The sequence below is a fragment of the Dipodomys merriami genome, unplaced genomic scaffold (genome assembly GCF_024711535.1).
Source record: "Dipodomys merriami isolate MVZ:Mamm:240054 unplaced genomic scaffold, mDipMer1.0.p SCAF_1128, whole genome shotgun sequence".
NCBI lineage: Eukaryota > Metazoa > Chordata > Mammalia > Rodentia > Heteromyidae > Dipodomys > Dipodomys merriami.
This window is the reverse complement of record NW_027202414.1, coordinates 4,428-148,606: the sequence shown is the minus strand read 5'-3', so window position 1 is coordinate 148,606 and position 144,179 is coordinate 4,428. Positions and strand designations below refer to the sequence as shown.

Sequence of the window (144,179 nt, the reverse complement as noted above, 5' to 3'; positions counted from 1 at the left end):
ACATGCTGTGTAATTATTATCTGCAACAGCAGGTAACTTTTTTTGCATTCCAAAAGCATTACAGATGTGTTCTTACAGATTTTCGATATGGGAAAAGCAACATGTAAGAACTGATTCATAGGCACTTTTTTTTTGGTCATGGGGCTTGAGCTCTGGGCCTGATCTCTGTCCCTCAGTTCTTCAGCTCAAGGACAGCACTCTACCATGTGAGCCAAAGTGATGCTTCCAGTTTCCTGAGTGATTTGTTGGAGATAAGAGTCCCACAGACTTTCTTCCCAGGGCTGGCTTTGAACGGTGATCTTCACATCTCAGCCTCCAGAACAGCGAGGATTAAAGGCTTGAGCCATCAGTGCCCAGCACATAGGCAATTTTATAAACACTCAAGTACTTGAACTATTCAATCAAGTCAATTGACTGGAATGGAAAAGGTTGATATATTGCCTGCTCTGTGGGAGTTGTTATTTGTGTGTGTCATTTATCTCTTTGATTTAGAAAGCCTGTGCTTAGTCATCTCCAGAAACACTTATCAGAGACACACTTATCAGAGATGGGTAATCAAGCCAGGGCCATCCCCAGATGTTAGTCAGCGATACTGTGAAACTCATTTTCTCAGAGCTCACTTACATCCATCACTCTTCTTTGGGGACAGGTCTCTGCAGAGATACAGTACCTGTGACTCTGTGGCCTTGTCTGGTATCAAAGTGCTCTGTCATGAAAAGCCTAGCCAAGGACCTCCTTTTCTTTTTTTTTTTAAATTTTATTTTATTTTATTTGTGAACATACTGTACAGAGGGGTTACAATTGCATGGGCAGGATAATGCGTACATTTCTTACCAAGCATTGCAGCCTCCTCCTTTGTTTACCCTTCACATCACTTCCCAGCCTCCCCCCTCTCCCCCCAATCCCAATCCTTCTCCTTCCCCCCTTCCCCCCCCCCCCGCACCGACGTTGTAAAGCTCATTTTGGACATGACAACTTGTACTTCTCATTGTGGCAACAGGTCCACCTGTATCCTTAAGCAACTGGTTTTTCCCCATCTCCTCCACAAGTTATACTGACATCAAATATTGTGAAAGCAGGGGTTATACTGTGGGGGAGGGACATACAAAGCAACAAAGAGATAATCTTATAAATGCATTAGAAACACATGCATGAAAGAAAAAAATTAAAAAACATATCTAAGGGTTCATTTTCCTGACATCACATTATCTGACCTTTTCTGCTTGACTCATACATATACTAGATATTGCAAATAAGGCAAACCATGGGACCTATGTTTCTTTGGGCCTGGCTTACTTCACTTAATATAATTTTTTCCAAGTTTTTCCATTTCCTAACAAATGGGGCAATGTCATTCTTTCTGATGGAGGCATAGAATTCCACTGTGTATATATACCACATTTTCTTGATCCATTCATCTACTGAGGGGCATCTGGGTTGGTTCCATATCTTAGCTATGGTAAATAATGCTGCAACAAACTTAGTTGTGCTGGTAGCTTTAGTGTGGTCTTGTTTGTAAACATTTTGGTAAATGCCCAAAAGTGGGATTGCTGGGTCATAGGGGAGTTCTATGTGAAGTCTTTTGAGGAACCTCCATACTGCTTTGCAAAGTGGTTGAACAAGTTTACATTCCCACCAACAATGAAGTAAGGTTCCTTTCTGTCCACATCCCCTCCAGCATCTGTTGTTGTTAGAGTTCTTGATTTTTGCCGTTCTAACTGGAGTGAGGTGATATCTGAATGTTGTTTTGATTTGCATTTCTTTTATGGCTAGGGATGTTGAACATTTCTTCATGTGTCTATTGGCCATCCTTCTTTCTTCTTCAGAGAAGTTTCTCTTTAAGTCTTTCGCCCACTTATTTATTGGGCAGTTGTTTCTTTGCGGATTTGTTGTTGGGGGGTTTAATTTTTTGAGTTCCAAGTATATTTTAGATATGAGACCCTTGTCCGTTGTATGGCTAGTAAAGATCTTCTCCCAATCCGTAGACTTTCTATTGATCTTGCTAGCTATGTCATTTGCCCTGCAGAAGCTCTGCAACTTTATGCAATCCCATTTGTCCAACCTTTCTTTGATTTGTTGTGTTTCCGAGGACCTCCTTTTCTTTGCCCCATCTTTCAAGATGGAAGTTAAGATTTCTATTTCACAAAGCAAAAGGCCATGCTATTTGGAACCAGTGTCTGCTCCTCTGTGCAGTAAAGTTCAGAATGTAACATCACCTCCAGTTGACCTTGTTACAGTTGGATACATTTTACCAAGGTGATCGCATCCTATTTATGGCCATTGTTTCAAATACTGCAGGGCACTGGTCTGCAGTGGAAAGATAAGGCAGCCTTCTTCTGTTGCATGATAAGAATGAGGGACTTTGCTGGAGGAGACTGTCTGTTAAGCCATCAGAGGCTTGAAACAATCGACTTTTTGCCATTTGGGATTGGTTTCTGCTTAATCTGTAAGAATGTCCATCTGCCCCCTTTGGATATTATTTTCTCATTTAAGAAGTTGTGCCCAGCTCATTAGTTGTCTATTTTTATTCAGAAACAAAAAGAGAGAGATTCAAAACCTGGACATAAATCATTTCCAGGCTTGACTACTTCCCGCTCCTTGTCATGGAGCCTTCTCCATAGACTCCTCACACATGGAGTTGTTTTGACCACAGCAAAGGATGAAAGAGAACGAGAGAGAGCCAGAGAGAGTGAGAGAGTAAGAGAAATATCGCACTGTGAGAGTAACAGCTATTTATATTGCAAGCTGAGAAGTAATATCTCTCATTTCTTCCACGTTCTATTCACTAGAACCAATAAGCTAGATGTGGCTACATCTAAAAAATGAGAGATTGCAGGCAATTGTCAGTCCTGGTGTGGTTTTTGACCTGGGATTAAAGGGACCTGCACAGTTAATCCTCATATGTCCTGAAATGAAGGGATAATCTATACCTCATCTATGCTCTTGTCATATCCAGTGCCTGAATGAGTCTGTGCCCAAACTTCATGGTCTTAGAGAGGGTTGGGTGTGCCTGGCACTGGTTGAAGCCACCTCAAGACTAAGGGCCACTTAATGGGACAGGAAAAAAAGGAAATTCAGAATAGAGCTTAAAAGTTAAAGAGGACATGAAACAGCCTAATGTATGTGAAGAGTCTAGAATCAAGGGAGAACTTTATGGAAAAGTTAATGGTCCAGTATTCTCTGCATTGGGAATTTGTCATGCCAGTGTACTCCTGTAGTACTGCCAATCAGAATGCTGAGGCAGGAAGAACATAAATTATAGAATAGCTTGGGCTATATCACCCAATTCTATCTCAGAAAGGAAGGAAGAGACAGACAAAAGGGAGGAAAAGTGCAAGAAAAGAGAAAAGGAGGAAGTAGTAAAGAAAAGGTAGGGGTAAACAGAGGAAAGAAGGAAGGGAAGAGAACAAAAACCAAGAATAGGGAAAAAGTATATGTTGGGATGTCTAAATAACCCTCATGTATGACTCAACAATGATAAATGTCAGCAACTACTTATGGAGACTTTTTCAAAAAGAAAGAATAAAGTAGTATGGAGGAACAGCTCTCTGAGATTCTTCTGTGAGTGAACTTACTGGGTGCTTTTGGGGTCATAGGGGAATGGATTTGGAACTAAGTCTTGCTATGTAGCCCAGGTTGGACTGGAACTCACTATATAGGCCAAGCTATCCTCAATCAATAAACTTCCTGCCTCTGTCTTCTGCATTCTGTGTTTGTGAGTATGGCTTTATTACACCCAGCTCATTTTTAATGCTGCTGTTCTTGCCAGTCCTGGGACTGGAACACAGAGAATGGACCCTGTCCCTGAGCTTTTTTGCTTAAGGTTAGCTCTGTCCCACTTTGAGGCACAGGGCCATTTGCAGTTTCTGCTGGTTAATTGTTGAGAAGAGTCTCATGAACTTTGCTGCCTAGGCTGGATTTAAACAGAGATCCTCAAATCTCAGCCTCCTGAGTAACTAGAATTACAGGTGGGAGCCACCAATGCCTAATGCATTATTAATTCTTTTCCTTTAAGAAGACCTGTGAGATAGCTGGGCAGTGGTAGCGCATGCCTGCAATCCTAGCTACTCAAGAGGCTAAGATTTGAGGATAGCAATTGAAAGAATGTCCAGGTAGGGGACTGAGAAGGTGGCTCAGTGGTAGAGCATTTGCCTTACATGCCTGAGGCCCTGGGTTCAATTCCTCAGCACCACATAAGCAAAAAGAAAAAAGTCAGAAGTGGTGCTGTGGCTCAAGTGGAAGAGTGCTAGCTGAGCTGAAGTGCTGAGGGACAGTGCCCAGGCCCAGAGTTAAGGCCCCACGACTGGACACCCCCCCCCAAATAAAAGAATGTCCAGGCAGGAAAGTCCATTAGATTCTTATCTCCCATAAACCACCAGAAAGCCAGAAGTGGCACTGTGGCTCAAGTGGTAGAGAGCTAACCCTTAGCTGAAGAAGGGGTGGAGTGAAGTGGACCACTTACCTCGAACCAGCCCTACTCTGGGTGGGCATTACATGCATGCATGGTCACACACCCACAGGGACTAGGAGGACGGAGATCCATGCAGCCAGGGCAAAGAGATCCTTGGGTTTCTTGTGCCAGCAGCAGGTGCCCCACCAGCTGCAGGAGGATGGTAGCAAACATGGCCTGGGTCCTGAGACTGTCGGTGGACACAGTGGATGCAGTGGAACCAAGTAGCCTCTGGGCAGAACCGGAAGAGGATGCAGGGCAGACTCCGAGCCTCCTGCTTCCTTCTTGGGTGGCCGCTATGGTTGTGTGCTTCCAGACTCATCTGGGACTGTGCGCATGTGTGTGCGCATGCGTATCCCTCACTAGCATTTGTGCTCATGCCCATTGCACGTTTGTACTGTCACAGTTTGTGTGCATGCGTGCCCTTCCTTCACACTTCCTGGTTGGGCTTCTATATCTCCTGAGAGGCTGGAGGACCCATGACTGCTGGAATCCAGAACTGAGGTGAGACTTTCCCAGATTGTATTGGAAAACATCCAGTGAAGGATGCAGCAGGGCAACCTGCTTGGTTGGAGCACTATCTATAAAGTAGATTTTGTACTCTGTTTTCTAGTGAGCTTTGTTCTTTTTTTTTTTTTGCCAGTCTTGGGGTTGAACTCAGGGCCCAGGCACTGTCATTGAGCCTTGCTGTGCTCAAGGCCAACGCTCTACCACTTGAGCCACTTCCAGCTTTCTGCTGTTTATGTGGTACTTAGGAATCGAACCCAGAGTTTCATGCATATGCTAGACAAGCACTGTACCACTAAGTGACATTCGCATCCCTTTTGTTAAACCTCCAGCTTATCAGGAGGTTTAGAAGCCCAGCCCAGAAGTGTGAGGGAAGGGCATGTGCACAGGGTCAAGTGAATGCACATGCAATGCGCATAATCATGCACGCTGGTGTGGGACATGCATGCACAGCCACGCATACATGTACACCCACCTGGATGAGCCTGCATGGGTATGACCACAGTAGCCACCCAAAAAAGAAGCGGGAAGCTGAGAATCTGCCCTGCATTGTCTCCTGGGTCCAGCCCGAGGCTGCTTGAATCCACTGCATCCACCAGCAGTCTCACGACCTAGGCCGTGTTCGTTGTTGTCCTCCCCCAACTGGTGCTGCACCTGTTGCTGGGATGAGAAACCTAGGGTGTCTTCAGACTGAGTGCATGCATCACCATCCTCATAGTCCATGTGGGCATGTGACTGCAATATGTGTGTGATGGCCTCCCGGTCTCGGGCTAGTTCAAGGTAAGTGGGACACTTCACACACATGCACGTATGCATGTGAGTGTGTGTGTGTGTGTGTGTGTGTGTGTGTGCACGTGCATGCACACACACACACACAAACACACAAACACAGACACACACACTCATAGGACTGGAAGTGCAGGTCAAGGGACTGTAAGTGTGTGTGAAAGGACCTTAAACTGGGTGAAGGGACTTGGGAACGCACTTGCAGAGCTACATAGACATTGACTAAGGCGCCCTAGAGCCCCACAGAGAATAAAGGGGGGTTGGGCTGTCTCAGAGGCCTCCTTGCTACCGCTCCCCAGTATCGCTCCGGGGTTGGTCAGTTCTGCCGTTACCACTGGTGGTCATGGAACTGGAGCCACATTCATTGCCACCTTTCCCAAACTGGCACTGCACCTGCTACAGTGATGTCTCTTTGCCTGTGGACCTCTGTCTTCCTGGTCTGCATGTGCTTTGTTGAGGTGCCATCATGGGAACGCCCTCATTGCCAGGAAGTACCCCTCCTCTTGATCCTCCTCCCCACCAGGGACTGGAAGCCATGGTAAGAGGAGGTCCATTACTCCTGCTGATACAAGAAAAAATGGAGACTTGGAGAAAGGAGTTGACAGTGGGGATGAAGTCCTGCCTTGTACACAATAGATATCCACTAAGAGATTCACAGGGCACAATGGCATACTGATAATTCAGAGAAGTCTAGGATTAGAAAAAGGATGTCATTTTGGCTCACATGAGTCTTTTGCACTTCCTGTGAAACTTACATCAACAACCTTATTTTCTCTATCTTTTCACAGACCATTCCCCAGGAGCTCAGGACATCTGGATTTGAGCAGAGTTGTCACCAGAATGCCAAGGGACCATTATCATTGCATGGCCACCACCACCTGGGACTAGTCCACTTTCCTACAATGCCCATACGAGGCTTAATGTGCTTTCCTGCCTGGTTTCACTTCAAACTGTGATCTTCAGATCTCAGCCTCTTGAGTACCTAGGGTTATAGGAGTGAGTTATAGGCACCCAGAACAAACTCTTTTTAAAGACGATTCTTATTACCATGTAATTAGTTTTCTAAAGAAAGGTCTCACCGAGTGCCAGTGGCTCACTCCTGTAATCCTAGCTACTCAGGAAGCTGAGATCTGAGGATCGTGGTTCAAAGCCAGCCTGGGCAGGAAAGTCCTTGAGACTCTTATATCCAACCAACCACGAGTAAAAAAAAAAAAAAACAGAAGTGGCACTGTGGCTCAAGCGGTATGGTGCTCAGCTTGATCTGAAGAGTGTAAGGACAGCACCCAAGCCCAGAGTTCAAGCCCCACGACCGATCAAAAGAAAAAGAAAGAAAGAAAGGTCTCGTGCTATTTCCATGCATGCATACACTGCATCTCAGTTAAACTCACTCCTCCATCACTTTCTTTCATTCCATCCTTGAAACAAATGTAGGCAGGCACTGGTGGTTCATGCCTGCAATCCTAGATACTCAGAAGGCTGAAATCCAAGGATCTTGATTGAAAGCCAACTGGGACAGAAAAGTTTGTGAGACACTTATTTCCAACTAATTATCAAGAAGCCAGAATTGGAGCTGTGGATCAAGGGATAGAACAATATCTTTGAGCAGAAAAGCTATGTAACAGTGCCTGCTGGATCCTGTATTCAAGCTCTCTCTCTCTCTCTCTCTCTCTCTTTCTCCCTCCCTCTCTCTCTCTCTCTCTCTCTCTCTCTCTCTCTCTCTCTCTCTCTCTCTCTCTCCTCTCTCTCTCTCTCTCTCTCTCTCTCTCTCTCTCTCTCTCTCTCTCTCTCTCTCTCTCTCTCTCTCTCTCTCTCTCTCTCTCTCTCTCTCCAAATCTCAACAGGTTTCTTTGTTCTCTTTTAATACACTCATACCATATTCACCCTCATTCAGCTTCCCTCTTGGCCTTCCCTCATATTTTGCTTTCCTATCATTCAGTTTGTTTTCATATTTTTAGTGTAACTTAAGGCAACAGTGGGGTTTCTATATGCTTTTTCACCAGTACATGTATTATAATTTAGTCAGATTCACCTCTTTGATTATGGTTTGTTTCCATACTCCTCTAACACCACATTCAGTAGCTTTCAGTGTGTCTCCTTACACCATTTTCTTACCTAGTCACAATGTATTTTAATCTTATTTATACCTTATCATTCTCCCTCCATTTCACCCGTATATTTCCACATTTAAGTCATGTTCTGTAGTCATGTCTATAAAAATGTTTATATCTAGATATGCATATCTTTCTAAGTCTAAATGGGTGAAAAAAGTGATACTTGGCTCTTGGAGCTTGGCTACCAAATCAGATATATCCTCCCTCCCACTCCTGCCCCATCCTCTTTTAGAGCTATAAATTCATTTTGGCTTTCAGGGAAAGCCACTAAAACAGAGCTGCTCACGAGGCTGAGATCTGAAGATCACAGTTGGAAGTGAACAAGTTAGGAAAGACCATTAAGACTATTATTGCCAATTGATCACCAAAAGGCCAGAAGTGGAGCTGTTATTCAAGTGGTACAGCAAAATTAAAACAAAAACACCAACATCAAGTATTTGCTTGCTTGCATTCCTCTTCATAGAGTAGTACACATGAGTGTGGTTGGAGCTGGGTTCCAATTCTAGATTCCACACTTAAATACCTGACTTGTAATTTTAAGCTGCATTCCTGTGTGTGTGTTTGAATAATAATAAATAAAACACAATTCTTGGGATGATTCTTAAGAATAAAATGAACCAGGGGCTGGGAAGGTGGCTCAGTGGTAGAACACTTGCCTTGCATGCTTGAGGCCCTGGGTTCGATTCCTCAGCACCACATAAGAAAAAAGAGAAAAAAGCCGGAAGTGGCGCTGTGCTCAAGTGGTAAGAGAGCTAGCCTTGAGCTAAAGAGCTGAGGAACAGCGCCCAGGCCCAGAGTTCAGGCCCACAACTGGACCCGAAAAAGAAAAAGAATAAAATGAACCAGTGTAGATAGATTTTGGTGATCCTTACACAATAGAAAACCAAGATTAGGAGATTTCAAACATGTGAAATTATTCTCTGCAACAACAGGTATCATTTTTTGCATTCAAAAAGCATTATTGATATTTTCTTACAGATTTTCTTTTTTTTTTTTTTTTTTTGGTGGTTGTGGGGCTTGAACTCTGGGCCTGAGCACTGTCCCTCAGCTCTTCAGCTCAAGGCGAGCACTCTACCATTTGAGCAACCATGACAGTTCCAGGATTCTGAGTGATTTATTAGAGAGAACAGTTCCTGGACAGTTCCTGTCCAGGCTGACTTTGAACCCTCATCCTCAGGTCTCAGCATCCTGAGTAGTTAGGATTACAGACATGAGCCACCAGCACCTGGCTCATAGGCACTTTTATAAACACTGAAATAGTTGAAGTGTTGATTCAGGTCAATCGACTTGGAATGGACATGTTTGACATATCATCTGCTCTGTGGGAGTGTTTGTTTGTGTGTATCATTTATATCTATGGTTTAGAAAGCCTGTGCTTATACATCTTCAGACAAACTTAGCAGAGATGGTTAATCAAGCCAGAAGCCAGGGGCCATCCCCAGATACTAGTCAGCACCACTTTGAAACTCACTCACTCTCTCCAAAGTGACTTCCATCCATCACTCTTCTTTGGGGACCGGTTTCTGCAGAGATATAGTACCTGTGAGTCTCGGTCTCATCTGTTATCAAACTGCCCTGTAATGAGAAATCTAGCCAAGGACCTCTTTTTCTTTGCCCATCTTTCTGGATAGAAGTCAAGATTTCTGTCTCACAAATCCAAAGGGCATGCTATTTGGAACCACAGTCTTTGGTCCTGCATGCAGTAAAGGGAGTTGAGAATGTACCATCCCCTGTTACTGACCTTGTTACAGCTGGATACATTTTACCAAGGTGGTCCCATCCTCTTTCTGACCATGGTTTAAATCACTGCAGGGCACTCATCTGCAGTGGAAAGATGCAGCAGACTGGTTTTGTTGCATGATAAGAATGAGAGACTTAACTGGAGGGCACTTTCTGCTGAGGCATCACAGACTAGGGAAAAAGTCTACTTTTTGCCATTCAGGACATGGTTTCTGCATAGTCTATAGGAATGGCCACCTGCCGCCTTTGGGTATTATTTTCTCATTGGGGAAGTTGTGCCCAGCTGATTATTATTCAGAAACCAAAAGAGATAGATTCAAAACCTGGACTTAAGTCAGAGTCATTTCCAGGCTTGACTATTTCCCACTCATGTCTTCCAACTGTCATCTGGAAGCTGCAGCTCCTTGTTCTGGGGCCTTCTCATACACTGCTCACACATGCATTTGTTTCACCCAGAGCAAAGGGTATAGGAGAATGAGAGAGAGAAGGAGAGAGCAAGAGAGAGCAAGAGAGAGAAATCCTACTGTGAGAGCAACAGCTATTTATATTGCAATCTGAGAAATGATATCTCTCATTTCTACCATGTTCTATTCACTAGAAATAATAACTAGATATGGCCTTATCTGAAAAATGAGAGATTGCAGGGGATTGTTGAGATTAGTATGGTTTTGACCTGGAACTTCCTTTCAGAGTGTGTTCCCTTAAGGGGATCTGCTCAGCTAATGGCTTATGGGTCCTGAAAGGAAGGGACAATCTACATTTCATCTATGCTCTGTCATATTCGGTGCCTGAATGAGCCTGTGCCCAAGCTACTTTGTCTCAGAGAGGGTTGGGTATGCCTGACACTGGTTGGAACCACTCCAAGGCTAAGGGCCACTGAATGGGACAGGAAACCAAAAGGAAATTCAGAAAAGAGCCTAAGAGACAAATAAGACATGAAACAGCCTCATGTGTGTGAAGAGTCTAGGGAATCTAGGGAGAACTTTATGGAAAAAAGATAATGATCCAGTATTCTCTCCCTTTGGGAACTTTCCAGTCATGCCAGTGTACTCCTGTAGTACTGCCATTCAGAATGCTGAGGCAGGAAGAACATAAATTCCAGAACAGCTTGCACTATATCACCCAATTCTATCTCAGAAAGGAAGGAAGGGACAGACTAAAGGGAGGAATAAGGGCAACAAGCAAATGAAGAGAAAAGGAGGAACTAGTAAAGAAAAGGAAGGGTAAACAGAGGAAAGAAAGGAGGGAGAGAATTCAAAGAACAAAGAATAGGGACAAAGTATTTTGGGATGTATAAATAACCCTCATGTATGACCCAACAATGATAAATGTCAGCAACTACTTATGGAGACTTTTATAAAAAGAAAGAATAAAGTAGTAGGTGTCAATATGTGACAAAATGAAATAGGTTTATGGAAGAACAGCTCTCTGAGATTCATCTATAAGTGAACTTCCTGGGAGTTTTAGGGTAAGAGGGATTTTTTTGGAACTAGGTCTTGCTAGGTAGCCCAGGTTGGACTGTAACTCCTGGGTGTTTTAGGGTAAGAGGGATTTTTTTGGAACTAGGTCTTGCTATGTAGCCCAGATTGGACTGTAACTCACTATAAAGGCCAAGATGGCCTCAATCTCTGAACCTCCTGCCTCTGCCTTCTGCATTCTGTGTTTGTGAATATGGCTTTATTACACCCATCTCCTTTTTAATGCTGTTGTTGTTGCCAGTCCTTGACCTGGAACATAGGGCTTGGGTGCTGTCCCTGAGCTTTTTTGCTTAAGGCTATCCCTCAACCATTTTGAGGCATATGGACACGAGGTTATCTTGTCATTGTCAAGAAGAGTCTCATGGACTTTTCTGCCCAGTCAGAATTCAAACCGAAATCCTGAGATCTCAGCCTCCTGTGTAGGTAGAATTACAGATGAGAGCCACCAGTGCCTGACACATCAATAATTCTTTTCCCTTAAAAAGACCTGTCAAGTTGCTGAGTAGTGGTTCCTCATGCCTACAATCCTAGCTACTCAAGAGGCTGAGATGAGAGGATAGCAGTTCAATGCTTGCCAAGGTAGGAAAGTCCATGTGACTGTTATCTCCAATAAACTACCAGAAAACCAGAAGTGGCACTGTGGCTCAAGTGGTAGAGTGCTAGGCTTTAGCTGAAGAACTGAGGGACAGCACCCAGGTCCAGAGTTCAAGCTCCATGGCCAAAAATAAATGAATAACTAAATGAAATAAAGAATAAAAGACCTCTCAAGTAGAATAAACTTCAGGTCCATAAAATAGAAGTCTGCTTCTGAGATAGACATACTTTGTGTATGGTTTTTATTAGAACAATTATAGATATATTAAAATTCAAGACAACGGTACTAAAAGATATAAAAGCAAGATACTTTATTTCTAACCTGTGAGGGATAAATAAAGATTTAAAAAAGGGAGTAAGTGAATCAAAAACAATAAAAAGAGGTACAAAGCAGCACAGGGACCCATACAAACTGGAATCAGAAATGAGAATGGCAGATGTGGACAAAACTATGACTTCATCTTGGATGTCTTGTCTCTCTTCTCAAGTGGAAAGAAATTTTTGAGTTGAATCTTTACAAAGTCTCCTTATCTCAGGCTCTTGCAATTAGATGTAGACCGTGCTATGTGAAAAGGACAGTGTTATAATTTCTGTACAAGGATAGCGTCTGTAATAACCCGTGGGACCCAGGGAATCAGTGGGGCACAATAGTGTGGCCCCATGGTCCAGCCTGCTGGAGGGGGAGCAGCATCAAGAGTCAAGCCTCACAACTCCACAGACCCAGCCACTGGACAGAGCAGGGCATTGTGAGGCTGATGTCACCACCCCAAGGGGCACTGGAGGAGCATGCCATGGCTGGGGCATGCCACTGAAAGGGGCAGAGCAGGCCACCAAAAGGGGAAGGGGCATGCTCCTGGAGACATGCACATAGGGAGCTGACTATTGGGATTGGACTTGGGCTGCTTGGGGGAAGATCATGAATATCAGTTTGATACCATTAGTGGGGCAGGGGTGCAGCCTTTCTAGGTGTATATAGGCTGCATGCTCCAAATGCTCCAAGGCTAGGGGGGAAGTTAGGGGAAAACACATTGGGAGGGAGGAGGGAGGAGTCCTGAGGACACCTGGTCTCTTGTGGAGAGGGGAGTAAGGAGGAGACCAGTGGTTCTGAAGAGATGAGAGTAAAGGAAAGACCGGGAGTCCTGAGGCAGGAATTGAGTGTGGAGGAAGGAGAGGATTGGGAGTGGAGGGGGAGAGATGGCAAGAGGGGAAAGCCTGCCACAGTAGGGCAGGGCAGGCCTGTGGAGGATAGGGCAAGCTCTGAGAGGCCATTTGGGGCTTCTTGAGGGGCCATTTGGGACCTCCTTGAGAGGTCCTTTGGGGCTTCTTGAGGAGCTATTCAGGGACTTTTTTTGGGGGGGCGGGGGTTCCGGTCGTGGGGCCTAAACTCAGGGCCTGGGCACTGTCCCTCAGCTCTTCAGCTCAAAGCTAGCGCTCTACCACTTGAGCAACAGCACCACTTATGGATTTTTTTCTTTTTGCTTTTTTCTGTTTGGTCTGGTCGTGGGGACTGAACTCTGGGCCTGGGCGCCGTCCCTCAGCTCTTCAGCTCAAGGCTAGCACTTGAGCCACAGGGCCACTTCTGGCTTTTTTCTTATGTGGTGCTGAGGAATTGAACCCAGGGCCTTATGCATGCAAGGCAAGAGCTCTACCACTGAGCCACCATACCAGTCCTTCAGGGACTTCTTGAGGGGCCATTTGGAACATCCTCCTGAGGTCACTCTGGGCCTCCTTGAAGGGCCTGTTGGGGCCTCCTTTAGAGGTCATTCAGGGCCTCCTCTGGAGGCCATTTGGGACCTCCCTCTAGAGAGGCCTGTGGACAGTGGAGAGGCCTACATGTGGGGGAGGAAGGGAAGAAAGGGAAAAGCCTTCCCCTTTGAAGGTTTGGAGGTTTGGGGCTTTGGGGATCTGAGGTTTGGAGGTTTGCAGACCAACTAATTGGTGGTTTGAAGACCAACCAATAAAAGTTGGAGTGTCAGGACTGCCTATTGGAGGTTTGGAGGTTTGGTGATTGAGGCTGCTCTTGGTTCTGGGTATCTAAAAGGACAAGGTAGTCTCAAGACACCTTTCTGGTGTAAATAAACTTCTTTTGTTCACTTCTCACTGTGCCTCCATGGATTGTCTCTCTCTCTGAGGTTCATCAATACCCCACTGGGTGATGTTCTCACAGGGGCCATCCTAGGATGGCCATCCTAGGATGCCCAACCCCGAGGAAACATGAGGGCCACTGGCCAATGTCCTCATGGTTTCCACATGGCTGCCATGGTAGCAGTAAGAGCATCCTGCCATGTGCCCAGTGTCATTGGCAACAGACTTCCTGGACCAAGTACCTAACTGCCAGCAGGTGTGCACTGGGCTCTGATTGGTCCACTTCCTCACTGATGTCAATGGCCTGACTTGTGATTGGTCCATTTCCCCCTGACATCACAGAGCATTGTGAAGGTATGCCCAACAGGGTACATATGAGGCAGCTGCTCTCCAGCTTTTTCAGTTACAGTGCTGGGAGCTTTTACTCCGGTGACCTGATGGACTAACTCAGAACTACTTGATTGCTTTCTTTGGGTGTGGGGAGTGGTAGTTGTGTTGTTTGGGTTTGGGGATTTCATTTATTCAGCTGGGGGTTGTGTTTACTTGTTTGTTGGTAGTTTACCTTCTGTTTCTTAAGATTTGTTAGTTGTCCACTTCATTTAGATCATCTTAGGTAATTCTTAAGCTTGATCACTTGCCATCCCAGGGACAAGGTGTTAATGTACAACTTTAGTTCCTCCCCCAGGGAGGGGGAGATCACTGTCATTGCACAGTACAACTTGACAAAGATTATCGGTTACTGCAGCTGTGTCTATGAGAAGCTGGCCCATCACTGCCTCACTGACACCACAGTGGCAGTCAAAGTTCTCCCAAGGAAAGATCTGAAAAGTCATGAGATAGAAAACGAGGTAGCAGGTGGGAAGTTGGCTCAGTGGTAGAGCGTTTGCCTTGCATGCCTGGGGCTCTGGGTTCGATTCCTCAGCACCACATAAGAAAAAAGCCAGAAGTGGCCCTGTGGCTCAAGTGGTAGAGTGCTAGCCTTGAGCTGAAGAGCTGAGGGACGGTGCCCAGGCCCAGAGTTCAGTCCCCACGATCAGACCAAACAGAAAAAAGAAAATGAAGTAACCATTGTGAAAAGTGTACGTCACCCACACATCATCCAATTATTCCAGGTGATGGAGGATGAAGACTCCTTGTCACTGAGCTGGCCACTCAGGGCCATCTCTTGGGGTGGAGTCAATAAATCCCCTTGCATACGCCTATTCCAGTATGAAGCCAAGAGGTTGTTCAAACAGATCACGAGTGCCATTCACTACCTTCAAGAGAACTGAATTGTACTCCTAGACCTGACGGCCAACAACGTCCTGTTCAACACCAATGGCAATGTTAAGGTCAGTGATTTTGGCGTTTCAGGGTGACCCCAGGACAGTTGCTAAAGGGGGTTTGTGGAGCCTTACTATTCCACCCCTCTGAAATGATCCTACAAAACATGTTCAGTGGGTACAAGGTGGACATTTGGGGACTTAGCTGTGCTTTTGTATATGATGACAACGGGAAAGTTGCCATTTGAGGAGAATAAGATGACAGATATGGAAACAAATCCTAGAGGCCAGGTACACCGGTCCCCTTTACCAACTACAATGGGACGTGATCTCCTTCCTAAACTGCTGACTGTGGGCTTCAATCTGAGGCCTGCTATTGAGGAGATAATGGAGCACCCATGGCTGGCCCTAAGTGTGGGATTTGGCCTGCTTCCTGATGAGCAACTGCCCAGCAAGCTGGACCCCGTTATTGTCACAGTCATTTGCAACATGGTGTACACGGTAGCTGGTATTAAAAAGAAAGAACAGAGCATTCAATGAAGCCATGGCACCTACCTGCTCATCCATGAAAACATAAAGGAGAATACCAGAAGTGTGGAATCAAAAATGATGCTTTTGGCTAGTCCACCATGCACACCTCCTGAGGACAATCCCACCAGCCCTCTTCCTCCACAAAAAAAGAGCCACCTATTCTGCAGGATGTAACACCTTCAGCTTGTCCTCAAATTTTCAGTTACCTCTGAAGAGAACCCAAAGTGCCAGTCTGCCTGTCCTTCTGCTCTACACCCTGCAGAGCTCCAGTTCCAGCTTCATTTGTGGCCCAGATTCTTTTAGCTGGTCGGGTACACTAGACAGTTTCCACTCAGTGGAAAATGGTCTTCCCTCTGGTCATCCTCAGGGGGAGGCCATAGACCTCAGGTGGAACATTAGACAGGGCTGGAGGAGGGTGGCTAACAGGATAGTCACCATTTTTCGCAGACTTTGCTGCTGTGTGAAGGCCCCAAAGTAATGTTCACAGATTGAGAGCAAAGCTGTCCCAGAGAAAGCAGTGCAGAACTCTGAAACAGCACAGTTGAAAGCCACCAGACTCAGATCTTCGGGGTGAGTCTAACTAAAGCAGAGAGATGTGGAATTGAAGAGCTGCAGGTGGGAAAGGAGTCATGCAGGAAGTTCACACTGTGGAGGTCTCAGTCCAGCATGGCCAGGTTGTGTGACGGCTGCTAGGGGATTCTCCGGCAGGGATTCCTTTCGGAGAAAGGACAGCTGACATCACCAAGGCTTTCCAATGCTGAAAGATAAGTTGAAAGGTGGCCTCAATCTGCTGTACTTTCTGAGCTGGGCATTTACACATCGATCCCTTACTTAATAGTATTGTCACTTTATTGAACAACCTTTTCCCTTGGTCCTCTGAACACTAAGGTGTTTTTGTCCCAAACGCTTCAGGTCATCTCACCTTTCACGTAGGTTGCTTGTGTCCCCAATTGCTAGTTTATTTATTTAGGTTTAAAGTGAGGCCCTTGAGCTTCGTGGTATAGGAATCCATGGATCTCAGGGGCAGGAAGCATCCTGGACTCTGTTTCTCCTTCCGCAGTCTCTAGGTGACTGGGTACAACTACTGAGCACACTACTTACACTGGCTGGGTTGGAGTACAAAGGCAAATCTTCACTGCGAATGGAGAGGTACCTGTCTCCATTCACCCAATGCACTATCAATGGTTTCTGCCCTTACTTTCCTCCATTTAAATGCACTTTCCTGCTTGTGTAATTTCTCTCTAAATCTCATCATTATCCCAACATAAAACCTTCATCCAAGCATCTCTTCTTTCAGAGTTGTTTATTTGCTCACAATCAAAGAGACCCTATTACTAAGACAGGTTGTTTTGAATGGCAACTCCTCCCATGAGTCCCCATTTTCTCTAAGGGGAACCAGAAGGCTGGGTTGGCTGAGTTTCAAATAAGAGAAGAGTCTGACCAACCAGAGCCACTGTTTAGACTGGCTAAAAATATGAAGTAGAATAATATTCCTTCCTTGATCGTAGAGGTAGAGAAACCTGTGAAGGAGCAGCATTCCTGAGAAAGTATGGAGATACAGTGGTGCCACTGGATGGACCCTGCCTGGGATGACTGCATCTGGACAGTAGCAAAAATTTGGTAAGGTTGATATGACCTCTACCACTGGGCTATTTGTGTTGGTTTAGTCAGGGCCATGAGATTTCCACAGAGAGGATTTGATTCAGGCTGATGCTGTCTGCCCTTGGGTGACAAGTGTGTTATAGGGAGGATTTGAGCACACCTGACTTTTGCTATATGTGCACTGATGTCAGGAGGCTAAGCCTGCAGAGCAGACTGATGAGATTTTCTGCAGTAGGTAGGATCAGTGGTCCAGCTCAGAGCTATTTGGGAGCAGATCTCCCCTGAAAGAACAAAAAGGGATTCTGGTGAGAGTCCCAATAAGGGCTACAAGAGGGAAAAGATGGGTACAAAGTAAATGACAGGGTGGACACTAAATGTAAAGGAGAAATGACAGGAGGCAAATTAAGAAGGGAGCTGAGGAATCCTGAATTCCACATGGGCCATTTTTCAGTGAAGAAAGTGGGTGGGAAGGAATTAACTGTTGATTTGTAAGACTTCTTGATCACTATTCTTTTTTTTTTCCTTTTGTCTGTTGTGTGTATGTGTTTGTGAGTGTGTGCTGCTACACCTCAGTGCTTTTTTTCTTATGCTGTTTCCTTTGCCTTCTCTGTTCTCTCTCCACTTTTCTCACCTTCTCCCTGCTGCCGCCCACCATTTCTCTTCCTTTGTTTTCATTCCTCCCATAGCTACTCCTATTCTACTTCTCCTGTTCCTCTTCTTGCTGTTCCACTACTACCCTCTACCATTCCCTTTCCCTCTCTTCCTGCTCTTGAATCTGTCTCTCTCTCCCTCCACCTCCCTCACTCTTCCTCTCTCTCTACACTTCTCCCTTTTTCCTTCTTTCCCTTTCTCCCTCTCTGTCTTTCTCTTTTTTCTCTCTCTCAGTTGTCATGGATATGTCTGGTTCTCTCCTGCTTGAGTTATACTTCCAGGCTTGCATTTCTCTATTTACTTGAAGATGGAGTCTTCCCAGACTTGCTGTAAATGCAATCTTCAAGGTATCATCTTGGGAGATAGGTAGGAATACAGACAAGAGCTTACAGCATCAGGGAATGCAATTGACTTTGTTAATCTGGTGTGGCAAAGGTTGCTTTCTCTATTTTGAAAGGGCATTTGTGTATTTATGTGAGGGATAGCTGTGTAGAGTCACCTTACAATTGGTTGTGGAAGGAAGGGGGTGATGGGTTTGTGTAAATGGACAGGGAAGGACGACATATGTGCTGTACAATTGCGCTGAGAGGTGTCAGATTCTTAGTAGAGACTCTATGAGTCCCCAGAGAGGCCCCCTTTCCCAAAGCACCCAGCTTGGGCATGGTGCTTCCGTTTCCCGGTAAAGACTTTAGGCCTCATGGAAGAATAGCAGAGCCCAATTTTTCTCCTTGGGGAATCAACAATGCTATCAGAGCCAAGTTTTAAATATTTGAACATCAAGAGGCCATTTTTGGAATCACAAAGTGTATGAATTAAAAGATATTCCCTTCCGTTCAGCTAGAGGTGGTCAAGGAACAGGAGACCTGAGGAATCATTGAGATAAACTGGGATCTGTGGAAGGACATAGCCTGGATGGACTTTGGTTGTATATGGACCACACCCGTGGATGGACCCTGCCTGGGATGACTGCCTTCCCACAAGAACAAAAATTCGGTAAGATTAGATATGAGCCTTCACACTAGAATATTTGTATTGGTTCACCCAGGGCATTAGAATTGCACATAGAGGCAGTGTTGAGGATTCATGCTGCCTTTGGGTGACAAGTGTATGATGGGGAGGAGTTGGGCAAATCTGGCCGTTTCTCTGTGTACACTGGGTCAGGCGGCTGAACCTGCAGAGTAGACTGATGAGAATAGCAGCAAGAGGAGGGCTGGGGCTCCTGGTGGGTCAGTGGTACTGCTCAGGGGTATTTGAGGAGCAATGCTATTCTCAAACAATGAGATGGATTTGTGGCGAGAGAAGCAATAAGGGTCCAAATAGGCAAAGGATGCATAACTGGTTTAAGACAGGGTTGATACTGATGCTGAAAGAGAGCTGAGGAGGAATGTAAGGAATGCTGAACTCCTCATGGAACAATGTACAGTGGAGAGGGTGGGTGGGGAGGGAAGTACTATTAATTTCCATGATTTCTCAATGCTTTTTAATTGTCTTTTTGTTGGTTGTGTGCATGCATTTGGGAATGTGCTGGCTTGAACTCTGTTCTTTTCTCTTTCTCAGTCTCCTTTTCCCTCTGTGGCCTTTCCTTGGGCCCTCCTCCCCTCTACTGTCTCTAATCTCTCCTTTCTTACACCCTCATTCTTCTCCTCTTCTCCTCCCTCTAATCATTCTCTTCTCCCTATCTCATTCCTTCTCATTCAATCCTTTCTCTTGAATTTGTCTCTTTGTCTCTCTGTGTTTAGGTATGTATGCATGTCCCTCTGTTTTTCTCTCTGTCTGTTTTCCTTCTCCCCCTCAGGCCCCCTCTTTCCCTTTTTCTCTCTTGAGTGTGGGCGTGTTTCTGGCTGATGTTTTACCAGTGGAGTCACTCTTCTAGGCCTGATTTTCTACTGAGTTGGACATGGAGTCTGCTCAGGCTGGCTTTATCTACAGTCTTCTCAGTGTCAGTGTGTACAGTAGTTAGGATTATACAGGTGAGCCTCCAGCACCTAGACTTTGTGAATCTGGTACAGCACAGATTGGTTTCTCTGTTATTACAAAAGGAATTTGTGTACTTGTATGAGGGACAACTCATAAAATTTTGGGAAAGGAAAGGGTGTTGGGTTGGGCTGCATGTGGAGAATGGAGAGGTAGAGAATTACGTTTCCACAGTACAAGGGTTTCAGCACTGAGAGATGTCAGATTCTTAGGAGAGACCCTTTGAGTCGCCAAAGATGCTTCCAGTTGACACCCCCTTCCCCAGAGCACCAGGCTTTGGGCATGGTGCTTCCTTTTCCCTGGAAGTTCCCAGGGGAAGCCTCTAGGTCTCATGGAAGAAGAGTAGGGCCTGATTATTTTCCTAGGGCACATGGTGTGTAGGAAGCTTAATTTCAAATATTGCCACACTATAAACCTCCAGAGCCCATTTTTTGAACCAAAAAATGTAGGAATTACAATAATTTCCTTTCTATCAACTAGAGGTGGAGAAACTTTTAATGAGTAAGAGACTTAAGAAAACATGAAAATATAGGAACATGTGGATGGAGATGAGTACAAGCGGACATGAGCAGAAATTTAGTAAGATTGGATATGAACCTCCACCACTGTGATATTCATTCAGCAGGGCATTAGATTAGTGTACTTCACTGAGGAAGTACACTCAGCATGGAGAATGAGAATACTCAAACTTACAAAAGTAGTACATAGTATATATGAAAAGGAAGATTAAGGCAGAAAGAATCAGGATGAGTGTTGGAAATAATCTGTGTTTTTGTGTGTTTGCAGATGTGTGTTGTGTGTACATGTGCACAAAGTTGTATTTTTGAGTATCAGAGTAGACCTCTTTGGCAAGGGGGTTTTGGGGAAGTATAGGGGACTGAGCAGCTGGGTGTGGGGAAAAGCATTCTAGGCAGTTGGAATAGCAGTGGCCCCCAGCTGGCACAGTGCAAATGCCAGTGTGGTTGCAGCAAGGAAGCCTGGGCTCAGTGGGGAGAGACAGGATCAGAGAAGGCACAGGAGCCTCTTGGCAGCACAGGCTCTGCACTACACCAAAGGAAGCTGTGAGCAGAGTGGTGACCCACCATGCTTCAACATTGTCCTGTGGTTCTCCTGTCTACTCTAAAGCCACATTTCTTAGTCTTCAAATATGAAAGGGTGTGTGTGATATTGGTGTTTCTCATGAAATTGAGTGTCCTCCAGTTCCATCCATAGTGTCTGAGTGTTGGTTTCTTTTTTTTTTTTTTTTGGTTCCTTTCTGGTGCTTGAATTAGGACCAGTAAAAGGTCCCTGAGCATTTAGCTCAAGGCTGGAGCTTTACCAGTTTGAGGCACAGCTCCATTTCTGGTTTTCTGAGGGATATTTGAAGTAAGAGTCTCATGGACTTTCCTGCCTGGGCTGACTTTGAATGATGATTCTTAGATTTCAGCTTTCTGAGTAGCTAGGATTACAGGCGTAAGCCACCGATGCCTGGCTCATGATATAGTTTTGATAGTGAAAAGATCCTATCCAGAAGTCAAGATTGCCTGCTCTGGTTCTGGCTCTGCAGTCTTCTTCAATCTTGAAAATTTTTCAAGATTTTTATTGAATGTTTTCAAGATTATATGCCACTTCCACTTAGTCTTGTCTGAAGTTTTATCATGATTTGACTTGGGTCTTGCAGGACTATCGTGAAGTGACACTGTGTGCCTCCCACTGCATCCCACCAGGTGGCTGGAGACATCAGTTTGTCTTGGGAGTGTAGTAGGTAATTTTGATCACTTGAAGATGGCCAAATTTGCCAGTTTTTCTACTGAAAAAATTCTCCTCTCCCTTTGTAACTCAGTGATGTGTGGGAAAACACATAAGGCTGTGGAAATATCCCATTCCTCACATCATTGACAGTTTGCTTATGTATTTACATATTTATTCATGTTTGAACTTGCTAAGGGATTCCTATTGAATGCATTGGGTTGTAATTCCACTCCTGTCATGGTTTTGATGGTTCCAGACTTGGCCAGTGCGAGCCCCTTCTAACAGACTTTATTAGTGCTTTTATTTTATTTTAATTTTATTTTTTTGCCAATCCTGGGGCTTGAACTCAGGGCCTGGGCACTGTCCCTGAGCTTATTTGCTTAAGGCTAGCACTTTACCTCTTGAGCCACAGTGCCACTTCCAGCTTTTTCTCTTTATGTGGCACTGCAGAACCCAGGGCTTCATGGATGCTAGGCAAGCACTCTACCCCTAAGCCCTCATTAGTGCTTTTGTTCTTCACTCATACACAAGATCAATGTTTATTTAGTACCTTCCATGCTCTAGTCTTTGAATCAACTATTATCCAGGAGCTGTGGCTGGATGGCATTTAGAAACCAACATCTGAGTATTAGGTATGTTCTTTGCTTTTGAGATGTTATTGTTCCTAGGCCCTTTTGGAGAAGAGAACTGGAAAATACATAAAACGAATATACAAAATACATGTATTCATGTATATGGGTGTGCATTGATATATACAAGCCCATACATGTATATTTACACATATACACATTTAAATTTATATTAATTTCTTTTAGTAGTAAAGAAATGTAAACTCAGAACCTCTTGCTTGCTTTGCTTGGGTCCTAGTAATTGAGCCCCCCTTTAAGCCCTGCTTTTTGCTGGTTAGTTTGGAGGTGAAATCTAATAAACTTTCCTGCCTGGACTAGTCTCAAACTTCAGTGTTCAAGCTCTTAGCCTCCTGAGTGTCTCAACTTCTGATTTGTACACCAATCTATGTATATATATCCATCTATATATACTCAAAATCATGAGTTCACACTGACACCTCCAACTGCAATCTCACCCCAAATATTCTTCCAGTTTTTTTTCCTTTTCCATATTTGTAACTACCAAGAAACCTATTACCCTTGATAGGATGACTTACTGAGTAATTCATTCTGTTTGTAAACAATCTCCTGTGATTGCCAGTGATGTAAATGTATTTGGCCTTTTTCTATGGTTCTTGACATAGAAATCCAAAAACACTCATGCTTTCCTGAGTAACAGGGGTGGTAGTAGGATCTTTTGCTCTACTATTTGGTCATTGACCCTGGTTCCTCAATCAGAGCTCCTAAGACCTTAGTCATTTCCTGAGTTATAGTAGCATCTGACCCAGAGCTATGAAATCCTTTGGAATTTCCTGTCACAAGAGCATGTTCTAAGAGGTGCAACCCTTGATGTACACCTGGATAGCCTCAGGATGGAAGATGATCTTTTTATGATGGACTGGTAGTGCAAACCTGTAATCCCAGTATTTAGAAGGCAAATGCAGAAGGCTCTTGAGTTCAAGGCAAGCCTGGGCTACAGTCAAACCATCTTTTAAAAAACAAGCTTTTATAGGTACATTATTTGGGGATTAGCTCTTAATTTTGTTTTTTGGTTTCATGAAATTTTGTCATGTCTGTAAAATTTATACTTGCCAAGAGATTCAAACTGCCTGATCAACCCATTCTCTCTATTGCTCTGTATCTGTCTGTCTCTGTCTCTGTCTCTCTGTCTCTGTGTCTGTCTGTCGGTCTGTCTCTCCCCTTCTCTCCCTGTCTCTGGTCGATGTCCTCATGGTTACCACATGGTTGCCAAGGTAGCAGTAGCAGCATCCTCCCATGTGCCCAGTGGCCTTGGCAATGGTCCGCTAGGCTACATGGAAGAGTAGTAGTCCTCCAAGCTCTCACACAGACTTGATTCTTGTGACTATTTACCAGTCCTTTACACACTAGTTCACTCATTTCAGGAGGCATGACTAGTGCTATGAGCCCAGCATGCCTGGCATAGTCCCCGTGTAGCACACTCAGGCCAAGTGCCTGGTGCTACAGGATTCTGCAGCCGAGCTTCTGGTCAAAGTACATCTGACACTGAGCTGGCCTTCCCAGGCTGAAAGGAAAATGGAAAAGTAGCCTGAAGGTGTCTTTACCTTCAGAGGTGGTAGGGGTTGCAGCTTGATCACATGGTGACTTCACCTGACAACCATTCACCTTTGTCCTTGAGGTGGTTTTGTTCCAAATGCTACAGCAGGTAATCACCTTACCTTTCATGTAGGTTTCCTGTATGTTTATATACTTATTTGTTGTATTTACATTTGAGCTGAAGCCCATTGATCTGAGGGTCAGGAGGCATCCTGGACTCTGCTCCTCCTACTGTGGCCTCTAGATGACTGGGTCCAACTCCTGAGCACACCAGTTACACTGGCTGGGTTGGAGCATAAGGGCAAGTCTTCATTGGGAAAGAAATGAGACCTGTCTCCATGTACCATGACAGTGGTTTCTGCCCCACTTTCCTCCATTTCAATGCAGTTTCTTCTGTGTGTGTTTTCTCTATAATCCTTTACTCATCACTATCCCAACATAAAGCCATCATCCAGGAGAACCCGATTTCTCATTTATTTGCTCACATTGGTAAAAGATAAAACACATATTTGAAAGACCCTAATGAATACACCCTGAAGTCGTAATTGCAACTTCCTCTGTTAGCCCAATTTTTCTCCTCAGGTAAACAGAGTGTTGTGAGTGCTGAGTTTCACATATGAGACCACTGTGAACATGTAGAGCCTATTTTTGGAACCACAAAGTATATTAATTAAAATATGTTCTCTTCCTTTCAGTGAGAGCTGGAGAAACCTCTGAAGGAGCAGGAGACCTGAGAGAACACGGAGGTATAGTGGTGCCTGTGGATGGACCAGGCCTCTGTGAACTTGGTCTGAGGATGGACCCTGCCTGGGATGACTACTTCTGGACATGAGTGGAGATTCAGTAAGATTGGATGTGACTCTCCACCACTGTCTTATTTGCGTTGGTTCATCCAGGGCTATTAGATTTCCACACAGAGGAAGTGCTGAAGGCTGATGCTGTCTTGGGTGACAAGTGTGTGATGGGGAGGAGTTGGGCACAGCTGGACTTTGCTCTGTATACATTGGGGTTAGGAGGCTGAGCCTGCAGAGCTAACTGATGAGATTTGTAGCAAGAGGAGGACTGGGTCTCCTGGTGGACAAGTGCAGTTCAGGGTTATTTGGGGAGCAGATCTCCCCTCAAAGAATGAGGTGGGATTCTGGTGATAGAAGCAGTGAGGGCTAAAGAGGGTAAAGGATAGGCACCTGGTGAATGACAGGGTTGACACTAATGCTGAAGGAGAACTGAGAGGTGGAAGGTCATGAAGGGAGCTGAGGAATCCTGAATTCCTCGTGGTCCAGTGTTCAGTGAAGAGGGTATGTGGGGAGGGAAGTACTGTTAAATTCCATGATGTTTCCATGCCTTTTATTTTTTTCCTTTTGTTTCTTTGTTGTGTGTATATGTTTGTGAGTGTTTGCTCGTACCAAGTCTTTATCTCTGTGCTTTTTTTCTTAATTCTCTCTCTGCTTCCTTTTCCATCACTTTCCTCTTTCACCTTTCCCCGTCTTTCCCCCTCTCTACTATCTCTTCCCTCCTCTTCTTCTACCTCATACCGTCTCTTAGTCTACTTTTCCTTCCCCTCATCTTCTTCCTCTCATCTCCCTCTTCTCTTACCTCTCTCTCTCTCTTCCTGTTCTTGAATCTGTCTCTAACTCTTTCCATTTCTCTGTCTTTCATCTCTCTGTCTCAGTCTTTCTTTTTCTTTCTCTCCTTCTTTCAATTTGCATGTTCATGCCTGGTGCTCTACCACTTGAGTCACACCTCCAGGTCTGCATTTTTCTAGTTAATTGATGATGGAGTCTTCCTAGACTGGCTGTCACTGCAATCCAGGTAGCTTCTAGGATAGTTACGATTACATAGCCTCCAGCATCAGGCAGTGCACTTGACTTTGCTAATCTCTTGTGGCACAGGTTTGTTTCTCTGTTGTTATGAAAGGTATTTGTGTACTTATCTGAAGGACAGCTGTGTCAGTGACACATTAAAATGGGTGTGGAAGGAAGGTGGTGTTAGTCTGCTGTGCAGAATGGACAGGGAGAGAAGGACATGTATAGTGCAAGTGTATCAAGACCCTTAGAATATCAGAACATGTGCACACTCAAGGACATGTGCACTCCCATTTCCTAGTGAAAGAGCAAGCAGCTCCCTTTGCATGATTGATTAACAGCTTCCGTCTCTCTTTACCAAGATGTCTCAGAAGCACACAAGCAGATGGCTGGTCAGGAATTCCTCTGGGAATCAGCCTCCTTAAAACCCAACCTGATGTGCACGTCGAGAGGGAATTAGGAAGGAAAATGTGCTCTTTTCTTCCTTCAAGTTCAGCTCTCAATGCAGAGCTAGATGTGTCAAATGATCTCCTCAGAGTGAGGCAGAGACTTCCAGGAGACAAGGCCTTGCTGCCCCAAAAGCTGCAGTTGAGGCTCAGAGTGAGGGAGTGGGCTTCAATTCACATCTGTGGGTTTGGCTTAAGAGGCTAGTGTCTTGTAGTCCTAGTGCAGTAGAGAGTGTGCCTCTTCGCTGCTGTGATTTCAGTGTTGAGTTGTATTGTGGAGATGGGGGAGAGGGGCAGTATGCCAAGCAGGAGGCAAGTCATTTTATGATTCCATGCCAGTCTTGTCTTAAGGGGCAAGGTGAGCTCACTGTCCAAAACTCAGGTCTACCTTTGACTTTTCAATGGATAGTCTGATGCACACGCATGCTAGAACACTCCTAAACCTTTGTGGAACAGTTGGAGTACATTTGGCTCAGTAGGTGAAGGAGATAGGACCAAAAGTTGCCCCAGAGAATGAGGCTCCCACAGCTTAGCTAGAATATCACACAGATCATTACATAGGCTTCTAACCAGCAGGATGGGACCAGGGCTGGAGGAAAGACTTGGAAGAACTGAAGAGGGAGGAGCCAGTGTGGGATGGAAAAGCTTCCCAGAGGAGGAGCCATTGAGCTGGTGTGTGCACACCATCTCCATGTGTGAGATTGAGGTGCACAAGGCTTCAGGCAAAGGGCATGGAAACACAGGTGAGGAGACCACAAGGCAAGGGTGAGAAGGGCTGTGGAAGGGAGTCATAAGAAAGCAGTGGGAAAGAGCTTTGACCATGTGCAACAGGACACTTGTCAAATAAGTGTGTAAGGGAATGGGTAGGCCTTCATTCAATGGACATTTGCTGAGTGACCACAGGGTGAGAGACATCATGCTGAAGACTGACACAATGCTGAGAACAGCACAAAAATATCTCTCCTTGTGAGTTTACACTCAAGCATGGAGAAAGACTTTACCCAGATTTACATAAGTAATAAAGAGAATACATCAGAAGGATGATGTAAGGCAGAAAGGATGAGTGGTGGGAATATTCTGTATGTGTCTGCACCCATGTGTGTGTGTGCATGCATGTGCACAAGGTTGTATTTTTGAGCAGGGTATCATAGAGTAGATCTCTTTGGTGGGTGGGAGTGGGGGAGGATGGGGGATGAGCAGCTGGGTGTCTGGGGAAGAGCATTCCAGGCAGTAGAATAACAGTGGCCCCCAGCCTGGCACAGGTTATCCTGGGCTGCTGCAGAACAGTACAAATGCCAGTATGGCTGCAGCGAGGAAGCCTGCGCTTAGTGGTAAGAGACAGGATCAGAAAAGGCACGGGAGCCTCAGGCTCTGCCCTTCACTGAAGGAGGACTATGAGCAATGCTTCAGCAGTGTCCTATGGTTTTTCTGTCTGCTCTAAAGCTACATTTCTTAATCTTCAAATATAAAAGGGTGTGTCTGATATTGGTGTTTCTGTACCTGCATTATTTCTTTTTTTTTTCTTCTTTTATTGTCAGTTGTGGGGCTTGAACTCTGAGCCTGGTCACTGTCCTTGCACTCTTCAGCTCATGGCAAGCACTCTACTGCTTGAACTACAATGCCACTTCTTGTTTTATAGTAGTTTATTGGAGATAAGAGTCTCAAGGGCTTTCCTGCCTGGCTGGCTTTGAACCGTGATCCTCAGATCTCAGCCTCCTAAGTAGCTAGGGTTATAGGTGTGAGCTACCAGCACCCGGCTTTGCATTATTTCTTGAAGCTTAGTGTTCTACTGTGCAATTTATATTGTTGAAATTGTTTTCTTTTTATTTGTTTGAACATGGGTCTAGGGCACTGTCTCACTATCACTCTACCATTTTGAACCATAGATCTGCTTCTGGTTTTCTGGAGGTTAATTGGAGAAAAGAATCTCATGGACATTTCTTCCCAGGCTGACTTTGAACTTTGATCTTCAGATCTCAGCTTCCTGAATTGATAGGATTACAGGCGTGAACCTGATTTTATTTTATTTATTTATTTATTTTTTACTTAAGGCTGAATAACATTCCACTGAATGTATATGCTCTCTTTTTATTGGTCCAATGATGTACACTTGATTGATTCCCTATCTTTATTGTGAGTGGTGCTACCGTAAATGGAAGTACATGCAGACAAAAAGAAACAAATAACAACAACAACAACAAAAAAACAAGTATTCCTTCACTGGAGTCTGATGGCTCATGGAATCTTGCCTTGGTAGGAACTTGCATGAGAGTCTTTTCTCTAGTTAATGACCAAATACCTGGGAGTTGAGCTGTGGCTTAAAGTAGTTGAGCATTAACCTTGAGCTAAAGAGCTCAGGGACAGCATCATGGCCTCAAGTTCAAGCCCCACACCACCACCACCAAAATCACTAAAAATATATTTGTGAAACCGTCTGGGAAGGTGGCTCAGTGGTAGAGTGCTTGCTTGCATGCATGAGGCCCTGGGTTCAATTCCTCAGCACCACATAAGCAGGGGGAAAAAAAGAAAAAAAAAGAAAAAGAAAGCCAGAAGTGGCACTGTGGCTCAAGTTGTAGAGCACTAGCCTTGAGCTGAAGAGCTGAGGGACAGTGCTGAGGCCCAGAGTTCAGGCCCACGACTGGAACCAACCCCCCCTCCAAAAAAAATATTTGTGAAAATCAAACCTCACACAACTTACCCATTTTGTTGTTTGGTTTGGAAATAATATAAATGATTTCAGATTGACTACATTTAAATTCCAAAGCAAGTGACCAACCCTTCAACAGAAAGGCAGGGGTGGGGGCTGAGGGGTGGTCTTCACCCACCCTGACTCCAAAGACCCTAAAATGAGCCAAGACACGACTAGAAAGATCTACAGCCAAAGAAACGTACATGTGAGGGCTGGGAAGGTGGCTCAGTGGTAGAGCGCATGCCTGAGGCCCTGGGTTTGATTCCTCAGCACCACATAAGCAAAAAAAAAAAAAAAGAAAGAAAAAAGAAAAAAAAATGTACATGTGTTGTTGGGAGAGAGGCCTAAGGACCTAGAAGAAAGTTCTAGCTGGGCACCTGAGACTCTAGTCTCCATTTTCTATTTGAAGCCTCTGGTACCTTCTATGTACAGATGATTTTGCCAATCTGAAAGTCATTTGTAAACTGACTTCCCAATACAGGGTGTTATGTCAGTGTCAGCCCTATTGAACTGAGCCCAATTCTCAGCATCACTGTTTAACGAAAGAACAAGAACACAACTTGTTTTCCATACAATACTTAGAAAGCAATCTTGTTCCCCAGTTATAAGCACATCTCCAAGGAATAAGAGCACACAAAGTCTGTCAGATGACATTGTACAGACTGAACTCAGCCCTGGCTTGAGCGAGCATGCACTGCCCTCTGCTGGTCAGAGATAGGCAACAACTGACTCTTGGGAGACCTGAGACAGGGACTTTTGGTGAGCCCAGGGCTTTTGGTGTGAGTGATAGTGCTGCTTTATAAAGCTCTTTTCTCCCTGTTCACCCAGCAATTGCAGGGACTAGGTTTGCTCTGTTTGAGAAAGCAAAAATTTCAAAACTTACTTTCTTCCCTTTGAGACATTGGCAATCTCTCCTGTTCCCATCTCTTTTATTTACTTATCCTAAGCACATACGTTTATTCAGCAAATATTTTCTGATTGCTACTAGTAATGTGCAAACTCTTTCTGGTTACTAGGAATGTCTGTAGGAAAGATAAACATAATCTTTGTTTTGGTGTTTATTTTAGGGGCCCAGCGAACATGAGTGTTAGTAATTATGGGCAAAGTTTCCAGTGGCAAGCAAGGGTGCCAGGTTCACATTTACTCCTCCTTGTAGAGCTGAAACATGAAAGAAGTGATATTTTTCCCACAAGGCCATTCCTACATTTTGGGGGCTTTTTTGTTTGTTTTGTCGATCGTGGGGTTTGAATTCAGGGCCTGGGCATAGTCCCTGAGCCATTTTTTTTCAGGGTATCCCTCTACTACTTTGAGCTACATCCCTGCTTCCACTTTCCTTGTTCTTCTTTACAAATAAAGAGTCTCAGGACTTCCTGCCCAGGCAAGCTTTGAACCATGATCCTCAGAGATTAGCCCCCTGAGTAGCTAGGATTATAGAGATGAACTGCAACTCCAGGCTTCCCTTGTTATTTAAAATAGAATCTCCTAAATTGCAGAAGACTTTCAACTGAAGTTGATTCAAAGTCCACTAGATGGCAGGATTGCCTACTTTAATACCAAAGGCAAGCAGAGTCACAGATTCTCCTTTACAACTCAATACAGAGCCTCAGCTCTTCTGACAACTCTGGGATGTCCATTTGACTTTTTTTAAAAAAAAATCAATGATCAATCATTAAGAGTCAAGATACAGTGCTATCAAATTACATCTAAACTTACAAAGAAAAATTGCTGTGGAGGCAAAAAGTAGTAAGTAGGGAAATACAAGGTTAGTATTTCTATTTCTTTTTTTTTTATTGTGAAAATACCGTACAGAGGGGTTACAATTACATGAGCAAGGTAAAGGTTAGTATTTATAACCTTGTCTCTAATCCTCTATTTTCCATTCTTCATGGTTTTCTGGTGAACTCTGACGTGAATCACAAGTTTCTTCTCCTCACAATCCTTTATTTAGCTGGAGGACAGATTGCTAAGAGTGACAAGATGCAGGTGTAGAGGATTCCTTTGAGTTGGAAACAAAACTTAGTCTAAAGCTCTGGCTTGAAAAAGAACTGGGAGCCAATGGCTCATTCTGTAATCCTAGCTACTCACAAGGCTGAGATCTGAGAATCACTATTTGAAGCCAGCTCAGGCAGCAAAAATCCATGAGACTCTATTTCCAGCAAACCACCAGAGAAGTGGACCTATGGCTCAAAGTGGTAGAGAGCTGGCCTTGAGCAAAAGAGCTCTGGGACAGACTCCAGGTTCTGAGTTCAAGTTCATGACTAATAACAAACAAAAAGAAGGGGAGTGTGTTTTATCGCCATGGTTGTATTGGTCAGCTTTGCTTTACTACAGTAACATACTTGAAGCAATTAGCTTATAACTGAAAAGTTCCCTTAGCTACCCACAGTTTGTGGGTTCTAGTCCAAGGTCAAGTAGTCTCTTGCTTTGAGCCTCTGGCAAAGATTGCATATCCTGATAGGAACATGTGTCAGAGAAGATGCTCAGATGACAGGCAGAATAGGGGAGCAGGAAGCTCTTGACCTGAAGACCTGCCCATAAAGACTCAACTCTTAAAGGGCCCCTAATATCTCCAGTACTGGTGTTTTAGAGATGAAATCCTTAGCACATTCAATACCCAAACTATAGCAGTGACTTTGTCAGGGTGAGACCTTGAGAATTTTAACATCTTTGAGACACAACATCTCCAAGGCAAAGTTATAAAACTAGGAGACTGTAATATCCAGTGATTATGAGAACTAAATAATATCATAATATCATAAGGAAATCCTGCTAAAATATAATTTGAGGCAGGCACTGGTGGATCACACCTGTAATTTTATACTTACTCAGGAGGCTGAAATCTAAGGATCCAGGTTCAAAGCCAGGCTGGGCACGAAAGTCGGAGAAACTCTTATCTCCATTGCACCACTAGAAAACCAGAAGTGGTGCTGTAGCTCAAGTGGTAGAGCACTAGCCTTGAGCTGAAGAGCTGAGGGACAGTGCTCAGGCCCAGAGTTCAAGCCCCATGACCAACAACAACAACAACAAAAGAATGGATCCGGGAGCCTTATCGCATCTCCATCCTGCCTGTACCTGTCCCTTATGTATAGGGTCTTAGCTTCTCCCTCTGAGGCATGGCCTGGTCCAGTTGGTGGGTATAGGGTTAGATAGGGTATAGGGAGTGCTGTAGGGAGTCTCCTTGGTTTCTCTGTCTCTACTGAGTCATTACTGCATTGTGAGATTTGCATGCATCATCTTGCTGGGTCCTTCTCCTCAGGCATCTTGTTGAATCATCTCTCTCCCCTATTGGAGCTGGTCCTTGCTGTTATCCTTTACCTAGCCAGGGAGGCCTAACTCCTTCATGAAGGAATATGGAGGGAAGCTCAGACACAAAGCTACCTAAGAGAAAAATCTCCTCTTAAGTAGCTACCATATTAGGAAACAAAGGGACAGAGAGAGAGGCAGATTTGCCACAACTCCCCAATGTCTCTTCAAACTAACAGCAGTAAACATTGGTGGAAAAATGAGTCTTCATCCCATCTTTCTACCTCTAAAATATGCATATTTCTTCATCAGTCTTTCTCTTACTCTCTCTTATTCTTATCTTCACTCCAACCTCCATTCTTCAATGGCCTTTTAGCCCCAATTGCCTCTACCATGCCTCTAATTTTCTTCTTTTCCCCAATTGCCTCTACCATGCCTCTAATTTTCTTCTTTTCTTCCATCCATCCCTCAAGCTTGCTCGTGATTCCCAAAGGTAGGGCTTGGAGATATTCAAGACCTTGAGAAATAGAGAGGTTGATAACTCCTATGTTGAATGAGAAAGAGGGGGAGTAAATAAACCTAAATGCAGCCTTCAGCATTCAGAAACATGGGTTGTGTTTTCATTGGCCCCAGAATTGTTTTGGAAAGCAGGAGAATGTTCTCTCAACACTTTCAATTTATTTATTGTTGCAAAGGAGAAGTGTAGCCTTGGAGATTTGAAGCAAGTGAACTTCCAAGGCATAGTCCTATGTATCAATATCACTTCCATCCCATTTGCACAGTTGCCTAGTAACGTGTGAGTGAGCCCCATCCATCTCTGACCCACTTGCATGGTCTTGCAGCCTCTCTCCTGTGGGAGTAAGACTTGTGTTAGTACAGTGCCAATCCCATTATTAACTGTCTTCTTTGCAAGTGAAAACAATGTTTTAAAAAATGCTCACAGGTTTTAAAAAAATGCTCACAGGGCATAAGAGAGCAAGGCATGATTGGCTCTGAGAGATAAAGTGGGATGAAGCTGTATTAGAAAACTGTTATTTAAACAGAGTTGGCAACTTCATCCATAGTAACTCTCTCTTCTGGATGGACAGAAACACAAACTCCCAAAAACCAGTCTGGCAAAGAAAGCTACATGGACGTCCAATGATTCTGACCTTTTATTCTGTTTACAAGAGAGCTGAAGTCCTGGCAGGAAAGGGGACAGGTCCTATAGGGACAAAATCCAAGTGGTGGTGTCAATGCAGTGATAATGGTCCCTTGTCATTCTGGTGTCATCTCTCAGTCTGTCCAAATCCAGGTGTTGTGAACTCCCTGGGGAGTAGTCTATGAAGAGATAAAAGGGGAAATTCAGTTCTTTGATCAGTTTCTCAGGAAGTGCTGAGAATCATGTCAGGCAAAGTGACATTCTTTTTCTATTGCTGGAGTTTTCTTTTTTGGGGGGGTGGGTCCGGTTTGGGGGCCTGAAGTCTGGGCCTGGGTGCTGTCCCTCAGCTCTTCAGCTCAAGGCTAGCCCTCTACCACTTGAGCCACAGCGCCACTTCCGGCTTTTTTCTTTTTGCTTATGTGATGCTGAGGAATCGAACCCAGGGCCTCGAGCATGCAAGGCAAGCGCTCTACCACTGAGCCACCTTCCCAGCCCCTCTATTGCTGGAGTTTTCTGAATTGTCAATATGCACCATGCCTAGTACATCTCCAAGTGTGTATCTATAGGGAAGAGCATCATTTTCTGTTTTACTTTGCAACACAACACTTCCTCTTGCATTCTTAAATAGCATCTTTTTGTACAGATCATCCATGAAATCTCTACTTTGGGACTTAGCTATATAATAGATATGTCTTACATTTATGGAGCTGACCAAGTCCATCTGCAGTTCCCCTTTGTCTTATTAGAAAGAATTTGCATGGATCCAGTGAAACCTTGTATGATGTGTTCCTCAGGCAGTGGTAGGAAAGGACCTACAATTATGTGGCATCTCCATCCCTTCCATAAACTCCTTTCTCCAATCTTCCATCTTGTCTTGATTCCAGTAGGAATGGTAGGCATCTCTGAGGGAGGTATAATGGGCCAACATACAAGTCAGTAGCACTATATTTTCACAGAATACATTTCCCTGATGTGGTACAAACTCTGTGTGTATCTGTGAGGGAAGGAGTTGTTGAAGGGGAGGCTTGACCTGGGAGAACACCAATGAGGTTTTACTGGGATAATTCAGGAAGGATGTGATGCACTGCTGACACAGTAGCTACAGAAGAGAAGATGGACAGTGCTCCCTTTGTGTGTGTTCAAGGAAGAGATAGCAAGACAATGGTGAGGGACCTGAGATGTGCTAACAAGGGTTAAAAATTTGATCTTTACTGAGTCCTCATCTATTCCGAATTAGCTAGTGTGAGGATGCTAATATTTGATCAAAATTTTTTAATGAAATGTCCCTCTACAGTCTAAAGAGTCATTTTACTTAAGTCAAATGATTGGGAAGCTATAAAGAAGCATGTAAGGCCAGGTGCCAGTAACTCATGCCTGTCATCCTAGCTACTGAGGAGGCTGAGATCTGAGGATAGCCATTTGAAGCTAGCCTGGGCAGAAAAGTCCCCATGAGATACTTATCTCCAATCAACCACTAAGAAACTGGAAGTGGCACTGTGGCCAAGTGGTAGAGGGCTCACCTTCAGTAAAAGAAGCTCAGAGATAGCACCCAGGCCCAAAGTTCAAGCCCCAAGACTGGCTAATTGTGTATATATACTACATATATATGTGTATATATGTATACACACATATATACATGTACATACATATATACATGTATATAGATATGTATATGTATAGAGAGAGAAACATAGACATATATACAAAAGCATATAGGAAGCTATGGGCTCATTAATAGGAATTATGTGGAGGAAGAGCTTTTTTGGACTATGGTTCCAATGTATACTAAACCAAGACTGTTGCTGGTGGCTCATGTCTGTAATCCTAGCTATTCAGGAGGCAGAGATTTGAGGGTAGAAGTTCAAAGTCAGACTGAGGAGAAAAAGCTATGAGAAATCTCAAATTAACCAGCAGAAGTCCTGAACGTGGAGCTGTGGTTCAACTGATAGAGTGCTAGACTTAAGGAAAAAAGCTCCGGGACAGTGCCCAGGCCTTGAGTTCAAGCCCTAGTACTGGCATGAAAACCAAACCAAACCACACAGAATAATCATAGGGCTTCTATCACAGGCAGCTCACCTCTATACTCCATGAGCAGCCAGAAGAAATCTCCAAATTATCAAAGCCACCATATTGGATAATCTTTTTTCCTAAACAATTAACTTTATGTAATCCAAGACTTCAGTCAAACAAGAATCTCACTTTAAGGCTCATTTAAAGTGAGATATATTCCCAACGTAATCAGAAGGTAAGCTAGCTAGAAAGGATTTCTCAGTAGTGGGAAGTTAAGAAAGAAGAAAAAGTGACACTCGGAGTTCTCTTACTAGTCTTCACAGATCATGATGTGTGAAAAGAATCACTTGAATTTATGTGTAACAAGGAAAGACAGTGTGGTTAATTTCCAGAAGGCCAATTAATGAGATTTCTGAACCAGGAGCTCAACCTGAAATCCTAGGTATTAAGGAGACTGAGATTAGAGGATTGTGATTCAAAGCCAGCCTAAGTAGGAAAATCTATAAAGCCAGTAGTGGATCTGTGGCTTAAGTAGTAGAGAGACAGCCTTGAGTAAAAAAACTAAGGGAGAGTATAAGGCCCTGAGTTGAAGCCATACTACTGACAAAAGAAGGGAAGAAGGGAATGAGGGAGAGGAAGTTAGGGAAGCAAAGGAAAGAAGGAAGGAGAGTAAAATTGAATCACTGATGATAATTACTCTTAGTGATTCAGGAGTTCTGGGTTGTAATGACTTTTCTGTCATTAGAGGGCAGTGTTGAGTTTCCTAATGCAGTAATTACCAGGGCAAAATTGTGAGATCCTATAGAGAGCTCATCAGAACTAGATCCTAATTTTGGCTCCACTAATTGCTCATTGCTGCTTTGCATCATTTTGAACTAAGTCTTTCTATGTAAAATGTGGTTCATATTTATACATAGTTACAGGCAACAACAACAACAAAAGACCTATGAAAGTCTCTTCAAATAGGAACCTAGATGGCCTTATTGAGTGCGGGATAATAAAGCAAGGTTTTGTTATTATCTATGGAAATAGAGGACAAGCATGATTAAGATTGAGATTGTGTAATATGAATTCGGCTTCCATCAATGTCTAAGTGTGATCTTTCATGATAAAGGCTGGCTTATGCTCCTCTTCCATATCACATGTTCCATGGTCATCATTCTCTCATCCTGACTGGGCAGGGATGTTTTCTTTGTTCCAAACCAAGTGAGAGTCAGTTCATTAACATGAACTCCTTACAATGACACAGATCTTGAATTTTTCTACCTTTCTATCATCAATATCTAATTCTAAAATAGAATGAGTATGTGGTGTTTTGCTTGTTTTTGTTTTTTAGTTTAGGCTGGACATCAGTGGCTCACACCTGTAATCCTAGCTACTCAGGAGGCTGAGATCTGAGGATCATAATTCAAAGCTAGCCAGGGCAGGAAAGTCCATGAGACTCTTATCTCAAAGTAGCCATCAGAAAAGCCAGAAATGACTTTGCTTTTACTGTGGTTCAAGTGGTAGATCATTAACCTTGAGTAAGATAACTTAAGGACAGCACCCAGGCCCTGAGTTCTAGCCATAGGATTGGCACACACACAAAACAGTGTTCAATGTTTTCAGAAGTGGTGAAGTGTGACTCAAAGTAGTAGATAGCTAGCTAGTAGAAGCTCAGGGATAGCACCCAGTTCAACAACAAATATCACACATATACATTGAAGCCAGCTCAAGATTTTTGTCTTCAGCTTTATTAGTATATATGTCTCTTCTAGTGCATAGACAGTAAGATCTCTGCTTAGTGTCTTCAGCTTCACAGATGTTTTAGTCTGTGAACCCTGGGGCTTCCCACTGTGTGACATTCACATGCAGAGGGAAGGACTCCCTTTCCTGCAGCTTCCTGTATGTTATGTTCCAGCAGCTTCTGTCACCTTCTTGCAGCTCAGGCAGGCTCTCCCCCCAATGCCCCCAACCCCTTGGTCCCCACCCCCTACTCCAGCCTTATCCTTTCAGGTCTCCTGCCTGGGACTCTCTGAATTATTTCCAGTCAGAGTCCTGCAGATTAAGTGATGCCTTGGGTAGGATTAAATCCAGAAAAGTTCCTTCTCCCATAGTCCAACTACTTCTCTCTTTAAAAAAATATCATTTTGGCCATTTCTAAGGTCTTCATAAGTCCTTTGTGGCTGAATGCTGGTGGCTCACACCTATAATCCCAGCTACTCAGAAGGCTGAGGTCTAAGGATCTTAATTCAAAGCCAACCCAGGCAGGAAAGTCTATGAGACTTTTCTCTCCAGTTGACCACCAAAAAGCTGGAAATGGAGCTGTGGTAGAGGACCAACCTTGAGTGAAAAAAGTGAAAAAATTAAGAGACAGTGCCCAGGTTCAAGCCCAGGTATGGGAACAAAAATTAAAATCTTTTTTTTTCTTTTTGGTCCTGTCGTGGGGCCTGAACTCTGGGCCTGGGCGCTGTCCCTCAGCTCTTCAGCTCAAGGCTAGCGCTCTGCCACTTGAGCCACAGTGCCACTTCCGGCTTTTTTCTTTTTTTGCTTATAAGGTGCTGAGGAATCGAACCCAGAGCCTCAGGCCTGCAAGGCAAGCGCTCTACCTCTGAGCCATCTTCCCAGCCCCAAATTAAAATCTTTTATCCTCTATTTGGCTCAGTGTTTAAATACTGTCTGTGGGAAGGGTAAATTTGTTAGAATCTTTATTATAAAGTTTAGAACATCACTCAGTTGGTATTCCTAGGTTGTAAAATGAGCTGAACTAAACAGAAATAGTGGCTTAGAGATACCATGTCTCATTAGATTTTATCTAAACCTTCTAGCACCTTTTTGTAAATTTGAAAAGATACATAGAAAAATAATTTCAGTAGACTATTTTCTTCAACTCAACTGATTGCAAGTGTTACTATTTCTATAAATTACCAGTACAACATTAAGATGCTTTTCATTATTTTTATATTAAACCTGCAGTACGGATAATGGATTTTCAGCAGCCTAATTTAGGTGCTAAATCTTCAACAGTTTAAAAGAAATAATGTACTATGAAAACCAGAGCTAAGTTCAATAAAAATCTTTAGATTGGTTCTATTTTAGTTGGACTTCAACGCAGGGCCTAGGTACTGTCTCTTAGCTCTTTCACTCAAGGCTAATGTTCTACCACTTTTGACACACAGCTGTACTTCTGGTTTTCTGGTTGATTGGGGATAAGAGTTGTATGGACTTTCCTGTTCAGACTGGTTGTGAACCACAATCCTCAGATATAATCCTCCTGGGTAGCTAGGACTACTAATAGGCATGAGAAACTAGCTCCTGGCTTGTTTAAAACTTTTTTGGGAGGGGTACAGTCGTGGGGCCTGAACTATGGGCCTAGGTGCTGTCCCTCAGCTCTTCAGCTCAAGGTTAGCGCTCTACCACTTGAGCCACAGTGCCACTTCCGGCTTTTTTTTCTTTTTGCTTATGTGGTGCTGAGGAATCGAACCCAGGGCCTCAAGCATGCAAGGCAAGCGCTCTACCACTGAGCCACCTTCCCAGCCCTTGTTTAAAACTTTTAAGGTAAATCAACAGAAAATAAAATAAAATTAAGTCACATGTTAAATGTCCCCAGGTGCTTGTGACTATTGGCTACCATATTGGACAAACTAGGCTTGGATGACAAGAAAGGATTTTTTTTATTTTTATTTTTGCTAAGCAAAGGAGCTTTTCTAGAAGACTTGAAGTATAATGTTACAGAAATTAACATCTAATATGCCTGTAATCACTTTTAGGAAATGCAAGAAATAAAATACGTCTTTAAATATTTTAATATCTATGGGGCAGAAAAAGTTCCCTATGTGGGAGGCTGAGTATGGGAGGATTGTGATTTGAGGACAACTTAGGCAGAAGCTGGATGTGGTGGCACACAGCTGATGATAGCTAAAAGTAGGCATATCTGTCTATGGATCATGCCAGGGTGGAAAGTGAGACCCAATGCTTCACAGCAACCAGTCGGAAATCTGGGCAGGCAGGTTGGATAGTATCATGCCAGTCTAGGAAATACAAAGCCCTGAGTTCAAACTCTATTATGGAAAAAACAAATATTCCCCCATTTTACAAAAATCTTTTTCTAACACCAAAGCCAAATTAGTTTGCATAATGTACATCATTTGTGTGCAGAATATGTCAACAAATTACTGTTGTTTTAATACAACATATGTTCCTCCTTCTATGAATTTTCCTTTTGGGATTCACATTTAATAATATCCTGGCTATCAAAGCCCACTGTGAAAGTGTTACTTTTGTTATTGTTGACTGAATAATTAGAATGATGATGTTGACTGTTTAAAAAATGACCTTTTGGTATGGTGGTTATAATTGCCTTCACTCCTGAGACAGAAGAGTGCTTGAATTGGCTGAGGTGAAATTCCAGCTTAGTGAAATAACTCTAATAAATGGTATTTGACTGTGGGAACTAACATGTAGTTACAATTCAAATTTAAATAGATAAAATGTTTTCTTTTTCCAATTTGAAAAAGGACCATAGGGGAACTATCTGTTCCTGAATCAGAGTAGGAAACCCAAGGAGGACTTTCTGCTTTCTACCACCCAGGGAGTGTGGGAGGAATTCTTAGTAACTATAGCAGAGGAGGGGATCATGACTGGGAAGATTTTTTTTAGAGGAGAATCTGTGCATGTGTAAGATTGTTATCCCATAATGTAAGAATATGAATGAGATGCGACCTGTGTGCATGAGGCCCTAGTAGGACTTTATTGCCCAAAGGTCAAGCTAAAGGCACAAGGGGTTCCACTACACACATACCTCAATTTCCATTAGAACTGGCCTAGAATTGTAAGCACTCCCTGACCACAAAGGAAGTGGCATGGGAGGTACTGGGGAGGAGGAAGAGCTCAAGGTGTCTAGGCACCCATGACTAGGAGAGGGGTGTTGATCTGTGCATTCTTTCTCTGGGATGTGGAAGTATTAACATTTAGATTAATTTCTCAAGGCAGTTGTGCTATCGGATTTCTCTCTCTGGCCAGCTCACTTTAAATGGCTGTAAAACGCCTAAGGTCTCCTGTGAACTTCAGAAGTAGAAATGTTTGTGGAGAAGGGATTGAATCCATTCCGTCTTCCCTCAGCACCTATGCACAGACCTTCTCTGTGTTCAGAACGGCAATGCATTTGTAAAGGTGTAAGCCTTTACATTCCCAGGACCTTAAAAGGGCAGTTTCTTCAGGTCTCTGAATGGTGCAATTGCTTGGCCAGGTCAGAGATAGAACCTCCTCCCTCCTCCTCCTCTACCTCCTCCTCCTCTACCTATTCCTCCAATCCCTCCTCCTCCTTCTCTCCTTCTTCATCCTCCTCCTTCCTCTTCCTCCTTCCTCCTCCTCCTCTTCCTCCTCCTCCTCTTCCTCCTTCTCCTCTTCCTCCTCCTCCTCTTCCTCCTCCTCCTCCTCCTCCTCCTCCTCCTCCTCCTCCTCCTCCTCCTCCTCCTCCTTCTCCTCTTCCTCCTCCTCCTCTTCTTCTTCTTCTTCTTCTTCTTCTTCTTCTTCTTCTTCTTCTTCTTCTTCTTCTTCTTCTTCTTCTTCTTCTTCTTCTTCTTCTTCTTCCTCTTTTTCTTCTTCTATTCTTCTTCTATTCTTCTTCTCTCCTTTCCTCCTTCCCTTCCCTGAAAGTATTCCAGCCACCCCATATTTGGGAAGTAAGTCTAAATTTATTGATAATGCTAAGTTTGGTGTCTGTATATGCTTTGTAAAATAAAACAAAAAAGTCTTATGCATTGCTTGTCAAAAAAGATGTGTTTTTTCTCTTTGAAAGACGTAACTCTGAGCTGTCTCAGGACAGCACAATTTCAGACGTCTATACTCCTGTGCATCTGTTGGTCTGCCGAGGTGACAATAAAGACTCCTATAATTTGGCTTATTAATTGTAGCATCTTTTGTTTTGTTACTGATTGGGTTACAACACTCAGAGCTCAGCCTCCTAAGTCGCTACGATTACAGGTGGGAGCCACTGCCTTTCTGTTCACATCAAATAAGCATGCAACTGTTTCAAGTCAAGTACACTGAAGGGAGAGATTGGGAGAAGAAATCTGGGGTTTGCAGGGTTGCTATCAGATGAATGATTCTAAATTACAGAGCGGAGACTGATTTATATGTAATCAATTTGGATTTGGTTTCCCATCTTTAAGTGTAAGAACCAGCCAGGCAGTTCATGTCTCTGCAACCAACTGAATTCAGTTCTGAGTCTCAATTTTCAAGTTGCCAAGTGTTGGGGTCTCCCTTTCCTTGTCTCAAGAGGTAACGCTGATCAAAACGTATTGTATTTACTTATTAAATGGAAGCTCCTTTGCATAACTACCTAAAGATTATTCTTTAAAAAGAAAATTTTTTAAAAAGAGGAAAAAACTTTAACAATGTGGCTTAAGTAGTTAATGTAACAAAAAAGGAAAAATTTAAAAGCCATAAAAGCTGGCCAAAGCAGAAACTTGTAACAGGATGTAAATAATACAAGGAGATAGGACTTAATTAAAATAGCTTTTTATTTCAAAGGTTATGCAAAGTTGTATGAGAGAAAGAAACCAAATTTTGACCAAAGATGGTAACTCTTTTTTTTTGTCCTAGGACTTGAACTCAGGGCCTGGGCATTGTCCCTTCCTCAAGATTAGCATTCTAGTACTTTGAACCACAGGTCAATTCCTCATTTGGGGGTGGGTAATTGTACATAAAAGTCTCACAGACTTTCCTGCCAGGGCTGGTCTCAACCCTTGATCTTCAGATCTCAGCCTCCTGAATAGCCAGGATTACAGATATGAGGTACCAGAATATAGCTTGAAGACTGTACTTCATATACCCCCTTCCCCCAGTTATGTATTAAAAGCTACTGATCCTGTCTATATTTCTGAAGAAGGGCTGAAGTGCTGTCTTCCCCCCTGTCTACAAGGTAATAAATTTCCTTTCTCTCATCTTCACTGTGTGTCTTTATTTGGTTTATAAGGACAAGAGGCTGCAGCTGGTTTGTGGAATAGCTGGAAATTGGACCTAGGGTCTCCTATGCAGTAGTACACCAATTCCTTCTACCAATTCCTTCTACCATCAGGCTGTAACTTGAATGATATACCTGAGGGACAACCACATATGTCAAATGTCAGGTTTCTGAATGGAAGATTATTTTGAATTTTCTTTTGCAGGTTTTGTTTGTGGAGATGGCTGTAGTGGCATGCATGACCAGTTAAATTTCCTAGAGGACAAATGGGTAAGAGTGAATGGGGGAGGGGAGACAAGGAAGAGATGGAGGTCACTGGATTCAATTATATGGGAATAGTTTGCAAGATACAGAGAAGCCACATCTTGAGAGGTCAAATTGGGAATCTTTTTTTTTTCTTTTGGTCAGTTGTGGGGCTTGAACTCTGGACCTGAGCACTGTCCCTCAGCTCTTCAACTTAAGATGAGTGCTCTACCACTTGAGCCACAGTGACAGGGTCACGGAATTTCCTGCCTGGGCTAGCTTTGAACTGTGATCTTCAGATCTCAGCCTCCTTAGTAGCTAAGATTATAGGTGTGAGCCATCAGCGCTTGGCTGGGAGTCTTTAGTAAAATATCGGTGACTACAGGTAGACTCCTGTCCCAAAGACCTGCAGCCCAGAACAGAGCTTGCACAAAGCTTTTAAAGGCAAAAACCATGTTGTGGGTGGGGACAAAGCTCACCACAAGCTAACCATATAGGATAACAATCAGAGGTGAGCATTCTCTATAGCAAAACTTTCCTGGGGCTAAACAGGATGACATGTATGTAACCCAAAAAGTGGCCTGTCTCACTTCAAGGCTTTTCAAGAAGGTTCCCCTAACGAGTTCTCTTTTGGTTGTTGTTGTTGTTGTTGTTGTCAGTCATGGGTGCTGTCCCTTGAGCTTTTTTGCTCAAGGGTAGCACTCTACCTCTTTTGGGTTTTTTTGGTCGGGTCATGCGGCCTGAACTCTGGGCCTGGGCGCTGTCCCTCAGCTCTTCAGCTCAAGGATAGCACTCTACCACTTGAGCCACAATACCACTTCTGGCTTTTTTTTCTTTTAGCTTATATGGTGCTGAGGAATCGAACCCAGGGCCTCATGCATGCAAGGCAAGTGCTCTACCACTGAGCCACCTTCCCAGCCCCCACTCTACCTTTTTGATTCAGTTTTTCTGATTGTTAATTCGAGATGATATAAATCTCACAGACTTTCCTGTCCAGTCTGGTTTTGAACCACAGTTCCCAGATCTCAGCCTCTTGAGTAGCTACATTTGCAGGTGTGAGTCACCAGTGCCCAGCTTGTATCTAACTCTTGAGTGTTTTTTGTCATCTGCTTGTCACTGTATGCTCAAATCAGCCATCAAAATTGAGAACAATAGCATTAGGTGTGCTCAGAAAAAGAGCCTGTTCTCCTGTGAGTGATTTCATGACTTTCCCCAGGGGTGGCCAGACCTGTACTCAGTCCACAGAGACACCATGGCCTTCTTCTGATGGACTCTAAAGCTTGAAGAGGGAGCCCCATCACCGGCTGCACTTTGTGGACATTATTGCCCATGTGTCCAGAGTCACATAGGATACCCTGCTCCCTGGGAAAGAAAGGGAGGGAAACTCCAACACTTGGCAACTAGAAAATTGAGACTCAGAACTGCACTTAGTTGGATATAGAGCAATGAACGGCTTGGCTATTTCTTACACTTAAAGATGGGGAACCAAATCCATATTGATTACACACAAACTAGTCTCTACTCTGTAGTTCAGAATCATTCATCGGATAGCCACACTGCAAGCTCCAAGATTTCTTCTCCCAATTCTCTCTTCAGAGGCCTTGATTGGAAACAGTTCCATGCATATTTGATGTGAACAGAAAGGCAGTGGCTCCCACCTGTAATCCTAGCTACTCAGGAGGCTGAGGTCTAAGTATACTGGTTTGAAGCCAGCCCAGATAGAAAAATCTATGGGATTCTTATCTCCAACTAATGAGCAAAAAGCTAAAAGTAGAGTTTACTCAAGTGGTAAAATGCTAGCCTTGGGGAAAAAAAAACTAAAGGACAGCCAGACCATGGAGTTCAGTCTCTGTACTGGAATAAAAAGAAAAGGAAGGAAGGACAGGGAGGAAGGAAGGAAGTAAAGAAGAGGGAGGAAGTAAAGATGAGGGAGGAAGGAAGAAGGAAAAAGAAAAAGGGTAGGAGGAAAGAAGAGGGGGTTAGAGGGAGAGAAGAAGGGAAGGAAACCTAGTCTCATATGTATCACTATGGTTCTATCTCTAGCCAAGTAATTGCTTCGTTCAGAGACCTGGAGGAAGTTAATACTCTTTAAAGGTCCTGGGAATGTAAATGCTTACACCTTTACAAATGCAATTCCATTCTGCTGAAGAGAAAGGGTCTGTGCAGGAGCTCTGAGTGTAGATGGAATGGATGCAGTCCTTCTCTGCAAACATCATTTCTACTTTGAGGTTCACTGGAGACCTCAGTAGTTACAGCCATTTAAAGTGAGTTGGCAAAGAGAGAAATCCAATAATACAACTGGCATGAGAAAGTAATCTACATGTTAATACTTTCACATCCCAGACTCCTCTGGGCCCAGGGTTTGAAAGAACTGTAGCCGACTGCAATGTTAGCAGAGGGAATTGCTAGTCAAGGGCACCCTGAGAAGAGATGAAGATCTCGTTCCTGATAGGATAGAATTCAATTAGAAACTGGTCACACCCCACCCAAGTTTTTCAAAGCAAACCAGCCTATGGACTTTCCTTGATGCCTATGCCCAACGTCCAACAGAGACAGACATGTGGCATTTTCTGTTTCTTTTTGGAGTCCCAGGTTGGGAAAAGCATGTACTCAGATAGGACAATGGGAGAACTGAGCATCTACATCAGGATACCACTAAAAAAAATGTATACCAAAAACTAATGGACAACAAATCAAAAGAGCTGTTTTACTAGTACTCTGCTGCTGCTGCTGCTGTTCTGTTCTGTTCTGTTGCTCTAGCTACTGAGCCAGTATGGTGGAGTGGGGATTTTGCTGATTGGCTGTCTCCCTTTTCATGGACCATGTTGATGGGTTGTCTCTCTTACAGACCATGGTTGGAAAGTTGCATACATGGGGAATATCTTGGGAGCATCTTCCACTTAGTCCATTTCTTGCTCTTGGTGCACCTGGTCATTTTCTCCTGGCTATTGTGATTTCTCTGTCCACCACGTTTCCTTAAATGGGGTCTGCACACTGGCTTCCATCTGACAGCTATAGAAACACATGTTTCTCAATTGGGAATGTTTTCCTAAGTCTACCTGTCCATCAATGGGAACCAGTGAACCTGGTTAGCTCTGAAAGTGAGTCGAAGGAATCTGTACTCAAATACTCATGGCAATGAGAGGAGTTGTTACCATTTGGGAGTGAATTTCATACATGCAATTGCAAAACCCTGTTTTCCCTAACTTCAAGAAACATGTTTAAGCATGATTGCAAATGAGAAACAGTTGTAGTGAAAATCAAATTCAAGAACATATGTTGCTTTTTTTTAATCAAATGTTATTTTATTTAAAGATATAAGTAAAGCAGGTGTTAGTACAATGTCAAGGACACTGAAGACACAGTAGTTTAAAAAGATCCCTTATGAACCCCACACTATGGTGAAAAGATGGATATTAATCAAATTGTACTAATGAAAGTGCACTGAGGGTTCTTCAAAAAATAACCATCTCATTCCTGTCATCCTAGCTAAACAGGAGGCTGAGATCTAAGGATCATGGTTCAAAGCCAGCTACAGCAGGGAAATCTATAATGTTCTTATCTCCAATCAACCAAGAAAGAGCTGGAAGTGGTTCAAGTGACAGAGTACTAGCCTTGAGTAAAAAATGCTAAGAGATAGCACCCGGCCCTGAGTTCAAATCTTAGTACCAGCAAAAAAGAAAAGAAAAGAGATGGAGAGAGGGATTGGAGAAAGGAGAAGGAGTGTGGGGAAGGAGGGACGGAGAAAAAAGAGAGAGCGGAGCTTTATTGTGTTTGAGTGATATGTGACCTAAAATGACACATGATAGGAAAGTAGCCCTGAAAAAGAAAGGGAGGGAAAGGGGAGGGGTGTAATAAAGAGTTTTGCCGGACTGGGAAAGTGGCTCAGTGTTAGAGTGCTTGCCTTGCATGCATGAAACCCTGGGTTCAATTCCCCAGCACCACTTAAGCAAAAAGAAAAAGCCGGAAGTGGCACTGTGGCTCAAGTGGTAGAGTGCTAGCCTTGAGCTGAAGAGCTGAGGGACAGCACCCAGGCCCAGAGTTCAGGCCCCATGACCAGATCAAAAAAAAAGAGTTTTGCTGTATTTGAGCCATGTAAATGACTTAGTAATGACCTGGTCAAGGGCCCTTGAAATGGGACAGGAAAAGCAAATGCTTTGTTCTCTGCAGCAGTTTCAGAGCTGATAAGCAGCTAGCTGGACCTAAAGCTATTCTATGAGGTCATAAAAGTACTATAGGCCAGGTGTATGGTGGCTCATGCCTGTAATCCTACCTACTCTGAAGGCTGAGATCTCAGGATCAAAGCCAGCTTGCACAGGAAAATCCTTTAAGACTCTTATCTCCAATAAACTGCTCAGAAAAACCAGGATTTGTGCTGTGGCTCAAGTGGCAGAGCACTAGCCTTGAGCATAAAGAAGCTTAGGGTCAGGGCCCAGGTCCTGAGTTCAAGCCCCGGGACTGGAAAAAAAAAACTATACACAGTGAAAACTGTTCTCAAAGGGAGGCAATAACAGCCTAAACAACCTTGCCTGGAAACAGGGGATAGAACTGGGTGGGCCCAAGTGTATGTTTCTAGAAAATTCTGACACATGATAAACTCAAAGTAAGAGCAATTGCTATTTCAAGAGGGAAATATGCAAGGTACCATAAACATCAAGAAGTTCTCATAGAAGTGTTTTAACCTTAGACTTAAAGCTACAAGGCCAGTTCTAGCCACGTGAATATTGACAGCCTAGAACATTGACTTTTCTTACCTGCTGTTTCCTTCATAGCCAGAGAGGCCCAATTATGTCACCGCCTTCAGTCCAGCAACAAACCATGCCTGCTAATGCTTTCACCCCACCAGTGGCCACCACTAGAGCTGCAGCAAATCCTTATCTTGCTGTGTCACTGCCTGGAGAACTCAAGGAATGAAATCCACAGCAAGGAGTAAGTGTTAAAAGTTTTTAATTTATGCATGTGAGAAGAGGAGAGAGAAAACATTCTTGCTGGGTGAGAGGGGCCATGATAGCGGTTTGCCAACTAACTGGTTTAATCTGTGGTGGGTTCTTTTCTTTTAATCTATATAGGTGTCATTTAACTTTTATGCTAAAGATTTGCTGGAAGGTGACTTGCTCATTGGTCACGACCCATGATATTTTTAATTGGTCATTCCCTTTTAGCTATTGGGGCATGGAATTACCTAACGACATTTAAGACTATCCTACTTTCATTTTATCCAACCTATCTGGGTCAAAGGGAAGTTAGAATGCTTGCTCTCTCTCTCTCTCTCTCTCTCTCTCTCTCTCTCTCTCTCTCTCTCTCTCTCTCTCTCTCTCTCTCTCTCTCTCTCTCTCTCTCTCCTTTTTATTTATTTTTTGATGGTTGTGGGGCCTAACTCTGGGCCTGGGTGCTATCCCTCAGCTCTTCAGCTCAAGAGTAGCACTCTACCACTTGAGCCACAGCACCACTTCTGGCCTTTTCTGCTTATGGGTGTTGAGGAATCAAACCCAGAATCTCATGCATGCAAGGCAAGCACTCTACCACTAAGCCACCTTCCCAGCCCTATTTTTCTTTTTTTTTTAAAGAGAAATCTTGCAGGCTTATTCCTGATTTCTTCTGCCTGACTAATCTACCTATTCCAAGATATCTCTTTCTTTCTTTCTTTCTTTCTTTTTTCTTTTTTGTCAGTCCTGGGGCTTGAACTCAGGGCCTCAGGATTGTCCTTGAGCTCTTTTGCTCAATATGAGTGCTCTACCACTTGCAGCGACAGTGCCACTTCCAGTTTTCTGGTGGTTAAATGGAGATAAGCGTCTCACAGAACTGAGCTGGCTTTGAGCATTGATCCTTAGATCTCAATTTCCTGAGTAGCTACGATTACAGGCGTACCAGCTCCCAATACAACAGTTCTTTACATCCACAGCACTTGTGTGAGTGTAACATACTACATACAGTATAGTCTATGTGCTTTCTATTCCTGGGCATAAGGCCTGCTAATGGATTTACTACCTTGGAAATGGCCTACGGTAGACTTTTGTGATTGAATGTTAGGCCCATTTCTCACAAATCCATTTTCTTCCCTTCTTTTTTCAAATATGTAAGCAACACCAAGTTTTTATTTTCTCACATGTTGCTCATCCAGTACGGGCTTTGTAGGTGCCTCCTCTAGTCACCTTCTCCTTTACCCAGTACATCTGAACATCACCCCTGAAAGCTATAAGGTCTGGAAGGAGCAGCTGGCTGCTCCTTTATATTTGAGCTTAAGTGAATTAGAATGATTCCATCTCTGATCAGTCAATTCCAGGTGAGGCCTAATGTGGAAGAAAGAGCCTTCCTCCAGGATTTATTTATTTATCTATCTTTAAGTAGTTGTACAAAGAGGTTTCAATTCAACACATCAGTTTAGAAGCACAGGGCATCTTTTGAAAATAAAATTTGGTTTTTGGTTTGAACTCAGAGCCTAGTCGCTGTCCCTAGCTCCTTTACCCAAGGCTAGCCCTCTGCCACTTTGAGCTACAGCTCCCGTGCTGGTTTTTTTGTAGTTATTTGGAGATAATCTCATGGAATTTCCTGCTCAGGCCAGTTTGGAACCTTTATCCTCAAATCTCAGCCTCCTGAGTAGCTAGGATTATGGGCAAGAGCCACCAGCTATCAGCTGTATAATGCATCTTGATCCACGCCATTCCTTCCATCATTCTTCCCATCTCTCAACCCCACCCAAGTTACCTAGTTCCATTTTCACAGATGTACATTGAATATGATGATTGCATTCTCCCACCCTTTCTCTCTCCATCCCGCCACATCATACCACCTCATCCACCTACCCCCACCTCAAGTTCTAGCTTCCTGTTATCCATTTTGTTATAGTTTTTCAAAGAATTCTCCCCTGCATATACCACGTTATTTCCGTTAATGATATACCATATACTTTAGTTAATTCTTTTGTAGTATGTATCTCTCTCTAGTTAATTCTTTTGTAGTATGTATCTCTCTCTGTGTGTGTGTGTGTGTGTGTGTGTGTGTGTGTGTGTATGCACATGACCTAGTGTGTGCTTATATATATTTATAAATGAGGTCTGTCTTCCATCTATGAGAAAGAACATGTGATCTTTTGTCTTTCTGGACCAGAGTTACTTCCTTTAACATAATTTTTTAGCCTGACACCAGTGGCTTACACCTGTAATCCTAGCTACTTAGGAGGCTGAGATCTGAGGATCATGGCCCAAAGCCAGCCTAGGCAGGAGGGTCCATGTGACTCTTATCCTCAATGAACCACCAGAAAACTGGAAGTGTCACTATGGCTCAAAGGCTAGCCTTGAGCAGAAAAAGCTCAGGGACAGCACTCAGACCCCAAGTTCAAGCCCTCAATCCAACAGAAACAAAAACAACAATAATTTTCCCCAGGCCCATTCATTTCTAGAGAGCTTCCTTTTCTCCCTGTATAGGCATTTGCAATTGCTGGCTACAGAAAAAGCTATTTTAACTCAAAAAAGTCTGGTACCACACAGGGCTAAGGGGAGGGGTGAAATGATATAGACAGATCTTTCATGATATTATTAAAATGCAGAATCCTGCTAGCCTTGAAATTCATTTAAATGCTATACTTGCCAGGTCTATGAGCCTATAAATCCCCTTTATTGTTTAAATCAATTTGAACTGTACTTTTTTCTATTTGTAACTCTAATGCGCCCCAAATGCTATTGACCATTCCATTAAGGATAGCAATTTGACATGTTCAAAAGTCTTAAAAGTGTGTATTACCCTCCAAGTCAGTACTTCCTTATCTCAGAATTTATCCTAGGTAAACAGTTGAGTGGCTATGAAGATATTTACATGCTTAAGCCCATACATAATGTTTCTCAGAACAGCTAAATACTGAAAGTTATGTAAATTGAAATATAAAGACACTGCCAAACACTGTCCAGCTCATGGATTATGATAAATGAAATAACTACACATAGTTGACAGTGAAAGCTAGACCTCACTGATTAACTGGTTTTGATAATCTACTCTTATTTAAAAATATAGAACAACGATGATGTATTAAAAAAAAAACCTTTTAAGTATGAAGGTCATTACTTCAGAGCTTCTCATCCCTGTCTATATCTAGGAAAAACACTTAAAATTAGGCTCTCTGGGGAGATGCATTTGAGTGGTTCAAGTGTACAGTGAAAGGTAAAAAATATTATTTTTTTAACCAGTAACTGGGCTTGAATTTGCTGCTTATGGCTAGGTGCACTACTGTATGAACCATTTCTCCAGCCTTGCTTTTTGTTGGTTATTTTGGTGATGGATTTTTGCAGACATTTTTGCCCAGTCAAGTCTCAAACTACAATCCTCTCAGTCTTAGTCTCTTGAATAGCTAGGATTTCAGACACAAGCCATTAGTGCCCACCTTACTACTTCTTTAATCCTCAGTTTTGCAGTTTTGACAATTCTTCTAAATATTACTAGTGTCACCTGCCTTGTGAGGATGATCAGATCTCAGATAACTTGTTAGTGGCTTGTTAGGGTCTAGACTGTATGCAGAGAAATTTGATTTTAAAAGCCATCATGTTGACAGTAACATTGAATTGTCTTTTAGTGCATGAGGATCAACATGAGAGGAATTCTGGAGCAAAGAAAAACGAATGAAGCTAGGTACCAGTGGTTCATGCCTGTAATCTTAGCTACTCAGGAGGCTGAGATTTGAAGATTGCAGTTCAAAACAGAAAAGTCAGAAAAGTTCAGAGCAGAAAAGTCCATGAGACTCTGATCTCCAATAAACTACTAAGAAATTGCCAGAAATGGTTCTGTAGCTCAAGAGGTAGAGCACTACCTTTCATCAGAAAAAGCTTTATTTATTCAAGGATGTGGGCTGAATATTGAGCTAGCCAGCAAGAATTAGATTGGCTACAGAAGGAAAGTAAGGTAGTTCAGAACCATTAACGGTAGGAGGATCAACTAGCTTCTAGGTACGGTTACATTTAGAACTCGTGTTTCTTACTGGTCATTATATGGAAAACTCTAGAAAGTGTCAGACAGAAGGTGGTGTTCTGTCTTTGTGTGAAACCCTGAAGAGCCTCAGAAGGAGATGGAATACTTGTGTGTGCGTGTGTGTGTGTGTGCGCATGTGCGCATACATGAACAGACCTAGGGTTTGAACTCTCGGCCTAGATGCAGTGTCTGAGCTTTTTTTTTTTTGCTCAAGGCTGGCACTCTACCACTTGAGCCACAGCTCCATTTCTGCCTTTTTTTCTTGGTAGTTATTTGGAGATGAGAATCTCAGAGGCTTTCCTGCTTGGGCTGACTTTGAACCACAATCCTACCACTACTCAGCCTCCTGAGTAGCTTGGGTGACAGTTGTGAGCCGCTGGCAGCTGGCAAAGGATTGTTTTGAATAGTCTAGAACTTTGGTTGGGAGAGGGGAAATGGTGGTAATTATTGGCTGTAAATACTTGGAGAACTAAGATATGAAAATAGAATAGATACTTTTATGTGCAGCAGAGAAGATAAGACCAGAACCAGTGCAAAACTGGGAACTGGTGGCTCACACCTATAATCCCAGCTACTCACTAGGCTGATATCTGAAGAGAGTGGTTTGTAGATAGCCCAGGTAGGAAAGTCTGTGAGACTCATCTCCAATTAACCGACAAAAAGCTAGAAGTAGTACTGTGGCTCAAAGTGGTTGAGCACCAACATTGAGAAAAAAATTAAAAAAATCAAAAGCTAGGGGACAGTGTCCAGGCCCTGAGTTCTAGCATAATTCCAGTATGCATGTGCACGTGGTGTGTGTGTGTGTGTGTGTGTGTGTGTGTGTGTGGTGTGCTGTTCGCGTGTGTGCACACACACATGCATATAGACACAATTTTTTAAAAAAAGATCAATGCACAATTAAAGAAAAAAGGATCAAGAAACAGCTTTTAGCTTAATTTAGGTTGGTCCCAAATAGAACGCATACACTTGTATAGAAGGAGGTTGTCCAGTCCTGGGAATGTTCATGTTATTCTGTTTCATAGGATAGAATGCTTTCTAAATGGATTATCTAATTTGATCTCCCTAGGGGGGAAAATACGTTTAGCCCCATTTCGTGGATGAGTGTCCAGACCTCAGGAATCCTACTTTCTCTGCCCAAAACAAAACAGTGGTGTATGGGTCACAGTCACTCACACACTCCTTTTCCAGGTTTTTCATTCATCTTGTTGCTACAGAGATGGGGGATAGGTAGATTCCAGTTTCTTTCTGAGTTTTCTCTTTTCTGAGAGTCCAGGGTATAGCATCTCTGCTTTTCACTTACAGCTTCTACACATGTAGTGCAGTGACTGACCGCCTGCTTCCTGCTGAGTCTTAGGTGGCTAATCTAAGTTTTTGAAAGGCCAATTATACAGTGTGTATACCTGGAAAATTTCAACTTTGTATTTCCTTCCAGTCTACGAGAATCTTCTCTTTCTCCTCCTCCTCCTCTTCCTTCTTTTGTACCAATCCTGGGGCTTAAACTTAGGGCCATGGTGCTGTTCTCGAGCTTTCTGGGGCAAGGCTAGTACTCTAAAACTTGAGCTGCACTTCTGACTTTTTTATTTAGTCGTTTATTGGAGATAAGAGTCTCATAGGCTTTCCTGTTCAGGCTGGTTTTGAACCTTGATCCTTAGATCTTAGCTCCTGAGTAGGTAGGATTATAAGAGTGAACCACTGGTGCCTGGTTTTAGTATTCTCTTTATACACAGTTGTAGTCTGTCTCTCAAGGTGCAGCTCAAATCTCATCACCCCCTAGAGCCTTCTTAGGGAATGAAATTTGGGACTTCTTTGAGCACCTGTAGTATGTATCCTGTGTCCTGTTTGTCTCAAGTCATGGAAATTCTGCTCTCCATGCTTTACATATGCCAGCCATAGCTTCTTGCTTGTGCTGTGGAATCCTCTATGGTGTATTTTCTTCTCTTTTTCTGGGGAACTGCACACCACCCATGGCAAAGCTGGAGTTGACCCAAAAAAGGTAAGCAACTACTTGATGATTTTTTGTTTATCTCCGTGGTGTTTTGATCTTCTTATTAATAACATCTTACAATATGCCCCAAAACATTATAGAACTTCAACTCCAGCACTCAACCATCTTGTGTTTGACTTGTGGCTCTGCTACTTTCTATAAATGTGATCTTTTTTTGTCAGTCATGGGGTTTTAATTCAGGCTCTGGGTCATGTCCCTGAGCTTTTTTGCTCAAGGGTAGCACTCTACCACTCTGAGTCACAGTTCCACTTCCTGTTTTTTGGGGGTATTCTCATGGGAGTTTGGCATAAGACAAAGAACTGTACACCCTGGCTAGTTTCTTAGGACTGGGTCACCAGGGCATTTCATTTTCCTTAGAAGATACTGGAGCCTCAGCAGTTTGCTTACTGAGAGGCTAGGATTACAGGCATGAGCCAGTGGCACCTAACAACGACCCTCACCTAAGTGAGGCCCTATGAAATCACATTTCCCATTAATAAATAAGGGTTCAGTAGCCATCTTGCAGGCCTGTGAAGTAATGTAGGTAGAGGAAAGGCTGCAACTTGAACTTGAATTCAAGGCCTTAGTGATGTCCTTTTGATGCTCAGTGCTAGCACTCTACCCTTTGAGCCACAGGTCCAATTCTGTCCTTTTGCTGATTAATTGAAGATGAGTGGCTTTAGAGTTTACTGACTAGACTGGCTTCCAACTGTGATTCTCAGATATCAGACTCCTGATTAGCTAGGATTACAGGCATTTACTTTGGACAGATGCATACAAACCTCTTCACAGAATTTTCACAGAATTGTAGAGACATATCTCATCAGTTTCTCCGTCACTTTTATACTACCATGTAGGACTTAGCCAGTCCCATAGGTGTCCTCTTAGTTCAGAAAAGGAGAACCATAGAGTTGACTTCCTTCTCTCTTCCTATTGGTACAGCTCCCTTCACCATAACTGGGAGGAAGATGAACAAGTAAACCAGTAAGTGGATGTTGACACAAAAAGAAGTTCTGTTCCTGAAAACTGGGTATCTTTGAGGCTTCTGAACCAAAGTACAAGTTTGTTTGTCTACCACTTATGAGGGTTGAGGCTTGGCACTTCAGTGAATGCCAAATGACACAGTTGTGAATGTGGTTGCAATTGTGGATTCTAGTGGATGACAGGGAAAGCAGTGTGCAAAAATCAGATCCTGTGCAGAAACAACATTCTCACTGCCTATCACAGGGTGAATTTTGGAGAATTGTCTTTCAGAAGCTCCTGGAAGTGTGTTGTGATGATCATTCTGCTCCCAGGAGTCTCCTTCCTTTCTCAACAGGCAAGTCTGCATATATGATGGACAGCCACAGCATGAGTCCTGGCAGAAAGGGGCTGTGGTAGAAGGCTCAGGATTGGGAGGTCAGGCTCTCACTTTCCTTGTCACCAATCTGCCCACAGCAGCATTTGTTTCATCTTCACTGTGTGGATGGACTTATACAATGATGAATTCTATGAGCGTAAGGACCATGACACCCTGAAAGAACTTACACAGTATGTCAAATTCAACTTGCCTTCTTCAGACTGGTCTTCCCCTTACATATTCTTCTTGACAAGCTGGAGGAGCGTGTGACCAGTGAGTCCAAGAAAAAGGGAAGAAGTCCTTGTTTAGATGCCTCAAAGCCAGTGAATAGGGATGGAACTTGGGTGTCTAGGGATGGGCCTGAATGGCCAAGAGCCCCTAGTACTACCTGGCTTGGCAAAATGTTCTTTTATGGATATTCTCTGCCAGGTAATTTTTCTTTTTGAAAATACATGAACATAGCCACTCATCAGTGTTCAGTCCAAGTTCAAACTATACTGATCCCCCATTAGATCCTCATGGAAGTTTAGTTGCACCTTAACTTCTAGAGTCCACTTTAAAATCCTGTGCCTATTTCCATTCTCAGGTTAGCATTACTGTAGAGAAGCTTCTCTTGAACTCCAGATAAGGAATCTATTAGTGATGTTGGTGATGGTGACCAATGGAGATCTGGAGCCATCCCTGCACTCCAGAAAGCATGTGAACATAGAGGGGTTTGTTCCATTTGTAGCAAAGCCCAAACAGGTTTTGAGTCCTGTGCACATTCCAGTGCTTCTGAACCCCACATGTGATGCAGGTGTACCTGCATGAACCACCAAGGAAGAACTTGATCCAGAATGACTTCCATTGATGTTTAGAATCCACCTAGATCGGCTCCAAACTAGTCAAATCAGCACTTGTTTTGTTGTGCAGGATAAAGTATTACCCATGGGGCTAATGGAAAATGCCCCCAGTCTATGTTCAGGGGAATCAATAAGTGCCCAGCCAGTGATATTTGGAAAAATCTGAGTTTCTACAAAATCATATAACGAGGTCCTAGAAAAGTTTTGAAGCCTGACTTAAATGTGACAAGCAAAGAAATTTGCCAGTTTGAGGCAATTTAATATCCTGGGTGGTATTTATTGTCATTTTGGGAGTAGAAATCAGACATTTATGACCTACCAAAGTAATGTTCAATTGTGCTATAGGCTCTGAGTCCAGAGATTCAAATTTCTTTTTTTTTAATTTATTATGAAAATACTGTACAGAGGGGTTACAATTACATGGGCAAGATTTCTATAACATATTAGCTCTCCATCATCTATACCTCCATTTCCAAGGAACACAAAGTTTTACAGGACTTCTACATTTCTACTTCTGTTTCCACAACTGTTCCATTTATATAATTGTTGGTTTGTAAATCTGGTAGTAGAGCTGCATACTGATAATCAACCACAGCTTTTGAAAAGGCAAATCTGAATGCCATCCCAGGGCAAAAACTGAACACCTCGTCTGAAAATTAACTGAAAACCACCTGCCTAGGGCAGGGGTCAAGTAATAGAATACTTGCCTAGTCAACTTAAACTTCTGAGCTCTATGCCAGGACAGCTTATTATTTTTTTCTCTCTCTCAGTGATTCCCAAATTGAGAACACAAAATTCCTTACATCATTGGATATTTTTTCCACAGTGTTTTTGTCCAGGATCAAAACAATCTGAAGATAATTTCTCCTACATCAGAACAAATAATAAAAGTATTACACACCTCTAGCCTCTAGCTTCTTGGCTTCAGCATACCTGCTCACTTGGCTTAGTCTTCCAACTCTTCTAAAACTGAATCTTTCAAACTATTATTCCAGCCAGGTGCTTGTGGTTCACACCTGCAGTCTTAGATACCAGGATGAGCTCTGAAGATTACAATTGAAAGCCAGCCTGGGCAGAAATAATCTGCTCTAACCATCCAAAAAAAAAGCTGGAAGTGGAGCTGTGGTTTAAGGACTAGAGTGCTTGTCTTGAGCAAAAAAGCTAATGGACGGCACACAGGCATTGAGTACAAGTCCTTGGTCCGAAGAAAACACAAAACCCCATTATTCATAAAAATATCTTTTTCTTGTTCAAACTGCTATAATTTTGTTTAAATGTTAATTTCAGATTTTAGTCCTTTATTTTTGTATTATTTCCTTAGCTCCAGTTCTGTCTCAATTTTCCTAATTCAGTCTGTTTACCCTTGAGTCTGGATAAGCATCGTCTGGACTAAATACACATTACCAACTTAGGTTATTAATTGTCAGGACTATTTTGGTAATAGAAAATGGTTTTTGTAGATGTTGTTGCTCTGGTACTGGGATTAGAACTCAAGTCTTGGATGCTCACAAAATGCTCCCAACTCCATAATTGCAGAGGTCAGCATATATTACTTTTCTTATAAGATTCTTCTTCGGTTTACAGTACTTTTTTTTTTTTTACAATTTGGCTATTGCTCCATTTCCTGTTTTTTGACTGATTAAGTGAATATGATGGAGTTATACAGGCTTTTCTGTCCTGGCTGACTTTGAATCCTAGCATCTTCAGAACTTAGATTACAGGTGAGTCTCCAGCATACATTAAATTGATTTTTTGAAGTTGTCCCTCACTATCATTTCTAAAATAGTTACATTGCATGTCATATCTGTAAAATTTAGGAAAATGAATGATTGATATCAAGAGGTCCACCAGAAAAGCGGTTGGACAGACTCCAGATGGACAAAAGTAGGGAACTAACAGTGAAATCAGAGGTAATGGCAGGTACAGGGCAGGAAGAGGATAGAAAGGGGGATTAAAATGGAAACATTCAATACAATTCACATTTTAAAGGATATGTATGCCTATGTACATATAGACAGACACATATGTACACACACCTACCCAATGGAACATATACATATATTTCTGCCCTTTTTCTTCCTTTCCATTTCTTTATTATGCTTCTGAGTAATGAACTAAGGGTCTTTTACATACTAAACACATCTGAGCTTCCCTTCTGTCATTAAAGAATGACAATCCAAATGTTTTCCTTCCATGTCAGTCTTGAGTAGCTAGGAGTACAGGTGTGAGCCACAAGTACCTACTCTGAACAAATTCTGGTTTATCAAATTGTTAATGGAGAAGATTCATACACATGAATTTTTTTTTAAAAAAGGAGATTGATGATGAATACTTGCTTGTCTGACACAAGGCATGGATTTAGACTAGAATAGCTGAATTCTAAATTCGTGATTGTTTTCTGTTTGGGTAGTGCCTGTAAGTGTTGATTCCAATATATTAAGTCTCTAAAGATTTTGGGGAAAAAAGGCATGGGTTGTTGAGGTTTGGGTTGTGGAGGTTTTTTTCTTTCCACAAGCTCCCATTCTTCCTTTTTCTATTATTTTGTTTTTATCATCATCCTAGTTGTATATTTTAATTATTGAAACTTTGTAACTCACCAATGTGAATTTTGCAAGCCTTATTATAATAATGTATTTCCTGACAACAGTAAAATAGATTTAGATTTAGACAATTATCATTGTCTACATGGTTCCATAATTAATCAGGAAGGAAATCCATAATTAAAATAGTTATATGTAAATACATGTTATATTCTTTACACTATATTATATATAATATATTATATAAGATTGAATATGATTTTTTCAAACTATGAGAGCATTTAACATTTTTAGTCTCAAGGGTATTTTTTCACAAACTAGTGTAAAACATTATTGGGGAAAGTGGTGATATAACTTTGATTATAATTATATAAATATATATTTGTGTGTGTAGATATAACACTGTTTATAAACAGATGAATAAATACATGTGTATATACATTTGTGCATCTATCTATGAAGAGAATATAATTAAGTTGACCACATTATGTACCAAAAAAGGGCTATGAGTTGTATGTACAAGGTCCAGGCCTATAACCCTAGTTGTATAGGAAGGTGGGTTCTAAGTTTTAGCCTCTTTTACCATCATGACATTAGACTTTGAGAGGAAGTCTGGGTCCCTCCAGGATAGCAAACACAGGGATCACCCTCCCTGACCCCAGAGGAAAGTCAGTAGAAATTAGGACAAGCTTCTTATCCTATGACAATCTACTCAATTCCTGTACCAAGATGGCCACCTGTGGATGGAAAGCTAGCATTCCCTCCAAAAGGGTCTCAAAAGAGCCTTCTGAACTATAGTCTCTGACTATGCTGAATTAAAGCTTATTTTTGTTCCCAAGCTGCAAACACATATAAATATGCCAATGGCTCCAGAGATGGACAAAGTCTTACAAATACTCACATAAAATTATATACTATGTTTCAATAATTCTGTGACAAATCACCAAAGGCATGTCTTGAATTTTTCTTTTCTTTTTTTTTTTAAAGAATGGAAACACACTGAGTGCATCAGGGGGTGAGGGATGGTTTGGTTGTTGAACTTTTGAATGTACTCCTGGGCATGGGAGATCCCTGTCTGGGTGACCTTTTATGGGGGTGGGTGTCCTCACAGCTTCACAAAACAATGGCCATAACTTCTATGACATCACAGATACTTTTGCCATGGCAGCAGATAAATTTCAGGCACTGATCTGGCCCTGAGGTGGACTCAGCTACACAGAGAGGCACAAAGCATGAGAGGAAATGACTGCTAGACACCAGGCTACAGCTTGATGAGCTGTCCTGACTGGTAACTAGGATTACTTGAGCTGGGTAAGGCTCATTCCCATGCTAAGGCTCCTGAGCACTAAAGACCAGGCACTGTTGCAGGGGTTGGAGAAAAAGAAGTGAATGTGGCTGCCTCCATGCCTATTTCATGCTGAGAAGAAAACCAGAAATCATAATCACAATTTCTATAAATCAGAGGCATGACATTGGTGGTATTGTGGGTACAACTTCACAGTGGGGATAGGAAGAGACATCCCTGAGGAGGGGACATTTGATCTGAAAGCAGGGCCATCATCCATGCAATTTTCTAGGAGCAGATGTTCCAGGTAGCAAGAACAGCAAGTACATCCCCAATGGTGGGAACGGACCTGACTTGTTTAAGAAAAGGAAGACAGCCCTGACATGCTGAGGTTCATGGAACAAGGAAGGACTGGTACAATGAAGAAGAAAGAGATCAGAGATGAAGGCAGGAATAAATTAGATATTGTGTGCTACTTGTTACAGGAAGAAAAGTTCTGATTTTATTCTAAATCTGTCATGACCCACCAGAACCAATGTTCTCAAATTGTAACCAGACACACCAGACTAACCTAGAGAATACTTTTAAAATGTGATTTTAGCCGGTACTGGTGGCTCATACCTGGAATGGAATCCTAACTACCCCCAAGGCCAATATCTGAGGATGAGGTTTGAAGCAAGCCCAAAGAGGAAATTTGGTAATACTGACTTTCAATTAACCACCAAAAATCTGAAAGTGATGCTGTGGTTCAAGAGGTAGAACATTAGCCTAGAACAAAAAACACTAAGGGACAGTACCCAGGCTCAAAATTTAAATCTTCACAAGACAAACCAACAAACAAAATGTGCCCCGTTGTTCATCATTGGGCAATCTAGTTCAATATATTTGGTATGAGCCTTGGAAATTATATCCTTAACAAATGCTCTCCTCTGAAATTCTGCTTCATAGCCAGTTTTCAGAGCTCCAGCATCACCACTGTCTCCTCCCAGTTAACACAGCAGCTTCCCACTGGAAATTTGAAGAAATCTTTTTAGTAATCATAAGAAATCTGATCATTTGTCCACATACATCAAATCAGTAGTTGCCACATTCCACTATTCTGAATGTATTTAATCCCTTTTTGAGTTAATAAGCCTTAAGGATTAAAATCTATAGAATAATTACTAAATTAATTCAACAATCACCATTCTTCCACCCAATCTTATAAGTTTATAAAAGCAGAGACTGCCGGGCACTTGTGGCTCACGCCTGTAATCCTAGCTACTTAGGAGGCTGAGATCTGGGGATCATGGTTTAAAACCAGCCTGGGAAGGTAGCTCCGTGAAACTCTTATCTCCAATAAACCATCAGAAAACTGGAAGTGGTGCTGTAGCTCAAGAGGTGGAGCACTAGCCTTGAGCTGAAGAGCTTCTGGAAAGCGCTTAGGCCCAGAGTTCAAGCCCCATGACTGACCTAAATAAATAAATCAATAAATCAATAAAAAAGCATAGACTACACTGAAGTGTGTATATGATAATTTCTAACTATAATACTCTCATGAAATTGGGTTTTACAGAAACATCTCGATTGCTTTGCCAAAGCAAAGGATAAATGATTTAAATAAGCTACCTAACATCTCAGAAGGAAAATGGGTTTAGATCAACTTCATATACCCAGTACTGAGGAAATAAGTTTCAGAAATGGCAGAGGCAAAGTATTATAAAAATCACTTTATCATGAGGTACAACCAGGCTGCCTACATCAACCTTGCAGGAAAAAAGGGATGAATGAAAAGCAACTAAGGCTTCTAAAATGAGCCAGTTGGTGGTGCTTTATGCTTGTAATCCTCAGAAGCCTGAAAGCAGAGGGTATGGATTCAAAGCCTGCCCAGGAAGAAAACCTCTTTCTCTGAAACCAGCAGATTGGAAACATCAGCTCTGTGCTCACAGCCCAGCTGGATGCCTTCTTCACACAGAGCTTCAGACAACCAAGACCCCTCATCTGAAATATTGTCAAATATATTAAAATATTATCTCCTGTTTGGGAGATGATATTTGAAAGATATATCAAAAACATTTCACTGACTTCTAAAGAAAGAGTGAAAGAGGAAATATGTGCTCACTAAAGGATGTTACCTACCAAAATGATATTAATATGGCTAGATGCCCATTTGGAAACGTATCTACTCAGTCATCTTTCCTCACATCTTGTCAGTTAGCCTGAACTGTCAGATTTTTGGATGCAAGGGATGTGTATGAGTATGTAGGCTGTAAAAGTAATAATGAAAAGCTAGACACTGGAGGCTCAGGCCTGTAATCCTAGCTACTCAGAAGGCTGAGATCTTAGGATCCCAGTTTAAAGCCAACCCATGCAAAAAGACCCTTACCTCCAATTAACCAGCAAAAGACAGAAAGCTGAGCTGTGGTTCAAAAGGCAGACTACCAGCCTTGCAACAACAACAAAAGTTAAGGGACAACATCCAGGCCCTGAATCCAAGCCCCGGTAGTGGTGCTCACACACAAAAAATAACCATAATACCACCACAGGATGTGCATATCTTAGGGAAGGATGCAGATGGATGGGATGATGACTGTATTGTAACCCAGTCTGTGAAAAACCCTAGGTGAAATCTTTCCTCAATACATCTTCATTTCCCTCTACACATTTAAAATCACACACACACACACACACACACACACACACACACACAAACTTACATGGTTATATTTTTCTATATAATTATGTAAAATACATATCATTCACACTTGCTTCAGAATTTTGTCCATCTTTTGGTTTTATAGGTACTACAATATATCCAGGGTTTGGCTCATACTTGTAATTTCAGCTGCTCATGAAGGTGGGATCTGAAGATCACAGTTTGATGCCAACCCAAGGAAACAAATCCTCAAGATTCTTATTTCAATTAAGTAGCAAAAAGCCAGAAGTGGAAATCTGACTTAAATGACACAGTGACTGCATTGAACAAAATAATCTAAGCAAGATACCAGACCTCCGTTCAAGCCTACATACTGGCCCACTAGCACTCCAAAAGCCAAAATCCCCAAAAGACCAAACCAAAAACATGTCAAAATATTTTATAACTTTTGAAGAAAAATCCAATGAGGCAACGTAGTTTGTTGAAGATTTGGTGGTAAAATGTTGAAAACCCCCAAATTCCACATGTGTTTAAATGATGCAACAGACAAGCAACCAAGTAAAAATTTCCCAATAATGTTCCTTAGTATTCACTGGGACCCTTGACAAAGATTTTTTTCTATGCTTTTCAAAAAATCAGTTAATTTTCAGTAGTATAAATCTTTATTATAAGTTATAGAAGTTTTTTAAAGTTCCAAAGTGAATTGAATGTAAAACAAAAAGCACTTAATATTACCAGTTTCTATGCCTCTGGTAGAAAACGTGTAATACTGTGGCCTTTATGAAGGAGGAGAGGGAAGACTGGTCATGAAAAGTTGGGAAGAAGAGTTTCCATTTGACTGTTTGAAACCCACTCTTCTGCCCCCCACCCCAACAGGCAGAGGCTTGAACTCCGGGACTAGGTGCTGTCCTTGAACTTCTTCTGCTCAAAGCTAGCATTCTACCACCGAGCCATGGCACCACTGCTAGCCTTTTCTGAGAAGTTTGTTAGAGCTGAGAGACTTGTGAACTTTTATGTTTGGGATTGGCTTCACACCTCAGTCTCCTGAGTAGCTAGAATTATAGCTGTGAGCTTCCCATGCCTGGCTTACATTCCACACTATTGAACACATAAAATTCAATTAGGAGGCTAAGATCTGGAGAATGGTGATTCAAAGCCAGGCCAGGCAGAAAAGTCTGCAACTCCATCTTCAACAAGCAAAGAGCTGGACTTGAGCAGTGGTTCAAGTAAGGTGAGTATGAGACCCTGATTTCAAATACCATTATGTGTAAAAACAAAACAAAATAAAGCAATGCCCCAAATTAAAATAATAAAATTGCTCAATACCAAAAGAATGGTCATTAAATAATGGTTTGAAAAGTAGAAAACAAATACACCCCTCCATAAATCCACATATAAAAATCTTCCAGCCAGATACCAGTGGCTCAAGCCTGCAATCCTAGCTACTCAAGAGGTTGAGATCTGAGGATCATGGTTCAAAGCCAGCCCAGGCAGGAAAGTCCCTGAGACTCTTATCTCAATAAACTACTCAGAAAACCAGAAGTGGCACTATGGCTCAAGTGGTAGAGTGCTAACCTTGAGCTGAAGAACGAGGGACGGTGCTTAGGCCCAGAATTAAAGTCCCATGACTGACAAAACAAAAAACAAAATCCAAAAAACAAAAAACAATAAACAAAAAAGAAACTTCCACAAAATATTTGAAATGGGTGAATTTTCAATAAGGAAACAACATTTTTGTTTCCTTTTTTTTCTTGCAACAGCAAAAGAGATGGTTTATTGTACATGTGTCACACTTGGCCACAACTATGAACAGAACTAGTCCAGAATGTCACAGGTCCGGGGCACAGGACCATCAGGGGATGCTTGGTTATGAGCAAGGTGTGTCTTTCAGAGATGATCTTGGCAATGAAAGTTCTGGATCCACTGGGAAATCACAGCGGCATGCAGTCCAACATCTCAGCATCCCAGCCTATGGCATTCCTTATTCGTCCTGCTCCTCTGGCCTCGATGGGTGCACAGACTGGTTTACTTAGACCTCTGCCTCATCTTTCTTCTTTTGCCCTTCAGCCTGCGCATTCGCTTCCTCTACTTGGCTCTCATGGTGCTGTTTTTTCTAGGAAGATGGTGCTAAGGCAAAGAGCAGGAAACAACATTTTTCTACCTAAAGATATCTGTGGGGAGAACAGTGGAAGAAATAGATTTATTCCCAGATATTTATACCAACATGCCAATTCTGACATATCTATGATGATAGAGACTAGCTTTAGAATGATAAAAATAAACCAAAGGACTACATCCCAAAGTATTGGACAAGGCTAACAAAGCAGAGTAGGGCATCAGGGTATAGGGTAAGAGCTATGTAGAAAAACTAGTTGTTCCTACAATGAAAAGTATTACCAGGCCTAGCAATTCAAGTTCGCCATACCAAGTAGATTTTGAAAAATAGTCTGTTACTTATTATATTAAAGAAAAATTTAAACTTGTAGGCTCTTCAACTTTATATCAGACAACCTAAACTTTGCTCAGGGGACATGGTACTTAATATTTGGATCATCAAGTGCCAATTACAAATTTAATTATACAAATAATAACTCTACTAATAGAGAATGTTAATGGTTTCTTATAGATGGAGCTGAAGGTAAAACTGCTAGGACTTTTCCCACGGAAGAGACTATTCTTATTACACCTCTTCCCATGGTCTTCCAACTGCCTCAGTTCATTCATTTTTTTTAACAAAACTCGAATATTTCCACTTTATTCACCCAGATATCCTTTTAACACTTCAAAGGCTGTTTTTGAGAAATAATAAAATTTTCAAAAGCACAAAAAATGCCACCCAAGTTAAGAAGTTTTGAGATCAAGCAGATGAAAGGGAAAATTTGAGTAAGGAGCAAGTTTAGTGTCCTAGCCATGACAAAATCCTAAGAGTTAGTGAGTGAACACATGACTCTGCACATATCCACAGAATTGAGGTCACATGATGATTCTAGCTCCTGGTCCTCCTCTTTGCCTTCCTGGTCTGACACACCATTCTCTGGGATGCTGAGCTCTTCTTTAGGCTTTCTTCATTCCCCTCAAGTAACTCCTGCCTTATAGGCTTGCACAAGATAGGCTTTTTCTTCATTTTGACATTTTGTTTAGGTTGAGAAAGCCATTTTTTTCTCCAATTCAATGCTGTTTGCCTATAAAAAATCACAATAAGAAAAACCCAACTAAGACAAGCATCCTTGGTTAAAGGCATTCTAGGTTGTAATCTCTGAACTCTTAGGACCTACTTTACTCTTGGCTTTGACTGTCTTTTGTCTTCCTTCTCAATCAAACTCCCCCCATCCCCACTCCTAGGGCTTGAACTCAGGGCTTAGAATCTGTTCTTGTTTGCTCTTTTTCCCCCTCAAGGTTAGTGATTTTCCACTTGAGCTGCAGCTCCACTTCCATCTTTTTGGTGATTAATTGGAGATAACTGAACCATGATGCTCAGATCTCAGCCTTCTGAGTAGCTAGGATTGCTCAATGAATTTTCAGGAAGAGGCATCATGATGTTAAGGGATTTCATGAAGTCATAAATATGATGATACCCAAAACCTTGAACAAGGACATTCTCAACTTCACCCCAGCATAACCATTGAAGTGAGGGATTTTAAACACTTATACATTAGTACTGCTCATACTCCCCTCAGACTTCAGGATCACACATCACTTTTGACTATCAAGCCTCACTGGTTACCTGGAACTCCCAACAACAGTTTCTGCTTTCCTTTTACTTGGAGACCTGAAACTTGAAGATTAGGATTTACTTTGTTCAATTTTGAGTCTCCTCGGTATTTTTCTTTAATTTTTGTTAATCAGTTTTTAACTTGAAGTGATATTCTGCTAAGATCAAGGCAACCTAAGATATACCATATCATTTTTAATTATCTCTTTGCTTAGTTTACTTTAATCAAGGGATTAAGAAAGCTATTATAAGGTTTTTGGTGGGGGTAGCATTGAGGGGAAGGGCAAATGGACAAATGTGGTCGAAGTACTTTATGTGCTCCTACAAAAGTAAACAATGAAGGTGGGGGAAAGTGGCTCACAACTTTAATCCTATCTATTCAGAAGGTTGTAAGCAGGAAAAATCAGTGAGTCTTATCTCCAAAAAACTACCAAAAGAAAGGAAATGGATTGTAGCTCATGTGGTAGCATGCTAAGATTAAGCAAAAGGAGCATAGATATGGTACTCAGGCCCCGAGTTCAAGACCTAGAATAAGCACAAAACAAACTAACAAAACCTGCTGAAATTGCTTTAAGAAGGGTCTATGAGAGAAAAATGGTTAGGGTAGATTTGATTTGGGAACATTTGGTATCTGTCACAGTATATGCGAATAGATCCACTACAGGTTGCTCTGGAAATATTATTCCTTGTTCCATTATGAGCTATTTGGATTCACTATTTCAGTGTGAAGTGATATTTCTTGAGAGAAAATTGTCAGTTGGGAGCCCAGCACTGCTGGATCATGCCTATAGCCTTAGCTGCTCAGGAGGTGGAGATCTGAGGACCAATGTTTGAAGCCAGCCCATGAAAGAAAGTCCATGAGACTCATCTCCAAAAAACTACTAAAACACTCCTGGAAGTGGTGCTGTGACTCAAGTGGCACAGCACTAGTCTTGAGCAAAATTAGCTCAAAGACAGCACCCAAGTCCTCAGTTGTAACCCCAGGATCAGCATATACACAGAAAAATTTTAGTATGACTTCTGAACGAGGTTTTGTACCATTTTTCCATGAGTTCATTTTCAGACAGCACTATGTCCTGTGGGAGGCTTATGTGTTCTGGCTTACATGGCATTTCTATTGGATGATATGTAATAGGCATCTACACAAAATTCCCTCACTCAAATTATATTCTTCAGTTAACAATCTAACAAAAAGAATTGAATTTCCCCATTTGTTTAAGTACTCAATGAATTTAACAGTATAAATTTGTAGATTCTATTTAAGTTAGATTCAATTTCTATTAATTTACTCTTTTAAAGTTCTTATTCTTAGTTTATGTAAGTATGTATGTATGTATGTATGTATGTATGTATGTATGTATGTATGTATTTTGTTGGCCATGGGGTCTGAACAAATGGCCTGGGAGCTGTCCCTCAGCTTTTCAGCTCAAGGCTAGTGCTCTACCACTTGAGCCACAGTACCACTTTCTGCTTTTCTGCTTATGTGGTTCTGAGGAATTGAACCCAGGGCCTCATGCATGTGAGGCAAGCACTCTACCATTCAGACACCTTCCCAGCCCCTCTTTGTTTAGTTTTAAAGTGCCTTTAATGACCTTTCTTATTATAAGATGATATAATTCTATAACTATATCTAGTTTTTTTAATAGGTTGATGATTTCCCATAGATTCACAGCCATCAAAAGATACAAAGTATTTCCTTCACCCTTAAAAGAACAGCCAACTTCTGTTTCCTCAGAAGTTGCACAGAGGTTCTTCCTGCAGAGTATCCCATACTTATATCTAACACCATGTGACAGAACAGACAATAACAATGTCTTCTTATTCTGTTATCCTCAGAAAATAAAATGCTATTCAAAAAGACTTTGGACCTTTGTTTCTGTAAGGTCCGCTCCTGGATGGCCAGTGGACTCCACCCTCCTCGCAGCAAAGTCTCCACCCAGTACCTGCGTTACCTAGGCAACTAGGATACCTGGAAGGGGTCACATCTGCATCCACTGAGGTCACATCTGAATTTGATGTGGCCACACCTTTCCCCGCCCATACCCTACATAAGGCCTAACCCAGGCCCAGACGCTCTCTTGCTCCTGCTCCTGCTCCTGCTCCTGCTCCTGCTCCTGCTCCTGCTCCTGCTCCTGCTCCTGCTCCTGCTCCTGCTCCTGCTCCTGCTCTTGCTCTTGCTCTTGCTCTTTTCTTGCTCTCTCTCTTTCCCAGCCACGTGGAGTGCCAACCTTGCCTGGTCCCAGCAGGTCTACCCCTTAACCTGAATACCACGTGAGTGCTACTGTTCTTACCCCTCTCTCTGCTCTTTTCTGGCTCTTTTCTCTCTCTCTTTCCTCTCTTCCCAGCTCTCTCTCATTCCCAGGCCTTTCCCAGCCACGTGGAGTGCCAACCTTGCCTGGTCCCAGCAGGGCTACTACTATATACCACGTGCGTGCTGGTGCTGTTCTTACTCGGCTTACCTCTTTTTAGAAACCTAACATAAATGGTACCGTGACTCAGATAAAGGCTTATAGTCAGGATAGCTGGGATTTCTCTGTTTTTTGCTTCTTTTTTCATTTTTTTTGTTCTTCCCTTTTTGCTCTGATGGCCTTTTGCAAACCCGTCTGTCTGCGGCGGAATCAATGCATTGATACCATTGCTGCCTTCACATCCACGTCCACACCACTTCTCTACTCTGGTGAGTGGAGCTACTCTCTACGGTTCTCTGTTGCTCTCTCTAGAGGGCTCTGGGGGATGTCGGGACGCCGCTTCTGCCTGGTCAGCTCTCCCTCACTCACCAGACTGACTCTCCTACTCATTAATCGGGTGCTGCGAATCACGCCCAAGCCGTGAAGCCCCTTTGAAATGTCTCCTGCGCTCCCTGGAAAGCCAGAGAGCCTCATTTTTATGCCGTTCTCAGAAGTACACAGTTTTTGCTACTGCAATGGTAAATGATCAGAAGTCTGTTTACTTTCGGGCTCTCTTTGCTCTCTCTCTGCCATTCATGGGCAACTTTCTACCCTTTTTTTTTTTTTTATAACTTTTTGGCCTGTGTCTTGAAGAGTGCGACGCAGGCTGGGTCCCAGGGACCCCCCCCCCTCTAGGTTCCCTCTCAAACGCTAGCCAATGTAGGCTTAATCTATTCAGGCTTTCTTTGCATTCTTTCAGAGATTCGCCATCTTGAATTCGCCATCTTGGCCATGTGGTGGCTTAAGGATTTGGCCCCATCTGACCCTTCACCTTCCACTAAGTTTACTACTCCATCTATTCTAAGGTGCCTTGCTAACAAGTTGCTCTTTTCACAGGCCCTGGTAATGGACGCCCAACCAGCTGATATGCTTTGTTAGCAAAGATGTCTAAATGTTGTCGAAATTTTAGGTTTTAAGTTTTGCCTTTTTTGTTTTGTGTTGTGTATTCTACTACTGACTACGTGGTTCTAAAATACTGGGTATAAAATGTCATGTCAAAACCAACTTTACAATGTCGGTGTGGGGGGGGAGGGGGGTATAATTGGGTGGGGGGAGGGGGGAGGCTGGGAAGGGAGGTGAAGGGTAAACAAAGGAGGAGGCTGCAATGCTTGGTAAGAAATGTATGCATTATCCTGCCCATGTAATTGTCGCCCCTCTGTACAGTATGTTCTCAAATAAAATAAAATTAAAATAAAATAAAATAAAATACTGGGTATATCTGTGCTAAAATTCTCATCACATCTAATGAGTTTTGTCATTTCAGAATATTTGTTGGCAATTCTTGATAAGAACCAGGTAAGCTCTACTTATTCTACTTGAAATCCTTGTTGCTTTAATTGGAAATAATAAAGGGCTTTTGTGGCAAAGATTTCAGTTCAAAGCCAGCTTGGGCTAAAAAATTCCTAAGACTCTGTCTCCCAGCTAAACTCTGCAAGTGGTACTATAACTCAAAGTGGTTCCCTGCTAGCCTTGAGCAGAAGTGCTCAGGGACAGTGCCCAGGCCTTGAGTTCAAACCTCCTTGAATACTAGTGGTACTATAACTCAAAGTGGTTCAGTGCTAGCCTTGAGCAGAAGTGCTCAGGGACAGTGCCCAGGCCTTGAGTTCAAATCTTGAATACCAACTGGGACAAGCCATCCCAGCAACGAGCACCTAGACTCAGCCAGTCTGGGGAACAAGGGAACGTGGAAAGGAGTAAGAGGAGATGATGTCACATCACCTACTTTGTGCCTGCCCTTTCAAAATTAACCTGAGCCTGGAGGTCAGTAGAAGTAAGAAGCCTACCCAGCCAGTGTCTATACCTGTCTACCTATTAACTGAACAGGAATTTATATTCTTGCCTTTGTCACTTGACTTCTCTACCTAGTCGCCAGATGTCAGAAGTAACTAGGGACATTTCTAACAACATTTTCAGCCCAAGTCCTTCCCCTTGCCATTTATTTGCTCTCTAGTATTTTTTTCCAGCCCCTCAATGCTCATGAGACTTCTCCAGATTTCATCTAAGGACTCACGCCACCAAGGGACAGCTGCTGCTCACTGCCTTCTCTGGGAGGAGACCAAATTCCAGCCTTTTACCCCTATTGTCGACGCCCCTTGTCAGCAGGAAGTAGCCAGAGAGAATCCTCGCCCTATTTCATGATTATTAAAAGGCTGGAATGTAAGGTCCGCTCCTGGATGGCCAGCAGACTCCACCCTCCTCGCAGCAAAGTCTCCACCCAGTACCTGCGTTACCTAGGCAACTGGGATACCTGGAAGAGGTCACATCTGCATCCGCTGAGGTCACATCTGAATTTGATGTGGCCACACCTTTCCCCGCCCATACCCTACATAAGGCCTAACCCAGGCCCAGACGCTCTCTTGCTCTTGCTCTTGCTCTTGCTCTTCTTCTCTTCCTCTTGCTGCTCTTTTCTTGCTCTCTCTCTCTTTCCCAGCCACGTGGAGTGCCAACCTTGCCTGGTCCCAGCAGGTCTACCCCTTAACCTGAATACCACGTGAGTGCTACTGTTCTTACCCCTCTCTCTGCTCTTTTCTGGCTCTTTTCTCTCTCTCTTTCCTCTTTTCCCAGCTCTCTCTCATTCCCAGGCCTTTCCCAGCCACGTGGAGTGCCAACCTTGCCTGGTCCCAGCAGGTCTACTACCCCTTACCTGAATACCACGTGCGTGCTGGTGCAGTTCTTACTCGGCTACCTCTTTTTAAAAACCTAACAGTTTCCTCATGTTATTTATAATTTAAGGAAGCTCAATGCCAGACATTACTATTTTCTGTAGTTGTATGTTACAAGATCTACATTCATTCCCATGGAATGTTTTATTTTTGTTGGGTGTGGTGGTCCTTGTACTAGGGCTTCAACTCAGGACCTGGTAATGTCATTTCAGTTTTTTGCTCAAGGCTGGGACCCTTCCACTTGAGCTACCTCACTGCTTCTGGCTTTTTCGTGTTAACTGGAAATAAGACTGGGTAGGTTATGGAGGGGGTATGACTGTGATACATTGTATACATGTATGGGAACTTCACAACCTCCTCCTTGTACAACCAATACTTGCTAATAAAAAGAAAGATAATTAGAGGTCTAATTGTTCACAGTAAGTTTCTTGTAATTTCCCTTCTTAAATCTTTCTCATTTTTTTCATGCTAGCATGTGCTCAGTGCTGACCCTTAGCTCTTTTTCTTATGGCTAGTAAGTACTTCAGCCACAGCTCTAGTTCCAGTTTTTGCTAGTTAATTGGAAGAAAGTAACTATCTGATATTTGTGCCTAGGTTGTCTCTGAACCTCAGTACTCAGATCACAGCATCCTGAGTAGCTAGGATTACAGGTGAGAGCTACTCAGATCCTTGTTGTCTCCTAAATTATCCCATGTCCATTTCACAATGGCAGTCCATTTCCATGGTTCCCAGCTTTGCAGCAAGCGCTTAATTATAATCCAACACCAAGTCTAACCTCCACCACAGATGCTATTTTTTGTGTCATACTCTGACTATAGACACCCTTCTCCTGGCTGATGCATTGCATCAACCTAGATGGCTCTCATACTAGGCCACAAGGATAGAAAGCCAGGAAACACTAGCTTAGAAGCTGTTAAATCAGAGGAGCAAAAAGATATCATAGTGCATTCTGCTGTGATATTATTCTGACTTAAACAGCCTTGTCATCTATTACCGTAGCTTTGACATCACATTCTGAGTAGTGACTGGGTGTAAGCTGGTGTGTCAGAGCTGACTATAGTATTGTCCTGAGCCTGTGCAGACTGAAGAGACAAGCCAGTGCCAGTAGCACACACATTGGAATAACAAAGCAACCTATAGTTAGGCATTGCCATTCTTTGTTCTAGAGTAATGAATGAATGACTCTCTAATTTCTTGACAAGAAATTCCTACAGACCCATATGCAGCTGCCTCATCAGAGCAAGTAAAGAGCCTGGTGCTGCCTGGAGGAAACACTGTGAGAAGCTGCCAGAAAGCATCTGTTTACTGGACTCATGGGGCTCCTCTGTCCTCTAGAATTAATGACAAATAAGGAGCAAACACCTCCCCCTCTAGGCAGACATACACAGGAAGAGCATTGCCACGGCACAACAGGGGACTCCCAAGACATACACCTGATCTGTGCTGTCAGAACTGAGAGGGTTTTTTTTTGGGGGGGGAGGGTCCGGTTGTGGGGCCTGAACTCTGGGCCTGTGCCCTGTCCCTCAGCTCTTCAGCTCAAGGCTAGTGCTCTACCACTTGAGCCAGAGCGCCACTTCCGGCTTATTCTATTTTGCTTATGTGGTGCTGAAGAATCGAACCCAGGGCCTCAGGCATGCAAGGCAAGCGCTCTACCACTGAGCCAACTTCCCAGCCCCAGAGCTGAGAGTTTTTAATGACACTTCATCCCACAGTGCTCTCTAAAACCCTCATCCCAGCCCTGCTCATTTCATGTCCCTGACAATGTTTATAGGCATCCCACATCCAGACTGAAGATGTTCCTTCATGTTTGGAGTAAGTCTGATCAGACTTTATATGGATCCACTGCTCAGTCAGGACTCTCGATCCCTCCCATCCCCTTTTTGATACTGTCTGTCTCTTGACCTATTCCTGTCTTCTCTTTTCAAGATTCAGTCAGGGCCGGGTACAGGTGGCTCACACCTGTAATCCTAGCTACTTAGAAGTCTGAGATCTGAGGATCGTGGTTCAAAGCCAGCCCAGGGTGGAAAGTCCGTGAGACTCCTATCTCCAATAAACCAGCAGAAAACCAGAAGTGGCTCTGTGGCTCAAGTCATAGAGTGCTAGCCTTGAGTTGAAAAGCTCAGGGACATCACCCAAGCCAAGCCCAGAGATCAAGGCCCATGACTCAAAATAAATAAATAAATAAATAAAAGAATGCAAAAACATATAAAGCTCAGAATGGCAAGCAGCTGAAAACAGGATGGGATAAACCAACATTATCTATGACAGTTTTCAGATTATGCAGAGAAATGCCTGCATTGTTGGAGCCCAAGCCCATCTGATAGCTGAGTTTTAGCTGGCTGGCATGCCCATGATGCCAGGTAATGGTATTCACAAGTTTTGTGATATTATTGGATGACACCAATAGGCTTCAAGTTGGGAACCTGAAATTTTTCTATTGATCTAAGAGGAGAAATATATCAGGACAAGAAATGGGATTAACACAATGCCAAAAGCAAAAGGCCATCCAATCCAAGGAAGACAGAATAACTCTGTCTCTGAAAAGATGATTCTCTCAAAGGAATCCTGAGCTGAGCATGGTGGTCTATGTTTGCAATCTCTGAATTTAGGAGGCTGAGTCAGAAGTTAGGTCGAGACTAGCCTAAGTTCCATGCCAAGAGAAGAACACAAAACCAAACCTCATCTTACAAAATAAAAGAAGGATTGGGAATGTGGCTTAGTAATAAAGTGCTGGCCTAGCACATACATGAAGTCCTGGGTTTGGTTCCTCAGTACCACATAAAGAGAAAAGGCTGGAAGTGGTACTGAGGCTTGAGTGGCAGAGTGCTAGTCTTGAGCAAAAGAAACTCAAAATGAATGGTGTTAGGAAAAATGTAAAATTAATGAAATAACATCTCTCTCCCTCCCCTATATCCCTTCCTGCTTTCCTCCCTCCCTCCTTTTCTCAGTACTAGGGTTTATACAAAGGATTTCATGCTTAGGCAGGTGTTTAACTCTTAATCCACACCACGGCCTTTTTGTACTTTAGTTTTTAAGTTAGGGCATCCTGTTTTCTTCCCATCCCAGGACCAGCCTCCCATCTAGCTGAGATTATTGGAATCAGCCCAGCTTGATGATTGTGATCAGATCTCACTTTTTGCCTGGGTTGGTCTTGGATTGCAGTCCTCTCAATCTATGCCTCCCAAGTCGATGGTACTACAGGAGTGATCTATCATGCTTAGCCTTTAAAATGATCACTTAGAGCTGGGCGCAAGTGGCTCCTGCCTGTAATCCTAGCCACTCAGGAAGCTGAGATCTGGTTCAAAGCCAACCAGTGCAGGAAAGACCATGAGACTCTTATCTCCAATAAACCACCAAAAAACCTAAGTGTTCCTGTGGCTCAAGTGGTAGAGTGCTAGCTTTTAGCTGAAGAGCTAAGGGACAGCAGCACCCAGGCCCAGAGTTCAAGTCCCAAGACAGACAAAAAAAATCACTTAGGAAGATAAAAAAAAAAAACCTCCTGAATTCTCACATTTATTTAAATAGCGGCTGCCAGTCATATTTTATAAAGCACTTATGGGGCCCATGAAGTCTTTTATTTTTAAAATACAATAAAATAGTACTAGAGCAGTTGGGATATTGTTCTGCCAGTAACACTACTGTAAGAGCCTCGGAGGGAGCAAGCAAGCCGGCTACAGGCCAGCGCCGCCACCGCCGCTTCTTCTGAGCAACAGTGAGAAGCAGCAAGCAGCCATGGCTGGGGCACAGGCTCCTCAGGCCAGACCCTGCAGTCAGGGAAGCCCCTCCAAATCCCTCCAGTGGCTGACCTCAGGCCTCAAAGGCTCCAGCGCCGAGCTTCCTGGGCTCATCCCTAGGCTGGAGGTGCAGTGTGAAACAGCAAAGGAGTCAGCGAGACTCCTCCAGTGTCAGGGCAACCAGGCAGGAGTGGAGCCAAATGGCCAAACTTGCAGCAGCGACTGCAGCAGTTGTTGCTGCCTCGTGCAGCATGGGCCAGGGCTCCTGCAGCTGCTCAGGCACAGCCAGAGGCGGAGAAAAACTCCAGGATTGACACAACCCCCTTCCACCCAATCGGCCTAAGATCTGGGAGCTGGATCTGGAGCAAAAGGAGAGGGGTTCAGATGGGTGTTGGAGGCATAGGCCTACAAAACCCCATCTGAGCACCTGTGTGCCCTGAGGGTGCATGCAGGCATGCATTCTTTCCTTCCAATTTATTTATTTTTGTTGGTCGTGGGGCTTGAACTCTGGGCCTGGGCGCTGTCCCTCAGCTTTTCAGCTGAAAGCAAGTGCCCTACCACCTGAGCCACAGGACCACTTCCAATTCTTCTCGGGGAGGAAGGGACACCCCTTCCTCCATGCTGGGCAAAGGTTCTGCCCCCGGTGCAAGACTCAGGTAATGGTTTGCTCAAAGTACCATTCCTGCTTCATCTACTTAACCACGTAGAACAATGCCTGGAGACTCCCCCTATGTGTAATCACCTGTGCTTTACCTACTTTTACAACCTTGATTAGTGGAACTGCTCCACATTTGTTGACAAGGATTAGCTTTTTCTGTTTAAACTCTCATTGCCTGTGCTCCCATAAAACTGTTTAACTCTCTGCCCCTGACTGAAGATTTACTTCTCCTGCTTGTGTGCTGTATATAAGCATGTGATGTTTCAATAAATTTTGTCTATACCCACATGGTGTAGTCCCTTCTTGCCTATACCACACATCGTGTCCCCAGATCCCACTGTGGAAACAGCAACAAATGGGGTTATGCCAGTCAATGCCTCTGACATCTCCCCCCTTTTTTGTTTTTTAAGTACAACTGTAAGCAAGAGATCCTTTGCAGGAGGGATTTGCAGAAACTATTTTGGAATGTAGACAGCAATATCTTGACAAGACATAATGCAATCGATCTGTAGAAACACTATGTTTAAAACTGTGCCACCAGGTACGAGGGTCCAATTGGTTTAGCACAGATGCAATTCCCTCAGCCAGACCTTCATATCCCACCCCAGGGAGTTGTGCCAAGAAAGTCTCAATGACTTCCTGCTGTAACTAGTGGATGTCCCAAGTCAAATTTCCTTGCAAGACTGGCAGGTGGTAGTGAAGTCCCTGCCAAGTAATGTTAGAAGTGTTGAATCAAGTAGGAGTGATGCACAGTTTATTGAGCTCTAATCACACTTGAAGGTTAGCTGTTTCTGCAGATCAATTATCTAGTCTCCCATCCACTGCACCCTGTGTTGCAGTGTGTTCAGACGGGAATCAATGTCCTGTTTAATATTGTGCTGATGAGTCCATAGCTGGTGACAGTCCAGCCACTTCTCTACAAAGTCCTTGGTTTGGATGGAGGAATGCAGGGCCACTCCAGCAGTCGCAGCAGTCATGGTGATAGCAATCATTTCAAGGATCACAGCTACACTCAGACCCAGGAATCTCCTAGTTCTCTTCAGCAGTTGCTGGAAGACTCCTTTCAACAAACCAACAGTGGGGCTCTCCTGCCAAGGTCGGGTGAGGTTAACAGGCACCCAGACCCCTAAGCGAGATCTTAATATCAAGAGAGACTGAGAAGGCATATTAAAAGAAATAGTATGATTTAAGCATGTAAAGAGTCCTGGCTGCGTGGGTTCTCATTGATTGACACTGTCCCTGTGGGCTAGTACATAGGAAAGTTTAATACAACCCTGTACAGTAGAAGAATGGTTCCTGTAAAATGTATAATTTGCCTCATGGGCCCTAGTAAAGTGACCAATCCAATTCTGAGTTGTATAAAATTGGGTGGCAAGTTTTATAAATGCCACTGCTCAGGCCCTAAGTGTCCCCTGAAATTTATATGTGGCCTACGAGGCACAAGGCCTCCATCATGTCAGGTGAGCAAGCCAATGGGTTCTACATGATTTATAACTCCATTGTATAGACGTCACCGTCAGAAGAATTATTAGTATACCAATCACCAACATGCTTTTCAGAATAATTGGCAATGAAACATCCATGAGGACCTCAATCTATAAATGAGATGTTATCATTATGCTGTATAATCTTTCCTCTAGGGTTTTGACACTGAGACCACTGAATAGAAACATAAACCCAATTCAATAATTAATGTCCTGGCATACTAGGTTAGGTGGTTGCCCAGTCTTATTTGTATAAGAATGATCCTGACCAATAAAATTTAAGGAACTTGTTCTGAATAGCCCCATATGATTGTTGATCTTATCATCAGGCAAGATGTATGCCCATACCTGTCTTCTGGTTGGTAAGCAAGGTGATGTCCCTAAACACAGTGGTAAAGACTCAAATCCTAAGGAAATAATATAAGGTATTCCTTCCTCACCTGGATGAGTAGGGTCTGCATGATCCCATGGTGGCGGAAAATACGTGCTGTCATTTGTATACGCCACCGGACCTTGGTCTAGCTAATCCACTAATTTTAACAATGGTGGGTGAGGGACATAGGCCCAATATGCATGTTCACTGCAGATGTATTCACAAGCAGTGCAATCACGGCCAAAACAGATATTCAGGTATTCTAGGGGTTTTTGTACTGACCAGGGTGGCTTCGGTCTTGTGTCAACACCTTATTCTGACCCCATGTTGGTGGGGTCAAGCTGGTTTTCTTAAGATAAGGATGATGGCTTCCTCGGGACTTAAAGCTTAGGTCTGCGAAGCTGCGTACTAGATCTTCTTCCTCAGGGTTGTGTTGTGTTGTTTTTGCTTCTCTGGAGGTCGGATGAGTCAAAAAGGGACCCAGATGTTGCCAGTGGATCCATCTGGAATGATAGAAACACTGTTTTCCCTTATGGGGCATTACTCTTAGTCTTCATTGATTAAATTTTTTAAACCATATGGGAATAGATAGTGAGGTGGTGCTAGAGGGATAAAATGCTTTTCAGCTTTAGTGAAAGGATCACTTTGAGTGAAATTTTAAAAATTTAAATAAGGTGAAGGCAAAAGTTTCCCTTGGGGATTCCCCTTTTTCGTTTTTTTTTTTTTTTATAATTGAAGCTTAAATGTTTTATGGGTGTGTAAACAGTTGGCATTAGTCTACACAGGTTGATTAAAGAAGTTTTCCTAGGGACTAACTTTAGTAAACTCCCCTAATATTTTTCTGGTTGTACACTGGCTTTTATAATATGGTGTGGGGTAGTTTGTCAAGGTGACAACTTTTTACTAATTACATTTTATTCCAAACTAGAGTTTAGACATAATTTTTTAACTTTTAATAGCTGTATGGACCCTGTTGGGGGGGGGGGCTATAGCAGCATAGCCTGTTTAGTACTTTGGTTTGTAAAAGATTTAAATAGTCTAGGATGTTTAAAGGTAAGATCCATAAGAAGTTCCACTTGTAGGTGTTCAGTGGCAGTTTTGTAATTGACAAACAAGTTATAAAAGCAGAACTAACAGTTAGTGATTACAAATTGCATTAAGGCAAATAGGGTGGTTGAGTCCAAACAACTGCCTGTAGACATCCTGGTATCTAGGCTGGAGATGGGGGCATTGTACCCAGCTTCAAGGCCTGGAGGTGGGACAAGTCTTACCTTGAAATTCTAGGAAAACATTACCTCCCCAAATGGGCGAAAGCATTGTTTAGCTCCTCAAATAGCCTAGGTGGGACAGCCCATCCTTTGGCATACAGATGTTTAGTGTAGCTCCTGGTGCTTAACTCTCTACTTAAGCCCTTATCTTTGAAAATTTAACATTTGGTCTAAATCCTGATATAAATGATCTTTTTAGTAATTATCAGACCACAATTTTGTTTTATTTTGGTGTTTATACCAATGTTTCTCTGCTTACCTGGGACTTATTTGTCTCAGTTAAATTTGAATTTTCTCCTTCCTTGTTCTAATTAATACCCTATCTGTTTACTTTCGATCTGGTCCTAACAATTTCATATTTTATTCTTAAACAAATTTATTTGGTTAGTGTCAGCCCAGAATTTACTGCCAATTAGGGTCTTAAGCACATACAGAGCAGTTTGGATTTAAGCTATTCCCCACATTTCACAAACTCAGCCTTTTACAGCCAACTATTACAAATGGTTGACAAGTTTTTGCCCAGTTATGCATGCTTATAAACTAGCTTGCCATGACCTCCAGCTCTGATCAATTTTAGAAGAGCCAAACATTATTGCCAAAGTCCCAGCAGTGCCTCTTTCTATGTTAGGGTAAATGCAACCTTGACATTTCCCTTGGTCACTGGACTTGAACTTAGTGCCTGAGTGCTGTTTTTCAGCTCTCCAGTACAAGGATTGCGCTTTGCCACTTCGGACTCCAAAGCAACTCTGCCCACTTTTTTGGCACTCTGCTGGCTAGTTAGAGATGATAATCTTTCTCTGCCTGGACTGGCTTTGAACTGCAGTTTGTAGATTGCTCACCTTTGGTCCTCAGCTCCACCCACATCTGGGCCCCCTCCCATTTCTGGAGTTCCCTCCATACAACTGGCCTCTCCCTCTCTCCACCCAGACCCACCAGAACTCCTATCTACCTCACTTCCTTTTCTCTCAGATACTTCTGCTACCAGGATGGTGATGGAGGTCATGTGCTCCCTCTTGGGGGAAATATGGCTCCTCTAATAAACCTTGTAATCTTTCTCCTTTGCCTGCCTGCCTCTGCATGGTCCCATAGGATGGATGTGTCTGATCCTCTTTCATTGGTGGCTCCATACTGGGATAGGTTCCCCAGTGCATTTGCTCCCCCTGCACCTCAGAAGGGAGTTCAACCAGCTTCCCTGGGACCTATTCTGAGATCCTTCACTCCAGTCACCAGAGGACCATCAAGGTAACTTCCTCCTGACTGAGCGCTCTACCAGCCCATCCAGCCCCACTAATTAATTCCCACTCCAGGGTAAGTGACAAGTTTGTCCGAGGTCGGGGTTTCTGATTCCAATATCAGTGGTAAGGCCACCTGAGCCTTTCTGGGCTAACTGAGCCCCACCCTCACCATCTGACCAAAAACTTGGCCAAGTGCTAGAATTAGCCACTAGGGGCCTACCATGGCCCAAGGACCCACCTTGGACCAACATAAGGACAGTCTCCACTGGTGGGGCCACCACCTATTCAGGAGCCAACCTGCACTGTAGAGGACACTCTACTGTAGGCAAATGGCTTCAGGTCACTTACCATGGGAAGGACACTAAATTTCTTTACATTAAGGCCACCTGGCCTTGGAGGGCTGTTGGTTCCCCATCAGTTAAATTTGGCCCAGATTTAAAACTCCACTTCTGAGAGTGCTTGAGCAAGTACCTCTCTCTCTCTCTCTCCCCCTCCCCTTAAACTCTCCCTCTTGCCAAAATTACCTGCTTGTAACCTCTTTCACAAGTATTTCATATGCTAAACGCGTTGGTTAAGCCCTGGAAGAATGTAACCAGTAATTGCTTGTTTCTACTCATTAGATAGAAAATGGGTGAGTTTAAGTCTAAACTCACCGAAATAAAGGCCAACAAGTTTGGATATTACCAAAAGTGTATTAATCTTCTCTCTAGCACTGAGCAAGTGGTGGATGTGCCAAATTGGCATCTTGGTACTTCAGCTTGGTACTACCCCTTCCCCCTCCCCTGTCCTGTGGTGCCATTATGCTAGGCCAAGTGTATGTTCCTATTGCCTCCTGTTCATTTGGTTTCTTGTTGGCAAAGTTTTGTATTTTAAACTGACCACATGGTTCCTTCATAATTAGAAAAGTAGTTCCACTAAAATTTCAAAACTTTAAAAGTCTATTTTAAAATCTAAGCATGCTCTATAATCTGTGCACAAACATGTCTGTCTGTGTCTTATTTGACTATATGTAAGTGATTATGGTTTCAAGGTTACTCTGCCTACTAAAAATCTTTGTCAATGGAAGCTGTGAATTAATCTAAATTGCTTTAAAACTTTGTGACCTGACTAAGCCAAAGAAAAAACAGGCAGTTTTAAAAGACCTTGGAAAAGGACTTAAAAAAGACAATGTCCTTTACAAAGTAAATGAAATTGGTAACTAAGTTGGCTGTGAATTATGTCATTCCTATGTCCATCTATGCTAAGAGTTAACTATTGTACACTGACCATGGCTAGTAAACTAAAGCTAAGGGTTTCATTCTCTGTTTTCTCCCCTGTGTGCCGATCAACTTCAATTAAGATCAAGGGAGCAGAGTGACTATGCCCAGGCACAGCTGCCTAAACCAGTGGCACCAGCCTGCAAAAGACAATGTAAACCAGGTCTCTAACCAGTATATGTAGAAATATTGCAGGTTACCAACAGGAGGTGCAACAGTCCATACATGCTGGGAGATGCCACAGTCTCTCTCAGACTCTGGCCTTGCTTCATCTTACATGACCAAAAGCCTGTTAATTAAGGGTAAAACACAAGCCACATTAGATATTTGGTTCTGTAAATGTTAATCGCCAGAAGTTAGACCATACAGGGTGTATGAGCAAAGGATAGAAATTGATTTCTATACTATTTTACAATTGGAGGTAAATTCCTAAATGTAACTCAGACTGCAGAAAAAAAATATGGCCACTCTTTCTATTCACTGCCCACAGGACAGCCTACAGGCAAAGAATATACAGCCCAGTGTTTCAATGATGCATTTAAATGCAAATTAACATAACTTCACAAAAAGGATTTAAAATGACATCCCCCTTGTAAAAATTTGAGAAGTTGTGGGGAGTGGCTGACCTCCCAGACAAGTTTAAAAGATAAAATTTTCCTAAAGGTTTATTTCAAAGTAAAAAAAAAAAAAAATAGGATTATTCAGGTTTGCCCCTAAAGTTTTTTGTAACAGTTGCCGGAAGGCCCACAGTAAAAGATAGGACACGTTTGTCAAATGTAATTTAATAAGTAAAACCATGCTTATAAAACTACTTCCAATGACCATCTTTGTTGCTTTTAATTGGAGTAAAAGTTGAAAGACCCCCGGCGTGGGGTGTCCTTCAATCAGAAGAGACCCTTCCCCAAGGAACAACGAGACCACTTGTGCGGATGCAATCAGCAAGAGGTTTATTTGGGCAAGCCCTCGGCTCCCAGGTGCACTCAACCTCGAGATCCACAAGGTTCGGGTTGAATGTCTGAGAACCGGTTACACGGGTACCCGGGGCGACATAGTCTATCGGGAGACTTGCGCGCCGAGTGCTTGAAAGCACCCTCTTTTTATGGACAGCAGAAGCAAGGTTACAGAAGCAAGATGCTTGGTTACAGAGTATTGATTGGTTAATTTCAAATTACGCTCAGGGTGGGGATTGGTCAGGTTAAGCTGGCCAGATGGGGCAGGTGGGGTTGGGGGAAAGCTGACGTGTCGGTACTTGCCCCGGCAAGTCTGTGCTGGTCGTCATGCACCGAAACTGTTCGTTCCCTAATTTTGACAAGTGATTTATTACCTCCTGACCTACCCTGCCATTATAGCTAAGTTTTACAGGAAGGGACGGGAGGGTCGGCTATTTTTCAGGAATGCCTGGTTTTAGGGCATGTGTTAGAGTCATGCTGAGGTCTGCAGGCGGTGACTCAGTGGTTAATGACTTGCCTGCGTCCTGCTTGCTCTCTTAGCTATGTAGGGGAAGGGGCAGTGGTTTTTCTTAAAGAGCTCAATGGATGAACGTATTCTGGGGTCTGGGGTCTTTTCAAAGTGACTGTTTGTAAAAAAAAAAAAAACAACTCATTGATCTGTCGTTCGAAGCCAGTCCAGGCACAGGCAGACTAAAGTCCCTGTGAGATTGTCATCTCTAATCTGCCAACAGAGTGCTCAAAGCTGAGTTGTTTTGGAGTTTAAAGTGGCCAAGTGCTAGTCCTGAGCTGGAGAGCTGAGGGACAGTACTCAAACCCTGAGTTCAAGTCCGGCGACTGACCAAGGAAAGTGCCAAAGATGTATTTATCCCAACATAAGAAAGGCACTCCAGGGACCCTGACAATGTTAAAACATTCAGAGGCAATTACAAACAAATGTTTGGATGACAAAAGTGGTATCAGGTCCTGAGTTACTTGAGCTTTGTCTTCCAAAAAATTGATCAAGCCAGAAAGTCATGGAAAGATAAGTTTTTAAACATTCCTATCACCCATGTTGGTGTAACTGGGCAAAACTTTCCAGAGATCTGTGATAGTGGGTAGTAAAAGCTAAGATTGTAGAATGTAAATCCCAAAACCCCTGTATCTGCTCAAAGTCCTAATTGGCAGTAACTTTTGAGCTGGTTAAATTCATCTGTTGAAAAGCTTGTAAAGCTGAGATTATGTTCCTATTGAGATCTGTCTAAAGGCCTACATAGGTAGGCATTCCTCTGCCAGACAGAAAATGCTTTTATAAACCAGGGTGTTAAACAGGCTATGCTGCTGTAGCCCAAGAAAAGGCCTGTACATTTGTTATAGGTTAAATGTTGTCTATAAGCCACTTTAAACAGGCTACCCAGAGGCAGTGGGCTGTACTTAGAGTGCCAATCAGTCTCAGGTTAAAAGCATCTACTGGGCTTTCTTTTAAAAATCTCTGACAAGTAATTGTTAGTCAATTGTTAACAAGTTATAGGTAACCTCCATCTCATTGATCTCCTTGTTGCTTTAGCTGGAAATAAAAAGAGCTTTTGTAAGAAAGTTCAAAGCCATCTTGGGCACAAAAAAAATCCTTCTAAAACTCCATCTCCCTACTAATCAGCACAGAACCAGGACTATCCAGCCAAAGGCTGAAAGTGGCATTGTGACTCTAAGTAGTAGAGCATTAGCCTGGAACAGAAGGACTCAGGGACAGTGCCCAGGCCTTGAGTCCAAACCGTAAATGCCAACCGGGACAAGCTATCCCAGCAATGGATGTTGAGACAATGGCCAGGACAAAGTCAGTCCTGACCATGGAAAACCATGGAAAAGAATAAGAGATGATACCCTAAATGGAGTCACTTTATGCTTTATGCATTGTTTCTGGCAAAACTGGAGCTTCAGCTTCCACCCCCACTACAAAGGCAGAGGAGGGGTCCCGCAGAGCAGTGGGGACCTCACAGATGAAGTCCTTCAGGGGTGGGGGCCTCACAGAAGAGGCTGCAAAAAGGAGTATACCTCACTGGGAGGCCGCAGGAGTGAGGGTGCCTCGTGGGGAAGGGCAAAGAAGTGAGGGTGCCTTGTGGGGGAGGCCGCAAAAGAGGGGAGGGCCTCACAGGGGAGACTGCAGAGGAGGGGAAACTGCAAAAGCAGTACACAGAGGAGGAGTTTAAACTTAAACTCATCCATACTTTTACCTTCAGTTGCAAGGGAGAGGGAAAGAGGGAGAGGGAGAGAGGAAGAGAGGGAGAGAGGGAGAGAGAGAGAGCCAGAGCTATCTGCCCAAGCACTCGCAGAAGTGGAGTTTTAAATTTGGGGCAAAATTTGATTGAAGGGGCTCAGAAGCCCTCCAAGGCCCAGGTGGCCTTAATGTAAAGAAATTTAGTGTCCTTCCCATGGTAACGGACCTGATGCCATGGGCCTATATTAGAGTGTTCTCCACAGTACAGGTTGGCTCCTAAAGGGGGTGGTGGCCCTGCCAGTGGAGAATGTCTTCATGTTTGTCCATTTGCATTCCTTGGGCCATGGAGGAGGGGTCCTTGGGCCAAGGTAGGCCCCTGGCACTTGGCCAAGGTTTGGCTCTGATGAGGGGAAGGGGGGCTCGGTAAGTCACAGAGGCCCAGGTACCCTTACCACTGAGATATCAGAATCAGAAACGCAGACCTCAGATAAACTTTTCACTTACCCTGGAGTGGGACTTAATTAGCAGTGTTGGATGGGCTGGTAGAGCGCTCAGTCAGGAGAAAGTTACCTTGGTGGTCCTCTGGTGGCTGGCGTATAGGATCTCAGCATAGGTCCCAGGGAAGCTGGTTGAACCTCCTTCCGAAGTGGAGGGAGGATCAAACCCACTGGGGAGCCTATCCCCACAGGGGCGACCAATGTAAGAGGATTAGACAAAAATCCATGCAAGGGGACCATGCAGAAGCAGGAAGGCAAAGGAGAAAGATTATTACAAGGTTTATTAGAGAAGCGATATTTCCCCCAAGAGGGAGCACATGACCTCCATCACTATCCTGGTAGCAGGAGGATCTGAGGGAAAAGGAAGTGAGGTAGATGGGAGTCCAGGTGGGTCTGGGCAGAGAGAGGGAGGGGCCAGTTGTATGGAGGGAACTCCAGAAATGGGAGGGGACCCAGGTGTAGGTGCTCATACTTCGAGCTCATGACTCTACCTGATTCTGGGGCCTGGATGAGTTGCCTTGATCTCTTCTAAGTCACTTTACCACATGAGGCTTTTCTGAACTCATACATCACTGCAAATTGCTAACATTCCTCCCTAGCACATCACTCAATATATTTTTTCCATCATATATTTAAACATATTTATGTGTATACATTCCCTACCCTCTCCCAACCCCACACACAAAGGCATAGACCTTCAAAACAAAGCTTTTCTTTTTTTCCTTGCTACAGTGTCTAGAACCTAATAAACTCAATAGATACAAAAGAGTGAGTTGGGTACTAGTGTCACACCTGTTATGCTAGCTATTCAGGAAACTGAGATCTAGAATCACTTTTTCCATTTATTTCCCGTTTTCATTAAAATTTAAGCATTAAAGGAACTTTTAAAGAGAATCAAGACTTCCTTCTTTCTGGAGGTTTCCTTCACTCCCTTTCACCTAGTCCAGCTCAACCTATGTCCCCCTGGGAGTTTTGGCATCCCAGAAAATCCACAGTCCCTCAGACCCCAGTTAAATTCAGACAGAATCCAGCATTGCCTTTACTCATGTGGTGGGCAGAGCAGAAAGCATACACCACGTGTGCTATCCAACACCTCAAATCCACACCTGTGCCACTTCCATACTCCCAGCCACATGAGCAGAATTGTGTCACCAACGCTTGCACTGGCATAGGCTTCCATGGTCATCAGGACAGATGTCCTGAGAGTTATTTCATCTGCATAAGGTGACATTTCCTGGGTCCAGGTATATTGCTGATCTGTGAAATCACTGGCATTGGAGCAAGCCAGGGCTGCTGCAACCGCACTGTAGGATGCATCTCTCTGCAGCAAAACCTGAGGCCCTTCCTTCCTAGACACAATGGAGATCCTAGAAAATTCCCTGCTTGTCCCTAGGTGAGTCCATGAATTTATCCACAGCCCTCATCTGTCAGAAATGAACAAAGAGTACAGAATTGTTCAAGTCATTTTCCTTCTTCACAGAAGGGTGCACTATCATCCTGGCCCCCCAGAGCGAGGCAGCACACCAAATGGGGGGATCCACTTGGTTTTCATCCCAACCTAGGAATGATATTGTCCCTTCTCATGTTGCTAAGGTGTCAGGATCACATCTTTGTAAACAATCGGTTACCAGGGTAATAGGGTCATAGAAGGAAGACAAGTCATTCTAACCATCAGTGGACCATCCCTAGTCAGGAGGCAGTGTACTTTGGGAGGCTATTGCTCAAAAGCAAACATCCTTTTTACCTGTTAATGAAACTGCAACTCCACTGCACCTCACCTTTGTCATTACAACAACAACAACAAAAAGAAAAAGAAAAGGGTGTTTTGGACTTTCTTGTCAGGACTGGCTTGAAAACACAATCCTCAGATTTCAACCTTCTGAGTAGTGCCAAGGTTTTTTATGAGACAATTCTCTCAAATTAACCACCAAGAAAGAAGCAAAAAGAAATAAAGAAAAGTCCAGGACTTGAGCTGAGGTTCAACTGGAAGATCATGGACAGCACCCATGCCCTGATTTCAAACCTATGACCAGCACATCATCATCATCATCATCATCATCATCATCATCATCATCATCATCATCATCATGTGAATAAAAAGACTGTAAGAGCCTATTAAGAATATTAAAATTGAGGGCTGGGAAGTTGGCTCAGTGGTAGAGCTCTTGCCTTGCATGCATGAGGCCCTGGGTTTGATTCCTCAGCACCATATAGCAAAAAAGAAAAAAGCTGGAAGTGGCTCTGTGGCTCAAGTGGTCGAGCGCTAGCTTTGAACTGAAGAGCTGAGGGACAGAGCCCAGACCCAGAGTTCAAGCCCCATGACCAACCACAAAAAAAAAGAATATTAAAATTGAGTGAGCCAGGCACTTTTTGGTGGCTGACATGTAATCCCAGTTAGGAGCATGAAATCTCAGGATGGTGGTTAAAAGCCCACCTGGGCAGGAAATTCCATGAGGCTCTAATCTCCAACTAACCAGCAAAAATGCCAGAAGTAGAGCTGTGGTTCAAGTGGTAAAGCAACAGCCTTGAATGAAAAAGCAAAATAACAGTGACCAGGCCCAGATACATAGGGTAGGACTACTAATAATTAATCAATTAAATACAAAACACAAATAAAAATCAGAGTGGAAGATGAGCACAAAAGCCAAGAGAATTGGTGGTTTACACCTGGAGCTCAAGCTACACAAAAGACAGAATTTGAAGATCTGGGTTCCAAGGCATCCCAGGCAGAAAAGTCCCTTACGAGTTTGTGAGTATGTATCAGGTAGGGGTCTTGAACCCAGGGCTTGAAATAGAAATTCTTTTTTCTTAAAGGTAGCATTCTACCACTTCCTTTCTTTGGGGGATGAAATGGAGATAAGTTTTACGGACTTACCTGCCCGGGCTTTCAACCCCAATCCTCAGATTTCAGTTGCTGATACAGTACTCTTATATTCTATGAGATTTTTATCTTCCATGAACTGCCAAAAAGTAAAAGAATCCAGAAGTTGATCTGTGTGGCTCAAGCCACAGAGACTGCTTGCTTTGAGGGAAAACGAACAACAAAAACCCTCATACACAGTGGACCTGCCCTGGTTTCAAACCCAGGAAGTGACCCGGCCCTATGTTCAAGCCCTAGGACCACCACCACCAGCAACAAAAGAATGACTCAGGGACAGGGACTAGGCCCTGAATACAAAGCCTAGAAACAGCATTAAAAATAAAAGTAAAACAAATTCAGAGACTGTGGCTAGGCTCCAGAGTTCAAGGTCTAGAACAAGCACCAGGACACACACACACACACACACACACACACACACACACACACACACACACACACACACACACACGAAATGAACAATATAATAAGAAGGCAAAAGAAGAAGAGAGAAGTCAATGAAATATTTTTAAGTAGTGGCTCATGCCTATAATCCTAGCTACTTTGGAAGCTGAAATTTTAGGATTGTGGTTCATAGTCAACCTGGGCAGGAAGCTCCATGACACTAGGTTTTATGTGTGCTAGTCCTGGGGCCTGAACTTGTGCTGTTTTGCACAAGACTAGAACTATTCTACTTCCATGCTCTTGGTGATTAATTGGAGATGAGAGTCTCAAAAACTTTCCTGCCCTGGCTGGCTTCGAATCACCATACTCTGATTTTAGAACCTGGCTAATGTCCCTGTCTTCCCATGAGAATCTTTCTTTTTTTTTGGTTGGTCATGGGGCTTGAACTCGGCGTGCACACTGTCCCTAAGCTCTTCAGCTCAAGGCTAGTGCTCTACCACTTGAGCCACAGGGCCACTTCTGGTTTTCTGGTGATTTAGTGGAGATAATTGTCTCATGGACTTTCCTTCCCAGTCTGGCTTTGAACTGCAATCCTCAGATCTCACCCTCCTGAGTAGCTAGGATTACAGGTGTAAGCCACTGGCACTCAGCTTTTTTTTTCTTTTCTTTTTTCGTTTTTGTGGGTTGTGGGGCATGAACTCCAGCTCTGGATGGTGTCCCTTAGCTCTTCAGCTCAAGGCAAGTACTTTACCACTGAGCCACTTCCCAGCTCCTCCATAAGAAACTTACCCCTTATGAATCACCAAATTTGTTTTACAAAGCCAGATGTTGAAATGTGGCTTAAGTTTTGGAGCCTGCCAGCCTTGCTCAGGACACGGGAGAGAGACTCCAGCACAGTGACCTTGCCCTGATTTCAGGTTTAGGAAGAGTCACCACTCCCTGTGTTCCAGCCCTAGGACCAGAACCAAATAAATAAATAACTCCCACATTTTCACTGTATTTGATGTTGGGGTAATTTGTGAAGGTGAAGGGAAAAAACAAATTGTTTAAATAGGGTTACAGCTAGACCTATTGCAACAATGAGATGTACAAGAAATTATTTCAAAAATGAACTTTACAACTTTTGCCTGGTGGGGGTGGTAGAGAACATTATATAAACAAAGCCATTCATGCAGCTGTTGCTCAAGCTGTTAAAGTATGCTAACCTTGAGAATAAACAATACAAAAAATGCTTCATTCACAATGGCCCTGCCCTGACTTCAAGCCTCAGGAGAGTGGCCATGTCATGAGTTGAAGCCCTAGCAACAAAAATGAAAATAAATAAATAAATAAATAAAGCCAGAACTTTATCTGTGGCTCAAGCCATAGACACTGCTAGTCTTGAGAAAGAAAAGGGAAAAACCTCAGACACAGTCTCTCTGCCCTGATTTTATGACTAGCAAAAGCTAAGGCCCTATGTTCAAGCCCTAAGACCAGCAATGAAGAAAAAAAAAATACAGCAACAACAAAAACTCAAAAAAAAAAATGCCCAAGTCCTGAGTACAAACCATAAGAGCATCACCTAAAATAAATGCAGAAAGAAAGAAAAATACATAAAGAGCCACAATTTGAACTGTCTTGAGGTGGGAAGCCTACTAGTCTTGAGAAAAAATTAGGAATAATGACCAGGCCTGGAGTTCAAGTACTATAACAAGCTCAAAAAAAAAAATCTGTTGAGATCCAAAAGGAGTCTCTCAACATGAAGATAGGCTTGACTATCTCACTGGAACATCTTGTGGCTGAGTTTACAGAACCACTCTCAGAAATCCGACCCTTTCATCCTGCCTTATGCAAACATCCTGCAGCTGCTAATGACCACCCTTTCACCCTGCCCTACGCAAACATCCTGCAGCTGCTATGGCCAATGAAAAAGCTTCCTTAATGGCCAATTTAAAAGCTTCCTTATTCCAAGCATATAAATACCCCTGTGTGAAAAATAAAAATTTGCAGCTTGATCAGAATCCCTGTCTTGCTGTCATTCTTCATGTCTCTTGTCCCTTCATTCCTTCTCGTTTAGGTTCATCGCCCTCATTGACGTCCTGCAGGTTGGGACAAAAATCCACAAAAAAAAACTTCAAAACAAAAACCTCAGAAACAGTGGCCAGCCCTAATAATAAGCTGGATGACCCAAACTTATGAAAAAGTGAAAAAGAATAATAAATTAATGAAAAGAAGGACAAAAATATTAGAGCCAATTCAAGATTTTAAAAATATGGTTCACACCTATAATCCTACCTGCTCAAATAGCTGAAATCTGAGCATTTGTGGTTTGAATCCAGCCTGGGCAGGAAAGTAAATGAGAATTCTTTTCATTTATGCTACTCCTGGGCTAAAACTTGAGTTTTACTCAAGGGTAGAGCTCTACTGCTTCCTACCTGTTGCTGGTTAATTGGTGAAAAACGTCTCATTGATTTTCATGCCTAGAATGGCTTTGAACCTTGGCTCTCAACTTTCTTTTTTTTCCTTATTTATTTATTTTATTTTATTTTTATTTTTTTGTGAACACACTGTACAGAGGGGTTACAATTACATGGGCAGGTTAATGTGTACATTTCTTATCAAGCATTGCAGCCTCCTCCTTTGTTTACACTTAACATCCCTTCCCAGCCTCCCCCCCATCTGCCCACCCAATCCTCCCCGCTAGCCCCCCCACCAACATTGTAAAGCTCGTTTTCGACATGACAATTTGTACTTCTCATTGTTGCAACAGGTCTACCTGTATCCTTAAACGACTTGTTTTTTCCCATCTCCTACACAAGTTATACTGACATCAAATATAGTAAAAGCAGGGTTATACTGTGGGGGAGGGACATACAAAGCTACAAAGAGATAATCTTATAAATGCGTTAGAAACAAATGCATGAAAGGAAAAAAAACATTTGAATACATATCTAAGGATTCATTTTCCTAACATCACATTATCTGACCTTTTCCGCTTGACTCATACATATACTAGATATTGCAAATAAGGGAAACCATGGGACCTATGTTTCTTTGGGCCTGGCTTACTTCACTTAATATAATGTTTTCCACGTTTTTCCATTTCCTAACAAATGGGGCAATGTCATTCTTTCTGATGGAGGCATAGAATTCCATTGTGTATATATACGACATTTTCTTGATCCATTCATCTACTGAGGGGCATCTGGGTTGGTTGCATATCTTAGCTATGGTAAATAATGCTGCAATAAACATAGTTGTGCTAGTAGCTTTAGTGTGGTCTTGTTTGTAAACATTTGGGTAAATGCCCAAAAATGGGATTGCTGGGTCATAGGGGATCTCTATGTGAAGTCTTTTGAGGAACCTCCATACTGCTTTCCAAAGTGGTTGAACAAGTTTACATTCCCACCAACAATGAAGTAAGGTTTCCTTCTGTCCACATCCCCTCCAGCATCTGTTGTTGTTAGAGTTCTTGATTTTAGCCATTCTAACTAGAGTGAGGTTGTATCTCAATGTTGTTTTGATTTGCATTTCTTTTATGGCTAGGGAGGTTGAGCATTTCTTCATGTGTCTATTGGCCATCCTTCTTTCTTCTTCAGAGAAGTTTCTCTTTAAGTCTTTAGCCCACTTATTTATTGGGCAGTTGTTTCTTTGAGGATTTGTTGTTGGGGGATTTAATTTTTTGAGTTCCAAGTATATTTTAGATATGAGACCCTTGTCTGTTGTATGGCTAGTGAAGATCTTCTCCCAATCCGTGGGCTTTCTATTGATCTTGCTAGCTATGTCCTTTGCCATGCAGAAGCTCTGCAACTTCATGCAATCCCATTTGTCCCACCTTTCTTTGATTTGTTGTGTTTCCGGGTCTCTATTCAGAAAATTTTGGCCTGAGCCGAGGAGACCTAGGGTTTCTCCTATTCCATCCTGTAATGTTTTCAAAGTGTGTACTTTGACTTCGAGGTCTTTGATCCATTTGGAGTTGATTCTGGTGCAAGGTGATATATAAGGATCTAGCTTTAGTTTTCTACAAGTAGTTAACCAATTTTAGCAGCACCATTTACTGAAGAGGCTGTCTTTCTTCCATTCTATTGTTTTAGCTCCCTTATCGAAGATTAGATGTCTATAGGTCTGTAGGTTCATTTCTGGGTTTTCAATTCTATTCCATTGGTCCTGATGTCTGTTCTTATGCCAATACCAAGCTGTCTGGATAGTCATCTTGGCTTCCTGTAGTACTTTTTTTCTTTCTGTATTTTTTGACTGTTGTGGGGCTTGAACTCAGGACTTTTGTGCTGTCCCTGAGCCTCTTTGTACTCAAGCCTTGTGCTCTACCATTTGTGCCATAGCGCCACTTCTGGGTTTTGAGTGCTTAATTGGACATAAGAGTCTCACAAGGACTTTTCTGTCTGGGCTGGCTTCCAACTGAGGTCCTCAGATCTCAGCCTCCTGAGTAGTTAGAGCCATAGGACACTTATCTCACTTGTTAGGTTTTAAAAAAAGAGATAGCCGAGTAAGAACAGCACCATGCATGTGCTATTCAGGTAAGGGACTAGTTTTATTCAGTAGACCTGCTGGGACCAGGCAAGGTTGGCACTCCACCTGGCTGGGAAAAGCCTTCGAATGAGAGAGAGTTGGGAAAGAGAGGAATGAGAGAAGAAAGAGCTAGAAAAGAGCAGAGAGAGCAGAGAGAGCAGAGAGAGAGCAGAGAGAGAGTGTCTGGGCCTGGGCTAGGCCTTACCTAGGGTACGTGCAGAGAAAGGTGTGGCCACATCAAATTCAGATATGACCTCAGTGGATGCAAATGTGACTTCTTCCAGGTGTCCCAGTTCCCAAGGTAATGCAGTTACTGGATGGAGACTTTGCTGTGAGGAGGGTGGAGTCTGCTTGCCATCCAGGAGCGGACCTTACAATATTAACCACCAAAAAAAAAAAAAAAAGATGAGCTATGGCTCAACTTGTAAAACTTCCATCCTAGAGGGGGGAAAAAGCCCAACACCTCAAGAAGACTGGCAGGTCAAGCCCTAGGATCACCATAAAAAATGAAAACCAGGGCTGGGAAGGTGGCTCAGTGGTAGAGGGCTTGCTTGCTTTGGATGCATGAGGCCCTGGTTCGATTTCTCAACATCACATAAGCAGAAAAAAAAGCTGCAAGTGGTGCTGTGGCTCAAATGGTAGAGGACCTGGAGCTGAAATGCTGAGGGATAGCACCCAGGCCCAGAGTTCAAGCCCAATGACCAGCCAAAATAAATAAATAAATAAAAGCCAAATACAAAGAAATAAAAACAACAACCAAAAATAAAAAGGAAGAGTTGTGCACTGGCTAAAGATGTAGTGCTTGCTAACTTGGGGGGGGGGCGGAGGGGGAGAAAGCATGGAGACTGGAGACTGGCCAGGCCACTTTGAAGCCCTGGGATTAACACAAAGAATAAAAACAACAACAAAAAGGCAGAAAGTGAGCTTTGGCTCAAATAGACTATCAGCTTTAAATAAAAAACAAAAACTAAACAACACTGACCAGGCCCTGTGTTCAAGCCCTAGGTCCAGAACCAAAACATAAGAAAAACCTAGCCAGGTGCCAAAGGGTCACACCAGTAATCCTAGCTACTCATACTCAGGAGGCTGAGTTCTATGGATCACAGTTTGATGCAAGGAAGGAAAGTCCGAGAAACATAATAGACTACTTAGAAAAAGCTGGAAGTGCTGCTGTGGCTGAAGTGGTAGAGTGTTAGCCTTGAGCAAAAGAAGCTCAGGGACAGGGCCCAGGCAGAAGAGTTCAAGCCCCAAGGTCGGCAAAAAGGAACAAAGAAAAAAGAAAGTGAGTAATTAAGCTGTGGCTCAAGGTATGAAGCCTGCTAGCCTGGAGAAAAAAGGTAAAAAATGTAAACAAAAGTATTAAAAAATTATTCCCAGAACCACATGCTCCAGTGCACATTTCCCTACATCCTTAGTGTGCAGACAACCAGGCCAATGCCCCTGCTATATCCTGTATCTCTATTTCAATTTGAAATTATTTGAAATTTCAATTATTTGAAAACTGCCTTCTGAGAATTGCCACATAGGGACCACATTGAGAATTATTGACCTCAAAAATATTTATTAACATGATTTCTTTTATTCTTGTGATTTTTCTATGTCCTCATCATTACTTCCCTAGCACCTAGCAAATTACCTAGTATAAAAATATAGAGACATATCTGCTTATTGAACATCTACATGTATATTTGGGATAATAAGCTAGTTTATATAGGGTCATCAACACTGAGCAATTTTTACAATGGGCCTCATACTTTGTAAAAAACAAAAACAAAAACAAATAACACAATTTAACCCTCAAGAACTCTACATTTGCTAGTCAGCAGTCACTCATACCTCTAATCCTAGCTACTAAATGGAAGCAGGTGCTTGTGTTGTTAAAAATAGTAATGTTATAAAGGAAAAGCAGAGAATTATTATAGACTATAGGAGATCAAGTATACACAACTATATATAATTCATGATCATGTACTGGTATTAGTACTGGAGAAAAAAATGAGAGGGCAGAATTGAGCCAATTGTCAAGACTGAAATATAGACAAAGATTAAGCAAAAGTATGGCATTGTGATTAATTTACTGAAGCCGGTAACTACTGTGGATATGTAATAACAGGACATTTTTATCCTGAGGAGAGCAAGATTAAAATATGTAGGAATAGAGGACTATGATATATACAAGTTAATCTCAAATGTATGTCCACAAAGAGAACATACACACAAATAAGTGATTAAGCGAAAGAAGGAAAATGTTAACTATAGTGAATTTTCATAAAAAGCACACAAATACTGTTTATATTCTTTTTATGACTTTTCTTAAATTTGACCATTTTTAAACAATACTAGATTGAATAGTGAAGAGATGCACTTGAACTGCAGAAGATGAGTTCCCGAGGAGTGTTCTGAGAGGGTTTCATGGAGAAAGCAAACATTAGGGGATAAGAATAAAAGATCAAGTGTTACCATATGAAAAATTATGGAAATCCAAACATTCAGACTACAACAATAAAGTACCAAGAGTAAGAAAGTTCACAGACACAGAAAATAACTCAGGGCTACTGTGGGTTGAGGTAAGGAAAGAGGCATGAATGGTTTAATGGCCCAAAATTTCTGTCGAGGGTGATGGATATGTTTGGGATAAGATAAAGGTGATGGTTCTACAATACTGGAAATGTACTGAATGTCACTGAATTGTGGTTATAATAATAAATGTTATTACTATTTCCCTATAAAGAAAAAAATCATCCCATTTTAGAGGCTACTGTTTCCAGGAAACTCTCTGACATTATATACTCACAGGAAACTGTACTCTTTTTTTCTTACATTCAGTAGATTTTAAACATGTATTTCTTTATGTTTTTTTTTTCTTTTTGAGTTATAACCCTGCTAGAACAGGCTGGCCTGGAACTTTCTGCTACTTTGTTGCTTGAGGAATGTCTTTCTTTTACCCAAGACATTCCATAACAAAATTTATTTTCTAATAACAACAACAACCAAAAAGATCAAGTATTAGGGTCCTTACCCTAGGACTTAGGAGCAAACAGGACATCCTGATTATATCAGTTCCCTCTGTCCAGAGAGCATTGTGTGCCTGGGGCGTACTGGTTTACAGAATGTCTCCTGAGCCTGGGAAAGATAGGGATAAAAGGAAAAAGCATCCCATGTCCTGTGCATGAGCAGGCAATGGAATATATGTTGTATTAAATATTTCTCTGGATATAGCACCTCCCTGCCCACTCTGACCTTGGATATGCACATAGCTCACAAGTCACCAACAAAGAGCAAGGCTTTCGCTCTTACTTCCATATCGTAAATGGTTACTATCTCAGTTTTTATTCACTGAAGTGTCACAAATGAATCTCAATCACCAAGAAGTAATAACTTACCCTGGCCAGTTTGTCTGATTTGCAGGAGATGTGTTGGTAAAAACATCTGTTATCTCTTCAGAAAAATCTTCATCCCATGAAAAAAAATAAAGTTTTACATGAAAAACATTCCAGAAAAACTGCTGAGGATCACAAGAAAGGTGAGAAGGAAGAGGAGTGAATGCAGCAGAAGTATGCATAACAATTTAATGAGCATGGAATATGAGTGCTTATAGAATATTTTCCTTTCCTTCTCAAGTTTTTATGATGCATTGTTATCATTATCCAGTCTTTTACTATTAAACTTAAATGCCCAATTAAGACAAACATTTCTGAGACTTTTCTTCCACCACTGGTTAAGCTGAAGCTACAGGCGTTAGGGATAATAATAATCACTCGGCCTTCTGAGATTTCTGGGCAGACTTTGTGGCCTTGCCAGCTCCAGCAGACTTATTGTCCACAGCTTTGATGCCACACAGCAACTGTCTCCTATCACAAACAGCAAGATGACCCAAAGGAGGATAGTCAGAGAAGCTCTCCACATACACAAGGCTTGCTGGAACCATATGAACCATGACAGCATCACTAGACTTCAGGAATTTAGGACTAGCTTCCAACTTCTTACAAGATCTCTGTTCAAGTTTCTCTTTCCACTCAGGAAACTTGCAAGCAATTTAAGCTGAATGACAATCCAGGACAGAGGCATAGTTAGCACTGATTTGGCCTGGATGGTTCAGGAAGGTCACCTGAGCAGTGAAGCTAAATGCTTCCTTGGGATCATTCTTGTTGTCATCACAAAAGTTGCCACACCAAACATCTTTGGCTGACATGCTTATAGAATTTTTTTGTGTATAGTATGTCGATAGATGTTCTTAATGGGCTTATAAGAGAGGTGGGCATTATCACACGTTGGCAATAAAGATAATGAAGGCTGGAAGAGGTCAAGAATTTCCACAAGATTTCTTAGCAAAGGTTAGGAGTTAAACCTTGGCCTCCACTCTCAATGCTCTTTGCGTCACATTACAGAATAATGAATGGAGAGTATGAAGCAGATATTGTATAAAGTAAATGGAATTCAGGGCTGGGAATGTGGCTTAGTAGTAGAGTGTTTGCCTAGCATGCATGAAGCCCTGGGTTTGATTCCTCAGTACCACACAAACAGAAAGAGACAGAAGTGACCCTGTGGCACAAATGGTAGAGCACTAGCCTTCAGCACAAAGAGGCTCAGGAACAGAACCCAGGCCCTGAGTTCAAGCCCCAGGACCAGAAAAAAAGAAAAGAAAAAGAATTTAAAAAATGGAATTCAAGTTATGGGAAGAGTTTCAGGCAGAGAAAATGAGTGCCAAGATTAGGGGGTGAAAGCATAGCAGGAAGTTTAGTATGATCACAGCATTTAATGTAAACAAAGGAAAAAAACAACAAAGTAGGATCCAGCAAAGACTGGGCCTTTACACCCTAGTAAGATTCCAAAGATTCTAACGAAGAGATGAGGAACCACTGAATGATTTTTAGAACAGAGACAAGTAAGATCAAATTTAAATCAAAGGAAGATAATTTTAGTGGCTGAGTAGAGAACTGATCAGCACTAATCTAGGAACAAAAAAGGAAGTAAAATTGAGGGAATAATCCATGATCCAAGTGAGCAAGGTGATGTTTAAATCAGCGGGAGAAAGGATTAATGTTGGAAGGGTGCTAAGGAAAATGTTATCTTGATGATGGGAAAGCAGAACACCTCACTGAAGAAACATGCAAACATATGGGTAAGTCAAGAGCAAACTATAATCAAGACAGCCAAACATACTGTCAGGAAATATTCCTTCTCTCTTTACACAAATAAATCCTATCCATTCACTCACTTTGAGACCAGCCTAAGGTTTTAGCCTTTAGAATCTATATATTTTTTAATCAGCAGTCTATAGCTTAAAGGGCAAATTGTTACTGCTTTATCTGACCATTGTCCCCAAAATTTCCCGGGATTGGCGGGAAGAATGTATCATAGCTCATTTGTGCCTCTCCCTTGGCATTTAAGAGAAAGAATTAAAATGACTTAGCAATCCCAAGTATAAGATGGATTGTGAAGCTGATCTCATTAATACCATCCTTACCAATGTAACTCATTTAAACAACATTTAACTATATCCTAATATGAATAAAAATCTAAAACCTGACTCGTAGGTTGTCATCCAACTAAATCCTACTGGGTGCAAGAAATTAATCTGAAAATATAATGACATACCTATATCACAAAATATTGACAAAATGATCCAATAGCATGCAGAATTTTTTTTCACTTATATTTATCTCATTCTGTTCTAAAAAATTATTTAGTGTGTACTTAGAATGTAAATAATATTCCAATATATACATTTAATTTACAATGTTCAGATATACAATGTATTATGTTTGAGTGTTAATAAACTTATTTTTTGGTAAGTGTTGTGAACAAAATGAGGCAGGTCACTGCTGTGGCTCATGCCTGTAAACCTAGCTATTTGAGAGGTTGAGAATGGAGGATTATAATTTGAGGTCAGCCTTGGCAGCACAGTTTGTGAGATCCCTTCTCAGCCATAGCCTGTTATATTAGTATGTGCTCATCCTCCAACACTAATGTGAGAGTCCAAAATTAAGAGGATCTCAGTTCCAGCCCAGCATGGGCAGAAAATTTTAGGAGATTCCATCTCAACAGAGAGGCTGGACACAGTGGCAAGTGTCTGTGATCCTAACAATGACAGGAAGATGAAATCGGTAATTGTAGTTCAGGCATGCATCTTCCGATTTTGGGAGAGTCCTTCCTTTTTCCAAAGTCCCTCCAAAGCCCACACTTTATTCCTTTATTTATTTATTTTGTTATTGTTGTTTTTGGTGCCAGGACCACAGCTTGAACTCAGCTGATGTCTTACTAATCTGAACCACAACACCAGTCTGTCTTTTTCTTGCTAAGTGGAGATAGATCTAAACAGAATTTTCTGCCTGGCTGGCTTTAAACGTCCATCCTCCAGGTCTCAGCCTCCTGAGTAGCTGATTATAGTCGTGAGCCACCAGCACCATCCTACATAATTTCGATGCAACTTCTCCTCATCTCAATGCCAGTCACCAAATGCAAAGCCTCAGGCAAGTACTGTACCATGGAGTTACACCCCTAGCCTAATACTGGGCCACAATCCTGCCCAATATATACTTAATTCTGTGGAAAGTATTTGGTAGTGATCTTCCACCATTGTTTTACTTTGTTATGATGGTACTGGGGTTTGAGCTCAGCTCACTCAAACTTAGTAAGCAGACACTCTACCACTGAGCCATGCCTTGGGCCCTGCTTTCCCTTGACTATTTTCAGGGAGAGTATGGTTTCCTGCCTGGATGCATGCCTGAACTACAATTACCAATTTCATCTTCCTGTCATTGTTAGGATCACAGACACTTGCCACTGTGTCCAAAAATGCTGATAGAAAAAGATGACCAACACTACCGCAACAGCAGGTTCCTACATTTATCCCCCGTCAGCTACATCCGTTTTTATAGTACTTCATTGAGATATCATTAAATGCCAACATCACTGCTGAATTCTCAACAAATATCACTGAGGAGGGCTGGCACAGAGTGAGAGGAGTTGGGCAGGAGTCTCTTTTCAGAGTCATTTCTGGTGAATATATTAGACAAAAATCCAACTGTTTAGAAAATCCTTCAGAGTCCTCTGAATGGTATTTAAAGTTCAGGATTCCCATTCCTACACCAAACAGATGCTGATTACATGAACAAATGCAGTTAATTGCACAAAAAAAGTTTATAAATAACACAACTGTCATATTGAGGACTAATTAGAAAGAATGCAACTATCTAAACACATCACAATGGCTTTATGTGTTTCCTAAGTTAAGACTTCTAAAAAGCAGATTTTTTAATCTATTATATCTTTGGAATCATTAAAATAATTACCATCCCTTGCTTATGACTATTATGCCACTTATTGAATACATTATTTCATTTTTGTTTTGTTTTGTTTTGTTTTTGCCAGTCTCGGGGTCTGAACTCTGGGCCTGGGCACTGTCCCTCAGCTCTTCAGCTCTTCAGCTCAAGGCTAGTGCTCTACCACTTGAGCCACAGTGCCACTTCTGGCTTTTTCTGCTTATGTGGTACTGAGGAATCGAACCCAAGGCCTCATGCATGCAAGGCAAGCACTCTACCACTGAGACACCTTCCCAGCCTCTGAATAAAGTATTTCATTTAGTACTTATTTTAACAACCTGTAAGGAATTAGATTGGGTTACCTTACAGATGAGAAAAGAGCTCAGTATCACAGGTCACATGGCTTTAGTAAAAGACAGATCTTTATTTTGACTCAGTGGATAACTCCAAAGCCCATCATAGTTAACTGCCATCTCAATACTTCAGAAGAACATTAAGAACTTATGTTCAAAAAATCTTTTTTTCTTTTTTTGTGCAAGTCCTAGGGCATGAACTCAGGGTGTGGGTGCTGTCCCTGAGCTTCTTCAGCTCAAATCTAACACTCTATCACTTGAGCTACAGCTCCATTTTGGGCTTTTGGTAGTTACCTGGGGATGAGTCTCACAGACTTTGCTGGTGAGCTGGCTTTAAACCCATCCGGGGTCTCAGTTTCCTGAGTATCTAGGTTTACAGGTGTGAGCCACCAGTACCTGGTCAGAAAACATTTTCTAATCAGGAATCAAGCTTTTACATAGACTAAGGAATCATTTATTAGTAAGATGTTATACAATTGTCTAGTCTGACTTCTTAAACACGATGCTGAAGACAACAAACAAAAAAGAAAATGTCCCAGTCTGCATAAAATCCATACTAAAGGAGTAAGAAAAGTTTCTCACTGAGAAATATTTGCTTTGTAGAAAACTTGAAGACTAGTTATTTTACAGTTGATGAGAAATAGAAAAAAATCAAATGAGGTTTAGAGATATCAGTGGCAAGCACACTGACAGTTCAAAGAAGTAAAACAGAGAGCCATCTTTAAAAGCACTGACATTTGGAAAATTTTAATCTGGCAGCTCTCAAACATGCTCGTCTCAGGACCTCTTAATACTCTTAAATTTTGAGAGCTCCCAAAGAGCTAATTAAAAAGGTAAGGTGGCTCAGTGGTAGAGTGCTTGCCTTGCATGCATGAGGTCCTGGGTTCGATTCCTCGGCACCACATAAGTAGAAAAAGCCAGAGGTGGCACTGTGGCTCAAGTGAGAGAGCGCTAGCCTTGAGCTGAAGAGCTGAGGGACAGTGCCCAGACCCAGAGTTTAGGCCCCGCAACCGACAAAAAAAAATGTAAGTAGAGCCAGGAACTGGTGCCTCTCACCAGTAATCCTGGCTACACACTCAGGAGACTGAGATCTATAGATTGCTATTAAAAGGTAGCTGGAGCAGGAAAGTCAATGAGATTCTTATCTCCAATAAACCACTCAGAAAACAAAACAAAACAAACCCAGAAGTACAACTATAACTCAAGTGGTAGACTGCAGCTCCGGATCAATGCCTAAGTGCTGAATTCAAGCCCCAGGACTGGCACAAAAATAAATAAATTAAATAAAAAATAGGGGATACACATGCATTAGCATGTGCACGCACACACACAAGAGAAACAGACAGATATGTTAAAAAGTAGAACTCAGGTAATGAGCAAAGCATCAGGTATTGAGTCCTAGTTTCACAACCCAAACAAAAGAAAATTTAGAACTCAAGTGCTTATGGTAGTTTTGTAAATTTAAGAACAAAAACACTGGGGATGGGAAGGTGGCTCAGTGGTAGAGTGTTTGTCTTGTATGCATGAGGCCTTGAGTTCAATTACTGAGCACCACATAAGCAGAAAAAGTTGTAAGTGGCGCTGTGGCTCAAGTGGTAGAATACTAGCACTGAGCTAAAGAGCTGAGGGTCAGCACCCAAGCCCAGAGTTTACTCCCCACAACTCACCAAAAAGAAAGAAAAGAAACACTACTTATTAATATACGCTTATTGAAAAACACTGTATTTTCCAAAAAAGGTAAAATTTCAGCAGAATAGTCCCATTGTTTTACATCTTTAATAAATCTCTTCATCCTTTAGCCTAATGAAAGACACCTGTATTCTCTCATCTGCTTTTATACTGTCTGTTGGGTTATGTTGTTTCAAGTATATGCAGAAAAACTACCTTACAAAGTCACTTAGTTAGAAAAGGAAGAAGTATTTTAGTTGCCTTCTCAGATTATCAATAAAGCTAATGCTGGCATACTCCTTAATATTACACTAAAACTCAACTAGTGGTCATCTCTTAAAATTTAGTTGTAATGAGATACATAGCAATGAGCCTGAAGCTATACCATAAGATTTTCTGCTTGGATGTATTAAATTAAAATCAGTTAGTCTTTTCTTTTCTTTTGCCTGTACATGATTTGCTAACATCACACATTAAATAATGGGAAAATACTCACACCGAGTGACACAAATCTTCCAAATGCTGACCAACTGTCCTGAAATCAATGAATATAGCTGTTATTATCAACACAGATTTCATCAGCATAGTCTGTAAACAGCACTGGGAAGCTACAAAGCTCAACAGAGCAATAAATACATTCTACAAAATTGAAACTTAGTTTGAATGTGTATCATGACTCATACATCGTTGCTTTTCTCATTGAAAAGGCTCATTTCATTCACTTTTAAGAAATGTTCACCAAATAAAATTCTAGTCTCTATGACCACTTGTATACTTCAGAGTGAAAATGTCATTCCATGGCAAAGTAAATAGTTCATTTAAACACTACAAATGGGCTAGGCACTGGTGGCTCATGCTTGTAATCCTAGCTACTGAGGAAATTAAGATCTAAGGATCATGGGTCAAAGCCAGTCCAGACAGAAAAGTCTGTGAGACTCTTATCTCCAATAAACTACTCAGAAGAAGCCAGAAGTGGTGCAGTGGTTCAAGTGGTAGAGCACTACCCATGAGCAAAAAAGCTTAGGGCAACATCCAAGCCCTGAGTTCAAATCCTAGGACCAGCTTTAAAAAAAAGACAAAACTTAGTTCATTGGATTCCACTTTCTTAAAATAGCCAATTAGCAGAGAATATGTCTTAGAAATATATCTAATTAAATGTTAAAATTAAACAACCCTTAAGATTCATTTGTCCAGAAATTACATTTTATACTAACTGCCACATTACCTAATTACTATAAAAAATGAGCAGCTTCAACATTCATATTTTCTAAGAGATACAGGCTTTAAATTGTGGAGGCAGGGAGGGGGAAGAGTGCCACTCACGTTTTAGGTACTACCAACTTTTCTGCCTCAATTCAAGATGGAATTAAGGATCCCACAAGTCATGAGGCACAGATGAAGTATCCAGAGATATAAAGAAACATCAGCCAAACTGAGGACAAACTCTGAAAAAGCAATCTTTAACTGTAATCACTGGCAGGGGTGTATGAACAATATCAGTATGAGGGATGATAAGAGAAGTCTGACAGGGAAAAAAAAAAGAAGACATAAGCAAGAGGCTGACGTGTTTGAACACCTAGATGGGGGAAAGTTGCAAAAAAAATTCTACATGAAAATTCTTACTGCAAAAAAGAGAGAGATGCAGGGTACCAGTGGCTATCCCTGTCAGACTGCTACTAAGGCAGCTGAGATCTGGGGATCATAGTTGGAAGCCAGCGTAGGAAGAAAACTCCGTGAGACTCCTATCTCTAATCACACACAAAAAAAAGCTGGAAGTAGAGGTGTGGCTCAAGTCCTTAAAGGTCTAACTTTAAGCAAAGAAGGTCAGGGACAGCAAGCAGACCTTGAGTTCAAGCCCCAGGACCAGCACAGGTGTTGTGCGTGCACACACACAAACACACAAATCACTCTAGTAATAATAAATAATCTAGTAATAATAATAATAATAATAATAATAATAATAATAATAATATACCCTAGTAATAATAAATACTCTAGTAATAATAAATACATTGCATCTTCCCACTCCGATTCTGAATTTTCATATTACCTTTTTTCTCTTCTTCCTCTTCCTCAAAAAATTCTGCTAGGGAAAATGCTTCTGAGTTGTTCTAATTCAAATATTAGAGCCTCTAATTCTTCTCCACTCAGAGAGTTAAGGAAAGATTTCACCTGAATGAAAATAATAAAATATTGTGTAAATATTAATGAAAAAAATCTCATAAGGAGAAAAGACTGAAGAGCTCATGCCAGCACAGCTCTGTGTGTGTGTGTGTGAGTGTGTGTGTGTGTATGTGTGTGTGTGTTTGTGTTGGTCCTAGGGCTTGAACTCAAGGCCTGGGTGCTTACCTTTTGTGCTCAAGTCTAGCACTCCATTATTTGAACCACAGCACAACTTCCAGGTTTTTGGTGTTTAATTGGAGATAAAAGTCTCACAGACACTCTTATCTGAGCTGGCTTCCCACCATAATCATCAGATTTCAGTCTCCTAAGTAGCTAGGATTGCAGTACCCAGTTCTAATTTTTTTTTATTTTTTACAGATCCTGGAGCTTGACCCGGGAGCTATCCCTGAGGCTCTTTGTTCTCAAGGATAGCGATATACACTTGGAGCTACAAGACTACTTCCAGCTTTCTGAGTTGTTTATCAAAAATAACCTGTCTGGTCTGGCTTTCAATTAACCTCAGATCTCAGCCTCCTGAGCTAGGATTAGAGCCAGAACTAATTTTTTTAATAACCGTAACACTAGGATAGTGTTTATTACTAGGATACGGTTTAGTAACAGTAGCACAGAAGACGCTAACAGAGCTAAAAACAAGAAACCAACATCCCTGGCTCTTTCTCCCTCCTTTCTTCTCCAACCCTTCACTTCTGAGCTAAACCAGCAGCTGCCCACAGAGGCTGATTCTCTAGAGAGATGTATGCATTCTACGGCTGTATCTAAAAAATGCCCCCGGTTGTTTCATTTCTCCTATCTCTGCATGGTGAGTGGGGAGCCCAAGGCCAGACAGTTCTTTGCTTCCCAAAGTAACATGCTCTGCTACACTGGATTTGCCCACCAGGGGTGCTGTTCGCTGAGAGCCCTGCCCACAGAAATTCCACAGGCCACTCAAGTCCCCTCCCTGGGCCTTTGGCTTCCCTACCCCAAAAACTCAGGTTGAAGGAATGATTGTCAGTCCACATTCCCTACAACCACATGCTTTCACCATTATTCACCATATTCCACCCATCTCATCTATTAGGATCCCTTCCATCTTTCTACCGTTTCTCTCACATTTCTTTTTTTCTTTTTTGGCCTCGGTCGTGGGGCTTGTACTCTGGGCCTGGGCGCTGTCCCTCAGCTCTTCAGGTCAAGGCTAGCGCTCTAACACTTGAGCCACAGTGCCACTTTCGGCTTTTTCTTTTTGCTTATGTGGTGCTGAGGGCCTCAGGCATGCAAGGCAAGCACTCTACCACTGAGTCACCTTCTCAGCCCCACACATTTCTATGACCTTTTTAATTACAAAGAAATCAATAGAAGAAAAATAGAGCCAAAAGAAAGCATTACGAAACTCTGAATACTTTCCATCTCTTTTCCACTTGGAGGAGAAACTGTTGGTGTTCAGGAGAAAGGAATTGAGGTTCTCAGGAAACTACAAGAAGGCAAGAGGGCTGACAAGAGAAAGAAAACCATCCTTAAACATGAATGCAAGGGTAGGAATGTCGCTTAGTGGTAGAGTGCTTGCCTAGCATGCATGAAGCCATGGGTTGGATTCCTCTGGACCATATACACAGAAAAAACTGGATATGGGGCTGTGGCTCAAGTGGTAGAGTGCTAGCCTTGAGCAAAAGGATCTCAGGGACAGTGCCCAGGTCCTGAGTTCAACCCCCAAGTCTGACAAAAAAAAAAAAAAAAGAATGCAGCCAGGTGTCAGTGATACACACCTGTAATCCTAGCTACTTGGGAGGCTGAACGGATCTGAAAATCACTGTGCAAAGTTTGATCCCTTTTGCCCAGAGACACCGGCACCCATTTATCTCAAGGAAAAGCAACAAAGGCCCTTCAGGGATGCTATAGGTCTCTAAGATTGAAGCCTCCCCGCCCCCACTTCTGAAGGACATGAAGGAGACACAAAGCTATTGTGCAGATGGCATTATCTCTGAAGAACACCTGGCTATTGTGGGAAGGAGATGCACAGGGGGTCAAGGATGGAGATGATCTACAAAGTGCGTTCTGTTGGAGATCAAAGAAGGATCGCTTCAGAGGAACTTCACACTTGGAGAATCCAAAAAGGAACTTATGTCAAGATGGAGGAAACCCACACTTTCCTTCTGTGGCCATCAAAGAGATGCCAAGGTCTCTGCTGTGTGCTTTCCCATTTTCTCACATACTGCCTGGGTCCTATAATAGCCCACACTATGTAATCCTCACCACTAAATTCCCATGAGAATTCACCTCAAGTGAAGGTAAAGTCTACTTTGTACTGTGTGGGCTATGGCCCTAAGCAGGATATAAATCCATCCAAGACATGTTTACAATCTGGATCTGAAGCAAAAACAAAACAAAACAAAACAAAACAAAAAACCCATGGCCTGAATCTGGATGCTAGTGGCTCATGCCTATAATCCTAGCTCTTCAGAAAGGCAGAGACCTTGGTTTGAAGCCAGCCTAGGCAGAAAAGTCTGTGAGAGCCTGATCTCCAATGAATCAGCAAAGAATTGGGAACAGGAGCTGGGAAGGTGGCTTAGTGGTAGAGTGCTTGCCTACCATGGCTGAATCCCTGGGTTCAATTCCTCAGGGCCACATACACAGAAAAGCCAGAAATAGCGCTGTGGTTCAAGTGGTAGAATACTAGCCTTGACCAAAAGAAGCTTAGGAACAGTGCCCAGGACCTGAATTCAAGCTCCACGACTGGCAAAAAAGGGTTGGAAATGGAGCTGTGGTTGATATGGTAAAGTACCAGTCTTAAGCAATAAAAGCCAAATGAGAGCTCCAGGCCCTGAGTCCAAGCCCTAGTACTAGCACAATTATAAATGCACACGCACACACACACACACACACACACACACACACACACACACACACACACACACAGAGTTTAGAAGGGGGAAGAAATGAATTAGAAAGGGTTGAGAGAAGGTTGAGACGATATGAATTCCTGCTGATCTTGTCACCACAGTGAGTCAGGCAAAAGTTCTGTTTCCTTTCCAGCTATGCTGACTCACTCCTCTAGAGGTAGAGATAGGAGAACCATAGTGGAAGGCTAGCCAAGACAAAATTTAGTGAGAATCTACCGAAAAAGGAGGAAGAGGAGGACGAGGAGGACGAGGAGGAGGAGAAGGAGGAGGAGGAGGAGGAACAGGAGGAGGAAGAGGGGGAGGGGAGGAGGAGCAGGAGGAGGAGGAGGAAGAGGAGGAGGAGAGAAGGAGGAGGAAGAAGAGGAGGAGGAGGAGGAAAAGACACTGGTGGCTCACATATGTACTACTAGCTATTAGGAGGCTGAGATCTGAAGGTCAAATTCTCAGCCAGCCCAAACAGAAAACCCTCTGAGTCTTATATCCAACCATCCAGCAAAAGACAGGAAGTAGAGGTGTGGCTCAAGGGGTAGAATGCCAGCCTTGAGCCTCAAAGCCCTGAATTCAAACTATAATACAAATACTTAAAAACAAATCCAGACATGATAATGCATGACTATAATCCCAGCTACTCTGGAGGCAAAGGTAGAATGACTGTGGTCCAAGGTCAGTAGGAGTAAAAACATGATACCCCTATCTGAGGGAAACAAAGAAAGAAAGAAACCCCAAAAGTAAACAGGACTGAGGGTATAGGTAATATAGTAGAGTACTTGCCTGGTAAATGTGAGACCTTAAATTCAATCCCAAGCACCACAAAATAATCCAGTTTTGTTTGTAGTTTCTTAGGTATCTCTGGGAAGGTATGTGGAAAAGAGATTTCCCAAATAGAAAAGGGACCCTCTGGACACTGGTGGCTCATGCCTTTAATCCTAGCTACTCAGGAGGCTGAGATCTGAGGATCACAGTTCAAAGCCAGCCAATGCAGGAACATCTGTGAGACTCATCTCCAATTAACCACCAGAAAACCAGAAGTGTGCTGTGACTCAAGTTGTAGGGAACTGAAGAGCTCAAGATCAGTCCCCAGACCCAGAGCTCAAGTCGCATGACTGACAAAAAAAAGAAAGAAAAAGAAAGAAAAGGGAACCCTACTAGATTTTCCATGCCCCACTGTGACCCTTGAGGAAATTAGATTAACAATACAAGCTTGAAGTCATTCACAAAACCTCACACAAGTTAGCTGATAGTACCTTGCCAGTTGCCAGGAGTGGGAGAATTTGACGGCTTCTGCCAAACAGAGAATTAGGGGCTTCGTAAGTGACCTTCATGTCTCTATGTGGGTTGGAGCTCCTCATTCACAAACTGGTCACTTGGATGAAGGGTAGCCTAGCAACTTCTCTATTATCCTTTTATTGTTTTTCTTCTTTTTTTTTTTTTTTGCTACTGTTATGCAAGAGTGGCACAGTGGATCTGGATTGGCAAAGGAGTTTTGTGACATGGAAGTCTGCTCTTCGTGATCCTATTTAAGATATTCATTCTGGTCATAGATTTACCAGAAAGAGTCACTTTTTATTCCCATACCTATTTACTTCTCTGAGGCAGAAATGTTTACTCTACATGTGGAAAAAAGAAAAAGAAAAAGAAAGTGTTAGAAAGAAGGCAGTTCTGTGGGTTTTTGAAACAGTTGACTCAACTTCTTGTGGTTCAGCCCATTATTTGTTGTTATTGATGTGGGGCTTGAACTCTGGTCCTGGGTGCTGTCCCTCAGCTCTTCAGCTCAAGGCGAGCACTCTATCAGTTGAGCCATAGTGCCACTTCCAGTTTTCTGGTGGTTTACTGGAGATAAGAGTCTCACAGACTTTACTGCCCACGCTGGCTTTGAACCAGGATCCTCAGCTCTCATGTCTTCTGAGTAGCTAGGATTAAAGGTGTGAGTCACCAGCACCCAGCCAGACTGTTTATTTTTTAGGCGGGTTATACCCTCACTCCTAATTCCAGCTTAATTTTTTGAATATATTTTCTAACTTCCCTATTACCTTACCCTGCCTATATTATCCCAACTATGGTTTCTTTTGAATTGTTAATAGATTGCAGAAAATTTAGTAGAAATCATATCTTGAATTTGGAGGGTAAGCTCATGCAAACATGTTTGCCAGTCCTGGGGATTGAACTCAGGACCTGAGCACTGTCCCTTGATCAAGGCTAACACTCTACCACTTGAGTCATAGCTTCACATAGCTTTTTGGTGGTTCATTGGAGATAAAAGTTTCATGGGCTTTCCTGCCTGGGTTGGCTTTGAACCACAATCCTCATATCTCAGCCTCCTGAGTAGCTAGGATGACAGATGTGAGCCACCAGTACTTGGCTCATATATTGAATTTTCAATGTGAATCTTTTCTCAGGCTGATGAATGGGATTTTCTCCTGCAAAGCTGAGAAGAGACAGTACCTACAACTTCAGATCAGCCCAGCAATTCTGAGTTAATAACTAACCACTCTAGCACACTGTTGCTAGGCAAAGATATCCAGTAGTCAGGGTGAATTAAACACATTTTCCAACACACAACATTTTTGCTTATAATCATCTTTTCACATACAACTCCATCACACATTAGGGAGCACCTGAGAAAACTCAAACAAGGCTGGGGAAAAGAAAAAAAGACAATTACAATTCGGGCACTGATGGCTCACAACAGTAATCCTAGCTACTCAGGAGACTAATATTTGAGGATCATGGTTCAAAGCCAGCCCAGGCTGGAATGTCCTTAAGACTTTTATCTCCAATGTACCACCAAAAAGCCAGAAGTGGAACTGTGGCACAAGGGGTAGTATACTAGCCTTGAGTAGAAAAATTCAGAAACAGAGCCCAGGTCCTGAGTTCAAGCCTCAGGACCAGAACATGCACCCGTGCGTGATTGCGTGCATGCATGCGTGCACATGTGCACGCACGCACGCACACACACACACACACACACACACACACACACACACACACACACACACACACAAAATGGCTCACCATTTCCTTCCCAAGATACCTGGCTCCAGAAAGCACCACAGCATCACTATTTGCAGTGCCCATGAGACAATCGACATCCTATAAAAGACAAGTGTTGTGTTTAGATCAAATGTTTGCTCTTGTATGTAAAGCATGGTTACCTTGACAATGAAGGCCACCCGTATGAAGCACTAAGCACTGTCCCGTATGAAGTTTGCCATGTATGTCAATTCACTTCATCCTGGCAGTAATTAGCTTGAAAGGAAAGCTATGATGCTCTCATTTAACAGAGCAGAAAGTTGAGAATGAAGGAATACAGGATCTTACTCATAAACAGTCCTTAAGATGGTGACAGGCCTGTAGCCTGGGTAACCTAGTTCTGAAATCAAGTTCCAAAAAGAATGTCCTCATTATAATGACCTCACAATTCTAGTTGACCAAGAACTCAGGGAGGGGCAACGATGTGTGCCAGGGGAAGGCAGCAAATGTGATAATCTTGGTGATGGGCTGGACCTATCAGTTGTGAAATAACCAAAAAACAACTTGGAACACATAGGAGTGAATTCAGCAGGAGCATCTGCTCCAGGTCTCAGCAGGAAACAAATGCCCCATGGAAAGCCCAGTACTAGTAGATCATGCCTATTATCCTAGCTATTCAGGCAGCTGAGGTTTGAAGATCAAGATTTGAAGCCAGCCTTGGCAGAAAAGTCTGTAAGACTCTGATCTCCAATTGATCAAAAAGGAAGAAGTGGAGCTCTCTTGAGTAAATCAAAACAAGCAAGAGAGACTCAGAGTCTAAGTACTTGTACACCCCCCCACACACACAAACAAATTCAGTTCACTTTTGTGAACCAACTGGAAGAAAGAAGTGATGGGTAGGAGATTAAAGAATAAACAAGGGCCACTGAGCCACATGGAGATTGGCAGCAAAAGAGAGCTGTGGATTCCCCGAGGTCAAAGGAGATGAAAGCTCAGAAGAAGTGCTATCAGAGTCCACAGAGAGTCAGATTTGTGCACCAGGGGCCCTCCATCAGGGGCCACAAAGATGGAACCCATGATGATTACCAGTGTCACACTGAATCAAGAAAGCACTAGAGAAGCGCCTAGGCCTCCTTCCTGCCTCCCACCGACCCAACCCAGCCAAACACATTCAAGTGTAGTAGTTCACTGGCCCCTTTCCATGTGAGACCAACCAGCAAAACTCATCCAGGTGAAGTGTTCTAGAAGGACCAATCTCCCAGGAGAGGAAATGGGTCAGAAGAGCTTCAAAATAGATTTGGAGAGAGCTGAAAACTCAATTATATAAGACAGCTTTGGCCGAGGAATGGTAACCCAGTGGAAACTTTCACTGTAACCTTCACCGTACAATGTGAATGGTTGACACCCGCAGAGAAAGGAGAGGTTCCCCAATGCCCCACTGAGCAGCATCAAGCAGAGAAAATTAAAAGATTCTCTTCATTTGAATGAAGGTCAAGCACATCTCTACCAAATCTGTAGAAGAGTGTGCTGTAGCATACTGCTTTATTTTGTTGTTGTCTTCTCTGGAGGCTGGCACTGGGACGTGAACTCAGGGTCTGGGCTTGTCCCTGAATCTTTTTTGCTTGTTTGTATGTTTTGCTCAGGGCTACCACTTTTCCACTCGGGCTACATCTCCATTTCTGGCTTTCTGGGTTGATTAATTGGAGATAAAAATCTCATGATGGAGCTGGGAAAGTGGCTCAGTGGTAGAGCATTTGCCTTGCATGCCTGAAGACCTGGGTTCAATTCCTCAGCACCACATAAGCAAAAAGAAAAAAGCCGGAAGTGGCACTGTGGCTCAAGTGGTAGAGTGCTATACTTGAGGGACAGCGCACAGCCCAGAGTTCAGGCCCCACCACTGGACCCCCCCCCAAAAAAAAATTAAACAAAAGAAACCACCAGAAGTGGAGCTGTGACTCAAGTGGTAGAGTGCCAGCCTTGAGCAAAAAATAATTCAGGGACAGTGTCCAGGACTGGTACAAAAAGAAAAAGCAAGAAAACAAACAAAAAAACAGCCAATAATAAGCAGAAAGCCCACAAGGGTGAAAACAAAGATGGGATGAATAAATCTTTTCAATGCTAACAAAGCAATTGTTCCCAGAGAAGGATAAATGAGTAGATAAACCTACTGGGAGCTTCTATTCTGGATGCTTGGGTCTCTGCAGAGAACAGAAATTTTAGAAGAAGAAAAAGCAAAGAAAGATGGAAAAGGAAGTAGGAGGCGGGCTTCACTCTGAAGCTTCACCTCTTCCTCTTCCTCCCTGTCACTCTAATGCCTCCAAGTCCATTCATCCCCAGGACCTAGGTTTGCTCAGGTAAGGGATTTGCAGAGAAAGAACTCTCCCATCTCTCCCCTGTTTCTTGTCTGTGCTTTTTGGTGGATTAACTTTGTTGGTCCTGAGTAATAGCCTAAAGTTCATCTGTCATGCAGCCATCAAAGATAAATAAAACCAGGTGCCAATGCCTCACACCTGTAATCCTAGCTACTCAGGAAGCTGAGATCTGAGGGTCACAGTTCAGAGCCAGCCTAGGCAGGAAAGTCCATGAGATTCTTATCTTCCATAAACCACCAGAAAACCAGATGTGGCGCTGTGGCTCAAGTGGTAGAGCACTTGCCTCGAGCTGAAATGCTGAGAGACAGTGTTCAGGTCCAGAGTTCAAGCCCCACAATCGGCCAAAAAAAGAGATAAATACAAGAGTCCTGTGTGCTGAAAGTAAAAATGTTAAGCAAAAATGGAGGAGGTCTGCACACACCATGAGTGGCCTAATTACTGTTGTGTTAAAATACTGGGGGGAAAAGAATTTATTAGATTCATCCAAATAAAATGTTGAAGTAAGCACTCAGGAATCTTAAGAACGATCATCTCTGAGGTAAATGAGACGCCATGACATAGAGATGCAGAGAACGCCTTGTCTTTTGTGCCAGTACTAGGATTTGAACTCAGGACCTTGCACTTGCTCTTGGCTTTTTTGTTTCTTTTGCTCAAAGTTGGCAGTCTACCACTTGAGCCACAGGGCCACTTCATATTATGTAAACAATGCCTACTCTGTCTGTGGTGGAGGCTGTGTGACTCTGATACAGTCACAAACCTTATCTGGGCCTCATGTACTTACTTCTAAGGTAAAATGATTGCCTCCATCAGGTGTTATAAATGATTGGGCCATCAAGTATGAAAATGGCTAGACAGGTCAAGAGGACTGGAAATAGAGAGTTCTGGGCAAGTGCAAAGCAAGGTGTATACACATTCATGTGCACACACACCTATGCATACACATGCACACACACACACACACACACACACACACACACACACACACACACACACACACCCTGACACTGGCGGACAGAAATTTCTCTGTATCCAATCACAGGCCTCCTGGGAATTAGCCTCAGAGACCATTACCACCTAGTGGGTGCTGAAGTATGTTCTCATTAGACTCAACATGTTATTTAGTTAATTAAATGCTCTCCTTTTGATGACATTAATTAGACCTATTGCTAATTCCTCAGAAACCAAAATCAAAACAAAAAGGGAAAACTTTGCTTCTATCCCAAGAAGGCTCAGTAGAGCAAAAGAAAAGTCATTCTCTCTCTCTTTAGCTTTGTCTCTGTCTCTATCTTTCTCTCTGTCTCTGTCTTTCTGTCTGTATGTCTGTCTCCCTCTGACACTCTCTCTCTCTCTCTCTCTCTCTCTCTCTCTCTCTCTCTCTCTCTCTCTCTCTCTCTCTCTCTCTCTCTCTCTCTCTCTTCAGACAGAATTAGTTCAAATGGGGCCAGAGTGAGGTGCTAGTGGCTCACACCTGTAATCCTTGCTACTCAGGAGGTGTAGATCTGAAGATCACAGTTCAAAGAACAGCCCAGGCAGGAGAGTCTGTAAGACTCTTATCTCTGAATGAATCACACACAAAAAAAAACCCTGCAGAAGGGAAGCATATGGCTCAAGTGGTAGAGTACTGAACTTTGAAAGAAAAAGCTAAGGGACAGTGCCTAGGCCCTGAGTTCAAGCCCCAGGATTTATACACACAAACACACACAGTTCAAATAATACTTGAAGCAAATTAAACTTCACGCAGTCATTTTTCCTGTGAAGATGTGATAAGGTGTTTTGACTGAGATGAATATGGCATTCTGTGTAGTATTTTAGAAGTTGCAATGGAATGAAATACGATTTCTCTCTGAGGGAACTACAGATCTAAAATCTAAGAGTCAAAATGATGGCCAAGCATTGAAAACAAAAGGACAAACCTGAGGCAAACCCAAGGCTAGACAGACTTGACCCAAGATTCCCATGAAGAACCAATTTGCAGACACAAGTGGCCAAGTCTACAAGACAAATTTTCTTGTGTGTATGTGCTAGTACTGGGACTTGAACTCAAGCCCTCCAACTCCATTTGGCTGTTTTGCTCCAGGCTGTCACTCTACTGCTTGAGCCATACTTCCACTTCTGGCTTTTGAGTGGTTCGTTGGAGATGAGTCTCATGGACCTTTCTACCAAAGCTGGTTTGGAAACCGTAATCCTCAGGTCTCAGATTCCTGAGTAGCTAGGATGACAGGTGTGAGCCCCAAGAAGATAAGGAAGGCTGGAAGATAATTCATTGAAAGAGGGAAGGAAGACCTGTCTCTCTTGCCTGGTAATCTTGAGTAAAAGATCCCTTAAAAGGACCAAGTGAGCCCTCAAAGAGATTCAGTCCTGATGCTAACAAAACCAACATGGAAGCAACATTTGAGATTCTAGTCCACCAGGTCTTTCTGCACAGAAGAACCGAGATCTGAGTGTTCAAAGCCACCATGGATGGTGTGGGGACAATGTTATCATTTAATGGAAGACGTGTTGGAGACTGCAAACAGGAACAAGTCACACAGGATCCAGCAACCTCTGGCTCACAGAGGAGAAGGGTCAGCATCACGGACAGGGCCCTGTGCTCTGCAGCTTGACATCCACCTGCTGCCATCTGCCAACACTGCCCTCCACAGCTGACTCCTATTTGCTTAGAGTTTCCAGAAGAGTCCTAATTCTCAGCAAAGGAACCAAATGGGACAGCTAGTCTGTATCCTAGCAACTCAGGAGGCTGAGATGTAAGGATCTCAGTTCAAAGCCAATCCAGAGCAGGAAAGCCCATGAGATCCTGATCTCCAATAAACTACTCCAAAAAATTCTCAGAAGTAGAGCTGTGGCTCAAGTGGTAGAAGACTAGCCTTGAGCACACACAGGTTCAAAGACAGCTCCTGGCCCTGAGTTCAAGCCCCAGGACTGGCAAAAAAAAAAAAAAGACTAGTTTCATTTTCCAGAGGCTATTATTATCAACCCTATCTCCACCCCAGTTGCAGCAAAAATATAGAAGAAAAAACCCGATTCCATTAGTATCAAGAAATCTACATTACAACACCAGATATGTCATAGAATTTCTGTATATTTGGGTGGGAGAGGCAATCACTACTTCTTTAAGTCTCGATTTAATCCTCTAGGAAGTCATCGGAGTTTGGAGTGGGGGTGTGTAGTACACTGACATTTTTCTACCTTAGTATCATAGTCTTTTATGGTTCTGTACAGTGAGATTCCTCTAAAATTCTAATGAGACCTGGAGGCGGTCTCATCAAAGTTATCAATTGGGAAGACAATGATCATCTAGGCAGGTTGTCACAGAAGAATTTCATCAGCCTAATAATTCATGGGTCAATTCCAGTATTTGTATTTACCTTGGGTGATCAAAAGTACAATAAGACTTTTAATGCTGAGCCGGGTGCTGGTGGCTCACGCCTGTAATCCTAGCTACTCAGGAGGCTAAGATCTGAGGATCGCGGTTCAAAGCCAGCCTGGGCAGGAGAGACCGTGAGACTCCTATCTCCAATAAACCACCAGAAAACCGGAAGTGGCACTGTAGCTCAAGTGGTAGAGCGCTCGCCTTGAGCTGAAGAGCTGAAGGACAGAGCCCAGGCCCAGAGTTCAAGCCCCACGGCCGACCAAAAAAAATAAAATAAAAGACTTTTAATGCTGAGAAATCCTGATATTGAGTACCTGGATCAAGCCATACCTGAAGCCAAAATAGTCTAGATTTTATCATTACATGTGTCAGTCAACTTCCCTCCCCCTGCTTTTAACTTCTGTGGGTTTAAAAGTTCCCCATTCTTGATTAATACTGCTGCTTTCCAGTTGTTTGTAACTGTGCCATCCATCCAGAAAAGAAAATTGCTTCCTCAGCCTAGATCTGGATTTAGATGTTTTTCGCAGGTTTTCGTTTATATAGGTCAAGAGACACAACGTGGTCTATGTCAAGAACCTACAAGTCTGGATTGCAGAACTGAGATGACCTTTGGGAGAGTCACACTGAGCAGTTCTAATGAGCAAGTGTTCTTTCCTCACAGGTTTAATGGCAGAAAGCTGTTTCTGCATCCCATAATATAGCATTGTGGAAGTTGGCAGAGAGGCCTCTCTGCCAGCTGATCAACAGACAGACAGACAGACAGACAGACATCTCAGAGAGGTGCCGATGGAAGGTTGTGGACAACAGATAGTTGGAGAGGAGGGACAGCCATCAACTGAAGGCCTACTGTGTGCTGCCCATCCACACAATGATCCTGACTATGCAGCGGGCTCATTCACAAACTGTAAAGGTGACGTTCAAAGTCAGAGATATCAAGTAATTTCCCAAAGTCAATGGTTAAGTCTGCATCCGATGAGCATTCTGCCATTCAAGCCACTTTCCTCTATGAATGAAAATAACTCTTCTTATAATTCCCTTCCTTCTTTCTTTCTTTCTTTCTTTCTTTCTTTCTTTCTTTCTTTCTTTCTTTCTTTCTTTCTTTCTTTCTTTCTTCTTCCTTCCTTCCTTCCTTCCTTCCTTCCTTCCTTTTTTCCTTTCTTTTTCCCTTCCCCCCTTTTCTCTTTTCTTTTGTCAGTTTCAGGGCTTGAACTAAGGGCCTAAGTTCTGTCCCTGAGCTCTTTTGCTCAAGGTTAGCACTCTATCACTTTGAGCCACAGATACACTTCCTTTTGCTGGTGGTTCATTGGAGATAAGAGTCTTATTGGCTATCTTGCCTGGGCTGTCTTTGAACCTCGATACTCAGATCTCAGCCATCTGAGTAGCTAGGATGAGAAGCATGAGACACCAGCATCCAGCCAAACTGTTATTATTACACCTCTCAAACATAACTGTGTCAAAAGAGTGCCTTCCAAATTGTACCTCACCTTTGCAGCTCAGACGGTTTGGCTACGCTTTAGATAAATACCCATGGCCCTATGGATTTGGACCAGCCAGAGTTGGAACTTCCATGTCTTTCCACACTGCACTAATTATCCCCAGCAATATTTACTGTTTATCTATCTTCAAATTTTAATGACAGAGAATGCCTGCCCCCATTGTGATTTAAGGCACAAACACTCCCCTTGACAAACATTCTGATCAACTTAATACTGCCCAGAGTAATGCTTAGATGCTTTTTTGGCAGAACTGAGATTTGAACTCAGGGTCTTGCATTTGACAGGCAGGTACTCTATCACTTGAGTCACACCTCCAACTCTGGTACACAGATTCCTAAAAGGTTCACCTCTTCATTCCTTTCAGGTTTTCGGTAGAAAGCAATCACTACTTCTTAATTTATTCTTTTTTTTTTGTCTGTGTGTGCCACTATTGGGGCTTGAACTTGGAACTTGAGCATTGACCCTGAGGGTATTTTTTGCTCAACGTTGGCATGCTACCATTTGAGCCAAAGCTCTGCATCCAGTTTTCTTCTGGTTCATTAGAGAAAAGAGTCTTACAGACTTTCCTGCCTGGGATGTCTTTAAACTATGATCATAAAATCTCAGCCTCCTGAACAGCTAGGTTACAGGTGTGAGCTACTGGTGCCTAACTATGTTCTTATAATAAGAAATTCTAGGCTGGACGCTGGCGGCTCATGCCTGTAATCCTAGCTTCTCAGGAGGCTGAGATCTGAGAATCGTGGTTTAGAGCCAGCCCAGGAAGGAAAGTCCTTGAGACTCTTATCTTCAATGAACCAGCAGAAAACCAGAGTGTTGCTGTGGCTCTAAGTGGTAGAGTGCTAGCTAGCCTTGAACAAAAGAGCTTAGAGACAGAACCTGGGCCTTGAGTTCAAGCCCCTTCACTGACCGCCCCCCCCCAAAAAAAAGAAGAGAAAAAGAAAAAGGAAGGAAGGAAGGAAGGAAGGAAGGAAGGAAGGAAGGAAGGAAGGGAGAAAGAAAGAGATGGAAGGAAGGGAAGGGTAGGGAAGGGAAGGAAGTTAGGGAGGGAGGAAGGAAGCAAGCAAGCTAGGAAGTTTTCACATAGGTTCTGAAGCCTCTCCTGTTCTTGTCTCTGCTCTGAGATTGCACTCTATTTCTCTGAACCAGAGGAATGCCTGTTCTCTCCTCTCCTATTCTCCTCTCTGCTTCTGCTCTCCTTGGATTTAGGAGTATTTCTGGAGTGTTCTCTGCCCCTGGCTGAGCAGGTCAACACAGCCCTCTGCTTTCTCAAGGTGATCTCAACCCCGCAGTGCCTCAGATTAAGAAAGGAGAAGATGAGAGAACAGAGGCACCTCTCAGGAGCTCAGATTCCCCATCAGAAGGGGATGGGGTTTAGACTACACAAGGCCAAAGGCCCTCACTTGCTCTCCCAGGCTCTCCCATGACTATCACCACACCTAGCTATTCACTCATAAAAACTGTTGGCAGTCAAGAATGATGCATGGTGGGAGAAGTAGATGTTTACCTGGGCTTTGGGCTGGTCTTGTCCTCCCAGGAAGGCCACATGGAGGGCCACATCTCTCACCTCACAGAAGAACATGATGGCGTCCTTCCTGGAGCAGCATTTCGAGCTCCTCTACTCTCATCTCTAGTGTGAGCAAGCCAGAAGAAGGGTTTTCTTTAGAGGCTGGCTAGCAGAGGCCATGCTTCCATCATATCCTAGATCTTGGCAAAGCCATTACTCCAAAGACAATGTTCTATGTCCCATCTTACAGTCCATAAGTCTATTTATAGGTAAGAATAGAAATGAATATTATCTTCTGCGAACCGTGGCTTATGTCTGTCATCCTAGATACTCAGGAAGATGAGGTCTGAGGATCCTGGTTCAAAACGCGACCAGGCAGGAAAGTCTGTGAGACTCTTATGTCCATTGAACCACCAAAAGAGCCAGAAGTGGAACTGTGGTTCAAGTGGTAGAATGCAAGCCTTGAGTGAGGAAGCTCAGGGTCAGTATATAGGGCGTGAGTTCAAGTCCTCATACTAGAAGCAATATAGATAGATAGATAGATAGATAGATAGATAGATAGATAGATAGATAGATAGATAGACAGACAGACAGACAGACAGACAGACAGACAGACAGACAGACAGACAGACAGACAGACAGACAGATAGATAGATAGATTGATAGATAGATAGATAGATAGATAGATAGATAGATAGATAGATAGATAGATAGATAGATAGACAGACAGACAGACAGACAGACAGACAGACAGACAGACAGACAGACAGACAGACAGACAGACAGACAGACAGACAGACAGACAGATAGATAGACAGACAGATAGATAGATAGATAGATAGATAGATAGATAGATAGATAGATAGATAGATAGATAGATAGATAGATAGATAGATAGATAGATAGATAGATAGATGAAAAATTGAAAATTAGAGAGAGACATTGGAACCTGGCATGTACTTACTTTGCAGTTCACTCTTCATTCTGGCAATAGGGAGTGATTGAATACTTAGGAGGAAGGAAGGGAGGATGCTGTAGAAACTGGAGTCTGGCAACCATGCTCAGCTTATGACTGGAAGGTGCATGGAGACCAGAGGCAAAGAAGCAGGCAGGAGGTTGCCTCATCTTCTCTCCCAGGACTCTGTAACAAGGCATTGATTTAAGGCAGCACATAGCTGCCACTGTTGGGAGAAAACAGAGGGGGAAAAACAGATGTGAGAGAATTCCAAATTCTTTCTTCAGATTTTTTTAAGTGGGCTAAAATTTAATGTGAGCGTTAGGCACTGGTGGCTCACACCTGTAATCCTAACTACTCAAGAGACTGAGACCTGAGGACCATGGTTCCAAGCTAGTACTGGCAGGAAAGTTTGTGAGACTCACTTATCTCAGATTCACAACCCAAAAGGTGAGAAGTGGAGCTGTGGCAAGCACTAGCCTTGAGTTAAAAAAATGAAGGGACAAGGCGCAGGCTTTGAGTTCAAGCCCTGAGACTGGCACACAGAAAGAAAGATGATGAGGAGGAACAAGAGAAGGAGAAGAAAATGAGGAGGAAGAGGAGGAGGAGAAGACAAAAGAGGGGAAGAAGGAGCAGGGAGTAAGAGAGAAGAGGAAGGAGAGAAAGGTGGGATGAGGAGGGAGGAGGAGAAAGAAGGAGGAGGAGGAGAAGGAAGAAGGAGGAAGGAGAAAGAAGGAAAGAAGAGAAAGGAAACAGGAAGAGGAAGGAGGAGGAGGAAGAGAAAATGAGGAAGAGGAAAAACAAAGAAGGAAGGAAAGAATGAAGGAGGGATGGGAGAAGGGAGGGAAGGGAAGGAAGAAAAGCTAGGAAGGGAAGGAGGGAGGAAAGGAAGAAAGGAAGAGAGGAAGGGAGGGAGCTATGAAGGGGGAAGGGAGGAAGGGAAGAAAGGAAGAAAGGGAGGAGAATGCTTTGTCTCATTTTCTTTACTAGACCCACTATAAATCAACAATCAGTGTTGTGGGGCTGATCTGTGACCCTACAGTCTGGCAGGAGCGCCCCCTCTCTGTCATGAGAAGACCCTGTAGGATGTCAAATCTTCTGCTGATAAAGGTAGAAATCGAGCTTGCAGGTTTCCACCCTAGGGGAGCTGTGCATGGTGCAGTCCCTCTGTCTCACAGCTTCAGACTCAGGCTGAGTGTTATTACTGCCCATATATTTACCTTCCCATAGGGTCAATGTGCTGATGGAGGTGGTTTTGCAGGGCTGTGGAAACCCCATTTCTACTTCACATGATGATAGAGATGAGGATACCTCCTAAGAGCATGCACGCTACTATCATTACCTGAAGAACTCAATAAATGCTTTGCACCACTTGGAGGGAAGGCAAGGACTATAAAACTCACCCCACAGCTCAGCCATCAAGGTTTCAAAAATGAGTGTGGGGTCACAAAAGAAGTTTGAGAAAGGCCTGACTTTTGTACTCCTCACTTCCACTCAATATCCCCTAATAGCTCAATCGCTTCATAAAGAGAATTCCAACAAGTAAGAGCTAATTCAGAGATTAGAACCATGATTGCATCTATTATTGTTTTTATTTTGTGCTTGTCCTGGGGCTTGAACTCAGGGCCTGGCTAATATCCTTGGTCATGTTTTTTTGTTTTGTTTTCTTTCCTTTTTGGTCAATCATGGGTCTTGAACTCAGGGCCTGGATGCTGTCTCTAAGCTCTTTTTGCTCAAGGCTAGCGCTCTACCACTTTGTGACACAGCACCACTTCCAGTTTTGTGGTGGTTCATGAATCCCATCGACTTTCTTACCAGGGCTGGCTTTGAACTGCAATCCTCAGATCTCAGCCTCCTCAGTAGCTAGAATTACAAGCATAAGCCCCCAGGGCATGGCTGACCAACATAATTTTGAAGACCTGAGTTCTTTCCATTTCATTTCCATATAACTAACCTTAGTCTGGTGTCTAATTCCATGTGATTCCTAAGTAAAATACAAATTAGAATTCATAACAGCTTATGCTGTTAGCTCCAGGCTATATATTTGGAAAGCTGGCTTCATGAATCTTTTTATTCTAGTACTCAGAAATCACAATGATGGCCTGGAAATAATAACAAGATACAGAGGACAAGCTGACACTTTTGTTCACAGTGTGTTTAATTCTTTTCAGGAGAATGAGATAAAAATCCTAGAAAAAGCCACGCACCGGTGGCTCATGCCTATAACCCTAACTACTGAGGAGGCAGAGATCTGAGGATCACGATTCAAAACCAGCCCAGGCAAGAAAGTCTGTGAGACTCTTATCTCCAATAAAGCACTAGAAAAACAGGAAGTGGTGCTGTGGTTCAAGTGGTAGAGTGCTAGCCTTAAGCTGAAGAGTACAAGGACAGCGCCCAAGCCCAGAGTTCAGGACCCATGACTGGCAAAAAAAAAAAAAAAATCCTAGCCATCATCCCTTCTCCCTCTATCTAAAGTTCCTGGCCTGTTTCCTGGTCCTCATGTGATTTCACATGGTAGTTCTTAATCTACCTGCTTAGTACTCAGAATGTTTTATATCAGAGATGCAGAAAGTGAGATCGCTGTGGTATGAGTGCACACACACACACACACACACACACACACACACACACACACACGAGTTCACACGCTGAACACGTAATCCCCATCCTCTCAGTGTTAGAAGGTGGTGACTTGGGGAGGTGTTTATGCCAGGAAGGCCATGACCTTGTGGAGAGATTAATGCTATCAGAAAGGAATCTAAGGGGAGTCTGACCCCTGGTGTCCATGTTCAGCAAGTGTCCATCCCCTTCCAGAAGATGCTGTGTTCCAAGCACCATGTTGGAAGCCAACTGTAGCATCATCTGACAATTGAGCCTCTGACAACTGGGCCATGAACTAATCTCCATTTTCAAGGCAACAAAACACAAGTTTCTCTTGTTAATATAGTGTCTAGCTTCTGGTATTTTGTTATAGTCATACCAATGGACTAAGACGACAAAGATGGGTCCCAGAGCCATGGGGTACACTGTGGAGGCTCTCCTAAATATCTAACAATGTGCAAGTGGATTTGGAATGCATACAGGGCCCAAGCTATTAGGCACTGGGTTCTGCGAGAATAAAGTGGTAGGGAGGGAAAACAAATGTGTTCTCAGCAGATGTAGTCAGGACTTAAAATCAGCTGAAATGGACCCTCAGTTAGACATCCTGAGCAAAGTGTGAGAAAGAAACAAGAGGAAAGGCCAGCCTTGCTGTGAACTTGCAACGATGCTGGGTGAATTCTGTCCCTCTCCTCGGATGCTGTAGAAGGCAGAATGTGTGGGGTAATGCTCTGGAATCAGGCAGGAGAAATCTCTCCAGGCAGCAAAGGTTCAGGAACCTATGTGGCTTCTCTGAACAGCTTCTTGTAAAATGCAAGAAGAGAGGAATGATCAAATGATCTGAAGCCTAGAATTTACACTCAGGAGGGAATGAGCATGGAAACATCTGGAAAGTTCAGAGACAGTCCATGTAAAGAGACATAAAAGCATGTTCAAGCTGAGCACTAGTGGCTCATACTTGTAATCCTAGCTACTCAGGGAAGCTGAGATCTGAGGATCACAGTTCAAAGCAAGTCTGGGTATACAAATCTATGAGACTCTTAGCTTCATCTAATAAGCCAAAAAGCAAAGCCAGAAGTGGAGATGTGGAAGTGGCGCTGTAGCTCAAGTTGTAGAGTGCTAGCCTCGAGCTGAAGAGCTGAGGGACAGCACCCAGGCCCGAGTTCAAGCCCCACAACTGACAAAAAAAATTGCTTCAGAAGTGGAGATGTGGCCCAAGTGTTAGAGCACCAGTCCTGATCATAAAAGCTAAACAAGAGCTCAAAGTCCTCAGTTCAAGTCTTAGTACCCATGCAAAGAGCCAGAAAGGGGGGTGTGGCTCCAGTGGCAGAGCACCAGCCTTGAGCGAAACAGCTAAATGAGAGCACCAAGTCTTGAGTTCAAGCCCCAAGACCAGCATGCACACATGCGTGGATACAAGTGTGCGTGCACACACACACACACACACACACACACACACACACACACTCACACACACACACACATACACATACATACACAAATGTGCTGAGAAAAGCAAAGTTGTAACCAAGTAACCATATGGAGATCAGCAAAAGATAGAAACAAGCTTCTAGAAGGCATGCCAGAGATTTCTAGGGTTACCTATCCCCTCACAGGCTCAGAGTACCTGTGGGACATACTGGGCTCATTACCCAGAGTTTTTCTAGTTTCTGATCCCCACTTTCTGCCACAGAACTCCTCTGCCATACTCCCAGCTCTGGCTCCAAGGGCCAAGATTTGCCTCAGGCCACCACAACGCAAGCCTTGTTTATAAAATGTCCACATACAGTGAATTCCAAGGCAATCTGAAGGTAGGAGCTATGGAGGCATGGCTTCGTCTGGCCAGATTTCAAAGGATGCTTGCAAAAGCCTTGAGGACCAGGCAGGGTCCTACTTCAGGGACAGAGCTGCTATAGAGAGCAGGCTGTGACACTGGAGTCTTATCAAGATCTCTGCTAGGACAATATTGAGAGGACTGATGGAAAACCGGCTACACACACACACACACACACACACACACACACACACACACACACACACACACAAACAAGCATAGAGCTTCAATGTACAGCCTCAACCTAAAGAAGTCATAGGCATGAAATTTCAGCATGAGCAGAAACTTGAGCATGACCAAGGAAAGTCTTCCTGAGGCCTTGAGTGTCCATGAAATGGAATTTCATTAAGATGACTCATCTCCAGCTTTGAGATTTAATGTTGCTTACTCTGTTGGATTTGGGAGACTTAATGGCTATTCCTTTCTTCTGTTCTATGTAGCCCTCTAGAAATGGGGATGTCTATTCTATGCCAATCCGCCGTTGTGTTTTAGAAATATACATTGGGTTCCGCTGGCATACAACCTCAGAAGGAGCATGATTTAAAGCTGGTCTGTATGTGACTTAGGTCATACTAGGGATTTTAGACTTTAAAGTTGATGCTGGAATAAGTGGCGAAATTTACTTTTTTGTGGGTGGAGGGATAGGGAATACTAGGATGAAGTTAATGTATCTATTTTGTTTTCTTGGGGGGTTTTTTTTGGTCATGGGGCATGAACTCTAGGTCCAGACACTGTCCCTCAGCTCTTCAGCTCAAGGCAAGCACTTTATCACTTGAGCCACAGCACCACTTTTGGTTTTCTGGTGGTTAATTGGAGATAAGAATTTCATGGACTTTCCTGCCTGCGCTGCCTTTGAACCATGATCCTCAGATCTCAGCTTTCTGAGTAGCCAGGATTGCAAGTGTGAGCCACTGGAGCCAGGTGAGTTAATGTGTTTTGCAAGTAGAAAAGACATGGTTTAGGGGCACAAATGAGTGCCATTGTATGAATGTCTGCCTTACAAAATATGTGTCTCCCTCTACCCTCCCCAGTGCACGGGTGGGGGGGAGAGGAGGCCGTCACCTGTTAGGAACCATTTGACCATAAAGGCTGCCATTATTAAGGGACATGACAGAGTAGAAAGTTATATGCTAGACAAAGAGACAGTCTAAGATTGAGGATTCATTTTAGCACTTTATTGTCCAACATTGAAATTAATATTTTATGTTTGTTTAACTTCATTTAGAGATATAATTGATTGCTGGCCACTAATATCTCATTTCTGTAATCCTAGCTACTCAAGAGGCTGAGACCTCTTGCTGTTCAAAGCCAGTCTGGACAGAAAAGACTGTGCAATTCTTATCTCCAATTAACCAGTAAAAAAAGGGCCAGAAGTGAGGCTGTGGCTCAAGTGGTAGAGCACCAGCTTTGAGAGTAAAAGACAAAGGACAGTGCCCAGGTCCTGAGTTCAAGTCTCATAACTGGCACCAGGAATAAACAAATTTTTTAAATGTCTTAAATATATAGTGATAGAAAAGCAAGAGGACAAGAGTGGGAAAAGAAAGAGGACAAGGCCAATGGGACTGGAGAAGAACATAGAGATTGCTAAGCATGAACTCCATTGTTTGAATGGGCAAACAAACAGCCAGGAGACAGAAACAAGGTCACAGAGCTGATGGAGATTCTAGTCTAGCCCATGCTGTCTCCCGTCTCAGTGCAACTGCATTATGGTCAGTTACAGTGCAACCCTGCTGTGCTCAGGACAAGCAGCAAGCCCTACCTCTTCTGTGTACATGCAGACTTCCAGGTTGTGTAGGTTAAGGACCTGGATGGTAAAGTGGATTTTCAGTTCCTGGGTGTCTGGAAAGGAACTCACCAAGGCTAAGTTTATTTCTGCAGAAGAATGCACCATCAGTCAAAAAGCTGGCAAGCAACCGCACAGAGCAGGCAGGCTGGCTGCTCCCTTTTTATCCCAGATCCAGGAGGCCCCACCCCTCTGCTCCCATTGGCTGAGATCAGGCTCATAATGTGGAAAGAGATGTAGATGTAATTAAAATTCAAGGAGCTTCTCAGGTGCTGAGGAAAAGGAAGTTTGTAAGTAAAGTGTACATAACAAGGGCCAAGCCACCTGGCCAAAGCAGGGACACTTCAGAAAAAAACACCTGTAAACCTAGCTACTCAGGAGGCTGAGATCTGAGGATCACAGTTCAAAGCAAGCCTGGACAGGAAAGTCAATGAGAATCTTTATCTCCAATAAACCACCAGAAAACCAGAAGTGGCGTTATGGCTCAAGTGGTAGAGCTCTCACCTTGAGCTGAAGAGCTCAGAGACAGCACCCAGGCTCAGAGTTAAAGACCCATAGTGGACAAAATGGAAAAAGAAAAGAAAAATCGCTCAATATTAACAGAAATGAAGAAAACTCCTTTGATAGAAAAGACTTTTTCTCACATTAGTGCTAATAGCACATGTCTCTAATTCTAGCCACTCAAGAGGCTGAGATCTGAGGATCAAGGTTGAAAACCAGCCAGGGCAGACAAATCCATGGAAAATTTCTCTCTAATTAACCAGAAAAAGGTCAAAATTGAAGGGGTCAGTCGAATGGTGGGTAAAGCACTAGTCTAGAGCAAAACAAGCTAAGCAAGAGCATGTGGTTCAGAGTTCAAGCCTCATTGCCAGCATAAGCATATTTCTTTGTCTGCACATTTAATAGATCTTTGGAGGAGAGAAGGGTGAAGGGCAAAGTCTGAGTTGCAAGTAGCCTGCTTCATGCTATAACAAAGCCTGATCCTTGGTCCTATGTGTGTGGATGTCCTTGAGCTGCAGGATGAAGTGGGCCACAATGGTCACCTGTGTGTACAGACGTGTGGTGCACGCCATAGGAAATGCATTGCTTCTGCCCTTCTACGTGATGTCTCTGCATTTCCAAAAGATCAGAAACAAAGGGAAGATGACAGGAGCAGAGAGAGAGAGAGAGAGAGAGAGAGAGAGAGAGAGAGAGAGAGAGAGAGAGAGAGAGAGAGAGAGAGAGAGAGAGAGAGAGGGGAAGAGCGAGCACTGCAGAAACAATGCCTGAGATGCAGAACATTAAAAGGCAAGTCATATAAACCAGCAAACCTGCACCACCACAGCCATAAAACACCCACGCCTGCCATCATACACAGCCATGCACCCCACCTGGCCGCACTGCTCCACATTCTGAACCAGGCTTTTCTAGAGCCCATGTTATAGTTCCATGGAGAGTGTGAACCCATACTTAGCCAGAACCTGATTGCTTTCCTCCTCCTCCTCCTCCCCTCCCTCCTCCTGCCACCCAGGGTAGGCCCCACATGCTGAGATGGGAAGGAAAGAGGAAAGCAGCCTTGGTCTGTCACCTTTATGATTTTCCTAGACAACAGGACAACAGCACTTTGAATTTCCTACCATCCATCTATCCTCTCTACCAACCACCTTCTCCCACCTGGGCCACATCCATTCTCACATGGCCAGGGCCTCCTCTGCCCACGAGCTGCTCCTCCCAGGTGCACTGCTATTTCTTCGGTCCTGACCCTTCTGCAGCTTCTTTCCCCAGCAGCTACCACAACCAAGCAGCACCCAGAAGACCTGGTTTTACTTAGCACTTAGGGACTGTCGTGAGCACCTTGCTGAGGGCTACACCTGCACTGCCTTCAGTAATGTATGACAGGTACTATGGTTCCAGTGCTGTAGCATTGACAATCAGTAAACCAAGACAGCTAGAAGGAGATCGAGGCGTGTAAGTGAATGGTCAGACTCTGTTCCCTTTTGTGCAGGTTTGCATTTTAACCAGAATCACAATTATCTTCTTTGGGGAAAAATAAATAAATAAGTAAATAAATCTTATGGTGGAATTTTTAATTTATACTAGTGAACTGACAAGGATCTATTGACCAAAGTGATCTCTCTGGGCTCCTTGAAAGCAGTGCTAGAACCATCTGAGCCCCAGGAAATATCTACTTCTTGCTGAATGGAGCCCCTGAACATCATCCTACAAAATTAAATTGGCCAAGATCCATTTGATCTTACAGAAACTGTTCTGGCTCCATTCATGGGGGTTGCAAGGTCAGCCATCCATTGTGGATCTAGAAGGGTCTAGAAGGTCTTTATCACAGGAATGTTATGAAGTGAGGAGTGGACATGAGGTGGTGGAATGGAGGGGTGTGGAACAGGTGACATGAAGGGCAGGCAGGCTCAGCCACTGGCTGGTTGTGTGTGTCACACTAAGCGAATAGCCTCACTCAATGAAACCTCTTTGCTTTCTCTGAAAAATTGTGAATCATAATGGTCTCCTCCCTCTGGAGGAGTCATGAGCATTGAACGAACTAGTGACTGAGAGTATGAGAACACCCTTTTGAAATTGTAAGGTTATATGTATATGTGTGTGTTTCTGAAGTGTATAGAGTTATTAAATTTTTTTGTCAGTCATGGGGCTTGAACTCTGTGCCTGGGTGCTGTCCCTCAGCTCTTCAGTTAAAGGCTAGCACTTACCACTTGAGCCACAGCCACTCTGGATTTTCTGGTGGTTAATTGGAGACAAGAGTCACGGACATTCCTGCTTTGACTGTCTTCAAACTGTGATCTTCAGATCTCAGCCTCCTGAGTAGCTCGGATTATAGTGGTGCCTGGCAGAAAATAAGTTTGTTTGTTTAAGAAAAGCATTTGCTCCTTTAGCCTAGAAATTCTAGCACTAAGAAATCACCCTGTAGAAAGAATCGCATGTGCTTTCATTACTGAGCTACCACTGTGCTATTTCAGATCCTTTTTAAAAGGCAAAAAAAAAAAAAACAAAAAAACAAAAACTAACCTGGAAACATCATAAACTGTCTAACTAGATAAATATATCATGGAGCTAGCTGGGTGCCTGTGGCTCATGCCTGTTTTCTGAGCTACTCAAGAGTGTAAGAAGTAAGACTCGTAGTTCCAAGCTAGCCAGAGCAGAAAAATTCTTGAGGCTTTTATCTCCAATTAATCACCAAAAAGCCAGATGTATAGCTCTGGCTTGAGTTGTGCTATGCCAGCATTGAGCAGAACAGTCAAGCAAAAGCTCATTCTCTGAGTTAAAGCCCTACTACCAGCACACACACACACATACACCCACATACACGAAAGAAAGACCCATGACCAGCAAAAAAAAAAAAAAGAAGAAGAAGAAGAATCTCAGATTTGTCTGTCAAGGCTGGTTTTGAACCTTGATCCTCAGACCTCAGCTTCCTAAGTAGCTGGGATTACAGGTGTGAGCCAGCGGCACCTGGCCTAAACGTCCATCTTTCTTTTTCTATCATTTTTGTCAGTTGTGAGGTTTGAACTTAGAGCCTGAGTGCTGTACCTGAGCTTTTAGTCTCAAGTCTAGCACTCTACCACTTGAGACACAGCTCCACTTCCAGTTTTCTAGTGGTTAATTGGAGATAAGAGTCTCGTTGATTTTCCTGCCTGGTTTCCAACCACAATCCTCAGTAACTAGGATTATAGGTGGGAGCCACCATTGCCTAGCCTAAACGTGTTTTTGTTGTTGTTGGTGGTGGTGGTCATGGGGCTTGAACTCTGGGCCTGGACTCTGTACCTGAGCTCTTCAGCTCACAGCAAATGCTCTACCACTTGGGCCACAGTGCCACTTATGGATTTTTGCTGATTAATTGTAGATAAGAGTCTCTTGGACTTTCCTTCCTGGGGTGGCTTTGAATCATGATCCTCAGATCTCAGCCTACTGAGTAGCTAAGATTACAGGCATGTGCCCGGCCTAACCATTTCTTAATATGGGTCTTGGTAAAAACTATTCAAAGCCAAGTATGGTGGTATGTGCTGGTAATTAGGAGAATCAGAAGTTCCAGGCCAGTCTGGGCTATATAGTGAGACACTGTTTCAAAATCAAAACAAACATTAAGGAACAGTATATAGGTGAAACTATTCTTTTAGCCATCTTTGGAAAATACACCCAGCCACTTAGCAATGTGGGTTTCAGAGAAAGCACTAGTGATGGCAGCTTCATTTTGCTGTCTGAAGTGTCTGCCTGTTGAGGGGCTTGGATGGTGGTTGTCATGGTGGTGGTGGTGTGAGTTTGTGTGTGTGTGGTGTGTGTGTGTGTATGCGTGCGTGCGTGCGTGCGTGCGTGCATGCACACACTCATGCCAGTCCTGGGGGTTGAACAGAGTCTAGGTGTTGTCCCTGTTTTTTCACTCAAAGCTGTTACTCTACCATTTGAGCTCCATTTTTGCCTTTTTTGGGTTAATTGGAAATGTCACAGACTTTTCTACCTTGGCTGGCTTTAACCTGTGATCCTCATATCTCAGTCTCCTGAGTAGCAAGGTTAATAGATGGGAGCCACCAGCACCTGGCTTCCTCTCCTGTTCTTTTAAACAGGGTCTTGCTATGGAGTTCCAGGTGGCCTGGAACTTATAATTCTCCTGCTTCTGCCTTATGAATGCTGGGATTACAGACACACACCACCTTGCCTGGCTCTCTGTTCAGGAAGACATGTGATAAGCCTACCTGCCTGCCTGCCTCTCTGCCTGCCTTCTTTCCTTCCTTCCTTCCTTCCTTCCTTCCTTCCTTCCTTCCTTCCTTCCTTCCTTCCTTCCTTCCTTCCTTCCTATCTTCCTTTCTTCCTTTTTTCCTTCCTTCCTTCTCCTTTTACTTGGGGTCTTGTGCTCTTTCTGAGCCTTTTTGCTCAAGGCTGGTGCTCTACCACTTGATCCACAGCTCTGCTTCCTCTAGTTTACTGATTAATTGTGGATAAGTGTCTTTCAGGATTTTTCTGCCCAAGCTGGCTTTGAACTGCGATCCTCAGAGCCCAACCTCCTGAATAGTTAGGATTACAGGTATGAGCCACCAGCATCTCCAGGTTTTCTCAATAATTCATGGACTTGGTTGGAGGGCATTTCTTGGTAAATGTCTTATCTCCGTCCCGTGACCACCATAGCATAATTTTAAAAATTATTCTTTTTGTTTCTTTTCCTTTTTTTTTTTGTCTGCCCTCAGGCTTGGAGCCAAGGCCTGGGTGCTGTCTCCAGATGTCTTTTGTTCAAGGTGAGCATTCTACCACTTGAGCCACAGTACCACTTCTGGCTTTTTTTTTTGGTCAGTTGTGGGGCCTGAAATCTGGGTCTGGGCACTTTCCCTTGAGCTCTTCAGCTCAAGGCTGGCACTCTACCACTTGAGCCATAGCACCATTTCCAGCTTTCTCTGCTTATGTGTTGCTGAAGAATTGAACCCAGGTGAGCCACAGCACCACTTCTGGTTTTCTGGAAAATATGAGATAAGAGTCTTATGCACTTTCCTGCCTGGGCTGGCTTTGAACCGTGATCCTCAGATCTCAGCCTCCTGAGTAGCTAGGATTACAGGTGTGAGCCACGAGCACCCAGCTTTAATTTGGCTTTTTCAGGTAAGTTCTCATAGTTTTATCCAACTGATCTATGGACCGTGACCCTCCCATTACCTCCTCCCAAATAGCTGGGCTCCACCAGCAATACACCAGAACCTTTCCTAGAGCCCTTATCATTTTAGGTTTCCAATATAAGTTTTTGAAAATAACTGAAGCCCATTTATTTTAGATGTCTTCTTTAGTTCAAATTTCATACTGTTTACACGAGACTACCCTCAAATTTGCTATGCCGGCCAAGATATTTGTGGTGCCACATAGACAGCTTTCAGGCTATAATCTAAAACATATGTTGCACAACGGAATCTATTTCTTCATTGATGTCCTGAGCACAAGCAGACAGGCAAAGCAAATGCCTGATGATGTGCTTTCCCCTCATCTTGTTCCTGCCTGGGTCAGCATCTGACCTTCAGCATATACAGGCTCCCCACAGTCTGCACAGCAGCATTGCTTCCTGGTCCTGCCTGTGGCCCCTTTGCCATAGCAGAACTAACTTGTAGCTTAAAGTCCAAAACCTGCCCAGGAACTCATCTCATAGAGGAGTTACCAGTAGGAGTCAGGGTAGGGTAGACCATGTTTCCTGAGTATATAATGGCTGCTGCTAATATTCTTTCTCGAAGAGGATGCTATAATATTGCTGTGAGAGTAGAGCCTCTACATTTGCGGAAGTAGGATGTAGTTAGAAAAAAAAGGGGAGGAAAAGAACTCAGGATTTAATAGATAAAAAGTGAATGTAAATGTGGGAAGGTAGCTCAGTGGTAGAGTGCTTGCCTTGCATGCATGAGGCCGTGGGTTTGATTCCTCAGTACTACATAAGCAGACAACGCCAGAAGTGGCTCAAGTGGTACAGCGTTAGTCTTGAGCTGAAGAGCTGAGGGACAGCGCCCAGGCCCAGAGTTCAGGCCCCACAACCAAAAAAAAAAGTGAATATAATTTCCTTTTACTGAACTTGTACACTAATGACCTGGGGCAAAACTTAACCGCTCTGCTTTGCTTTCTCTGTTTAGCAATTGGTGACTTTTGATTCACAATGAAACTGCAGAGCATCAGTGAAATAATGGATGAGAAAGCTGCGTGCACATTCAGAGTGCAGCAGGGTAGCGTGCACATTCAGAGTGCAGCAGGGTAGCATGCATTCATTCAGAATTCCGGAAGTATACAGAACATAAGAACTTTCACTTTTACTTGTGCATACTCAAGGAAATGATCCTCAGTTAAGATTTTTTTTAATCAAAAGACATTCTGAAAGAGTCAGGAAAATATTGAGGAAATATAGAGACAAGAGGCAGTGGGGGATGGGGATTTAGCTTAGTGGAAGTGCACTTGCCTAACAGTAAGGTCTTCAGCTCTGAAAGAAGGAAGTGGTTTGATTGTCTTTCCCTGGATGTCAGCTTCTTGCTCCCCCTCAGGGGTAAGTAGCTCCATGGTACCCCAGCCTTGCTTTGCAGAATTTCCACACATAGTGTATGCAGTGTGAACCTGTGTTGAGTCAACTTCATCTTAGAATTCTTCTATGCATCAGGACATAGGGTATTGTTAGCTATGTGCTTACATAAGTCAGCTTTCTTAATCCCAGAGAGGTCAGCAGATCAGAGACTGCTTTTGAAAAATGCTCTTGACATATGAGGATTCTAAGATACTCACATGTATTGATCCTACCAAAATGTTGTCCCTGCACAGAAATCAAAAGGGACATCATTCTGTGGGCACCTGCGAGGTTTCCCATTTGGTTTCTCCCTAGCTCTCAGTGGGCAGTCCACAATCTGGTGACAAAAAGACTAGTGGTAATTCGTGACAGAATCCTGAGCAAGCAGCCCCATTAAAGAGTAATGCAGCCCATGTCTTCCCTGGGTCTTTCAAGCACACACTTCCCTGGGAAGAGCTTCTGTCTTCAGTCAAAGGAATGCCCTTTCTGTTTCAAGTATCATCCAAAGCCGCATTAATGAAACTGTGGTGGTGTCTGAAGACTATTCACTGATTGAATATAGATTTGCATGGCTACGACGTACCAAGCAATGTTCTAAAAAGACTGTGGTGGGAACCGAGTGTGCACACCAAACACAGACATACACATGCATGCACATACATACACATGTGTGTGCAGTAAATCCACAGAAGTGAATATACAGTAATTGGTCATGAGAAGTGCTAAGGGAAAGGAAGTAAAGAAGAATCAAAACAACAGTTGAAAGGGGTGATATTGATGAAGATATATTGTATTCCTAAACTGCTGAGTTAGATAGCAACTCCTTTGTATAACTCCTTAAAGATAATAAATAAAAGAATACATTGCTTTTAAAAGTAAAAGCAAAGAGTTGCCTGGTACTGTTATCTCACCCCTGTACTCCTGACAACTCATGAGGCTGAGATCTAAGGATCCCGGTTCAAAGTCCTTGACAGATAAAGTCAATGAGACTCAAAGGACTAAGCATCATCCATAAACAAAAGAGCCAAACAAGAGCAAGAGGCCATAAGTTCAAGACTCAGCTCAAGTACAAAAAAGGGGAAGAAAAAGCAGGGAGGGAAGGGAAGAAAGGAAGGAGTGAGCACTTATAAAAGGCGAGTTTACAGAAAAAAAAATAAGATATTAAGTGTGTATTCATGTGGTTCCTTTATGGTGGATATAGTAATTACTATAATTGCTATAATCTTTACAGAAGATAGACCAACTAACTAATGTGACAAATAAGCAGAAGGCAGGCTAATGATAGTAAGTTATATATATTGATCATTAGATATTATACCAAACAATTCACCATTTATCCCCTGGACTATGGGGAAGAGCTAACACTCTACTGAGAACAAGGAAACTGTACAGCCTGGAGTTACCAGTCAGTGACAGAGCCCAATACCACTCAGGGTTTCTAAAAGTCGCCTTTGGCTACAAACTCAGGGTCACTATCAGACAGATCTATCCCTCTAAGAAAGGTAAGGAGGTTCTTATTTTCAACCAGACTTGTAAAGAGATTTTCAAAATTTAATCTATCTTTTTGCTTCAGACTATAGGGAATCATTTGGGGAGCAAGCACCCAGCATTCCACAGCTCTTAACTCTTCCTTGTACCTCTGTGTCTAAGACAAAAGAAGCAATTACAATTTATGAAGACAAGAAAGGCAAGACAAACCTGTGAAATGACTCAAGTATGAGTTCAGGGGAAAAGACGCTCAGGCTCCTTAGACCAAGGTTACTATCAAAGATTCGGGGAGAACCTAAACCAAGCCTGTCCTGTATGCTCTGCACAAGTCAGCCTGGATGGCAAACCCAGGAGCAAAAACTGCCGAGGTCCTAGGGAATGTCAAGTGAGTGGAAGTCAGGAGAGCAACAGGAAAGCTTGCCCCTCAGCAGCAGAGAAGAGCAAAGCAAAGCTCTCAAATTCCACCCTAGGCCCAGGCAATTTAATTATATTTTAATTATTTATAACTTGCTGTATTCCAGAACTGCTCTGATAAACTAGGTGTAGGAGAGAACGGGAAAGTAGAAAGGTATGGATAGCAGCATACAATGGAGACAGGAATGGAGTTAATACAGAAATGCACAATTAGTACCACAAAATGACCTCTGTATTCCAAGGGGAGGTGGGATAGGGTAGGAATTTCGCTTGACACTGGCTTCTAGCCAATCAAACCATGATACAGATCACAGAGTCCAGAAGAGAAAATAGCTTGCTGTCTTCATACACAAAGCATTGTTACACCATGCCTCCACTCCCCACAAAGCAATCCCTCCCAAATGTGACCACAGTGGAGAAGGATATCCGTCCTCTACTATGAAGGGAAGACAGGATGCAGTGGACAGAACACGAGTCCTTCTCTAGATGGATGATCATGTGTTGGAGACCTGAAACCTGCCTGAGAATGCTCTGGCCTTTTTCAAACACCTGATTAAGCCATGACAAATAGCCGTTCTTGGGAATTCCAAGGTGTACATTTAAATTACTTCCTAAAACAGGCTGGGCCAATTACCGAAACCGGTGGACCAAAAAGACCCTGCCCTGACTTCACCGTAAAGAAATTTCCGTCCGCCCCTCCCTTCCATACAGTACTTCCCCTTCTTTCCTTATAAAAGCCTAAGTTTCTTTGCCAATATATGAGACCTTGACGCGACTCAGACTGACCCTGTATTTCTTTATGCGCTTGGTCTCGATCCTCTCTCGCCCCCCTTGGTTCTTTTAGGAGGTGCCCTCTCGGATCCCCCACCAAATTACCTGGCCTGCTGGACCGGTCAAGTGGCGCCCAACGTGGGGCCCGAGACACGGTGACCTACCGGACAGCGGACAAACAAGGAGCTCCTGACACGCGAGGTAGAGACGTCCGGACCGCATCTCTCGTCCACCCCGGAAAGGTCTTGAGGTAAAGATTGCTGTCAACTAACCATGGGAGAGAGTCTGTCTAAAGAAGGTCTTTTCTTTAAGGAAATGAAAAGTAGTCTTAGGGAGAGAGGAATTAGAGTTAAGTAAAAGGACTTGCATAATTTTTTTTTGTTTTGTGGAGGAAAAATGTCCATGGTTAGTATTACATGGGCCAGGAATTCACCCTCTTACATGGAATAAAGTGGGAAAGGACATTAACAAACTCTTCAGGGACGGAGAGAAGGTTCCTGAAGCCTTTTTTAGTTTTTATGGGGTCATTAGGGACATCTTGAAGGATGTGGAGGGAGATAGACAATTTTCTCATCTTTTAGCTCTTGCAGAGGATGCCCTTTCCTGTCCCTCGGCTGAGCATGAGTCTTGCTCTAAGGACATTTTGCCACCCGCCCCCCTAACAAATGAGACTCAGTCACAAAAGGGGACGTCAAGACCGGAGGAGGCGGCCGATACTGTGGCTTTGCCCTCCCCATCCCTTATTGATGAGCCTATCCCCACTAAGTTGCCCCCCCTTTATTGAGGCCATCTCCTCCAAATAAATCATTAAAAAATAAGGCACTCTATCCTGTAATTCCTCAAAATGTCCCTGACGATGATTGGCTTGGCCCTTCACAGCAGGCCAGCCTCGAGACGGAGGCTGCCAAATATGAGGAGGAAAAATACGGGCCCCACCCTCAATATCAGTCCCAAGTTTTTATAGCAGACCGGGGACATCCCAGACAACTCCACTGGCCCTCTCCACCCCTATATGGGCCATGTCCCCCCAGCGCTCCAAGCACCCCCCCAAACGATTCAGTTCCTCTTACCCAGATTCCAGGGGTAGAAGGACTCTTAAAAACTAAAGACTCCCTGTTAAGACAGGTCTCCTCTTTAAAAGATGTCCTTTCCATAAAAAGGGAATTAAGAGATCTCACCCAACAAATACAGGAATTACAGACTGACCTTACAGGAGAAGCTGGCTTTGTTTTGCCTTGTGTGGGTTCCTTAGCCAGAGCACAGGCCAGGCCAAGGTTAAGTAAAAGTAATAAGACACCAACTTCGGTGTCACTCTCTTTTCCAGTAATGGCCCGCTCTGGTACTCAGGGGAATCAGGCAGACACCACCCAGGGTGATAACTCAGAGGATGAAGATGCTGAACAAGGGACCTCGGCCTCTGAGGGAGAGGGGGAGGAATTAGAGGAGGAATGAGGGGGAGGTAATGTGGGCTAGGCCATATATAAAAAATTAAAAATTAAACATCTAAAAGACTTACATTCAGCAGTAAAAAATTATGGTATTAATGCACCCTTCACCCTTTCTATACTTGAAGGACTGGGCCAAGGAGGCAGCCTGCTGCCTCACGAGTGGGTTAAAGTGGTTCAGTCAGTCCTGACTAGAAGCCAGTTCTTAACCTGGAAGGCTGAATTTATAGATAAGGCAGAGGCTCAGGCTATCATAAACAAAAAACATGTTCAGATGGCCATTACCATCTGAAGTTGCTTCTTTTTCTGTTTGCAGTCCTTCGACTGCCACACAGCGCCTGTCTGGTTTCCTGTTTCTGTTTAGTGTTAATTGTCTCTGTTGTCTGTCTTGTTGTCCTTAAAGGGAAGGGGCGGCAACTAACAACCCCCTTAAGTCTGACTTTAGATCACTGGAAAAAAGTTACAGCACGAGCCCAGATTGTCAGGTTTTAGGAACTTGCTTGTTTGTCAATTATGAAATTGCCACTGACCACCTGCGAGTGGCCCCAGTTAGATCTCAGCCTTGGGCCTTGGTTCAGGGGCTCTGAGCGTGGGGGAGAACCTGTCAGTCTGAGGTGAGTAGGGGTGTTGAGTCCCCTAGTAAGTAAATGGTGGTGAGATGTCGCCCCATTAACTGAGACCTGATTTTGTCTTTGTGGCCACTTGTTTGTCTTGTTTAGTGTGTGTGTTCGTTTTATGTTTTCTGAAGTAGGGAAGATTTGGGAGACTATGGCAGGCTCACTCAGCAGACTCTGGATTCAGCTTGCTGAATGAGAACAGCACAGTGATTCAAAAGACTAATTAGTGAATTGCCTTGCTAGATAAGCAAACTCTGGGAAAATGAAGCCCAACAAAGTTACCTGGTTTAAAAGAAATACTGTCTTAAATTTTTGTTTAAAAACTTTAAAAGGTGTACGTACAACTGATTTTGATTTTTGCGCGCTTTAAGATCTGTGTGAGTGTTTTGTGTGTGTCTGTGAACGTGTTCAAAGATAAAAATTGTCAGCATGCTGTAACAATTGGGTGAGTTTAAATTTAAAATTCAAAAAGTTATGAGGTTTGGACATTGACAAAAAAAATCTTCGCATTGTTTTAAATGGCTTTTGTAAAGATTCTTTAACTTGCAAATTAGAAAATCTGGTATTTAAAACTAATATTTTAAAATGCATAAGACATTTTATACTGTAATCAAGTTGCCTGGCTTAACAAAAATGCATTGGCTGTTTGGGATCTAGTTCCCTTGGCTAAAATTTGGGGATAAGTATTAGAAATTTAAATGTAAAGGTTAGTTTAACACTGTCAATGATGTTACTTGTTCTGTCAGTCTAAAAACTGTGTATTTCATTCGAGAACCAAGAGAAGAGATGGGGAAAAACTTAGAAGCCAACAGAAGACCTATCTTTAGGGGTGAGGGGTGAACAAGCAGAAGTGCAGTTCAGCTTGTCATGCATGGTGGAACAGGCCCTGGGAGGAGTCCACGCATGGTAAAAGAGGGCAAGCTGAGGCAAACGCAGTTCATCTGACCCTAAAGAGTCAGATTGGGTGTGTGGCCATTCCATAGAAGGGGCTGGGTGGCCCATCTTTGTTCTCTCTTTTCTCTGCAGATAGACACTGAAAACATGATGGTTAAAATGAGTGATGTGATGATCTGATTAGTATTGCTAAAACCTCCCCTTGGACGTGTTAACATTAAAATTAGGAAGGCATTAAAAGAGGGCTAAAAAGTTATTTATATAATGTGGCTTACTTTCACTTTTGTTCCACAATTAGGATGCTTTTAAAAGTTATAAAGGTGTTAAGTTTAGCTTCGTGATATAGTGAAGGTGACTGTAATTCTTGCATTAAGGAAAAATTGTCATTTGAGTTTAAAAATCTTAATGTGTGTCTGTTTTAAAACAAGAGGCAATGAGTGACACTTGGCCTCAAGATTTCAAGGGATCTTTTCAAAATGCAAATAAAAACTAAAGTATAAAATATTAAAGGTAATTAATAAGAGTTTTAAAAAATAGAAATGGATTTTTGGATATAAAGTTTAAATGTAAAATTGTTTTTAACATTGGCCTCAATGTGCACAAAGGAAAAATTAGGATTACCAAAATAATTGCTATTCTAGTTTGCTCTTATAGATTTTTTTTAACAGTTTCCAGCAAGCTCAGAGCAAAGCACAGAGGATTCTTACAAGCTTGTTAGATGTAACTTTGGCTTTTAATAAGTTTCAGGTAAGAGCATTCTTAAAAGCTACTTCTATGTTGACCACCTTGTTGCTTTTAATTGGAGTAAAATGGCCTTTTGTAAGACTCATTGATCTGCAAACTGGTTCAAAGCCAGCCCGGGCACAAAAAGGTTCCTGTGAGACTGTCACCTCTATTCAGCCAGCAGAGTACTAGCCCTGGACTAAAGAGTCAGGGGACAGTACTCAAGCCCCAAGCTCGAGACTCACAGTGGCAGAGTACTAGCCCTGGACTGAAGAGTTAGGGGACAGCATTCAAGCCCTGAGTCTGGGACTCAAAGTGGCAGAGTGCTAGCCTTGAGCTGTAGAGCTGAGGGACAGTGCTCAGGCCCCGAGTTCAAGTCCAGCGACCAGCTAAAGGGAAATGCCAATGAGGCATTTATCCCAATGTGGAGAAGACACTCCTGGGACGAAAGCAATGGAGGAGCATCCAGAGGCAGTAAAGCCACTGCTTGGATGGCAGAAATGTCAGATCCTAGAGTCATTTGTGCGTGGCCCTTCAAAACAGGTCAAAGCCAGGAGGTCATAGGAAGATAGTTTGGAAGCATGCCTAATGTTCATGACTACCTTGTAAGGGACAAGAACTTGCCAGTCCTCTGTGATAGTGAAAAGCTAATGTTATAAAATGTGGGGGATAGTTTAAATCTCAACCCCTTTATGTACCAAAAGCTCTAATTGGCAGTAATATTGAAATATTGAGCTGACACCAGCTACATGAAATTCATCTGCTCAGGAAAAAGTTTGTAAACCTGAGAGTGTGTTTCTATTGATATCTGTCTAAAGGCCTGCAAAGGTAACTTAAGCATCTTAGGCATTGTTGGGATCATTAGAGGTCACATTCCTAAGCCATCTAGGAAGATGCTTTTGCAAAGTAGAGTGCTAAACAAGCTACACTGCTGTAGCCAGAGAAAAGGTCTGTGCAGTTGTCAAAAGTTAAAATATTGTTCTTAATGACATCTAACCCTGATGGCTTCTTTGTAAAATAGGCTAAGGTTATAAGTTCCTGGCTAGGTAAGATCAATGCCCCTAAAGTCAGCTTGAAGAAGTTACAGAAAATGGACCTTCGCCCTTCTACCCCCAATTTAAGATCAAGGGTCCAGAGTCAGTTTTGGAAAAATGAGGCAAGATAGATAAAAAAAAAAAAAGGCACAAAGAATAGTGTTAACTGTTGTAGGTGTTCAAGGTGTGAAGACTGCATCTGTCAGAGATGGCTACAAGACTAAGCCTTCTGAGCATTCTGTGTCTATTTTACAAAAATATCTGGTTAGTAAAAAAAAAAAAAAAAAGAGTTGTGATTTTGGTAAATTGTCCTGGGCTATTGTTTAAAGATCTTAAAAACCAGCAGGATCAAAGCCTGCCAAGCCTATGCAATGTATCCTTAACCAGTCTCTGTAGGAATTTACAGCCCAGCATGAGGTGTGACAGTCCCTTGGAGCCACTGAGAGACCCTGCTGTTGCTGCTGCTGCTGCTGCTGCATACCCTAATGGGTAAAGTTCAACGATGGCCTGACAGCCACCTGCAGAAACTCCTGCCTGATTCCATCACCTGAGTCGGCTTCCTGGTTGACTGCTGCTAAATCTAAGATATTGTGGGACATTCTTTTGGGTGATATCCAGAAACCCTCTATTCCCACAGTGGATACTGGGGACAAGAATATCACTGGCTTGCTTGCCTTAGGCACTTCAGTTCATAGTGACTGGAAATCCACTCTATGGTCACAGCCTAGTTTGGCTCTGGTATGGTAATAACCTGAGTGTGTTATCAGTGGAGGTAATACTCTTAGCCTTAAAATCTAGCAAGCTTCTGCATCACAGTGGTGCCTTAAGGCTGTTCTAAGATAAAGGTTCCACAAGCCAAAGGAAAATTGGGCAGTTTTAAACTACAGCCACGAAGATGCTCAAAAAATCGTAAAAAAAGAGGGTAGTAAAGAAAGCCTTGAAAAAAAAATGTAAGGGGCTCTGGTACTGTTATTTTTGTTACAATCGGACCTTGTATACTCAACAGACTGGTGTCTTTTGTAAAAGAAAAAGATCAGCGCAGTCCTTCTATTAGTTCTGAGATCCAAATACCAAGCATTGAGAACAACTGACACCCCACAAGATAATATAGAGACACCCCTACGACTGAGATAAGAACCCCCTAAATTTTAAGATTAAAATTAGCCCAAAGAAAAATGGGGGAATAAAAGATTAAAAATTAGAGTTACATTTTACAATTGCTAACTGCTGGTTTTGCTTCTGTAAACTTGTTTGCGCTAGCACTGACCCTTCCCCTCCCTGGAGATATATAAAAAGTTTCAGAGTCTAGATGTTGGCCCTGGGACAAGCTCTGTAGTCGTAATTAAAGGGCTAACAAGTAAATTCCCCAAATGGCTAAATGGGACCCAAGATAAGAAACAAGGAGTATGTTCCTCCGCATTCCTGTGTAAAAACTCCCGATTTAGGGGGCTCAAGATAAGGGCCATTTGATGAGCCCAGCAGACTAGGCCAAGTGTTAATCACAAGCCTGTAACACTGTAGATTCCCTAACCCTTACCTCCCAGAGTGACTACCTCAGTTTGATCATCCACGCTAATTGTTTTATTGCAAAGAGTGTTATAAACTTCCCCAGGTAGTATGACATTGATGTTGGGATATCCTCCTTTTCCCTGTGCAACAATGTTATTAATGTTTCTGCCTCCCTATACTCACAACAGAGCCAGGTTTTTGTTTGTGGCAATAATATGGCCTACACTGTACTTCCACAAAATTGGACAGGGCTCTGTATTCCAGCTATTTTGCTCCCAGACATTGACTTGATTTCCGGAGATGAGCCAGTACCCATTCCTGCCTTTGATTATTTTGTTCCCTGACATAAAGGGGTGGTACAATTTATTCCCCTACTGATAGGATTTGGAGTGGCTGGTACTTTAGGCACTGGGACTGCAGGATTAGCCACTGCTGTCTCCTCATACTCCAAGCTTTCACAACAATTAGCTGATGATATTACTAAAGTTTATCAGTCTGTTAAAGATCTTCAGGATCAGTTAGATTCATTAGCTGAGGTGGCTTTACAAAATCGCAGAGGTTTAGATCTTTTAACTGCTGACAGAGGTGGCATTTGCTTAACTTTACAGGAAAAGTGCTGTTTTTATGCCAATAAGTCTGGCATTGTAAGAGATTGAGTTAGAAAACATCAGGAGGAGATTGAAAGATGGCGACATGAGTTTTTGAGCGCCCTATTTGGGCTGCTTGGGGGGGGACTTTTACCCTATGTTCTTCCCCTCCTGGGTCCCCTTGTTGGATTACTTTTGCTTATTTCCTTTGGCCCTTGGGCTTTTCAATGGCTAACTCAGTTTATTAAAAACCAGATCGATCTGACCCTTACCAAAACCGTTTCAGTACACTACCATTGAGTGGAAACCCAAGAACAGGCTGTTGAGGCAGAGCAAGGGCTCAGGTTCAGTGCCTCACAGTCCCGACCTCCCCCCCACCCCCCGGGCTAGCTAGAGAGTACTCAATGACGGGATTAGTATGGGGCCTGCGCTGGAGGCACAATGTACAGAGGTCGTCGAGACCTGCTCAACATGGCACGTTGCCAGAAGCAGGAGGCACCGCATATAGCCTAAGACAGTGGTTCTCTCAGCCGGGCCAAAAGTCAACTCTGGCCATTTTAATAAAAGGAGGGGGAATTGTTGGAGACCTGAAACCTGCCTGAGAATGCTCTGGCCTTTTTCAAACACCTGATTAAGCCATGACAAATAGCCGTTCTTGGAAATTCCAAGGTGTACATTTAGATTACTTCCTAAAACAGGCTGGGCCGGTCAATTACCGAAACCGGTGGACCAAAAAGACCCTGCCCTGACTTCACCGTAAAGAAATTTCCGTCCGCCCCTCCCTTCCATACAGTACTTCCCCTTCTTTCCTTATAAAAACCTAAGTTTCTTTGCCAATAAATGAGACCTTGACGCGACTCAGACTGACTCTGTCTTTCTTTATGCGCTTGGTCTCGATCCTCTCTCGCCCCCCTTGGTTCTTTTAGGAGGTGCCCTCTCGGATCCCCCACCAAATTACCTGGCCTGCTGGACAGGTCAATCATGCTCGTTATACTTAGAACTTTGTATGTAGATCTTTTCCCAGGCCAGGACTATGCAGGAGGCTTTGCCCTCAAGACTCAGGCAGTGGGGTGCAGTTAGAAGCCCCCAGTCAGCCACATGACCACAAAGGTGGACAGTTGCTGCTAAGCTGTGAGGTTCAGTGGATAGCGGGTATCTCATGCATTTATGACTTCCGATGCTTTCAACTTATAGTGTGTTTATTGTAACAGTAAATCCATTTGTGAGCTAACCGAATATCCCCGTTCCCAAACTGCCTTCTCTGTATCTGAAAATAACTCACTCATGTTTTCTCTTCCTACTCCTCTTCTGCTTCCTCTCTTTTCTACTTCTTCCTCTTCTTCTAATATTCCTCTTCCTTTCCTCCTCTTCTCCCTCCTTTCCATCTCTTCTTCCTCCTCCTCCTCCCTTTCTCCTCTTCCTCCTCCTCCCGCTGCTGCTTCTCCTCCTCCTCTTCCTCCGTCTTTTCCTTTCCTTCCTCCTCTTCCTCCTCCTCCTCCTTCTACTTCTCTTGCAGTGTAGGAGATTGAATTCAGGGTCTCATGTTTGCTGGGTAAGACCTCTATCACTTGAGCCACACCCCCAATTCCTTTTGCTTTTAGTTTCTTTTATTAGATAAGGTCTCTTCTTTTGCCCAGGCTGACTGTAGATCCTAATCCTCCAACCTTCACCTGCCAAGTAGCTTGGATTACAGGCATGTGTCATGATACATGGTGAATTAGTGGGTTTTCTCATCCAGATCTTACCAATGAAGGCAGAAAGCATGTGTCTTCTTTTCCATAGTGGCCACGGCATGCAGCTGGTACCAGCAGTAACAAGAACTTAACAAATATTCATTAGACCATGACGAGACAAAAAACAGATTCAAAACACAAAAGATAAGGCTGTGATGAGCACTGGCCCAGTGATGGTGGCCAGCTTACCCAGGATGAGGCTCTGAGGTCAAACCCAAGGCCTGTCCACACTGCTCTCACTCTGCTCCAAGGATTCTGTCATGTTTAGCTGATTGACCTTCCTCCTGGAACTAAAGCATACCATCCACATCCTCAACTGGAACCAACAAGAGCTGGAAATTAAGCTTAACTCTACACTCATTCAAGTTTCAAAGCCAAATTCTAGAAAGCTCTGATCTTTTTATTTTTTAAGTAGGTAGCCTGGATCTAGGCTTCTTTTCTACCTGAATATTTTAGAAGAGTTCAATAGATCAGTTCAACATTCATTTATCTTGGACTGTCATTTTTATCTATCTTTTATACAGGTTTATACAATTCAAAGGAATTATAATGCTCATATTATTTCCTCATTGGTTAATAAATCATTAAGAAGTTAGTTTGACGGGACTTTTTAAGATGGGGGGATCAACCTTTATTGAAGTTGTTAAAAGCAGATTTTCCTCTTAAACACTGAGGTAAGTTTTTATTCAGTTTTGTTTTGTTTTGT

The 144,179-nt window shown here is 43.0% G+C and overlaps 2 long non-coding RNA genes across 8 annotated transcripts; one reads left to right on the top strand and one right to left on the bottom strand.

Moving 5' to 3' along the window:
- The first annotated feature begins 14,871 nt into the window (after positions 1–14,871).
- On the top strand, positions 14,872–25,850 carry LOC138822603 (uncharacterized). Of its 2 annotated transcripts, XR_011370575.1 has the most exons (4): positions 14,872–15,082; positions 17,053–17,164; positions 18,635–18,790; positions 24,381–25,850. It is a non-coding gene; the product is annotated as an uncharacterized lncRNA (long non-coding RNA). The 2 variants fall into 2 exon arrangements; XR_011370576.1 differs by lacking the exons at positions 14,872–15,082; positions 17,053–17,164 and adding an exon at positions 17,203–18,144.
- A 49,704-nt stretch (positions 25,851–75,554) lies between these two features.
- LOC138822602 (uncharacterized) lies at positions 75,555–109,715 on the bottom strand. 6 transcript variants are annotated; one of them, XR_011370569.1, is made up of 12 exons: positions 109,683–109,715; positions 109,377–109,454; positions 107,609–107,971; positions 103,358–103,479; positions 101,804–101,842; positions 95,405–95,471; positions 95,041–95,144; positions 92,227–92,391; positions 88,305–88,467; positions 87,129–87,213; positions 77,139–77,359; positions 75,555–76,087 (listed from the first exon to the last, which is right to left on the bottom strand). It is a non-coding gene; the product is annotated as an uncharacterized lncRNA (long non-coding RNA). The 6 variants fall into 6 exon arrangements; XR_011370570.1 differs by lacking the exon at positions 88,305–88,467; XR_011370572.1 differs by lacking the exon at positions 95,041–95,144.
- Positions 109,716–144,179: the final 34,464 nt, after the last annotated feature.